The sequence below is a fragment of the Bubalus bubalis genome, chromosome 3 (genome assembly GCF_019923935.1).
Source record: "Bubalus bubalis isolate 160015118507 breed Murrah chromosome 3, NDDB_SH_1, whole genome shotgun sequence".
In the NCBI taxonomy this organism is placed as follows: Eukaryota; Metazoa; Chordata; class Mammalia; order Artiodactyla; family Bovidae; genus Bubalus; species Bubalus bubalis.
Window position 1 is genome coordinate 40329178 of NC_059159.1, and position 109485 is coordinate 40438662.

At 50.6% G+C, this 109485-nt stretch overlaps 4 protein-coding genes and 1 pseudogene across 13 annotated transcripts; all 5 read left to right on the forward strand.

Annotated features, from left to right (window-relative positions):
- Positions 1-1440: 1440 nt before the first annotated feature.
- PRPF8 (pre-mRNA processing factor 8) lies at positions 1441-33839 on the forward strand. The gene is made up of 43 exons (XM_006079765.4): positions 1441-1595; positions 1785-1895; positions 2411-2579; positions 6372-6536; positions 6621-6839; positions 6975-7187; positions 7396-7521; positions 7615-7720; positions 8814-9004; positions 9132-9251; positions 9338-9527; positions 9665-9784; positions 9895-10029; positions 10376-10505; positions 10880-11076; positions 11177-11383; positions 11512-11675; positions 12106-12232; positions 12334-12526; positions 12801-12988; positions 13142-13380; positions 13596-13742; positions 13935-14145; positions 14343-14459; positions 24849-25096; positions 25186-25365; positions 25567-25702; positions 25785-25954; positions 26292-26421; positions 26536-26682; positions 26882-27042; positions 27343-27534; positions 28183-28420; positions 28557-28685; positions 29558-29671; positions 29756-29929; positions 30177-30370; positions 31162-31401; positions 31500-31641; positions 32622-32762; positions 32887-33026; positions 33129-33331; positions 33505-33839. The coding sequence occupies exons 2-43, from the start codon at positions 1796-1798 to the stop codon at positions 33657-33659; spliced, it is 7008 nt and encodes a 2335-aa protein (XP_006079827.1). The 5' UTR covers positions 1441-1595; positions 1785-1795; the 3' UTR covers positions 33660-33839.
- LOC112583764 lies at positions 14466-16805 on the forward strand (annotated as a pseudogene).
- Positions 33840-34346: 507 nt separating the features above from the next.
- LOC102394997 (Rab interacting lysosomal protein) lies at positions 34347-37885 on the forward strand. The gene is made up of 8 exons (XM_006079768.4): positions 34347-34834; positions 34909-35002; positions 35091-35197; positions 35286-35531; positions 35787-35932; positions 36317-36439; positions 37084-37173; positions 37424-37885. Exons 1-8 carry the CDS (start codon positions 34607-34609, stop codon positions 37566-37568), a joined length of 1179 nt encoding a protein of 392 aa, XP_006079830.1. The 5' UTR covers positions 34347-34606; the 3' UTR covers positions 37569-37885.
- Positions 37886-38110: 225 nt separating this feature from the next.
- SCARF1 (scavenger receptor class F member 1) lies at positions 38111-49286 on the forward strand. 3 transcript variants are annotated; one of them, XM_025280892.3, is made up of 11 exons: positions 38111-38927; positions 39166-39227; positions 39491-39592; positions 40416-40941; positions 43165-43383; positions 43789-43917; positions 44788-44891; positions 45512-45632; positions 46910-47034; positions 47121-47267; positions 47908-49286. In XM_025280892.3, exons 1-11 carry the CDS (start codon positions 38524-38526, stop codon positions 48762-48764), a joined length of 2796 nt encoding a protein of 931 aa, XP_025136677.2. In that variant the 5' UTR covers positions 38111-38523; the 3' UTR covers positions 48765-49286. The 3 variants fall into 3 exon arrangements, with proteins under 3 accessions (XP_025136677.2, XP_025136678.2, XP_044796518.1); XM_025280893.2 differs by having other exon boundaries at positions 47158-47267; positions 47908-48627; XM_044940583.2 differs by having other exon boundaries at positions 38111-39227.
- Positions 49287-56901: 7615 nt separating this feature from the next.
- Positions 56902-98289, forward strand: SLC43A2 (solute carrier family 43 member 2). Of its 8 annotated transcripts, none has more exons than XM_044940589.2 (14): positions 56902-57655; positions 58860-59083; positions 67989-68196; positions 69998-70053; positions 71185-71261; positions 84423-84515; positions 85958-86091; positions 86175-86377; positions 86761-86907; positions 89697-89835; positions 91773-91902; positions 94670-94743; positions 95959-96082; positions 96724-98289. In XM_044940589.2, the coding sequence occupies exons 2-14, from the start codon at positions 58924-58926 to the stop codon at positions 96883-96885; spliced, it is 1707 nt and encodes a 568-aa protein (XP_044796524.1). In that variant the 5' UTR covers positions 56902-57655; positions 58860-58923; the 3' UTR covers positions 96886-98289. The 8 variants fall into 8 exon arrangements, with proteins under 8 accessions (XP_044796524.1, XP_044796520.1, XP_044796519.1 ...); XM_025280895.3 differs by lacking the exon at positions 56902-57655 and adding an exon at positions 57699-57985; XM_044940586.2 differs by lacking the exon at positions 56902-57655 and adding an exon at positions 57995-58119.
- Positions 98290-109485: the final 11196 nt, after the last annotated feature.

The window sequence follows — 109485 nt, forward strand, 5'->3', positions numbered from 1 at the left end:
CTTTCCAAACTCTAACCTTAGCGTTTACCACCACCTGGGATTCCTTTTTCCTTCCTCTTTCTTCACCTCCTCAAATCCCTTATATCACCCAACTCCAACACATTTCTAATACTGCTCCTCTCTTCTTTGAACTACATAAACCTCCACACCAGCCTGTAATGGCCTGGACTCTCCTTTGCATAGGTGTCACTTTCTCCTGTGAGTCCTAAATTCCCATCTAGGTGAAGAATCTGTAAGGATTACAAGTCCTCTACATCCTCCACAATAAACTTGTGTTTGAACAAACTGATCTAAGTCAGATTCAACGTTGTTACCAAAAATGGAGCAAGAGGGATGAAATGTAAAACCAAGACAAGGAGATTGTAGGGCAATTCAAGCAGAAAGACATAACTAAAGAGTTAAGAAGCAGTTAGAGGGTATTCATTATACACTCCAGAGGGTTGCCAGAGACAAAACATAGGAATGAAGAGGGAGGGGGAGAAAATTTTCTGCAATGTATTTCCTCACCACGTCTTTTATTTTTGACGGTTCATTGACTAACTCCTCCTTGACAACAAAGGGTTAAATACCCTGCCCTCGAATTCCCATCACAGAGCATCACAAGAGCTTGGGTTCTTGTCTACCTCAGGGCAACTTGTTGAGCTCCTAGCGGTTGGCTTTCCCCTCTGCCCAACCCCTGATACATTAGTGAGCCTTCAATAAATGATGGCTGAATTAACGACTGAACGCATGAACAAAAGACTGACTGACTCGGAGCTAATACTGCACGTCAAGTCTAAATACAGAAGCCTAGACATAGAGTAAACTGCAAATTTCCACGTGCATGAGTGTTCAGTCGTGTCTGACTCCTGTAGCCCGTCAGGCTTCTCTGACTATGGGATTCTCCAGGTAAGAATACTGGAGCGCGTTGCCATATCCTCCTCCAGCGGATCTTCCCAACCGAGGGATCAAACCCGTGTCTCCTGCCAATCCTGCACTAGCAGGCGGATTCTTTACCACTGAGCCACCTGGGCAGCCCCAAATTTCGACAAATTTATTAAAATTCTGGAAGCTTGGGTTTCCAGTGGCCCCAGGCGAGTCGCAAAGTTGCTTCCCCGGTAGCTCTGACAGTAAAGAATCTGCCTGCAATACAGGAGGCCGGCTTCGATCCCTGGGTCACGAAGAGCCCCTGGAGAAGGGAATGGCAACCCACTCCAGTATTCTTGCCTGGAGAATCCCATGAACAGAAGTGCCTGGCGGGTTACAGTCCGTGGAGTTTAAAAGAAATCGACACAGCAGAGCAACTAACACTTTCACTTTCAGGCCAGTCGCAGCTGAGGCCCTAGAAACTGTTCTAAAAAAGCGGAAGGAAGGGCTTGCAGCCATTCCGACCACACCCCCTCGCGCTCAATACTTCCGTCCTTGGTCCCGCCCCTTCCTGCCCATATTCCAACTCTAATTGGTGAGTTCGCCAAACCGCCTGAGTACTTTGGCGCCTATTGGGCCAACCGTTGAACCTGGGTTGCATACTTCCTGGCTTTGGGAACGCGGAGCGGACGTAGGCTTGCCGCCATTGCCTTGCTGAAAAGCGGCCGCCTGTGTGAGGGGCTGTAGGGGTGCGTGGCGGACTGTAAGGGCCAGGCTGCGGGAGGCGAGGTTAGGTTGGGGCTGAGCGGCCAGACGGACTGGGCCGGCGCACTCTGAGCGAGGCGGAACTGCAGGCGGGGGGTTTCGACGTGTTTCTGCGGCCCCTCTTGAGGGCCTGGGCCCTGTTCGTTAATTTTTTTTCTTCTGCTGCTTCCCAGATTCTCCGGGCATGGCCGGAGTATTTCCTTACCGAGGGCCGGGTAACCCGGTGCCTGGCCCTCTAGCCCCGCTGCCAGACTACATGTCGGAGGAGAAGCTGCAGGAGAAAGGTGAAGAAAGCGGGTAGTAGAGGCGCCTGGGGGCGGGTGTGCCAGTGTGCGCGTGCGCGCAGCGAGTTTGACCCCTTCCCCTGTTTTGTTAGGTGTCAAAACATTAGGTGTTAGTGCACTTAGTAGCCGCTATTTATTTTTTCATCTAATCGAGTCTCTGAAACCATCCTTTTTTTTTAAGTGCCTATTACTTGTAGGCATTGATCCAGACAATGGGAATACAATAGTGATGCAGACAAAACCCCTTCCCTTACAGGGTTTAAATTGCAAAGAGACATAGTTAAAAAAAAAAAAAAGGTTTCATTAGTTGTACCAAAAATACTAGGCAATGATAAATGGCTGGCAAAAATTTAAAAAAGGAAAGCAGAGCAAGTTCACAAGAGAATTGGCAGGGAGTGTTCCTTCTGGATGCCCACCCTCTGTCACGCATCCAGACAAAAACTCAGTTTAGGGTGAGAGGTGGGGAGAGATGAAGCAAATGATGTGCAGGTCTTTAAACTGAGGTGTCTTTGCAGCCCGAAAATGGCAACAATTGCAGGCTAAGCGCTATGCCGAAAAGCGGAAGTTTGGATTTGTGGATGCGCAGAAGGAAGACATGCCTCCAGAACATGTCAGGAAGATCATCCGAGATCATGGAGACATGACCAACAGGAAGTTTCGGCATGATAAAAGGGTGTACTTGGGGTAAGACCATCCTGGAATTATTTCATTTGGCATTTGGTCCCTTTTCCTTCTCCCTGTCTCTTAGGTTTCAGTCCTGGAGAACTGCTGTCATTTGGGGACTTTTAATGTTCTCAGACAGCTCATCTGGGTGGTTATCCATTTTAAATAAAGTTCATTTGTGTCATTTGTTGTTCAGTCACTCAGTCGTGACCCCATGGACTGCAGCACACCAGGCTTCCCTGTCCATCACCAACTTTCAGAGATTGCTCAAACTCACGTCCATTGAGTCGGTGATGCCATCCAACCATCTCATCCTCTGTCATCTCTTTCTCCTGCCATCAATTTTTCTTAGCATCAGGGTCTTTTCTAATGAGTCCGTTCTTCACATCAGGTGATCAGAGTCCTGGAGTTTCAGCTTCAGCACCAATGAATATTCAGGACTGATTTCCTTTAGGATTGACTGGTTGGATCTCCTTGCAGTCCAAGGGACTCACAAGAGTCTTCTCCAGCACCACAGTTCAAAAGCATCAATTCTTCGGCGCTCAGCTTTCTTTATGGTCCAACTCTCACATCCATACATGACTACTGGAAAAACTATAGCTTTGACTAGACGGACCTTTGTTGGCAAAGTAATGTCTCTGCTTTTTAATATGCTGTCTAGGTTGGTCATAGCTTTTCTTCCAAGGAGCAAGCGTCTTTTAATTTCATGGCTGCAGTCACCATCTGCAGTGATTTTGGAGCCCAAGGAAATAAAGTCTCTCACTGTTTCCACTGTTTCCCCATCTATTCGCCATGAAGTGATGGGACTGGATGCTGTGATCTTAGTTTTCTGAATGTTGAGCTTTAAGCCAACTTTTTCACTCTCCTCTTTCACTTTCATCAAGAGGCTTATTAGTTCTTCTTTGTTTTCTGCCATAAGGGTGGTATTATTTGCATATCTGAGGTTATTGATATTTCTCCTGGCAATGTTGATTCTATTTGTTGTTAAATTCCACATATAGGGATGTCATACAGTATTTCTCCTTTGTCTGACTTCACTCAGTGTGATAATCTCTAGGCCCATCTGTATTGCTACAAATGCATTATTTCCTTTTTTATAGCTGAGTGATATTCCATTGTACTAATGTATGTGTTCATTATGATGTGCATATCATATTGAAATATACATACATAGCATACTGAAAGATGATGCTGTGAAAGTGCTGCACTCAATATGTCAGCAAATTTGAAAAACTCAGCAGTGGCCACAGGACTGGAAAAGGTCGGTTTTCATTCCAATCCCAAAGAAAGGCAGTGCCAAAGAATGCTCAAACTACCACACAATTGCACTCATCTCACACGCTAGTAAAGTAATGCTCAAAATTCTCCAAGCCAGTCTTCAGCAATGTGTGAACCATGAACTTCCCGATGTTCAAGCTGGTTTTAGAAAAGGCAGAGGAACCAGAGATCAAATTGCCAACATCCACTGGATCATGGAAAAAGCAAGAGAGTTCCAGAAAAATATCTCTTTCTGTTTTATTGACTATGCCAAAGCCTTTGACTGTGTGGATCACCACAAACTGGAAAATTCTGAAAGAGATGGGCATACCAGACCACCTGACCTGCCTCTTGAGAAACCTGTATGCAGGTCAGGAAGCAACAGTTAGAACTGGACATGGAACAACAGACTGGTTCCAAATAGGAAAAGGAGTACGTCAAGGTTGTATACTGTCACCCTGCTTATTTAACTTATATGCAGAGTATATCATGAGAAACGCTGGGCTGGATGAAGCCGAAGCTGGAATCAAGATTGCTGTGAGAAATATCAATAACCTCAGATATGCAGATGATACCACCCTTATGGCAGAAAGTGAAGAGGAACTAAAAAGCCTCTTGATGAAAGTGAAAGAGGAAAGTGAAAAAGTTGGCTTAAAGCTCAACATTCAGAAAACGAACATCATGGCATCTGATCCCATCACTTCATGGGAAATAGATGGGGAAACAGTGGAAACAGTATCAGACTATTTTTTGGGGCTCTAAAATCACTGCAAATGGTGACTGCAGCCACGAAATTAAAAGACGCTTACTCCTTGGAAAGACAGTTATGACCAACCTAGATAGCATATTCAAAAACAGAGACATTACTCTGCCAACAAAGGTCCGTCTAGTCAAGGCTATGGTTTTTCCAGTGGTCATGTATGGATGTGAGAGTTGGACTGTGAAGAAAGCTGAGCGCCGAAGAATTGATGCTTTTGAACTGTGGTGTTGGAGAAGACTCTTGAGAGTCCCTTGGACTGCAAGGAGATCCAACCAGTCCATTCTAAAGGAGATCAGTCCTGGGTGTTCTTTGGGAGGAATGATGCTAAAGCTGAAACTCCTGTACTTTGGGCACCTGATGCAAAGAGCTGACTCATTGGAAAAGACTCTGATGCTGAGAGAGATTGGGGGCAGGAGAAGGGGACGACAGAGGATGAGATGGCTGGATGGCCTCACCAACTCGATGGAAGTGAGTTTGAGTGAACTTAGGGAGTTGGTGATGGACAGGGAGGCCTGGCGTGCTGCGATTCATGGGGTTGCAAAGAGTCGGACACGACTGAGCGACTGAACTGGACTGAATGTATATGTACTGTATCTTTTTTATCCATTCATCTGTTGATCTGCATTCAGGTTGTTTTCATGTTCTGGCTGTTGTAAGTAGTACTGTAGTGAACATTGGAGTTCATGTTTGTTTTCAAATTATGGTTTTCTCTGTATATATGCCCAGGAGTAGGATTGCTGGCTCATACGGTAGCTCTGTTTTTTAGTTATTTAAGGGACCTCCATATTGTTCTCCTTAGTGACTGTAACAATTTATGTACTATCAACAATGTAAGATGTTCTCAGTTATGTTCTTTGTTATGTTTTTTTTCCCTGATCTGGGCCTGGAGTTTTTAATTTGTCCTGTTGATACTATGATGAGACATCTTTATCTTTGAGTGAATTAAAGCCCAGAGCAGGACACCTGTACATTCTTGCTGCCTGTAATTCCTAAGTGACAAGAATCTTCAGGTTTGAGGGAAGTTACGTCCTAAGGTCTTTGTGTCCTTTTGTTTTCCCAAGGTGGGTGAGTACAGGTATAAATACCTTAGCAGATCCTTTTTCATTTTTACACAAAAGTGTTAGCCATTTAATGAACTAGTCCAAGACAGCAATGGAAGTTGTGTTTATTTCAAAAGTATTTGAGAACTGTGCTAGGTGCCAGGAATATAGCAATGATCAGGAAGGAACAGTCTTTCTGGAGCTTATGGCCTACTGACATAACAGACAAATGATTAAAATAAAATGTGAATATTTTCTTATTTAGGCTCAGACGGTAAAGCGTCTGCCTATAGTGCGGGAGACCTGGGTTTGATCCCTGGGTCAGGAAGATCCTCTGGAGAAGGAAATGGCAACCCACTCCAGTACTCTTGCCTGGAAAATCCCATGGATGGAGGAGCATAGTAGGCTACAGTCCATGGGGTCGCAAAGAGTTGCACACGACTGAGCGACTTCACTTCACAGAGAGAATAGAATATAAGATAGCCTAAAACCTGTTTTTAGGGAAATAGCTGGTGATTTAGAGGGACTGAAACCCAGTATTGTGGGACAGTGATGTTTAAGACAAAAAAGTGGCACTGTTGGAGGTGGGGAGGCAGAGTTCCTGGTCACAGAGGGCCTGTGTACTATATTTAGGAGTTAGACTGTAAGGCCTGTTTTCTGTGGAATGTGATACTGTGATACCTTGTTGCTTCTCTGCGTGGCTTAGGTAGCAGAACACCTTGTCATTTCTTATCATCTCTCTTCCTGTTGTTACAGTGCCCTCAAGTACATGCCACATGCAGTCCTCAAGCTCCTGGAGAACATGCCTATGCCTTGGGAGCAGATTCGGGATGTGCCTGTGCTGTACCACATCACCGGAGCCATTTCCTTTGTCAATGAGATCCCCTGGGTCATTGAACCTGTCTACATCTCCCAGTGGGGGTGAGAGGGGCTGGAATGTGGGGTGGTGGTGGCGGTTGAGGGGACATTATGTAGAAACTGTTGCGTGACATTGTCGACTTCCAGGTCAATGTGGATTATGATGCGTCGGGAAAAAAGAGACAGGAGGCATTTCAAGAGGATGCGTTTCCCCCCTTTTGATGATGAGGAGCCACCTTTGGACTATGCTGACAATATTCTAGATGTTGAGCCACTGGAAGCCATTCAGCTAGAGCTGGACCCTGAGGAGGATGCCCCTGTGTTGGACTGGTTCTATGACCACCAGCCATTAAGGGATAGCCGGAAGTGAGTGATAGTTGGAGTTACCATTCCTGTGAGGGTTTGGAACTCCAGAGGGGGACCTGGGAGACCAGTAGGTAGCATGCCCTGGCTAGCTGGTACACCTATTTGAACTTACATGGGCCTCTCTTTTTTCCCTAGGTATGTAAATGGTTCCACTTACCAGCGCTGGCAGTTCACATTGCCTATGATGTCCACTCTCTACCGCCTGGCCAATCAGCTCTTGACAGACTTGGTTGATGACAATTACTTCTATCTGTTTGATCTGAAGGCCTTTTTTACATCCAAGGCACTTAATATGGCCATTCCTGGAGGCCCCAAATTTGAGCCTCTTGTCCGAGACATCAACCTACAGTAAGTTGGAGAGAGTAGAGTGTTTTTAAGTTAAATAAATTTGAAATGTATTTTTTAATTGAAGGAGAATTGCTTTACAGAATTTTGTTGGTTTCTGCCCAACATCAACATGAAGCAGCCATTGTAAAATCTAATCTTCATCCTTTAGATCCCATTATAGTTTCCAGACTGCCCAACTCAGCTGCTCACCCTTGATTCTGTGCCCTAGGGATGAAGACTGGAATGAATTCAATGACATCAACAAGATCATCATCCGGCAGCCTATCCGCACTGAGTACAAGATTGCGTTTCCTTACCTGTACAACAACCTGCCACACCATGTCCACCTCACCTGGTGAGAGAGCTGGAGCCCAGCTGGGCGAGAGGGGTGGCTGGCGTTTCCAGTGGGCCGGGGGGAGCACCTTGGCTGACTCTTGTTTCATTTCAGGTACCACACTCCTAATGTTGTGTTCATCAAAACTGAGGATCCTGATCTGCCAGCTTTCTACTTTGATCCTTTGATTAACCCAATTTCCCATAGACACTCCGTCAAGGTGAGAGGAAGGGACATTCTCAGCTCTTCAAGAGAAATTTCCTGACTGGGCAGAAGCATGACTAGATAAAAGTTCAGCTAGAGGGAGACATGATTTCCATCCTTAAGTATTCCCCTCGAGCTGTAACGGGAACTGTAATGTGAGAGTTTGGCACTTGGCTCAAACCAAGTTATTGATATTATCTTGGTTTCTGTGATTACCCATCTGGGCTTTATTGTTTCTTCTCTGGAACTCTAATCTTATTCTGGTCTGTTTCCAGAAAAATTGTTTATTTTTCAAAATATTTTATTTATTTGGCTGCACCAGGCCTTAGTTGTGGCATGCGGGATCTAGTTCTCTGGTCAGGGATCACACCTGTGTCCCTTGCATTGGAAGTGCAAAGTCTTATCCACTGGATAAGTTTCTCCAGTGTGTTTTTAAATCCTTTTTTTGAGCTGTAATTCACTACACACAATTCACCCATTTAAAGTGTATGATTCGGTGGTTTTAGTTTATTCACAGAGCTGTGTAACCATCACCACAGTTATTAGGACATTTTCGTTTCCTCAGAGAGAAACCCTGAACCCATGGTAGTCACTGTCTATTTCTCTTGAATTTTCCATGTCTACGCAATTGCTAATCTGCTTTCTGTCTCTATAGATTTGCCTGTTTTGGACATGTCGTATAAATAGTGTTGTACAGTATGTAGTCTTTTGTGGCTGGCTTCTTATATTTGGCACAGTGTTTTTGGTGTTGATTCATGTTCCTTCATGTTCTTAACATAAACAGATCTCCTTCCCCAGGCCCAGTTTTTGGAGCTTGGACAGGAGGTGGTTGCATGTTTAGCTCTCCCTGGTGTTGGGGGCTCCTCTGGGAGGCCTTTGGTGGAGAGCCAGTTGGGGTGAGAGGAGTGCTGCTTACTCGCCCAGTTGGCCCTGCCCTGTTCTCTGCTCCCTTGGCCTCCTTTGCCCTCGTTCTTCAGGGCTTCTCTTGTCAGGCAGCCCAGTTTCCATAGCAGATGTAGCCACTGTGTTTGGCCCCAGAGAGTTTCTCTCTCATCCCAGGTCTCTGTGCAGTTCAGCAGGAGCTAAACCCTTGGGGGTTCTTCTTTCAGAGCCAGGAACCATTGCCAGATGACGATGAGGAGTTTGAGCTCCCAGAGTTTGTGGAGCCCTTTCTGAAGGACACACCCCTCTACACAGACAATACAGCCAATGGCATCGCCCTGCTCTGGGCCCCCCGGCCCTTCAACCTACGCTCTGGTCGCACTCGCCGGGCCCTAGACATCCCCCTTGTCAAGAACTGGTAAGGCTTTACCTGGGGAGAGTAGCAGATGTATAGGATTAAAGACTCCAGCTGGGTGGGCGTACAGCCTTTAGCAGGGCAGCTGGAGGGCGAGGTGGGCCAAGCTCTAATGGGTGTGTTTTTTCAGGTATCGGGAGCACTGTCCTGCTGGGCAGCCTGTGAAAGTGAGGGTCTCCTACCAAAAGCTGCTTAAGTACTATGTGCTCAATGCCCTGAAGCACCGGCCCCCGAAAGCCCAGAAGAAGAGGTGAGGTGCCCTGGGGCCCCTGCTCAGCCTTCTTCTGTTCCAGAGATGATCAGGAGGCTCACTCTCACTCCTTATTCCCATCCCAGGTATCTATTCCGATCCTTCAAAGCCACCAAATTCTTCCAGTCTACCAAGCTGGATTGGGTGGAGGTGGGGCTACAGGTTTGCCGCCAGGGCTACAACATGCTCAACCTTCTCATTCACCGTAAGAACCTCAACTATCTGCACCTGGATTACAACTTCAACCTTAAACCTGTTAAGACACTCACCACCAAGGTACTTGCATTGGACCTTAAGGGGGACGGTCCTGGGCTGAGGGACGGGCTGGTTTTGCCCTGGCCTCTTGGGAAGGTGTGTATCCAGTCCAGAGCATTGCTGACTAATGTTGTTTTTGTCCTTGGCATTTTTTCCAGGAAAGAAAGAAATCTCGTTTTGGAAATGCTTTCCATTTGTGTCGAGAAGTTCTGCGTCTAACTAAGCTGGTGGTGGACAGTCATGTGCAGTATCGGTTGGGCAATGTGGATGCCTTCCAGGTGAGGCTAGGAATCCCCAGTCCCTGCCCCCTGTAGGGAAGCTGGGTGAAGCTTGGGCTGATCATGGAACTGGCTCTAGCTTAAAGCCTGTTGGGGCCACTGTGTTGCAGCTGGCAGATGGGTTGCAGTATATCTTCGCCCACGTGGGGCAGCTGACGGGCATGTACCGCTACAAATACAAGCTGATGCGGCAGATTCGTATGTGCAAGGACCTGAAGCACCTTATCTATTATCGCTTTAACACGGTAAGACCCTGCCCTTGTGCATTCATATTCTCAGATCCATCTTAATCTGTACATCGGTCAGGGCTCTTTCCAAGGGCCTATTTGGAGAGAGGTTCTGAGTGTTATTACTGCTGTCCTGTAGATCTCAACACTTCTCCCCAGAGCCCATCTTTAGTTCTAAATAGAAAATCTCAGTTGCTGGTTTCCTCATTTACTCCATTTTAAATATTGAGATCTTAAAAGGGTTTTCTCTTTTATCCCCCCTTTATTGCCATACCTGTGCTCTTTGCTCCACTTCTGCCCAGTGTTCTGTTGTTGTCTGAATGAATTACTAACTTGTGTTCTTGACTTTTGCTTGGGATCCTAGGGTCCTGTAGGGAAGGGCCCTGGCTGTGGTTTCTGGGCTGCTGGCTGGCGGGTCTGGCTGTTTTTCATGCGTGGCATCACCCCTTTGCTGGAGCGATGGCTGGGCAACCTCCTGGCCCGGCAGTTTGAAGGTGAGTGGTTTTCTCCATGTCTGACTTCTCTCATTCAAGAATAGGCCATGTGTGCTCCTGATCCTTCCCTTGTCCTTGTTTGAGATTGAGCATCCCTTCCTGTCGGATCACCTCTAAGGCCCAGTACCTAATGAGTCTGACCTAGTATTCTCTTTTCTTGGGCTTCATTGTGGGGCCTTAAGGCCAGCGAGCATCTACAGGATGGAAATGCCTCAGAAGCATCGTTGTGAATCTTTTCAGACGTATTGTGTCTTGCATGTGCTGGGCTTTATTCATACTTTCTGATTTCACTGTAACCGTGGTTATCAACGGATATGAAAGTAGAAACTTTAGTAGGAACAACAAATCTTGCTTTTAACCACTTTCACTTCTAGGCCGACACTCAAAGGGGGTGGCCAAGACGGTAACAAAGCAGCGAGTGGAGTCACATTTTGACCTTGAGCTTCGGGCCGCTGTGATGCATGACATCCTGGACATGATGCCTGAGGGGATCAAGCAGAACAAGGCCCGGACGATCCTGCAGCACCTCAGTGAGGCCTGGCGCTGCTGGAAGGCCAACATTCCCTGGAAGGTGGGGAGGTCTCCCCGGCTCATAGAGGGGCCTGGGTATTACCAGTCCTGGACTGCTTTAGCCCCCTGTCGCTTTTTCATCGTGCCTTTTGTACTTTCAGGTCCCTGGGCTGCCAACACCGATAGAGAATATGATTCTTCGGTACGTGAAGGCCAAGGCTGACTGGTGGACCAACACCGCCCACTACAACCGAGAACGCATCCGCCGCGGGGCCACCGTAGACAAGACTGTGTGCAAAAAGAACCTGGGCCGCCTGACTCGGCTCTACCTGAAGGCAGAACAGGAGCGGCAGCACAACTACCTAAAGGTTAGATGGAGTAGGCTGGGCTAGGGGCGTGGGGGTGAGCAGGAGGGCAGACTGCAGGGTTGGGACCATGCCTGGCCCTGGTGGGATGAGGCTGCAGTGGGAAGCTGATTCTCATATCCACCTTGCAGGACGGTCCTTACATCACAGCAGAGGAAGCGGTGGCGGTGTATACCACTACTGTGCATTGGCTGGAAAGCCGTAGATTCTCGCCCATCCCCTTCCCCCCGCTCTCCTACAAGCATGACACCAAGTTGCTGATCTTGGCTTTGGAGCGGCTCAAGGAAGCTTACAGGTGAGGAGTAGAGACGACAGGTCCCTGTAGGGAGGTGATGGACACAGAGTGGCATCATCTTTAGAGTCCAGAGAAGGCCTTTCTGGGGATGGCTTCCTCTTGGTTTTCCCATTCACACTTTTTAAATTTGTTTTTTGGCTGCACTGGGTCTTCATTGTTGCCCTTGGGCCTTCTCTTGTTGCAGCAAACAGGGGCTACTCTACTTGCAGTGTGTGGGTTTCTCATTGCGGTGGTTTCTTTTGTGGAGCATGCGCTCTGGAGCTCGGGCTCAGAAGTTAACAGTGCATGGGTTTAGTTTACCCCCACGGCATGTGACATATTCCTGGCCAGGCCAGGGATTGAACCCATGTCCCCTGCTTTGGCAGGTGGATTCCTAATCATTGGACCACCAGGGAAGTTCCCTCATTCACCTTTTCTTCTGCCTTGTCAGTGTGAAGTCTCGATTAAACCAGTCTCAGAGGGAGGAGCTAGGTCTGATCGAGCAGGCCTATGACAACCCCCATGAGGCACTGTCCCGCATCAAGCGTCACCTCCTTACACAGAGAGCCTTTAAAGAAGTGAGTGAGATACCCCACACGTTTTCTTTTGGCTGTGTGATTCATTCATGGCACCCAGGGTGTTTGGTGGGTTGGTGTGAGCCAGCTTCCTTGTCCCACAGGTGGGCATTGAGTTCATGGACCTCTATAGCCACCTTGTGCCAGTGTATGATGTGGAGCCACTGGAGAAGATCACTGATGCCTACCTGGACCAGTACCTGTGGTACGAAGCTGACAAGCGCCGCCTGTTCCCACCCTGGATCAAGCCTGCAGACACAGAACCACCTCCTCTGCTTGTTTACAAATGGTGCCAAGGTAAAACTTTTCTGGGGCTGCCTCTAAGGAAGGCAGATACCTTAATTTCTACCTTGAAATTCTCATCCAGATAGCATAATTAGTTTACTCTCTTGATGCCTGGTACCAAAGAAATGGTGTTGATGTTACACTGAGCAGTTTGACTCTGCTAGCAATCCAAGTGAATGAATGGAGTGGTCGTATGATCTGGATAGGAGTGTAATGGCTCTGTAGGCACTAGTCCTAAAAGAGAACTTCTGACCTGCCAGAGCTTTGTGTTTCTTTCCCCCCTCAGGCATCAATAACCTGCAGGATGTGTGGGAGACAAGCGAGGGCGAGTGCAATGTCATGCTGGAGTCACGATTTGAGAAGATGTATGAGAAGATTGACTTGACCTTGCTCAATAGGCTGCTGCGTCTCATCGTTGACCACAATATAGCTGACTACATGACAGCCAAGAACAACGTTGTTATCAATTACAAGGTGTGTCTTGGGGCAGGGTGGCAAGGAATTGGGGGGAGTGGGGGGTGGTCTGGCCCACTGTGTTTGGATTTCCGTGGCAGGGGGAAGGCAGAAGAGGATGGGCCCTGAAAACCCCGGGATTTTGCTGTGGTTAAGAATTGTCTTTCTTTCTAGGACATGAACCATACAAATTCATACGGGATCATCAGAGGCCTGCAGTTTGCCTCTTTCATTGTACAGTACTATGGCCTGGTGATGGACTTGCTTGTATTGGGGTTGCACCGAGCCAGTGAGATGGCCGGGCCACCTCAGATGCCAAATGATTTTCTCAGTTTCCAAGACATAGCCACCGAGGCTGCCCACCCCATCCGTCTCTTCTGCAGATACATTGATCGCATCCATATTTTCTTCAGGTGAGGGCTTGCCTGGAGTCTTATCGTGTTGAGGTCCTTGCCCAACTTCTGAAGCAGCTATTGTACCTTAGTTGACTTGCTGCTGGGTTGGCGCTCTGAAATGGGATGAAGTCCTGTGAGTAGCCTGGGGATTGGGAGTGGCCTCCACCTGTGGAGCCATAGGCCTCATGAGATCCCAGTGTCCTTGGGCCTCAGCCACTCACCTTGCTCTGTAGGTTCACAGCAGATGAGGCTCGGGACCTGATCCAGCGTTACCTGACAGAGCACCCTGACCCCAACAACGAAAACATCGTTGGCTACAATAACAAGAAGTGCTGGCCCCGAGACGCCCGCATGCGCCTCATGAAGCATGATGTCAACCTGTGAGTCTAAGCTGGGGCTGTGGGAGCTGGAAGAGTGTCAGCTTGAGGGACCCAGAGGGCGATTAAAGGGAGTTGATGGGGCGGTGTCCTGGGTGGGAGGGTATGCTTTGTTGGGACGTCATCAGTCTGGCTGGCCTTTGAATGGAAGCTTCTTCCAAGAGACCGATGTGACCCTGTGTTCTCTGTGGGCAGGGGTCGGGCAGTGTTCTGGGACATCAAGAACCGTCTGCCACGCTCAGTGACTACAGTTCAGTGGGAGAACAGCTTCGTGTCCGTGTACAGTAAGGACAATCCCAACCTGCTGTTCAACATGTGTGGTTTTGAGTGCCGCATCCTGCCTAAGTGCCGCACCAGCTACGAGGAGTTCACCCACAAGGACGGGGTCTGGAACCTACAGAATGAGGTACAGTCTTGGGTGGGGCCGGGGGTAGGAGCAGGCCCAGCTCCATCCTCACGGGTGTGGGGCAAGAGGCACGGCGGCACACTTTCCATCGTCAGTCAGCTGGGCCTTCCTGGGAGGCTAGGGCTTAGTGGTGGTCAGAGTTGTTTCTTGTTCCCCTGGCATTTCCAGAGGTAGTTAACCTTGAGCTTGTGGTTTAGGTGACTAAAGAGCGGACAGCTCAGTGTTTCCTGCGTGTGGATGATGAGTCAATGCAGCGCTTCCACAACCGCGTGCGTCAAATTCTGATGGCCTCTGGCTCCACCACCTTCACGAAGGTACACGCAGTAGTCATGGCCTCTGTCTGGCTCATCCCTTCCGCCCTTCCCGGCTTTTTTCTTTTTTCCCAGCTGTGCTCAGTGTACAGTCTCCATGCTTCATGGTACTGCAGCTTGGAGTGTCAGATCAATTCACAGTGGTTTCCTGAGAATCCCTGTAGGAATTCTATAGCCTGCATCTGCGTAGTTGCAATGCTTCTAAGTTAAGGTGAGAGTAGAAGTGGGATTTTTAAATTTGGACAAAAATCACTATTTTTGCGTCTTCCCCAACCTGGCTTGTTATCCAGGTCATACATTTAATCTTTTGACCTTTAACGTAGCATGCATGTTAAAAAGCAAGTATAACAAGCTATCTTTGTTTATTTCCTCTTTAGTTGCTTCCAAAGCCCCCCGCTCCACCCCTTTGGAAGGCAGCTGGAATTGAGAAAGAGTAATCTGAAGATTACTTAACTGTGTGTGCTTACGTTTTTTTCAAGGTTTAAAAAGTTGCCTTGCTCTTTCTGCTGTTTTCCCATTCTAGAAATGGTGCACATGAATGTCCTGGCTGTTGCTCTCAAGAGCATCAGTTATACCAAAAAGAAAGGGAAGTCTAGGTTCTTATCAGGTTGTGTTTCAAAGTCATTGTCCAGTTTCTAGCTGTGGTGATGAGGCAGCGTGATACTGGTGAATTTGAAATCACTAGTGATCACAGAGCAGGCAAAACTGTGAACTTCACAGGCAGATTAAACACTGTCGTGATGTGATCAGCCCCAGATTTGCTGTGCAACTCAAAGATCTAGAAAAATGGCAGTATATTCTGCTCTTGCCCCATCAGTTTGGATTCATTATGCTGACAACTCAGGTGGCATCGTGCACCACAAAGAAGCAAGACGTAAAAACACGTAGGGGGATAACCTGGTTCTTTTTCAATGCATATAATACATATATAGAGATAAAATGCCCCAGTGTGTTAAAAAAAATATCACCTCCTCCTGACTTGTCTTAGAGTAACTCTTAGCTGTAGCATTTTCTCCCCTTCTGGCTTTCCTATCCCTTTAAATATGTAATAAAGAAGGCTTTCAGTTTTCTAGTAGAGTTTTTTAATAGTTTTGTTAAGGATACATTTTTTTTTAATGATACTCCTTATCTCAACTCCCTCATGATACATTTGGGGGGTATAGTGCAGGGAAAAGTGTCTGTCTTCTTAGGTTGGTTTATGTCCTCTAGAGTCAGGTGACAGGAATTGTGTAACTCATTCATTCCTTGTGTTCAAGGCATACACACACGCTGCCTGTGAGAGTCTCTGCCTTCCTCGAGCTCACTGCCTAGTTGGCTAGACATGCATAGTCAAGAGAACTATAGTACCATATGGTTTTAGAGCTCTTGTGTTATTTGGGGATCAGTGAAAGTCCTCACGGTCTTGACTCTAGCCCAGTCTGGGAAAGGGAGAAAGACTTCCCAAAAGAAATAACAGGTGAGAGACAGGTGAGGGAGGGCCTTCTTTCAGCTAGAGGTATGAAGAGGTAGCAAGCATAGTGTCTGTGGGGCCATAAAAAGTTTGGGGCAATAGAATTGTGGAAGAGATGGAGGCGGAACAGATAAGAGCTAGATGATGGAGGTCATCACCGCCTCATTAATCCCATAAGGGTCCTGAGCACGGGGTGACTGTTCAGGTTTCTGAGTTAGGTGGTTCACTCGTGCAGCTGTGGGGAAGATGGATTCAGAAGAGTAGGAAGAAAGATGAGGTTTGGGGGCTCTGCTGAAGGCCAGATAAAAATGATGAGAACACTGAAGGTAGAGGGATGGGGAAACAGATTTGATAAGTAGTTAGTAGATAAAAGTCAGCAGAGCTTCATCGTGGTGACATGCCAGAGGGAAAGGAAGTCAAAATAACATTCAGTTTTTGGTATGGGTGACTGGATGGATGATGGAGCCACCAACTGGAAGACTACAGGGAGAAGAGTGAGTTAGGAGAGAAGATAAATGGATTTAGTTTAGGGTATAAGAAGTTTGATGTTCCTAAAAACATCCAGATAGAGGTTCCAGCAGACACTTACTGAAATCACATTTCTTCAGTTCCAAGGTAAATATATCCATATATAAGTGTATGTATTTTGTCCCTCTTAGCGGTACCTCTTAGATTTGATGAAAAAAAAGTATTACAGGCTTGAAGCTCCAGGGAGAGAAATGAGATGAGAAAGTAAGAGGTTAGGGGGAACTTAGAGGTTCCTATAGGATGTTCAGGTAGAGATAACTTTGCACCCTGGAGCTTGGAGAAGATGTCTGGATTGCAAATGTAGGTTTAAGAGCCTGTCAGCATAAAGGCGATGGTTGAAAGCTCAAGATGAGCAAGATTATCTGGGGAAAGCGGAAGGATCGAGAAGAGCAGAGGGATGAGTTTGAAACCTTAGGGAACACTGAGCATCAGTGTGGCCAGACTGGGCGACTGCTGGGCCACGGGCTCCAAGCCTGTCAAGAATCGGGACGGGCACTTAACAGTGTCAGTTGCCTCAGAGTGTTTCAGTCAGATAAGGCCTGACAAGTAGCCATTGGATTTGGCAGTCAGGACGTCATTGGTGACCTTAGCAAAAGCTGTTTCAGAAATAGTGGGGAGAGATGCCAGATTGCAGTGGGTGAGGCTTTATGGGAAGTGAGGGAGTGGAGACACCAAGGACTGTCAGTCTGCCAGAGCAGCTGGAGGTGGAGGGACACGAGACGCCACCTAGAGGAAGATAGAAGTCAGGGCAGGTATTTTAAATGGGAGTGATGGGAGTCAGTGCACAGTAGGGAGCCAGCAGCGTTCTGAGTGCAGCAGAGACGTGATAAGCGATGGAGTGGTGTCTGCTCAGCAGAAATAGGTACAGGGACGCATCCTCTGAACCTAGTAGAAAGAGGTCAGTATTGATGTGAATGTAGATAAGTATAGTGGGAAGCTGTAACAAATCTTGCTTTTTTCAGTTTTCCCAGGGCTGGAGTGAGTGGCATAGGATGTTTTAATTGAGCACAGCAGTGGGGGTGTGATTCAGTTGTTGAAGGAGGGGTGTGATTCAGAATAACATACTGAGGGCTTTAAGAGAGTGAAGACAGCTGTGAGTGAGTGCCTCTTCCCAGGACTCAGCTATTCAAGCACTCAGCGAGGGGCTGGAGAAGGTATATCGATTCTAGTGCTGATTTAGGATGGGGGCTTTGTCATAGGGCTGTTGGGGAGTCATGAGGGACTGGATGCAGGGAGTCAAAGGTGCTGGCCCCATTGGAATCCTGGATATTGGGCGGGGGAGAAGGTCGAGACCAGAGAGGCAAATGGCCCTGGGGGAAAAAAGGCAGGGTTCAAGGGAATAGATGTGTGAGAGGTTAGAGCCAGAGGTCAGGGGGGGCAGTGTGATGTAGTTGTTAGAATAATGGTTCGGGAGTCAAACTAGGTTCAGTCCTAGCTCTGCCACGTTACTGGTTGGGATCTGAGTTAAGTCACTCACGCACTGTGGGCCTCAGTTCCCGCATCTGTAAAATGGGGGACTCACTTGTAGTCATTACTGATGCTACAGCTTTAGGTACATTCTTGCTTTATGTACGGGCAGTGTGCTCGCCCAAGCTTGGAGCCAGGACGCCCTCAGTCCTAGTAGTGGCTATGAAATAAGACTGGAACATTTAAACAAGACTCTGGTAAGTGCCAGAAATAACAGAAGGAAAATAGCAACGTACCACGTTCGAGCACCTGACCTGTAAGGTACAACCTACCTAACTTTAGCTTCTGGAGGACCGACAGGAACTCCTGCCGAGTTCCCTGTCTTCTCTCCCTCTCACCAGGGAGTCCCTTTAAGCATGTGTAGATGACTTAGAGGAAACAAACATCTTTGCCCAGCAGTAGGTGTATTTCTCTGTCCTTTTTTGTTTTGATTTTTATTTTACATTATTTTTAATAAACTTTTTTTTAGAGCAGTTCTAGATTTATAATAAAATCGAAAGGAAGGTACCAAGATTTCCCATAAAATCCCTGCGCCTGCATTCCTCACCAGAGTGGTACATTTATACCACAGAAGAACCTACATTGATACATTGTGACCATCCAAAGTCCCAAGTTTACCTTAGGGTTCACTCTTGGTGTGGTATATATTCTCTGGGATTGAACACATATATAAGAATACTTGCGCTCAGTCACTCAGTTGTGTCTCGCCCTTTGCAGCCCCATGGACTGTAGCCTGCCAGTCTCCTTTGTCCTTGGAATTCTCCAGGCAAGAATACTGGGGTGGGTTGCCATGCCCTCCTCCAGGGGATCTTCCCAGCCCAGGGATTGCAGATGGATTCTTTAGCACTAGCGCCACTTGGGAAGCCAATAAGAACACATATCCATTGCTAAAATAACATACAGTTTTCATGCCCTAAAAGATCCTCTCTGCCTCTTTGTCTCCCCTGCCCCCACCCCAGCCATACATTTAGTTTTAAATAGAAGAAAAATCAGTCTCTACTATATCATGGTTTAAAAGGATACAGTAAAAGTTATCATTAAGTTCTCTAATAGTTATGTTTTCATTTATAGTAAAAAGAAATTAAATACTAACAAAATCCATAAAACACCAGCAACCCATTGTCCTAACATCAGTTTTATTTTTCCACATTACATTCCAAGTTGGTCATGTATTATGATGTGCAGGTTATGTACATTGAATTTGTCTCATTTATGAAGACATAACATGTGTGAAGTTCTTAACCATGGTACATGGTACACGGTACATGGAATCACTCAGTGTCATTTCCTTCTTGTTTCCACTCATCCCCGGAAACTACTACTCTTCTTAAAGGAACATGATGCTGTCTGGGAATTCATACTTATTCCCTACCAGAAATACAGCACTGGTAGCTACAGCAGAACTGGGGTGCTCTGTGATACAAACCATGCAGCCTGTGATTCCAAGGGCCAAATACAGTCAGAGAACTTATTACTAAGCCTCAGGTACCCTGTTGAAGTCTTTGCTTTACTGCCAGATCTAGCCCGTTCTGGCCCCCAGCTGCTGCTGTAGGTCTGTTGCTCAGATGCTCAGTTTTGCTTTTGTGACTTGGTTCAGGCTGTTACCTCACTCTGGGGTCACTTCGTACTGCCTGTCCTGAATACTGTTTGCTCAAGGCTGATTCCTATGATAACTCCAGCCAGTGTGATCTTTCACGTCAACAATTGTCTGACAAACATTCCTTGCCTTAAAACCTTGATTATATCTTTTGGGATAAACTTTTAGTTTATTCTCTTTTTTTAATGGATCTTTTTCAAAAATTGCTTTTGGTTTTTTTTAATTTTATTTTTTCTCTTTGCTATTTCATTGGTTCTGTTCTTTTGCTTACTTTGGGTTTAATTTGCTCTTCATTTTCTAGTCTGTCAAAGTAAAGGTTAAATGACAATTTTGGACCTTTCATTTTAATGGACATACTTAGTGCTGAAAAATCTCCTTTTAAGCACTGCTTTAGCTGCATCCCTCAAATTTTGATAGGTTTTCCTTTTCATTCAGTTAAAAATGTTTTCTGATTTCCCTTGTGAGTTCTTATTTTACCCATACTTAGAAGTATGCTGTTTAATTTTCAAATATTGAGGTGTTTTTCCAGATTCAGTTCAGTTCAGTCGCTCAGTCGCATCCGACTCCTTGTGACCCCATGAATCGCAGCACGCCAGGCCTCCGTGTCCATCACCAACTCCCGGAGTTCACTCAGACTCTCGTCCATCGAGTCGGTGATGCCATCCAGCCATCTCATCCTCTGTTGTCCCCTTTTCCTCTTGCCCCCAATCCCTCCCAGCATCAGAGTCTTTTCCAATGAGTCAACTCTTCGCATGAGGTGGCCAAAGTACTGGAGTTTCAGCTTCAGCATGATTCCCTCCAAAGAAATCCCAGGGCCGATCTCCTTCAGAATGGACTGGTTGGATCTCCTTGCAGTCCAAGGGACTCTCACGAGTCTTCTCCAACACCACAGTTCAAAAGCATCAATTCTTCGGCGCTCAGCCTTCTTCACAGTCCAACTCTCACATCCATACATGACCACTGGAAAAACAATAGCCTTGACTAGACGGACCTTTGTTGGCAAAGTAATGTCTCTGCTTTTGAATATGCTGTCTAGGTTGGTCATAACTTTCCTTCCAAGGAGTAAGTGTCTTTTAATCTCATGGCTTCAGTCACCATCTGCAGTGATTTTGGAGCCCAAAAAAATAAAGTCTGACACTGTTTCGCCATCTATTTGCCATGAAGTGATGGGACTGGATGTCGTGATATTCGTTTTCTGAATGTTGAGCTTTAAGCCAACTTTTTCACTCTCCACTTTCACTTTCATCAAGAGGCTCTTTAGTTCCTCTTCACTTTCTGCCATAAGGGTGGTATCATCTGCATATCTGAGGTTATTGATATTTCTCCCAGCAATCTTGATTCCAGCTTGTGCTTCTTCCAATCCAGCGTTTTTCATGATATACTCTGCATAGAAGTTAAATAAGCAGGGTGACAATATACAGCCTTGACGTACTCCTTTTCCTATTTGGAACCAGTCTGTTGTTCCATGTCCAGTTCTAACTGTTGCTTCCTGACCTGCATACAGATTTCTCAAGAGGCAGGTCAGGTGGTCTGGTATGCCCATCTCTTTCAGAATTTTCCATAGTTTATTGTGATCCACACAGTCAGAGGCTTTGGCATAGTCAATAAAGCAGAAATAGATGTTTTTCTGGAACTCTTTTGCTTTTTCCATGATCCAGTGGATGTTGGCGATTTGATCTCTGGTTCCTCTGCCTTTTCTAAAACCAGCTTGAACATTGGGAAGTTCATGGTTCACGCATTGCTGAAGCTAGATACCTCTGTGTTATTGGTGTCTAGTTAATTCTATTATGGTCAGATCTTTATGATCTTAGTTTTTCAAATGTAGACTTGTTTTATGGTTTAGCCTATATGGTGACTGTCTCCTGTGTACTTGAAAAAGAATCTGTATTCTGCTGCTGTTGGGTTTTACAGATGTCATTTAGGTTCTGTAAGTTGTGTTGTTCAAGTCCTTTAATGTCTTTTTTTTTCTTTTGCCTATTTCTGTCAGTTACTGAAAGAAGAGTGTTGGAAGTTGTGGATTTATTTCCCCTTCCAGGTTCCTCTTTTTATTTTTGGCTTCAGAGATAGCATTCACTTTATTAAACTCATCTAAGCTTATAATATAAAGACACATGACATTTTCCCAGAAATTTATACTTTTTTTGAGCATGAAAGGATGTCTGAAATTCAGACTGCTCTGGTATCTTAAATATTTAGTGAAAGTTGGACAAACATACTTGGCTTGCAGATGAAAAACCAGTGAGTCACCAGGAGATTAGCAGGTTTAGGGGAGTAGGGAGCCATCTCACTGAGACACATTTTTCTTCAGAAACCTGCATATGGGAGATGACCAAGGCGTGTGCCAGGTGGAATGCTGTTATCATGTACCTGAAGACCCAGCTGCAATTAGAAATTAACTTTGCAGCTGGTGCACACATAGACGTTTCAGTAGATAGAAGCAGCGCTGTTGGCGCCCTGACAAGGTATATAGAGTCCATATCCTTGGGCATCATTATATGCTTTGTTTTCTTTGAATCTTAGTATTTCAACAGGTCCATCATTTTTTGTTTTTTGGTTTTTTTTTGCTTCATATATTTTGAGGCTGTATTATTAAGTACCAGTATGTTTAGAATTATCATATCTTAATGAATTGACTCCTTTATCATCATGAAATGTCCTTTGTTCCTTGTAATATTGTCTGCTCTAAAGTCTACATTGTCTGGTATCAGTACTACCCCTTTAGCTTTGTTTTGTGTGTGCATGGATGTCTTTTTCCATCTTTATACTTTTAAGCTGTGTCATTATAATTAACGTTAACTTCTTACAGATTGCACTAAGTTGGTTCTTGCTTTTTAAATTCATTTGAACAGTCTTTGCCATACGAGTAGTCTAAACACTCCAGTTAAGTTTGAGATAACTATCAGTATGGTTGAGTTTAAATCTGCCATCTGTTCTTTGTTCTGGTTTTTTTCCTCTTTTCCTGCCTTCTTTTTAACTTATTTTTTAAACATGAGAAAAACAAAGGTTTCATAACATAAATCTGTAAAAAGAGACCCAGGAAAACTTGAGTAACTAATTTTCCAAGTTTCTTTTGGATTAAGTGGGGATTTTGGTATGATTTTAATTTATCTCCACTCTTTGAGTATTAGCTACGGTTCTTTGGTTTTTTTGGTGGCTCTAGGGTTTACAGTGTACATCTCTGTCTTACTGTGACCACTAGTCTATTACATTGCATATTGTATGATAACCTTACAGTAGTTGACTTTCATTTTTCCCCTCATTCTTTGTAGTGTTAACTTTACCTATATTATAAACACAGTGATACATTGTTGTTCTTTGGACTTTAAACAGTCTTTTAATCTTCTATAGAAATTACAAAATGAGAAAAAATGTCTTTTTACCCACATACTGTTTCCAGTGTTCTTTATGACTTTATGTAGATCCACGTTTCCATCTGGTATTTTCTTTCTGCTCGAAGAATGTCCTTTAACATCGCTTGTAGTAAGTGTCTACTGGCAGTGAATATGCTCTGCTTTTGTTTGTCAGGAAAAGTATTTATTTTGCCTTCATTATTTTCTTCTGAAGCTTTAAAATGTTGTAAATCCAATCAATATATTTTAAATTTTCAGATACTGAAATTTTTATCTCTAGAAGTTTCATTTGGGTCTTTAACAACTATTTCTCTCCTCATTATGTTCATGTTTTTCTTGTATATTCAAGCATAATTATAAATGCTGCAGGTCTTTGTCTACTAATTCCATCATCTGTTGTTCTGTTTCTTTTTGGCTGTGCTGGGTCTTCGTTGCTGTGTAGGCTTTCTTTAGTTGCAGCAGCCAGGGCTCCTCTTTAGTTGAGGTGGGTGAGTCTCTCAGTGCAGTGTCTTTTCTTGTGGAGCACAGGCTCTAGGGCGTGTGGGCTTCAGGAGTTGCATCGTGCAGGCTCAGGAGTCGCGGCTCCTGGGTCTTAGCTGTGGCACACAGCAGATGTGTTGCGTCATGCGGCTCTTCCGTGTGGACGTATCATGTCCTGTGGGCTCTGGAGCGTGCGGCCTCAGTAGTTGCAGTGCTGGGACTTAGTTGCTCCACAGCATGTGGGATCTTAGTTCCCCAATCAAACCCACATCTGCAGTGTTGCTAGGTGAATTCTTAGCCACTGGACCCGACCAGGGAAGTCCCTCTTATTTTCTGTCTGTATGGATTTGTTTATTCTGGATGTGTAATATAAGCGGATCATGGATATGACCTTTTTCATCAGGCTTCTTTCACTTAGCATGTTTTCAAGGTTTATTCATGTTGTAGCATGTATGGCAATGGCACCAGTACTCTTGCCTGGAAAATCCCATGGACGGAGGAGCCTGGTAGGCTGCAGTCCATGGGGTCACGAAGAGTCAGACACGACTGAGTGACTTCACTTTCACTTTTCACTTTCACGCGTTGGAGAAGGAAATGGCAACCCACTCCAGTGTTGTTGCCTGGAGAATCCCAGGGACAGGGGAGCCTGGTAGGCTGCCGTCTATGGGGTTGCACAGAGTCGGACACGACTGAAGCGACTTAGCAGCAGCAGCATGTATGAGTATTTCAGTCCTTTTCATGGATAAATAATACTTCGTTATATGGCTGTACCACATTTTGTCAGTAGATGGACATTTGGGGATTTTCTGTTTTCTGGCTATTATGAATAATGCTTTTATGAACAATCTGTGTACACATTTGTAATGTGACTTTTTAATGTATTTATTTAGGCTGTGCTGGGTCTTCAGTGGTGTGCATGGTCTTTCTCTAGTTGGAGCAGGCAAGGGCTACTCTCTGGTTGTGTGTGGGCTTCTCTTGTTGCGGAGCTTGGGCCCTAGAGCTCAGCCTCAGGAGTTGTGGCACGTGGACATAGTTGCCCTGTGGTGTGGAATCTTCCTGGGCCAGAGAGCAAACCCTTGTGCCCTGCATTGGCAGGCGGATTCTTAACCACTGGACCACCAGGGAAGTCCATGTACACATTTTTGTGTGGACATAAGTTTTTATTTCTCTTGGGTGTATACCTGGATTATTGAGTCATACAGTTACTCTGTTTAACCTTTTGAGGAACTGCCAGGCTGTTTCAGTGTGGCTATACTATTTTAAATTACCATTAGCAGTATATGGTAATTGTATTTTCTCCACATCCTTGCTAATACTTGTCACTCACTCATCGCCATTCCAATGTGTGTTAAGTATATCTCATAGTGATTTTGATTTATACACACTTCCCAAATGACATTGAGCTCAGCTCTTTATTGAGAACTAGAGAGAATTTAGCCAATTGTATCTAGTGATTCCCAGCCACAGTCCTCTCCCTGCAAGGACTTATTCATAATTTACTTTCTTCTCACTGTCTTCAGATTGTGAATAAATGGAACACAGCTCTTATTGGCCTTATGACATACTTTCGAGAGGCTGTGGTAAACACCCAGGAGCTCCTGGACTTGCTGGTGAAGTGTGAGAACAAGATCCAGACACGAATCAAGATTGGCCTCAACTCCAAGATGCCGAGTCGATTCCCCCCTGTCGTTTTCTACACCCCTAAGGAGTTGGGTGGACTTGGCATGCTCTCAATGGGCCATGTGCTCATTCCCCAGTCTGATCTCAGGTAGGACTTTGCTAAGAATCTTGCTAGACCCTGAGGAAAAGGGGATGTTTCTTTATTTTTAGCCTAATCTTGGTTGTGCCCCCGAACAGGTGGTCCAAGCAGACAGATGTAGGTATCACACACTTCCGTTCAGGAATGAGCCATGAAGAAGACCAGCTGATTCCCAATTTGTATCGCTACATACAGCCATGGGAGAGTGAGTTCATTGATTCTCAGCGGGTCTGGGCTGAGTATGCACTCAAGAGACAAGAGGCCATTGCTCAGAACAGGTGGGCATCCACAAGGGTGTAGCAGTTCTGTCGGAGGAGGAGGGGTGACCTTTGAGCCCTGCCTAGAGGTCAGGGCAGAGCATGCCGTATTTTGTGGAGTCAAGAAAGTAGGTTCTATATCTGACCATATTTATCCTTGGCTAGGGAGGAATGCTGAACTTTTCATATATGTATTTAAGTTTGATCTTTTTTCCTTGGCAGACGACTGACCCTAGAAGATCTAGAAGATTCATGGGATCGTGGCATTCCTCGAATCAACACTCTGTTCCAGAAGGACAGGCACACACTGGCTTATGATAAGGGCTGGCGTGTTCGAACTGACTTTAAGCAGTACCAGGTACTGGAGGGGACTGTGGCTGTTCTGGGAACCGGGGGCAGTGGGCTCCTGGAAGCTTGACTGGACCTGCCTTGCCTTCTAGGTTTTGAAGCAGAATCCTTTCTGGTGGACACACCAGCGGCATGATGGGAAGCTCTGGAACCTGAACAACTACCGTACCGACATGATCCAGGCCCTGGGCGGTGTGGAAGGCATTCTGGAACACACCCTCTTCAAGGGCACTTACTTCCCTACCTGGGAGGGGCTTTTCTGGTGAGGATTCTATTCTCTTCTTACAGTTGCTAGTCAGTTTTTATTCATTGATTTATTTTTTGGCGGTGCCGCAGGGCTTGCAGGATCTTGGTTCTCTGATCAGTGATCAAACCTGCACCCCCTGCATTGGATCTGTGGAGTCTTAACCACTGGACCACCAGGGAAATCCCTGTTCTCTCTACAGTGATCTCTCACATGTCACAGCTCTCTTGAATTCATCCCTTGTGTGCCTTTGTCTGCTACTGCGGAGTTTCCCAGACAGCCACCCCAGGAGGTCAGCAGTATTCTGGTGGGGGATGGCAGGACATCACTTTACCTGATCTCTTCTGTTTCCCAGGGAGAAAGCCAGTGGTTTTGAGGAGTCCATGAAGTGGAAGAAGCTCACCAATGCCCAGCGATCAGGATTGAACCAGATTCCCAATCGTAGGTTCACCCTCTGGTGGTCCCCAACCATCAACCGAGCCAACGTGAGTGTGATTGGTAGATATGGGAATGGGAAGCTAAAAGCAAGGGTTTCTCCCTCCTTAATGATTCCTGAAACCAGAGTCTCTCAGTTTCTACTCTCCTCTTCCTCCCATCAGGTGTACGTGGGCTTTCAGGTGCAGCTGGACCTGACTGGTATCTTCATGCACGGCAAGATCCCCACGCTGAAGATCTCTCTCATCCAGATCTTCCGAGCTCACTTGTGGCAGAAGATCCACGAGAGCATCGTTATGGACTTGTGTCAGGTGCGCCTGAATGAGGGGGAAGGATGCCACGGAAAGTCCAGTCTGCTTGCTCTCTCTTTTGGGTGTGGAAATCCACCCTCGGAGCTCCGAGGATGAGACTTCTGTTGTGGTCCCAGCTGCCCCATTATCTTCAGTCTGTCAGCCCCTATGCCAAGTGGGCTTCCATAATCAGTCATAACCTTTCCACCTTCGCCTCCAGGTGTTTGATCAGGAACTGGATGCACTGGAGATCGAGACAGTTCAGAAGGAGACAATCCACCCCCGAAAGTCCTATAAGATGAATTCTTCCTGTGCAGATATCCTGCTGTTTGCATCCTATAAGTGGAATGTCTCCCGGCCCTCATTGCTGGCCGACTCTAAGTAAGTGCCTTCTGACAGGGCCCTGAGCATCTGGGAACCTTCATTTTACTGTTTTAGCAGCACTACTTTTGAAATTGTCCCTGGCTGCCTTTCTGTATAATTAGAAGCCCATGCTACCCCCTGATTCTGTCAACACCTTCAGCCAGGTCTGCTGATTGGTGCATCTTGCTGATCTAGAATAGGAGAGGGGTTGGTTTTAAGATGTAGACAGAGCGATTGAGAGTTCTTGGTGTTCTGGGGATATTGGTTGTACCAGTGTCTTCCTGGAAGCCTAGACTCCTGACCCCTCTCCACTTTCAGGGATGTGATGGATAGCACCACCACTCAGAAGTATTGGATTGATATACAGTTGCGCTGGGGGGACTACGATTCCCATGACATTGAGCGTTATGCCCGGGCCAAGTTCTTGGACTACACCACAGACAACATGAGTATCTACCCTTCGCCCACTGGTGTGCTCATTGCTATTGACCTGGCATATAACCTGCATAGGTAAGTTGAGGCTCAAAAGCATGTGTTTTTCCTCAGCCCCATACTTTGTTTTAATTTTTAAGAATTATTTATTTTTAGCTGATGGATAACTGCTTTACAACATTGTGTTAGTTTCTGCCATTCATCAACATGAATTGGTCATAGGTGTATCATATGGCCCCTCCCTCTTGAACATCTCTCCCACCCCATTAATTTTTATTTTATATTGAATTATAGTTGATTTACAGTGTTGTGTTAATGTCAGGTGCAGAGCAAAGTGACTTAGTTATACCTATAGCAATTTTTCTTCAGATTCAGATTCCATATAGGTTATTACACAGTCTTGAGTTATCTGTGCTATACAGTAGGTCCCTGTTATTTATCTGTTTTATATACAGTAGTGTATACATGTTATTATCAGCCTCCTAATTCGTCCCTCCCCCCACCCCATACTTCGGTATGCATGTGCTTTTTGGTTTGCCCAGGTGAGGCTGAGGTTTGCTGGTTTGCTCATCTGGGTCACTGACTCTTCCTCGCCTCTGTGTACATGAGCAGACACTTTCATCTCAGCCTGGCGAACAGTCTTTTCTTCCTCTGTAGTTGCATTTTGCCTTGTTCCTGGGACTTCTAGTCTGGTCTTAATCTTTCTTGCCTCTTTCCCCTTCACAGTGCCTATGGAAACTGGTTCCCTGGCAGCAAGCCTCTCATACAGCAGGCCATGGCCAAGATCATGAAGGCAAACCCTGCCTTGTATGTGTTACGTGAACGGATCCGTAAGGGGCTGCAGCTCTATTCTTCTGAGCCCACTGAGCCCTATCTGTCCTCTCAGAACTACGGTGAGCTCTTCTCCAACCAGATTATCTGGTTTGTGGATGACACCAATGTCTACAGAGTGACTATCCATAAGGTGAGAGTTAGACGCGTGTGAGGGTGTGGGACTTTGTATGTGCCTATGGGAGGGTGACTGGACAAGTGTGTGCGTACTGGAAGGAAGGCAGGCTGATTGTGTCTAGACTGTGCTAACTGATGTAATCATTCTTTAGACCTTTGAAGGGAACTTGACCACCAAGCCCATCAATGGGGCCATCTTCATCTTCAACCCACGCACAGGGCAGCTGTTTCTCAAGATAATTCACACATCTGTGTGGGCTGGACAGAAGCGTTTGGGACAGGTGAGCCTGTTAAAGGGTAGAGAGGCTGTAGAACCTTGCTGCCTCTTATTCTTTGGTATTGGGTGGATGTGTGAGATAGAATCTCCGTATTTCTCTCTTTCCAAGTTTGAGGGTATCTCATTTACACTTTTCCCCCTGAATTACTTAACTTGGGAAGTGTTCTTCTTGTAAGAAGTCCAAGAATAATTGAGGTCCATCATCACCTACTAACTGGGCTCTCTGCTTCATGAATCTTGTGTCTCTAACCTATCTTGAAGAGGGCTATGAAAAATCATCTTTCTAAAGGGAGCACACACTCTTAAAATGTCGGTTTCTCCAAATCTCTTCTCTACCTCAAAGCCTTTGGTAACCCCTTACATCTTGCTGAGTTAACGCTTTGGTTTTCTAGGTACTTCATATCTAGGTAGGCTGTCATTTGTCTAGCCACAGTTTCTCATCCTCTGTAGCATGTGCCCTCTGGCAGTCAGTCCAGGATCCTGGTATCCCAAACCCTGGTGAACATCTCCGCCTCTGTGGCTTTGCTAGCATGAACTCTTCTCTTAGCTCTGTTAATCACTGTCTTACTCATTCCTCAAGACTTCTTTCTTTGTGTAACATTTTGTGACCTTTAGCCTTAATTTCTTTTGTCCCTGACATAGTGTGTGTATAATCAAACACTAGCTTGTGTGAGTTTTGTCTGGCCAGCTAGGTTGAAACATCCTTTGGGGCAAGACAATTGGACGTTTTTTCTATAGCTCTTGAGTACTTAACAGTTAGTAGCATACAGTAGAAACATAGGGTAAGGATAAGTGTTTCAAGACTGGGATGTTCTGTTTTATCTGAGCTGGGAGGGCAGAGACTCAGTTTCCCTGTCCTCCTCTCTTGTTTATCAGTTGGCTAAATGGAAGACAGCTGAGGAGGTGGCTGCCCTGATCCGATCTCTGCCCGTGGAGGAGCAGCCCAAGCAGATCATTGTCACTAGGAAAGGCATGCTGGATCCACTGGAGGTGAGAAGTGGTGAATGAGGTAGAAGGAAAGAGGGCTGAGACCTGCTGACTCTGTTTCTAAACTTGGACTTGATCTCGTCTCAGGTGCACTTGCTGGACTTCCCCAATATTGTGATTAAAGGATCAGAGCTCCAGCTCCCCTTCCAGGCTTGCCTCAAGGTGGAGAAGTTTGGGGATCTCATCCTTAAAGCCACTGAGCCGCAGATGGTTCTCTTTAACCTCTACGACGACTGGCTCAAGACTATCTCATCTTACACGGTATGAAACCACCTTGCTGGGAGCGTCACTCTGAGAAGAGTGGGTTTGGGGTCACAAGAAAGTCCTGTGCCTTAGCTTTCTCACAGGCCTCTTGGGGGCTTATTTTCACCTCATCCACCTGTGGATGGGCCAGTGCCCCGCCTGTGGTGAGGGGTACCCCTTAGGGGTGAGTTTCCGAAGGGGTGGGCTGGAGGAGAGGGAAGAGCGTCCAGTTGCTAACCTCTCATGCCGCCACACCTCTCCCCAGGCCTTCTCCCGCCTCATCCTGATCCTGCGCGCCCTGCACGTAAACAACGACCGCGCGAAGGTGATCCTGAAGCCAGACAAGACCACGATCACAGAGCCGCACCACATCTGGCCCACTCTGACTGACGAGGAGTGGATCAAGGTGGAGGTGCAGCTCAAGGACCTTATCTTGGCTGACTACGGCAAGAAAAACAAGTGAGCAGGGGTGGGGGCTACAGAGGAGAGCTGCAGGGGGTGACACAGGCGGCTCAGTATCTGGTTTCTGGGATTTTCGAAACATGTTAAGCCAAGACGATTCTCAAGAAATTGTCGTGGAGATGCCTATAGGCAGTGTCTTCTGATGGTACAGGAAGTGTCCATGTCTCAGGGCTCAAGCTGACTCTTGGGCACTGTTCCTCAGCAGAGGCATTGTTGCCATTTTGAGCAGGGTGTTTCTTTACTGTCCATGCAGTCCAGGGAGCTCTCACATCCCAGACCCCTCAGTACGACTGCTCATCTCACACACACGCACACGAAGTTCTCACATCCCAGACCCCACAGTAGCACAGCTAATAAAACACACACACACTTTCCTTTTTTCTCTTTCCCTGTCATTTTTGCAACCAAAAATGTCCATAGATTTCCAGACACTGGTAAGGGTGACTGACGTGTCAACTCTGATTGAGAACTTGTTTCAGGATTTTCGTTTTTGAAAGTTTTTCCAGTTTCAGGGCACTTTTTGTTGAGGTAGAGTGGGAGGTGTGGTTGCTAAATCTGGTTTGAGCATGGTCAAAAGGTGTACAGGCACGGGGTCAGCCTGGGATGTGACAAATCTGATCCATATTAGTGTATTTCCACTTCACACTTGCCGTATAAGCATCACTTAGGATTGTCAGGGGTCAGGGTACACATGGGCTCTGTTTCTCACCCAGTTAACATGCTTGCAGTTAGGACATAAGTGACCAAGGGAAGGGATCATGGTGGTATGACTCACACTGTCCCCACAGTGTGAATGTGGCATCGCTGACACAGTCAGAAATTCGGGACATCATCCTGGGGATGGAGATCTCAGCACCATCGCAGCAGCGGCAGCAGATCGCTGAGATTGAGAAGCAGACCAAGGAACAGTCGCAGCTGACTGCAACCCAGACTCGCACTGTCAACAAGCATGGTGACGAAATAATCACCTCCACCACCAGCAACTACGAGACCCAGACTTTCTCCTCTAAGACTGAATGGAGGGTCAGGTAGTGCACGGGGCAAGACGGGTGGGGTTGGGAAGGCCTGCTGGTGCCGCGTGAGGTGCTTGAGTTGAAAAATGCCAACATTCCCTGCCTGTGTTTAGGGCCATCTCTGCCGCCAACTTGCACCTAAGGACCAATCACATCTATGTTTCATCTGATGACATCAAGGAGACTGGATACACCTATATCCTTCCCAAGAACGTGCTTAAGAAGTTTATCTGCATATCTGACCTTCGGGCCCAAGTGAGTATGTTTGTCCAACTAGGCCACAGTGTGTACTAAGCATTTATGAGCCTAAAACTCACCTGAGACTTCCTGGAACTGGAGGTGATAGTTTTGAAATTCATGGATGAGTAAAGTATATGTAAGGATAGCCAAAACAGGGAAGAATGTTTTGGCCCCCACCAGATACCAAAGCATTATTAAAGCTATGGTAATTGAGAGGAGAATGTGTGATTGGCCTAGAAGTTATTGGAAAGAAGTATCATATAGTCAGATTCATGTGTATACAATAAATCAGTTGTATCACTTGAGGATTCCACTTCATCTGTGGGATTAAGTGTGTTTTATGATATTGAAATAATCATCAAAGGAAGACTTGATTCCTACTTTGTAGCACTTACAGAAGTAAAATCCAGGTGGAATAAAAATCTGGATGTAAAATACTAAACTCTAGTAGAGTATTAGAAGAAAATATTTATTGTCTTAGTGATGGAATAATCTTAAATAAGATACATAACAGAAAACCATCATCAAAATGATTAACTTGTGTGTGACAAAGAATACCACAAAAGACAAAAACAGGAAGAAATAAAAGATAACTAAAAGATTGGGCAAAGAGTTTGAAGGTAGTTTTGAGGCGAAACCGAAGGTGGAAAAAGTGCTGCGGAGTGCTGGGTTTAAAGATGTGTACAGCTTGTTGAATGCCTGAGCTGTGTGCTTGTGTGCTCATTTATGGATACTGTACTTAAATTACTTAAATAATCAACTGGGAAATGTGTGAGCACCCATTCCTGTGTGAGCCGATTCCTGGACCCCACTCAAGATTCTGATGTGATTAAATCTGAGATGAGGTCCATGTTTAACATTTTGAATAAGCACCCCCAGGCTTTTTTGATGGAGGAGATTCTGGCCACATTTTGGGGAACTCTGACCTTGTTCCTGGAGAAGGGAATTCAGCTGGTACTAAGAATCTCTTTGGTTCCTGACCCCCTTGTCTCCAGATTGCAGGATACCTGTATGGGGTGAGCCCACCAGATAACCCCCAGGTGAAGGAGATCCGCTGCATCGTGATGGTACCACAGTGGGGCACTCACCAGACTGTGCACCTGCCTGGCCAGCTGCCCCAGCACGAGTACCTCAAGGTTAGTGGAGGAAGTGGGAGAGCTGCGGCCTCCTGCTCTCGGGGGGGTGGAGGGAAGGCAGAGGTTTTACTCTAATGGGTGGGATTCCTGGGCCCTAAAGAGCTTTCCACTGCTCTTCCTATAGGAGATGGAACCCTTAGGTTGGATCCACACTCAGCCCAACGAGTCTCCCCAGCTGTCACCCCAGGATGTCACCACCCATGCCAAGATCATGGCTGACAACCCATCTTGGGATGGCGAGAAGACCATTATCATCACCTGCAGGTGGGCTTGCACCCCCTTTGGAGGAAGGGTGATGGGAGGCTTTGCGGGCCAGGACCCAGAATGGTGGCCTGAGCTCTGACTCTGTCCTCATTCCTCTTCCAGCTTCACACCAGGCTCCTGCACCCTGACAGCCTACAAGCTGACCCCCAGTGGCTATGAATGGGGCCGCCAGAACACAGACAAGGGCAACAACCCCAAAGGCTACCTACCCTCGCACTACGAGAGGGTCCAGATGCTACTGTCGGATCGCTTCCTTGGCTTCTTTATGGTCCCTGCCCAGTCCTCGTGGAACTACAACTTCATGGGTATGTGGGGCAGGGTGTGGGCTGGGGGCAGGGGTGCACAGGAAAGTGGGGATGAGGTTAGGCCACCAGCCTTAGAACTTGGGCCCAGATTCTGGTTTAGAGATGGCCCAGGGACCCAGGCTGGGTGAGGCAGGTGGACCTTGTCAACGTTGGCCTCTTCCTTCTACTCCAAGGTGTCCGGCATGATCCCAACATGAAGTACGAGCTGCAGCTGGCAAACCCCAAAGAGTTCTACCACGAGGTGCACCGGCCCTCCCACTTCCTCAACTTCGCTCTCCTGCAGGAGGGTGAGGTCTACTCTGCGGACCGAGAGGACCTCTATGCGTAGTCGTCTCCTCACCTCTTGCTCCAGCCTTCTGGTCAAGGCTAGAGCCTGTGGCCCCACAGACAAGCTGGTGACATTCAGCAGCTTGGCCCCTTTTTCCTCTCTTCTGTGCTTGTGATATTCTTGACCCCTGGTGACTTGTAATTGTGAAAAAGTATAATAATAAATTTTGTATAAATAGGAGGTTTTGAAGTTTTTTTTCCCCTGAGCTCAGATTCTGGGTGGAGGGATGGCAGAGGCTGGACGTGTTCACAGCAAGCTGCTGGACTGAACCTCGAGGCCCCCTGTTCGGAGCTGTGGGGATAAATGTCCTCTAAGCTCAGCAAGCTGAAGGAAAGTTGGGCTTTCACACCCCTGCTGCTATGACCACATTTGCCAGTTTCCCCCCAAATACTTGTAAACCCTCACCGCTTTTCAGCATCTCTTGGAGCAGTCACTATTTTATAGAGTGTAGAAGCTCCCGGCTTGTTCTCTGTAGCTGCCGAGCCCAGCTTAGCCCCTTAAGCTTTGTGTCACTCTCAGCCTGTCCTGGAAATAGGCACACGGCTGGACAGTTGGCTGCCACTGGCTGAGGTCAGTGACAGCCCGCCTACCTCTCACCTCTTGGCTGGAGAGTTGGCAGCCAAGTCAGGCCCCATGACTCTAGACACAGGGGTGGAGCCTGGTGTGGACACTGGGGAGGGCTTGACAAAAGTGACCACTTACAGCCCTGGGCCTCAGCTCCTGGACTCCTGGCCGGAAGGTCCTACTTCCTGTGACCTTGGGGGCTTTAACAGGACAGGGTCCAGTGCCCTGAGACTCTTCCAGCCTTTTCCCTGAATCGCTCCTCCCTTGTCGCTTCTACCCCGCCCTCTACTGTCCTAAGCCGCTTCCTGGGCCGGGACTGATTGGCTTTTTCCTGCCTCAGTTGGGGGAGGAGGGTGTCGCAGCCCTGGTCGCCTTCGGGGGACATGGAGCCCAGAAGGGCGGTGCCTGGGGCGCATGGCTGCGGGCCTCGGGTGGCCGCGGGATCGGGGACGGCCGCGGAGCTCGTGTACCACCTAGCGGGGGCCCTGGGCGCTGAGCTGCAGGAGCTGGCGCGCCGCTTCGGGCCGGAGGCCGCAGCCGGACTCGTGCCACTGGTGGTGCAGGCGCTGGAGCTCCTGGAAAAGGCGGCCGTGGGGCCCGCCCCGGACTCGGTAAGTCACGGCGCCCTTCCCCAGCCGCCCGCCTGGGCCAGCGGGGGCTGACCTTAACAGCGCGGCCTCCCCAGCTGCAGGTATCCGCGCAGCAGGCGGAACTCGAGCTGCGGCGGCTGCGAGAGGAGAACGAGCGCCTCCGCAGAGAGCTGCGCTCTGGACCACAGGGTGAGTGCGGGCCTGCGGAGCTCCGTGGTCGGGGCGGCTCAGGGCTCCCCCTCTCGCGGGCCCGCCGCTGAGAACGCCCCTTCCTCAGAGGAGCGCGCTCTGCTGCGGCAGCTCAAGGAGGTGACCGACCGCCAGCGGGACGAACTCCGGGCGTACAACCGCGACCTGCTGCAGCGCAGCCAGGAGACCGAGGCGGTGAGGGCGGGGCGGGGCGACGTGAGGGGGGCGGGGCCCTGCAGGCCCTTAGGCGCCCCGCCCACCAGCCCCTTGGCTCCGCCCACAGTTGCAGGAGCAGCTGCAGCGCCTCCTGCTGGTGAATGCGGAGTTGCGGCAGAAATTGGCCGCGGTACAAACCCAGCTACGCGCCGCGCGGGACCGCGAGAGCGAACGAGAGCAGCGGCGCGCAGCGGCCGTGGAGCCGCCTCCAGAGCCGGTGCAGGGCCAGGCCGCGGGCCCCGGGTGCGAACAGAGGCGAGAGTCCGAGCGGGCGGCCGCGGGCACAAGAGCCCCGGGGACCCCCGAGGACCCGGTGAGTGCCCAATGAGGGACCGGTCCGGCTCTCGGTGGGCACTCGGGAAAGTTTTGCTGTGCTGCGTAGCAGGGCCAACAGGCTAGCTAGAAGGTGGTTACGAGTGTGCGCCCCCAGCCGGCCTCTGCCCCTACTCTCAGCCAGAGCCCCGGCCTGGCACCCATGGTAGCGCCCTGGCCTCCCAAGGCTCCCTGCCAGTCCTCTCACGTCCCTGCCCAACCGAGACACCCCCTGACCAAGCCTGTCCTTCCACAGGCAGATGCCCCGCTGCCGCCAGGGCTCCCCGCCAAGGCAGGGCAGTGCGGCTTCAGTCGAGAGGAGGTTCAGCAGATCCTTCAGGAGCGGAATGAGCTCAAAGCCAACGTGTTCCTGCTGAAGGAGGAGCTGGCCTACTTCCAGCGGTGAGGGCGTTGGGCAGGGCCTGGAGGCTCTGGGGCGCCAGGCGCACCTGTTCCCTGGCCTCGGTTCACCCGCCTCATTCTTTGAGTGGTTGATACGTCCACGGTGTCGTGTGCCAGGCACCATGCTGGGCACTGGAGGACGTGAGTCACATAGTCCCTGCCCTCCTGGATCTTCTTCCACACTGGGGAGGGCCAGTGCTGAGGGTCAGCAGCAGCGGCTGTCAGGGAAGTACTCCCAGGAGGGGTGACACCTAAGCTCAGGGGCAGAGGAGTTAGCAAGGCAGAGTGTTCCCAAAAGGGGGAACAACATGCACAGGTACTTGGGTCGAGACCTGTTCTTAGCATCCCCACTGCTTTGTCTCTGCCCTTCCTCCTCCTCCGTAGGGAGCTGCTCACAGACCACCGGGTCCCTGGGCTCCTGCTCGAAGCCATGAAGGTAGCTGTCAAAAAGCAGCGGAAGAAGATCAAGGCCAAAATGTTAGGGACTCCAGAGGAAGCAGAGAGCAGGTAAGTCCTGGCCTCCATTCCCACTGAGCCTAGTCACCTTCTGAACCCATTGCCTCAGACTGTGCTTGTCACCTAGCTTAGCCACCTCTGGAACCTACTAACCTGGCCTGGTCACCCCACCCCACCCCCCAAGCCTGCCGTGCTGAACCCGCCGGCTTCTCACTGGATCACAGCTGCTCCCACCTGCCCTGCTTGCTGCACATCCTGACTCTGCTTCTCCACAGTCTGTTTTCGGTTTCTTTGGTTTCTTGTCTTGGCTGCGTCTGTTTGTTCTCAGGCAGGTAAAGGTAAGGCCGTAGCTGCAGGCCTGTCCACGGCCTGCTATGTATCTGGCTAGAAAAGAAAAGCCTCAAGATGTCCTCTGTCTCCCCAGATTTTCCTTCTCTCCAGCTTTCTTTTTTTAACTTTTTATTTTATATTGGCGTATCGTGGATTAACAGTGTTGTGTGACAGTTTCAGGTGTACAGCAAAGTGATTCAGTTTCCTTCACTCCAGCTTTGGGGGCCCCAAAGTCGCTCTGTCCTCCCCTTCCTGCTCCTGGGGGCTGCACAGAAGGCTGAACATAGCAGACTCCCCTTGGCCCTCAGGGCCTTGATAAAGGACCCTCACATCTTCTCTTCTCTCTTCGCTCTTCTCTGCCTCAGTGACGATGAGGATGGCTCATGGCTCCTGCTCTCCAGCGATAAGGAAGACCATTCTGAACCCCCAGCCCCTGAGTCCAGAATACAGAGTTTGTATGTTGACGAAGGGACGGATGAATGTGGTGGGGGTGGAGGGTGGAGGGGCCCATCTTCCCTCCTGCTGCCCCAAGCGAGTAGCATGCCCATCCCCTCCTGCTCCTCTGGTGGCCCCTTTACCGCCCCCTGCCTCATGCTGCCCTTTCTTGCTCTGGGTCCCCTTTTTACAGCACCCCCTGCTGCCCTCAGCCCCTGTCCTTGACCTCCCTGGCAGCCAGGCTCAAAACACCTCTTGGTCTCCCCCCAGCTTTGGCCAGTGGTATCGGGGTGAAGCAGAGGCCCCTGGGACTGAGACCAGCAGTGTGGCTCCCAGCCAGCTACAGGGAGGAGAGGAGACCCCGCAGCCACCCCACCTGGAGCCGGTGGGCAGCCCGACAGCCCCCAACTCCTGACGGGTCCTGCTGTGCTCTCAATGAACATCTTTGTCTGGAGTCTCAGCTGCCCCAGAGGCCTGACTTTGGAGTCTGTCTGTGGTTGGATGTGTGACCTCAAAGGACCAGGCTCCCTCCTTCCCTGCCCTCCTCCCTGGCTCTTCTCTAATCCTGGTCTGGGTCTGATGGGAGCTCAGCCTACTTTCTTTCCTATCAGTTCGGTTCAGTAGCTCAGTGGTGACTGACTCTTTGCAACCCCATGGACTGCAGCACACCAGGCCTCCCTGTCCATCCCAGAGTTTACTCAAACTCATGTCCATTGAGTCGGTGATGCCATCCAACCATCTCATCCTCTCTTGTCCCCTTCTCCTCCTGCCTTCAATCTTTAGCAGCATTAGGGTCTTTTCCGATGAGTCAGTTCTTCCCATCAGGTGGTCAAATTATTGGAGTTTCAGCTTCAGCATCAGTCCTTCCAATGAATATTCAGGACTGATTTCCCTTAGGATGGACTGGTTGGATCTCCTTGCAGTCCAAGGGACTCTCACGAGTCTTCTCCAACACCACAGTTCAAAAGCATCAATTCTTTATTTTCCAACTCTCACATCCATATATGACTACTGGAAAAACCATAGCTTTGACTAGATGGACCTTTGTTGGCAAAGTAATGTCTCTGCTTTTTAATATGCTGTCCTTCCTATACCTCTGTGCCAAGCCTTGGGGGCCAGATAGAAGTGCTGCTTCTCTGAGTTTCAGTTTCCCCATCTGTGAAACGGAGAGCTGACTGCCCTCCTCCCAGGTGTTTGTACAGATGGCCTAAGCTGTTGGAATAAAGCAACTGCCCATGATAGCCAGAAACGGCTCCACGTCTGTCTGCCAGTGATCCGCCCCTGCCCAGCTCTGCCAGGATGGCCCCTTGGTTGTCACTGGTGGGGGGGGCCTTCTCCCCTCTCCGACTTTCCTTGGGGAATGTGATCTAATGGATTCCCATGGCTCACCCGCTCGCCTGTCCTGGGATCCGGGACTTACAGCCTCATCTTCCTGCCCCCTCCGGATTCAGACCAGCCCAGAAGCCTCTACTCAGCCCTCACCATTGGCCTTCCCTTTCCTTTCACTATTGGTGTCTGCGTCTCAGCGCCTGCCCACTGTCTCAGGGAGGTGCCTCATGGCAGCCCGCCCCTCTAGCCTGGTTTCCTCAGGAAAAGCCTGGGGAGGAAGCAGGAAGGGGGTTGGGCGCTGTGGGGGCCAGACTGACCCAAGCCCTCCGGCTGCACTGGCCGCCATGGGGCCGGGGCTGCTGTTCCCTCTGTTGCTGCTCGAGGCTCTGGGGGCCCCGGGGTCTGAGCTGGATGCCGGGGGGCGGCACGTCTGCAAGGCCAGCAGGTGGGTCTTGTGGGAGTCTGATGAGGCGGGGAGAGGACATGAAGAAAGAGGGGCTAAAGCGGGAGGGGCTCGGGGACAGCCTGGAAGGCGGTGGGATGGCTAGGGACAGAGCGGAAAGGGTTTGTGGACGTGGGGCTGTGACCCTTGGCCAGCCCTACCAGATGGGGCTGAGGCCAGAGACAGTGATCCATCTGCAGGGCCAGGCTGCCCCCCCGGCTGACCCCTCTCTGCCCCACAGCCCCTCTGCTGAGCTCCAGTGCTGCCCAGGCTGGAGGCAGAAAGATCAAGAATGCACCATCCGTGAGTAGCCAGGATGGTCCCACCCACCCCACCCCACCCACCACTGGAGGAGAAAGGAGGACAGAGCCCAGTGACCCTTCCTATCCACCCTGGGGTCTGTTTGCCCTCCTGAGCCCTTGTGCCAGGGTCCCTCCTGTGACCCAACCCCCCGCCCCCGAGGAAACAGCCCTTGAGGGAGGCAGGGGCGGCGGGAGCCATTGAGAGGGACAGAGTGTCCCCTGGCCGCACCCCTGTCCTTCCAACCTGGGTGGGGTGTTTTTCAGCCATCTGTGAGGGGCTGGATGCCTGCCGGGAAGACGAGGTATGTGTGAAACCAGGCCTCTGTCGGTGCAAACCTGGATTCTTCGGAGCCCAATGCAACTCCCGTGAGTCCTGAGTGTCTCCTGAAGGATAAAGGCGCCGGACAGGACCAGGGGAGAGGGGAGGTGAAGCAGGTAGCAAAGTAATCTTACAAGAGCAGGGCCAGAGTCCCTCCAAGCTTTGCTGAGGAAACTGAGGTCCGGAGACAGGAAGTGACGCACTCCCGGGGATGCCCTGAGTCATCTGGTTTCTACGCCATCCTCAAAGTCCTCCCACAGGTTCAGTTCTGGGCTGTTCATCTTCCCTTTCAACTTCCTGAAAGATGCCGGAGATCCCGGTCAACTGCAAAATGAATGTGCTCTCAGTCTCATACACCTTATGCCAGTCTGGAGGGTGACTGGAGTGTCCACCTTCTCTGGCACAAAGGGGGACTTGGCAAAGTGGTTGGTGGGCAGTTTAGCCAGAGGGTAGCCAGCCGCCATGAGTCGGGGTTGAGAGGAGACGCTGAGGGTGCATGGCGACCCCAAGGGCAGCCTCCAGGCCTGGATAGACAGTTTGGGGTGGGGGGAACCCAAAGAGAGGGAGGAGGGGCCCAAATGCAGGCCCACCCACTTCGTGTGGCTCTGGACCGCCCTGGCCCCTTTCCCACTCTTAAGTGTGTTCAGGAATGTGGAAGTGGGAGGCTGGGCCAGTGCTAAGGAGCCTTATGGTTCAGAGTCGGGGGTGGGGGGTAGGGGGGGTGGGCAGGAAGTGAGCTGTGCCCCAGGGGAACAGGCTGTCCTGGGCTCTTGGAGGGTCCCTCCTGGCACACAAGGGGGCGCGCGGCGAGCATCCGTGCCCAGCCCCGAGCCCGCTGACCCTCTTCCATCCCCCCTTGCCCTGTCGCAGGCTGCCCGGGCCAGTACTGGGGCCCCGACTGCAGGGAGGTCTGCACCTGCCACCCGCACGGCCAGTGCGAACCGGCCACCGGCGTGTGCCACTGCCAACCTGACCGCTGGGGCGACCGCTGCGAGTTTCCGTGCGCCTGCGGTCCCCACGGCCGCTGCAACCCCGAGACCGGCGCGTGCCGCTGCGAGCCCGGCTGGTGGTCGCCCACGTGCCGCCGCCCGTGCCAGTGCAACCCCGCGGCGGCGCGGTGCGATCAGGCCACCGGCTCCTGCCTGTGCGAGCCAGGCTGGTGGGGCCGCCGCTGCAGCTTCCGCTGCGCCTGCCACGGCTCGCCGTGCGCGCAGGAGTCGGGCCGCTGCGCCTGCCGGCCGGGCTGGTGGGGACCCGAGTGCCGGCAGCCGTGCGAGTGCGTGCGCGGCCGCTGCAGCGCCGTCTCCGGCCAGTGCTCCTGCCCGCCCGGCTTCCATGGCGTGCGCTGCGAGCTGCCCTGCTCCGCCGGCCAGTACGGGCTCCGGTGCCGCGACAGGTGAGCCAGGGTGAGAAGGGAGGGAGGAGGGCGTGTGAAGGAGCAGGAGAGAATGAGAGGGGAGGCCGGGGCGCTGGGAGAAGGTTGCGCAGAAACAGACAAGGGTGGGGTGAAAGAGGGCAAAGAGACCCTCGGTGCCCCTAAGTCCAGCCTCGCCCACCACTTTCATCTGTTTCAGTCAGTCAGTTCAGTCACTCAGTCGTGTCCGACTCTTTGTGACCCCATGAATCGCAGCACGCCAGGCCTCCCTGTCCATCACCATCTCTGGAGTTCACTCAAACTTTAGTTCATCGAGTCGGTGATGCCATCCAGCCATCTCATCCTCTGTCGTCCCCTTTTCCTCCTGCCCCCAATCCCTCCCAGCATCAGAGTCTTTTCCAATGAGTCAACTCTTCTCATGAGGTGGCCAAAGTACTGGAGTTTCAGTTTTAGCATCATTCCTTCCAAAGAACACCCAGGGCTGATCTCCTTTAGAATGGACTGGTTGGATCTCCTTGCAGTCCAAGGGACTCTCAAGAGTCTTCTCCAACACCACAGTTCAAAAGCATCAATTCTTCGGCACCCAGCTTTCTTCACAGTCCAATTCTCACATCCGTACATGACCACTGGAAAAACCATAACCTTGACTAGACGGACCTTTGTTGGCAAAGTAATGTCCCTGCTTTTCAATGTGCTATCTAGGTAGGTTCATCTGGTTACTGTTAAACAAAATACTCCTAGCAAGCCGTAGAAACAGGACAAAAGAAACACAACAAATCGCGTGGCAAAAGGACTATTGCAGGGTCTCTCTGCCTCTCAGGGTCTTTCAAACTTTGACCAGGTCCACCCACTTTAAGAAACGTTTTACATTCCATCATATATGTATTCAGTTCAATTCAGTCTCTCAGTTGTGTCCGACTCTTTGCAACCCCATGGACTGTAGCAGGCCAGGCCTCCCTGTACATCACCAGTTCCCAGAGCTTGCTCAAACTCATGTCCATGGAGTGGGTGATGACATCCAACCATCTCATCCATTGTCATCCCCTTCTTCTCCTTCCTTCAATCTTCCCCAGCATCAGGGTCTTTTCCAATGAGTCAGTTCTTTGCATCAGGTGGCCCAAGGCTTGGAGCTTCAGCTTCAGCCTCAGTCTTTCCAGTGAATATTCAGGACTGATTTCCTTTAGGATTGAGGGTCTCTCAAGAGTCTTCTCCAACACCACAATTCAGAAGTATCAATTCTTCGGTTCTCAGCTTTCTTTATGGTCCATTTATTTGTTTATTTATACATATGATATACATATATATCATACATGTATATGATGGGCAATATATTAACTGAAGTAAAAAAATTAGGCTGACAACACACACACACACATGCATATATATACACCCAAATGTTTTCTGTTCTCCCTTTTTAAATTCTGGTCAGGATCTGTTAAATTGATTTTATGAACTCCCCTTCTCCCACTAACGAGTCTGATCCAAGCGCATGATCCTAGATAATTAAGTCTCTGGAGGGAGAAAGTTCAAATAAGGATGAAGGCAATATTAAGATAAGCCTTAGTGGAAAAGTTGTTAAAAGAGTAGATCCTAAGAGTTCTCGTCACAAGGGAAAAAAAAAAAACAACTTTATTTTTTGGTATCCATATGAGATGATGGGTGTTAACTAGACTTTTCATGGTAATCATTTCACACTATATATATGAGGTCATTATGCTGCACACTTTGAATTCATAATAGTGCTGTATGTCAATGATAACCCAGTAAACCTTAAAAAAATCTAAAGATAAAATGCTAGTGGTGAAAACATGCACTTGATGCCTTTTTATAAAGCACAAAATGGGAAAGGAGCTAAACTAGTGAGGCCTGTTCATGCCAGACCTCTGAGGTGGCAAGGGTGGAAGGGAGGAAGGGGAAGGGGGAGGAAGGAAACCCTGGGCAGAAGGGAGGCAGAGGTTGGGGTGGTAACTTGGTTTCCCTGGCTGGGCTGGGAACTCCTGGGGACCCTGGGATCCAGGGAAGGATGGGGCTCAGAATGGGGGGGTGGTTAGGAAAGGGCTGGAATCCTACTAGAGCCTCAGAGATAGTCTGTCCAGCCTCTTTGTTGTACAACATGGGGAAACTGAGGCTCAGACCTGCCTGAATGGCCCTGCTGGAACCAAGATGCTCTCTAGACCCTGGAGGCCTGGGTGGGTGCCACATCCTTCCGCCTCCCAGGGCTCCCTGGACTCCTTCTCTTCCCAGCTGTGGCCACTGCAAGCAGAATAAGCCGTGCTCTGCAGACACAGGCAGCTGCGAGGCCTGCGAGCCGGGCTGGAACGGGACCCAGTGCCACCAGCCCTGCCCTCCTGGCACCTTTGGCGAGAACTGTAGCCAGCAGTGCCCCCACTGCCGGCTTGGAGAGGCCTGTCAGCCAGACACCGGCCACTGTCAGCGCTGTGAGCCTGGCTGGCGGGGGCCCAGGTGAGGGGCCAGCTGCTCAGGGTGGGGTATACCTTCCTTCTAGATGCTTGCCCCAGCTGCTCCCTCTTGGAAAGCTGCCCCCTCTTCCAAGCATATAGTCACACAACCCCATGGGGCCCACCTCTGGGTGAAAACTAAGGCAGGAAACATGGGTGATGATGGGGCCCTGGGCAGGCCCCCCACTACTCAGGCTTCCCACCCTTATCTTCCTCCAGGGATCTGTAGTCTGTCACCTATTGGGTCTGACCTCAGATTCAAGGCCCTGCTTGCACCTGAGCTTCACTGCTGAATACATAGACGCTTGGGTCTCTGAATCTAGAAGTATTGGGGGAAGATGGGTGGGGCCGTGGAGGGGGGGAGGTCAGGCTGGCCTTGCTCTCCATTCTGAGTCTCCCCTCACCTCAGGTGCGAAGACCCCTGCCTGACTGGCACCTTTGGGGAGGGTTGCGGCTCTACCTGCCCCACCTGTGTCCAGGGGGCCTGTGATGCTGTGACAGGGGAGTGTGTCTGCAACGCTGGCTACTGGGGGCCCAGGTGAGGACTGGGAGGAGGAGGGGCCTAGGTCAGGCCTATGTGCAGTCTGCTCCCTAAACTTCCCTGCCTGGGCTTCTCCACCGCCCACCCAGCATACTCATAACTAGGAAGGTATTCCTCTGGTTGTGGGGCCTGCATCTTCCAAAGGAGGCTCAGTAGTAGAAGCAGAACCAGCTCAGTCGTGTCCAACTCTGTGTGACCCCATGGACTGTATGTAGCCTGCCAGACCCCTCTGTCCATGGGATTTCCCAGGCAAGAACGCTAGAGCGGGTTGCCATTTCTGTCTCCAAGGGATCTTCCCAACCCAGGGATCTCTGGCACCTCCTGCCTTGGCAGCAGATTCTTTGCCACTGAGCCACCTGGGGATGTCAGTGTCGCCAATGTCAGGTTCTCCCACCTGTGGGACAGAAGAGAGTATTAACTGGCAGAGATTTCATTTTACAGAGGAGAGGACCCAGGCCCAGAGAGTTAGGGCGGGGCTGGGCCTTGCCCAGAGCTCCAAACTCGAGGAAGTCTGGATTCCACTGGCATCCTGCTTATTTCAAAGATAGCGCCAAGTGGACATGGAATGAAGATCATGAGAGGTGGACCCTGCCTGAGGCTTGCACCCTGGGGGGCCTGGCGGCCAGGGGGCAGTTCGTGGATGGTCTCTCTGGAAGATGGGCTTAGGGGCTAAGGGATTCTAGTAAACACTGCCAGGGGTGGGGTGATTAGAATGTGGCTCAGAGGTCAGAGGAGTCTGGCTGGGCATCCTTCAGGGGAAGTCTGTGTGGCAGGGGGTGGGGAGCAGTGCCCAGAAATCTACCTTCCCCTGCCAACCTCTATGCCTTCTCAGCCAGCCTCCCGCTTATCTCCCCTGTCCCCCCAAAGCTGCAATACTTCGTGTCCATCTGGCTTCCATGGAAACAACTGCTCTGTTCCCTGCGAATGTCCAGAGGGAAACTGCGACCCTGTCTCTGGGGCCTGCCAGCTGGGTAAGCTGGAACAAAGAGTACAGGGTGAAGTAGCTGGGGGAAAGGTGGCCTTTTTTTTTTTTTCGGCTGTACTGTGTGATATGTGGGATCTTAGTTCCCTGACCAGGGATCAAACCCACGCCCCATGCAGTGGAAGCTCGGAGTCTTAACCACTGGTCTGCCAGGGAAGTCATGAAAGAATGGCCCTTGACACAGGTTCTGGGACTTCCTTACTTGCTAGAAAGGCTAAGCCCACTTCAGATATGCTCTCTCTACCTGAAATCTGTATGGGTGCTTTGGAGCTCCCCAAAGACAGGATAGAGCCTTGGTCCCCTGAGAAAACAGGCTAGCACACAGGAAATGGGTACACAGGGCTGGACACTGGGGTGTTTCATCAGGCCTGAGAATTGGGGCAAAAGTTTGTGGAACAGGCCTTGGACCATCAGGAAGGGACAGACCAGCAGGGAGGCTGCCTGGAGGAGGGGGCCTCCAAGCTGAGCTAAGTCTACATCTCTCAGAAGAGGGGGAGGGCCCCACAGGTGGGAGATTCTGGGGAGAAGGCAATGCAGAGCTAGAGAGGAGACATGATGTGCGGGAGACAAGAAGGTCCCGAATACGTGTCCGTCCCCCGCCCTCCCTAGGATCACATAGTCAGGACACCGCCCTCATCGCGGGCATCCTTGTTCCTCTGCTGCTGCTGCTCCTGGCCACCGCCTGCTGTGCCTGCTGCTGCTGGGCCGCCCGGCTGGACCCCAAGGACAGGTGAACTCGGGCCCCTGTGTTCCCGACCCCACAGCTCAGGCCATGGGTGAAAGCAAGGTGGTATCTATGGTTTCCTTTCTGGGATGGAGATAGGCTGACCTTGTCACACATGTAGGTCAGAGGTAATGAGGTAGCTGGCCATGGCCGTGGCCTGGAGACACCAGGTCAGCCACCTGCCCTCCTCAGATGCTTCCAGGGGTGGGGGGTGTGGGGGAGCAGGCACCAGGCTGGCAGAAGGCAGAAGCAGCAGGATAGCTCTGGGCGGGGAGGCAAAGAGATGTGAAGGGAGAGTGCCGTGAAAGCCTGTGCAAGGGTTCAGCAGAGAGCGTGGTTTTCCGAGAAAAGGAGAGGCGAGGAAGGATTGAAGCTGGGGGGCTGCTGCGGGGAACACTCTTCGCACAAGAGCTTTGTTCCTTTCTGAAACCTCTTCGTATTTCTTGGCCCCTTGGAAGCTCAGAGCAGTGTGGACGGAGGTTTTGAGCAAGGCACTTGGGGGTAGGGGATTTGCCTTCTTAATTCCCAGGAGGACACAGACCCAAGGTGACCCTGCTAGTCACTGGCCTGCATGAAGCCCGTGCCGTTTTCTGGACTCTGTTTTGTCTGGTGTGCCATTAGTTCACTCACTACCCCTCGAGCATGTCCCTCTTGTCTGTGGGGGCATCATCAGAGCAGCAGGCCTAGAAGGCCCTACCCTGGGGACCTAGTTCTCAGGGAAAAGGAGAAGCCCCTCACTCAGGAACCAGGATGCGTGCACAGTCTGTCTGAGGAATGGCAATGAGTGAAGCAGTCGCTTCCAGCTTGGGGGTGGGGACAAGGGTGGGCTTCCCGGAGGTGGTGTCACTTCCAGAAAGATCAGTGAGCTGGGGCTCAGTGAGGATGATAATCACACAGAGCTGCATTTGGGGGCAGCCCTCTGTGTAGCTGGTGCTATACTGGGTCCTGAAAAAAAGCTCTGATAGGAGTTGTTGTCCCCATTTTACAGATGAGGAAGTTGAGGCCCAGAGAGGCTAAATCAGAGCCAGATTGGCCACCTTGTGACTCTGGAGCCATGCTGCCCTCTGTGTCAGGCCTGGATCTCGGGGTCAATATTTTATATATATATATATCTCTCTCTCTCTCTCCAGATCTCAGTTCGGATTTTACTCTGTAGTCACAGAGAGTAACTGAGGTAGACATGGTCACTTTGTCACTTGAGCCGTGGAGTGAGAATGGTCCTGGCCCTTTTCTCCTGCCCTAGTCAGGGCTCTCCCACACTGACCACTCTCCCTTGCCCTCAGGCCAGTGAGAGATGGAACCGCCATGTCCAGGATGAAGCTGCAGGTCTGGGGGGCCCTGACCTCCAGCCTGGGCTCTGCGCTGCCCTGTGGTTCCCTGAGCAGCCACAAGCTTCCCTGGGTGACAGGTAAGTGGGTGCTGAAGGTCAAGGGTTGCCAAGGGACAAGGTGTCCCCTCGGGTGCTGCACTTGACCTGGAGCCCCTCCCCCGCAGTCTCGCACCACGACCCGGAGATCCCCTTCAACCACAGCTTCATCGAGCCGCCCTCCGCTGGCTGGGCTTCGGATGACTCCTTCTCTTCGGATTCCGAGTCTGGAGAAGAGGACGAGGGTCCTGCCTATTGCGTGCCACCCCAAGAAGGTAGCCCCCAAACAGCCCCCTGCCCCTGAGCCAGCCTGCTCATCACACCCTCTTCTTTATTCCTTCAGCAGACGTGTAGCAGGCGCCCACTCTGCGCATCACGGTTCTTGGCGGTGGGATGCAGTCGAGAACAAGAGAGATGCCTGCCCTGCCCAAGCATATAGTCTACGAGACAGTGGGTGGTAGGACAGAGTGATACATGCTTTCACGAGGGCCATGCGAGTAGATGCTCGTAATCCAGCATGTCAGGGGTGACAGGGGTCAGAGACGATGTCTCGGAGTTGAATCTGGCAGAATCAGTAGGAGTTAGCCCAGGGACAGGGAGAAATGGCAGTGACATTTCAGGAAGAGGGAACAGTGTACACAAAAGGCAGTAAGTAAGAAGGACATGGCCACGTGGCACTGAGAGAGTTTTAGCGTGGTTGGAGTGTGATATTATCACAAAGCTGGGGAGAACAGTGAGAATAGAGGGTAGCGGTGGTAGCCTCTGCCTGAATAGCCCTTTCCCCTGGCTCTCTGCATCCTCACCCTCTCCCTTGCTCCATTTTGGGGGCCTCCCAAAAGATGCTGAGCTGGGTAAGTAAGATGGATTTGGGAGCCCAGCCCAGCTTCAATCAAGCACTTCTGTCTCCTCTGCCAGGGATGGTCCCTGCGGCCCCAGCGGAATCCTCAGAGGCCAGCCTGGCTGGAGGTCCCTTCCCTCCCCCTGAGGATGCCTCCACGCCATTTGCCATCCCGCGCACTTCCAGCCTCGCTAGGGCCAAGCGGCCATCAGTCTCCTTTGCTGAAGGCACCAAGTTCGCACCACAGAGTCGCCGAGGCTCCGGGGAGCTCTCCAGCCCGCTCCGAAAGCCCAAGAGGCTCTCCCGGGGGACCCAGCCAGGTCCTGAAAGCCAGGAGACTGAGAATTCCACAGGCCCACAAGTGGAAACAGATGGGGCCCCTCCTGGTACTGCCAGCCCCAGGGATTCAGCTGTTGGTCGCCGCCGGCTCCCACTTGGTGGCCGGACAGTGGCTGAGCGTGTGGAAGCCATCGAGGGCAGCGTCCAGGAAAGCTCAGGCTCTGTCACCACGATCTACATGTTGGCAGGGACACCCCGGGGACCTGAGGGCCCCGTCCGGTCTGTCCTCCGCCGTTTTGGTAGCTTCCAGAAAGGCCAGGCAGAACCCAAGGTCAAGAGTGCCATCCCCAAGCCTCCACGTCGGGCCCTGAGTCGTAACAAGGACAGCCCCAGGCTGGACTCTGGCTCTGCCAATCAGAGCCCCAGCTCAGCCATGAAGGAGGAGCTGACTGGGGCCTTGGAGTCTTCAGGGACTGGGTCAGAGGAAGGGGCCAGGAGCCTGGGGGACAGCATCAAGAGCTCAGAGGGTGGCCAGGAGCTGGCCCCTGAGGATGGCCCCCTAGTACAGGATCCCCAGAAGGTGGCTGACAAGGAAGGGCAGGAGGAGCCCCAGTATGAAAATGTCATACCCATCTCTGGGCCACCGGAACCCTGAGGATCTTAAATTTCATGAGTGGGAAGATGGTGGATGGGGCTTAGGCCTCAGATTGCCCCTATCAGATTGTTTTGTGCTGGGAAAAGATCCCAGGGCCAGAAAGACATGCCCCCTTGCGCTTTCACTGGGAAATGTCAGTGCTGAAGGCCAGCTGGCTCTGGGTCCTAGCCGAGCTCTGGGAGTGGGTCTGGAAGGCCTGGGCAGAGACCCCACTGAATGGGGTCAGGAAGGGGGAAGAGATGACTGCAGGGACTTTTTCTCTGTTGTCCTGGGCTCTGTTTAGCCCCAGTCTCTTCTTTCCTTCATTTGCAAAACATTTTCCTGAAATGGGATACAACCAAACTGTTGGATGATAAAAGATTAAAGAGAGATTCCTTATGAAAGGTTCCTAAACAGCCAACTAAATCAGGTTGTGTAAGAATATGGGAGCTTGTTCATGCTATCCTGTTACATGTAAATCATGTTTCCTTTTTACAAATTTCATTCCTTTTGGCCTCAGAATACATGTTTAGAATTCTTCCATTTTGTGTTTATTTTGTGACTGTTTTATAGACTTAAAAAAAAGACGTGAGGGGGACTTCCCTGGTGGTCCAGTGGTTCAGCCTTGCCATGCAGGGGACTTGGGTTCCATTCCTGGTCAGAGACCTATAAGATCCCACATGCTGCAGAGCAACAAAGCCCATGGACCGCAACTGGAGAGCCAGAATGCAGCAACTACTGAAGCCTGCCCACTCTGGATTCCATGTGCTGCCACTAAGACCCGACATAACCGAATAAATAAATATTTTTTAAAGAAATACAAAAGATGGATGTGCGTAAAAAACACTTGAGAGGAAGGCATCACATGGCATTTTTCTCTGGGAGATGAGAGTGCGGCAGATATTTTCTTAAATTTACACATAATTTCCAAATTTCCTACATTCTTTTTTACTTCTCTCACTAGGTTGAATTTTTTAAATTATAACAAGCAATGTTGTTTGTTAAAAATAACAAGTACTGGGCTTCCCTAGTGGCTCAGTGGTAAAGAATCTGCCTGCAAAGGCAGGAGACACGAGTTCAGTCACTGATCTGGGAAGTGCCACATGCTGCAGAGCAACATGTGCCACAACTCCTGAAGCCCACGTGCCCTAGAGCCTGTGCTCCCCAACACGAGAAGCCACCGCAACGAGAAGCGCGCACAGCACCTAGAGAGAAGCCTCTGCTCACCACCACTAGAGAAAAGCCTGTGCAGCAATGAAGATCTGGCACAGCCAAAGATAAATAAAAGTTTAAAAATAAAAGGTACTAACATTATAGACATGTCTAGAGTAAAAATCAGATTTCCCTTCTCCTCAAGGGATTCTGTGGGATGAGGGAGGGGCCAGACTTAATTTTCATGGAATGCCTGTTGGTCTAGTCCTGAATTCTTTCCTCACATATTTGCATTACCCAGACAGGAAACAAAGATCAAACCCCTCTGTCCCAGTGGGTAGAGAAGCTCATGAACACTTTAGATGCTTCCTTTCAGATGTTTTTCTGTGCGCATGAAAACAGAAGAGCGTCTCATTCTGCAGTTTGCTATTTTTCTTAACAATATATCCTGGCTATGTTTTGATGTTAGTTAATATAAAACTACCTCTTTTTATAAAAAATGGGATTCCATCATGGGGAAATAACACAGGTTATTTAAGCCATCCCCTACCTATGGGGATGTGGGTTGTTTCTAATTATTTTGATCCAATAAATGATGCAGTAGCCAATTCGGTTTACATTTCTTTTTGTTATTAGTGCTAGTTTTTTTGTAGAAGAGATTCCTAGAAGTGAAATTGCTGGGTTATGGGGTAAGAACATTAAACATTTCAGTATTTACTCCAAATGGCCCCCCAAAAAGAGCTGAATGGCTTTATGTTCTCATAAATTATATTGGTATCTGTTTCCCCACACCCAATCTGATAGGTTAGAGGTGGAATCTCATTACTATTTTAGCACACACACAAAATCTCTAAAGCAATAACATGTTTGTTTGTTTTTTTTTAATTTTATTTTATTTTTAAACTTTACATAATTGTATTAGTTTTGCCAGATATCAAAATGAATCCGCCACAGGTATACATGTGTTCCCCATCCTGAACCCTCTTCCCTCCTCCCTCCCCATTCCATCCCTCTGGGTCGTCCCAGTGCACCAGCCCCAAGCATCCAGTATCATGCATTGAACCTGGACTGGCAACTTGTTTCATACATGATATTTTACATGTTTCAATGCCATTCTCCCAAATCTTCCCATGCAATAACATGTTAAAGTTTCTTAAAATGTCAAACTCTTTGTACAGATAAGTGTTTTGTTTTTGTGAGGTTTTTTTTTTTTTTTGGCCATGCCATGCAGCTTGTGGGTTAGTTCCCCATCCAGGGACTGAACCTGGGCCCTCAGCCGTGAAAGCACAAAGTCCTAAGCACTGAACCACCAGGGAATTCCCCAGATAAAAGTTTTTTGTTTGAGGTTTTTAACTCAAAAAAATGATATTTTGATATGAATGACATAAAAAACATCATTCATGCAGCCAATGCTCATAGCAGCACTATTTATAATATCCACGGCATGGAAGCAACATAAGTATCCATCACAGCTGAATGGGTAAAGATATGTCTACATATCTACATGTCTACAATGAAATATTACTCAGCCATAAGAAAGAACGAAGTATTGCCATTTGCAGCAACATGGATGGACCTAGAAATTATCATACTAAGTAAGTCAAAGACAAATATAATGAGATCACTTTATATGCGGAATTTAAAAAAATGATATGAATGAACTTATCTACTAAACAGAAATAGACTCACAGACAAAAAAACAAAATTATGGTTACCAAAGGAGAAGGAGGGAGGAATAAATTAGGAGTATGGGATTAACATATATAAAATATTAATAGATAATAAACAAGGACCTACTATATAGCACAGGGAACTATATTCAATATCTTGTAATAAACTACAGTGAGAAAGATATAGCTGTAATAAACCACAATGAAAACTATATAACTCCATATATTCATACATGGAGCTTCCTGGTGACCCAGTGGACTGCATGGGGCATGGGTTTGATCCTTCATTAAGGAACTAAGATCCCACATGCTTTGCTCCGTGACTCAAAAAAAAAAAAAACAAAACACACACACACACACACACACACATATAATGGAATCACTAAAAAAATGAAAAAAATAGTATCATTAAAATGTGAATTTCTGGGACTTGCCTGGTGGTCCAGTGGTTGAGACTTCACCTTCCAAGCAGGGGGTGTGGGTTTGATCCTTGCTCGGGGAGCCAAGATCCCACATGCTTTGGGGCCAAAACATAAAACAGAAGCAATACTGTAACAGATTCAACTGTTGTTTAGTCGCTCAGTCATGTTCCACTCTTTGCGACCCCATGGACTGTAGCCCACCAGGTTCCTCTGTCCATGGGATTCTCTGGGCAAGAATACTGGGGTGGGTTGTCATTTCCTTCTCCAATACAGACTTTAAAAATGGCCCACATTAGAAAAACTTTTTTAGAGTGAATCTCTATGATTATTCTAAGACCAAACTTCTTTTCATATCTTTGTCAGTTATTAGTATTTTTTCCTATAGATGATTTGGTTATATTCTTTCCCCAATTTTCAATTGAGATGGTCATCTTTTTCTCATTGATTTATAAGTGACTTTATATCAAGGATATTAATTCTTTGCCCAGTTTGTGATTGGCCTTTTAATGCTGTTTATAGTTTCTTTCTCCTTTTCCCTACAGAAATTAAAAATTTAAATTTAGACAAGTCTTTTTCTTTTTGACTTCTGGGTTTAATGTCATGTGTAATGGAAAGATGGAAAAGCCTTTTCTACCTTAAAATCAGTAAAATAATCTCCTACATTTTTTTAGTACTTCAGTGGTTTTATTTATGATTTTTTAATTGAAGTACAGTTGATGTACAATGTTTTATGATACACGTGTACACTATAGTGACTCACAATTTTAAATTGTAATTATAAAATATTGGCTATATTCCTAGTGTTGAGTAACATATCCTTGTAGCTTACTTTAGCTATAATAATTTGTTCACGATTTGCCAGCAGTGCTGATATGGGGTCTTTAAAACTCCTGACAAAAAGACTGGGGAAAAAAAAAGCCAAACCCAGGGAATAACCTGGTGGTCCAGTGGTTAGGACTTGGTGCTTACAACTGCCCTGGCCCAGGTTCAATCCCTGACAGGGGCACTAAAATCTTTAAAACACAAGGCACAGCCCCCCCACCCAAAATACACAGAAAACAAAACAAAAAACCCCCCAGAATTTCATTCAAATTAGACCTGGATTCAAATCTCAGTTCTGACATACTTGTTTTGTGACTTTGGAAATGTTACTTAAAGCTTGTTTTTTCATCTGGAAAATGGGCATGTGGCTATCTTCCAGGGTTACTGTAGGGATTAAATGACACAGTATGTAAAGCACCTAGTAAATTTTTGACTCTCAATAAAGGGTCATTATTATCGGCATTACATCATTCTCCCAGCTTTGAGTCCTTTATTCCTAGAAGCTGACACTTTTCATCTTTTCATTTATTTATGTTTCATTCAACAAACTCATTTTGTGCTTACTTCTGTATCAACAGCTGGTTATAGCAAGCTGAATAAGGCATGGCTCATGTCCCCAGAATTCATAGTCAATGGGAAAATTGGAAGTCAAACAGATCAATCAGTTCAGTTCAGTTCAGTTGCTCAGTTGTGTCCGACTCTTTGCGACCCCATGAACCACAGCACGCCAGGCCTCCCTGTCCATCACCAACTCCCAGAGTTCACTTAGACTCACGTCCATTGAGTCAGTGACGCCATCCAGCCATCTCATCCTCTGTCGTCCCCTTCTCCTCCTGCTCCCAATCCCTCCCAGCATCAGAGTCTTTTCCAATGAGTCAACTGTTCGCATGAGGTGGCCAAAGTACTGGAGTAATCATTCCTTCCAAAGAAAACCCAGGGCTGATCTCCTTGCAGTCCAAGGGACTCTCAAGAATCTTCTCCAACACCACAGTTCAAAAGCATCAATTCTTCAGCACTCAGCTTTCTTCACAGTCCAACTCTCACATCCATACATGACCACTGGAAAAACCATAACCTTGACTAGACGGACCTTTGTTGGCAAAGTAATGTCTCTGCTTTTGAATATGCTGTCTAGGTTGTTCATAACTGTCCTTCCAAGGAGTAAGCGTCTTTTAATTTCATGGCTGCAGTCACCATCTGCAGTGATTTCGGAGCCCCAAAAAATAAAGTCTGACACTGTTTCCACTGTTTCCCCATCTATTTCCCATGAAGCGATGGGACCAGATGCCATGATCTTCGTTTTCTGAATGTTGAGCTTTAAGCCAACTTTTTCACTTTCCTCTTTCACTTTCATCAAGAGGCTTTTGAGTTCCTCTTCACTTTCTGATATAAGGGTGGTGTCATCTGCATATCTGAGGTTATTGATATTTCTCCCGGCAATCTTGATTCCAGCTTGTGCTTCTTCCAGCCCAGGATTTCTCATGATGTACTCTGCATATAAGTTTAATAAGCAGGGTGACAATATACAGCCTTGACGAGCTCCTTTTCCTATTTGGAACCAGTCTGTTGTTCCATGTCCAGTTCTAACTGTTGCTTCCTGACCTGCATACAGATTTCTCAAGAGGCAGGTAAGGTGGTCTGGTATTCCCATCTCTTTCAGAATTTTCCACAGTTTATTGTGATCCACACAGTCAAGGGCTTTGGCATAGTCAATAAAGCAGAAATAGATGTTTTTTTCTGAACTCTCTTGCTTTTTCCATGATCCAGTGGATGTTGGCAATTTGATCTCTGGTTCCTCTGCCTTTTCTAAAACCAGCTTGAACATCTGGAAGTTCACTGTTCACGTACTGCTGAAGCCTGGCTTGGAGAATTTTGAGCATTACTTTACTAGTGTGTGAGATGAGTGCAACTGTGCAGTAGTTTGAGCATTCTTTGGCATTGCCTTTCTTTGGGATTGGAATGAAAACTGACCTTTTCCAGTCCTGTGGCCACTGCTGAGTTTCCCAAATTTGCTGGCATATTGAGTGCAGCACTTTCACAGCATCATCTTTCAGGATTTGAAATAGCTCAACTGGAATTCCATCACCTCCACTAGCTTTGTTTGTAGTGATGCTTTCTAAGGCCCACTTGACTTCACATTCCAAGATGTCTGGCTCTAGGTGAGTGATCACATCATCGAGATTATCTTGGTCGTGAAGATCTTTTTTGTACCTTTTAGAACTAAACCCAAAAAAGATGTCTTTTTCATTATAGGGGACTGGAATGCAAAAGTAGGAAGTCAAGAAACACCTGGAGTAACAGGCAAATTTGGCCTTGGAATACAGAATGAAGCAGGGCAAAGACTAATAGAGTTTTGCCAAGAAAATGCACTGGGCATAGCAAACACCCTCTTCCAACAACACAAGAGAAGACTCTATACATGGACATCACCAGATGGTCAATACCAAAATCAGATTGATTATATTCTTTGCAGCCAAAGATGGAGAAGCTCTATATAGTCAACAAAAACAAGACCAGGAGCTGACTGTGGCTCAGATCATGAACTCCTTATTTCCAAATTCAGACTTAAATTGAAGAAAGTAGGGAAAACCACTAGACCATTCAGGTATGACCTAAATCAAATCCCTTATGATTATACAGTGGAAGTGAGAAATAGATTTAAGGGACTAGATCTGATAGATACAGTGCCTGATGAACTATGGATGGAGGTTCATGACATCGTACAGGAGACAGGGATCAAGACCATCCCCATGGAAAAGAAATGCAAAAAAGCAAAATGGCTGTCTGAGGAGGCCTTACAAATAGCTGTGAAAAGAAGAGAAGCGAAAAGCAAAGGAGAAAAGGAAAGATATAAGCATCTGAATGCAGAGTTCCAAAGCACAGCAAGAAGAGATAAGAAAGCCTTCCTCAGCGACCAATGCAAAGAAATAGAGGAAAACAACAGAATGGGAAAGACTAGAGATCTCTTCAAGAAAATTAGAGATACCAAGGGAACATTTCATGCAAAGATGGGCTCGATAAAGGACAGAAATGGTATGGACCTAACAGAAGCAGTAGATATTAAGAAAAGGTGGCAGGAATACACAGAAGAACTGTACCAAAAAAAAAAAAAAAAAAAAAAACAGATGAATAGATAATTACAAAACAGTCTGGAGACAATCACCGGGAGTAGTTAGGGAAGACTTCCTAGAGGACATGCTGTTTCAGGAAGGACTATGTTTGAGGGTCACAGGTGAGAGAACAGCACCTGCAGGAACTACAGGTAATTCCATGTGATTGGAGCAACTAAGAGCAGGCAGGTCAACCACCGTGGGGGAGGAGCCTGTGTGGGTCAGGTTGGAGAATTTGAACTTTATCCTGCAGTGCCAGTGGTAGAGTTTCCGAAGCCTTTAGCAGAGATCCGATTTACCAAGGTTAGATTTGCATTTCCCAAAGCTCACTGGGATGGAATGGGGGTGGAGAGATGGATTTGAGTGGCTGAGATTGGAACCTCGATGAACAGCAGCTGCTGTCCTATGGACACACATGGGCAAATTAGATAAACATTTAGGAGATACAGATTCTATGGGTGGGGTCGGGGTGGGATGGAGAGGGACAATAACAGCCGGTGACCAACAAATACTGAAAGATGTTTCACGGTATCTAACTTCAAGTAGGCAGTGATGCTATGATCTGCGAGGTACCGTTTTTTGTGGGGGGAGAAAGTGAATTACTTTACAGGTGTGTTTGAAACAGTTTAGAAATGTGTGTGGAACAACTGCCTGAGAAACAGCCCTCAAGCAGGTGGCTCTAGGAGGGAGGGACGGAAAGATTGATTGAAGTTTGTCAAGTGAGCTGGGGAGATTCTTCAGGGTGGGGCAACCAGATAGGCAACCAGCCAGGATCCTCCAAGACCAGAGCGTCAGGCTAGGTCTGAGCAAGGTTGCCAGCGGCGGGTTGATGGCGGCAGGGGGCGCACTCGGACTCAGGGTCTAGGAGCACTAGGCTGCTGGGGCTCTCACAGCCCTAGGGTGACAAACCAGCTCCCAGAGTGTATCAGAGAGACCAAGCTGAATCGGCGGGAGACAGAGGGCCCTCCGACGGGTTGTGCCTTGATGGAGGACAACCTCCAATTGGAGCTAAAACTCCGGAGCCCAGGCTCCATCCCCCTGCCCTGGCAATTCCTCGGGGGCTTGTCCAGGTCGCTCATCAGACCAGGAGCCTAGAGCTCTCCCGACCCCAAGCGTCTTCCCGGAGGCCTGACTTCTGCTAGTAGTTCTGCGCTGCCCACCTCGCCACCTTGCAGAGGCCCCTAATCTGAAGGAGAACGGGGAGTAAGGGAGTAAAGGTGGCACCCGGCAGTGGGAATGGGCTGGGGGGTCAGAGGCTGGAGGGGGTACCTGACGTCCTAGGAGACAGACAAGCCCCAGACTCCCACGTGGAGATCCCCGAGGGACACCTTCCAGAGACTGGACAGATGACACCCAGAAGTGCGGGTCATGAATCAGGAGAGAAGGGAAGAAGCACACCACGCCTGGACAGAGCTCCGGGGATCCGGAATGTGCAGACAGCGCTTGGACGGGGTGCTAAAGGCAGGAGAGCGAGGATTCAGGACACAAAGCCCAAGGAAGACAGGATGGCAACATCGCGTGGGGAGGTGGCGGGAGGCAGAACGACCCACGCGGAGCCAGAGCATCGGGCGTGGTGCTCAGCACACAGTGACAGCTGGGGACTACGAAGCGGGCCGGAGGAAAACGGAGCCAGGGAGCTAAGCGGGCTTCGGGAGGGAGACCCGCGTGCAGTTAGGGGAAGTCCGAGAGCTCCGGAACAGCGAGCAGAGGACCCAATCCAGGGACAGGATTTCCAGGTAAGACTCTGGAGAGGCGATGGGAGAATACCCCTGGAGCTTCCCGGCCAGACTGACTCCAGTTTTAAGCCGCAGACCTACAGCACCGCCACACGCAGCCCCCTGCCCCCACCAGCTCTCTTGTTTGTCTCCCAGTCCGGCCGGAACCGGCTTCTGCTCGTCGCGGGGCGGGCGGGTGGCTGCCGATTGGTTAACGCCTGTTTCCAGCCCCGACTCAGCCAATCAGCGTGCGGCAGTGTTTTCTTCTAGGGGTCGGAATAGAAGGGCTGGAATAAAAGGAGGGGGCAGAAAAGGCGCCGGCCGGGCCCGATACACACCAGTAGGAGCCGGGTGAGCTGGATCCTGGGGACCCGGGTCCCGACCTTGAGTGCTGGGGAGAGGAAGGTGCAGGAGTAAGGGCGTAGGGAGAAGATGTCTGCATAAAGGAGGAGAGACTGAATGGATGAGGAGCCGCCGGGGAAGAGGTTCAGGAGCGAGCTAGGGGATGGAGGAGCAGGGTTCGCTTCCATAGAAACGAGCTAATTGCCGAGGAAACGGCCCCAGACGGGGGTCGCGCGGGAGGCTCGCGCCGCCGGTTTGAACCGGCTTCGCCTCTCCCATGCGGGGCTCGCGTGGCCGCAGCGCCTAGCGACCTAGACAGCGGCCAATGGCGTGGCAGTTCCTGTGCCGTCAGGCCAATGAGCGGGCCGCGGGCGGGCCGTTCCGGAGCTCCGTGCGCTGATCTTGTGGTTAAGGGAGCCGGGTCTGGGGAAGGGTCTCCAGTGCGTGCGGGCGGGCCGGCTCTGGTGAGGGTCCCGGGGACTGGCAGCCGTAAGGTGTGTCCCTGCCCAGGTATCCGAACCTCTGGCTGCCTCTCCTGACAGCTCCCAAGCTGCGTCAGTCCTGCTGGGAGCCTGCATTAGTTCCACGTCCCTGAGCATGCGTTTGTCATTTCGTGTTTCTGTGCCTCAGTTTCCCTCCGAGTGAGCCGAGAGAGAAGTCTCCCTGCCTGGCCGGGGCGGCTTCTCCCGGAGCTGCGGGCTGGCGGATGAGCCAGCGGCGGAGAGGGTGGCCCAGGGCCGAGGCAGGGCTGGGGCTTCCTTGCTGCGCGCACTTGTCTCCCGCGCTGCGGAGGGGGTGAGAAGCTGCGCGCGCTGCGGCAGCGGCCCGGGTTGGCCGCCCCGGCTGGGTAGGGCCGGGCGCTAACGCCGAGGTCCGCGCGCAGGTGGCTGCAGAGAGAAGCCCGAGCCGGAGCCGGGTCGCCGCATCTCGCCGCGCCTCGCCTCGCCATGGCGCCCACCCTGGCCACTGCCCATCGGCGCCGCTGGTGGATGGCCTGCACGGCCGTGGTGGAAAACCTCCTCTTCTCGGCAGTCCTCCTGGGCTGGGGCTCGCTGCTCATCATGCTCAAGTCGGAGGGCTTTTACTCCTACCTGTGTACTGAGCCAGGTGAGACGGATACCTGGGCTGGGGGGTGGTCGTTCCGGGAATGGAGGCTTTGGGAGGGGACGGAGGGCGGTGTATACCCAACCAGCAAGACCACCTCCCTGCACAACTCCTCCTAGTTAGCAGAAGGCCCATTTAAACCTCCTCCCCCCTCCAGCTCTGCTGGGTACAGATCATCGTCCCTGTTTTTTGGCTGAAGACATTGAGCCTCAGACAGATCTTCTGACTTGCATGAGGTCTCACAGCTGGAGACTGTCATAGATCCAGAACCCCCAAGTCCAGAGTGTTCTTTCCACCACCGGGGAACATGACTGGACTCCTCTCCTCCCAGTGCCTGGCACATCACTTGCCTTGCAGTAAACATGTTGCTCTCTGACTGTAAGAAAGAGGAACTCCTGACTCAGTGGCTGGGGTGCAGCAAGAGAGAGGAAGTGGCTTGGCCTCCACCCCGTGAAATGTTCATCTAGAATCTAGATGGTTTTCAGTCAGGCCTTGAGTGTCTAAAGGGCTTGTCGGATACAATTTCTTTTCTATTTTTGCTGCTTTCTAATTTTCCAAAGGACATTTCCTCCCACAGGCTGTGAGAACATCTCAGTGGCCTTCTTCCCCTGTAAGGGGGAGGGGAAGGGGGTATTTCTGGAAATGACACTAGGGCTGTCCTCTACCTTTGCCTCACGTTGGTATAACTGAATGAAAGCTGAGGATGCCTGTCTACAAGAAATCTCACCCCCCACCCCCGTGGTCACACCCGATGACCTTGTTTGAGGATTCTGATTGCTGAAGGTCAATGGGACTCAGCCTAAGGGTGGGACCCAAGTGGCTCTCACTCTCTACACTTCTATCCCCCTTTTCAGCAACCTTGATAATAAATATTTTCTTCTGCCCTCTGTCACTTCCTAATGGTTGAAACGAGTAGGGTCTCTCCCCAGTACCTTTGACAGCCAGCCCCCGCCCCAGTTCCCTTGGATGGAAATAACCCAAGTCTGACCTGCATCACACCACCAGCTTGCCATTTTTTTCCTCCCAAGACTGCTAACTTTGAGGGAAGAGAAAGCTTTGGATCTGCTCATGCTGCGTGTAAGCCGGTGTAGAATCCTTGTTTTCCTACTCTGATCTTCCCAGGAGGTTGCTGAGCATTCCAGTTACTAGGGAAGCTTCAGCTGGAAGAGGTTAAGGACAGGAGAAAGGGAGGAGATGCTGAGACTGCCTGAGAGAGGGCAGAGAGTATATCATCTATAACCTTTAGCCTTTAGCCGCTCAGAAATATTTCCTAATAGCCTAAGGGTTCTTGGCAGACCTTTCCCCACATCAGCAAGAAACCTTGGGAGACAGGAAAGTCACTCAGACCTTGTTCCTTGAACAAGCTTTCTGCTTTGCCTGAGAGATGTTAGGAGATTAATGACTGGAAGGGAACAGGTTGGAGCATTTGGCACCTCCTCTCCTCTCTTGTGGATCATGACCCTTCCTACTTGCCTCTGACAACTTTCTTCTGGCTGCATAGAGGGGTTAAAGAACAGAAAAAAACCCATCATCTCCAGATGAAGCTTTTAGCATCTCATCCAGACTGGAGGACTGAGGTGGTCAATTTTTTTTTTGTCCTACTGTGGTGTCAGAAGGTCAGATTCTAGGGTGGTTTATTTTCCCCCCACGTTGCCCACTGATGTAATTTATTTTATGGTCTTGGCAGCGCCGGGGCTGGTCACTTCATCCCTGCCCCAGCCTTGGCTGCTTCCTTCATTGAAGTGGGAGGAGTCCCAGCGATCATGCAGACAGCAGCGCTGAGTTGGTGTTTAAGCCCCTTTGAGGCTTGCCTGGTCCCTCCTGTAAACCCAGTGAAGGTGAAGGGTCAGGATTGTGGGTTGAACATCAACTTCTTATCCTGTGCCTTTTGTTCCTGGCTCTGATTTTGGTTTTTCTGACTATCTGGCAAACCCGCTGACCCAGCATCCGTGGCGGGCAGGCCTGCTGATTCCACAGGGCTTATCTCTTCTGGCCTCCTTGTTTCTTGGAAGTCTGAGCAGCCTGTTGCCTTGCAGGGCCTGGCATCCCCGTGTCTTGCCTGGCTGGGAGTACCTGGAGGATTTGAGGATCAAGATTTCTGCTTAGGCCTAATATTGTCATACTTGGGGACAGCTGAATTGCAGAGAGACAGTTTGGCTGTTTATTGCATTTATTGAATGAGGCTTGTGAAAAGCTGACCAGTCTACAGCTGATTGAGATGCAAATTTGTCAGCGTTTTGTGGCTTTTAGGACCCATGCTTTGGTTTGGAAAATTTGCCTGAACCTGTTGAAAGGTCCTCAGAACTCTTGCTCGGGACTCCAGCCAGGATCCGGTCACAGACACAGTGTCGGGTTCCAGCGTGGCGAGGTGGGACAAAGAAACAAAGAGCTGGGTTTTCCGTTTCCCCTCAGCTCTTTAATCCCTGTCCACCCGATGGTCAGGGTGGATGACAGGGGCTGGGGACCTGGGCTGGCACTTGGCTTTGCCTCCCCAGCCCCCTGGTGTGGGCAGGAGACCAGCTGGGTTCCCAGCCCCAGCTTTCCCAAACCTGTGTCCTTTTGGCCTCTGGATGGCCGCTGTCACCAGCCCCACCCCCCACCCAACCTGTTTCTTCATTTTTCTCTCAGCTTAGGGGGCTGGTGCTCCCCGTGGATGTTTAATCTCTTTTATCTGACCCACACCCTCGGGAAACATTTTCTGAGATGCTGTGCTGGGCGCAGAGTAATCCAGGCCCTCAGGGGGTCTGCAGTCAGCCAGCATCAGAGAGTCACCACATACAGACCTATCCAATCCCACGTGGTGGTCAGACCCCAACAGAGAGCAGTGTGCCAGGGTCATGGGGGGTGAGGGGGAGAGCAGCCATGGGGATCTGGTTCAGCTTGGGTGGGGGGCTCTCTGATGCTTAGGCAGAAGCGTGGAGGGCCAGAAGGAGTGAGTCAGAAGAAGACAGGCAGTGAGCCCCTGAAGCAGGCTGTGTGCTGAAAGAGAAGAGGGAAAGGACAGAAGGGGAGATGATGACTGGAGAGATGGGAAGGAGCCTGCAGGGCCCTGGGGAGATTGGATCTCCTTTTCAAGGCAGGAAGAAGCTCCCAAGGCAGAAGAGAGGGTCAGATTCACCTATTAGCCTCTTAGGAATTATTGAGGGTTTGCCACATGCCAGGCACTGGGTGGGATCATGGCGGGGTGGGGGGCGGCTCTGGAGATGGGAGATGTGGCTTCTGCATGAGGAAGCCATGGTCCAGCCCAGCCATGGACCCCAAGGCAGCCCCCAGCTCTGTGCTCTTGACCTCCTCAGTGACTCTGTTTCGGTGACCAGGGACTGTACCCTTCACTGAAACAAAGCAGGAAGCTGGCCCCCGGGACCGTGAGAGGGCAGGGCCAGGCCTGGTCCCCACCAGACCGGGCTGAGGCTGAAGAAGTAGACATGAGACGGTCCCCGCCACTTCACGGCCCTGCCTTGTTATGTCTCTGCCGCTGGTGGTGTGTCTCAGACGTCACTGGTGGCACCTTTCACTTTTATTGCTGTGAATGGGCTTTTTTTTCACTCCCCACTCCCTGCAACCTTGGTTTATTTTGGATTTTTTTTTTTAATTCTATACCCAGGGTGAGAGGCCTGCAGGGCCTCCAGCCTCAGGATGTATCACAGAGGAGTTGATGCCCTCGGCCCTCTGCACCAACCGCCTTCCTCCTTCCCGTGACCTAATTTTCCTCCTCCATAGCCGCCTGCCCCCACCTGCCTTCTTGGCGTCCCATGAAGGTCCTGTCCAGCTTGGTTGGCTTTCGGGGACTTCATGGGAGCATCTCGGGGGCGGTTCCTGTTCTCGCTAGGTGACACGAAGGGCCACCTGGTGTGGTCCCTGACACTGCCAGCCTCGTGTGTCTTTTATTCTCTCAGCATTTTCTCTCTGAACTGCCTCTGACCCAGGTGGTACAGCATCAGTACAGTCTGAAGGTCAGGAGAGCTTTGAGGTCCAGCTGCCAAGACTCAAGTCTGGCTTCCCCAGGTACCGTCTGTGAGACCCCAGGTACCTGTTTGGATACTCCAGATGGCCAGATGTGAACCAGTGGGTGGAGGGGGAGGTGCTCAGTGACATAGGAACCACTAGCATGGAACACAGCGGCCAGCGCACACCGGCCCTCTGTGACCACAGCCAGGGGACCAGACCCTGGTCTGGCCAGCGCGGTCCTCTGATTGTCTGTGTCCTGCCTCGGGCTCGCTGTGTGTGAGGCTGACCTCTCGCCTACATACCCCGTGCCAGACGGAGATGCTGCTTCCTGTTGCCGGATAGACTAAGGATTTGAGAGAGACAGGAGATCCTGGGGCCAGTGACCATCAGCATGGAAGTCCAGGGGCTGGTATTGGGTGGGTGGGGCAGGGGGCTGCTCAAGTTTAGAGGGCCCTCCAGCCCTGTGCCCCTTGCTCCTCAAGAAGCCTCGTCTGGTCAGCTGTTCTGGCTTGTTGCCCTAGGGTAGGGGGAGCTGCCTCCTTGATCCAGGGCGGTTAGGGGAGCCTGAGTGGGGTCACAGCACCTTCTTTTCTCCCCTGTCTCGCTAAGGGTTTTGAGTGCTGGGTTCTGTGAGTGGGGCCGAACAGAGGAGGCATTGTTCCCTCCTCCCTGCCCCGGGTCTCCTCCTAAGCAGCCTCACGCCCGTTCCCTACACACTCTGGACACACCAGTTCCTCGCCTGTTTCTTCTTGGTTTACCTTCCCGGGTTAGGCTGGGCCACTCTGGCTGCATCTGTGATAAACAGGTGCAGGTGAGGCTCAGAGCAGGCTGGGCTGGGTGAGGGCTAAGCTCTAGGCTGGGAGCAGAGGGGCACCCCAGAGGCTCGGCACTTCCTGGGCGCGTATCTGTTTTGTGTTTCTCCGGCCCACAGTGGCCCAGGTGGGAGCAGAGCAAGAGGAGCAGCGTGGGTGTGACTGTGTTTGGGCATCTGCTGGATCTGTGATTATTCATGTGGGCTGTTTACTGCCAACAAAGCTTCGGGCTCACAGAAGGTTGAGTTCCGTCTGGGGCAAGGGGCACTCTCATGTTGCTCCCTGGGCCGGTGAGAGGCCACTCAGGCCTCCCCACCCTCCGGCTCATCTGTCTCTGGACATCACTGCCCGGAGCTAGGAGGGCAGACAGCCAGGTGGCCCCATTGGCAGGGATTTAAGAGAAGGCTTGTGGCCCAACGCATAAGGGTCCTGCTCTGTTGCAGCGGCCCTAGGCTGAAAAATGGGAGGGACAGATTCCCTTCCCTCCACTCTGCCTTCTCTCTCCTGGAGCCCCTCCTGTCTAGTTATAGGTGACCAGATAGCTAAACAATTCAAGATGTTTTTTTGTCCCCATCTTCAACTAAGAGCGAACCAGGGTGTCTGCCTTGAGTATACATGTTGCCTTGGGATTTCATCTTCCCTCTCTTGAGAAGTAGAGCCGTGGTTTTAGGTCCAGCCCTGGGGAGGACAGAAGCAGGGCCCCCTGGTGCCTCTGATCAGAGACAGTGCCTCGCTCCCTCCCCATTCAGTCGGGGCTCCCTGCTTGGAGAAGCCAACCCCACAGCACTGCCAGCCCTGAGTGATTTTGTGTTTTCTGATGGGCCCCAGACCCTACATGGCCACAGGTAGGTCTCACAAGCCAGCGATCCGGGACCCGCGGCTGTCCGCTCCCTGCTCCATCCACTCTGTTGCATCTGTGCTGGTTTGCTCACACCTGCACACCAGCCCGGAGGTGACCATTGCTTTGCCTGGTCCCTCCCGCTTCACATTCAGTTCCTGTTGCTGCTAGCAGAGCTGACACCCGAAACCAGTGCCGACCTGTGAAGCAGCTCCGCTCTTGCAGAAGTGGGCCCCACCGTGAACAAGCAGCTCCGGCCCGCTGGCCCTGAGCCGGGACCTCCTGGGCTCAGATGACCCTGTTTGTGATGTGTTTTGGCTGCCAGTGTGGTGCGGACATCTTTTGGGAAGCTGAGATAAGGTGGTGGAGATGAGGGGACGGAAATCTGGCTTGTTGGGTTTTGTCTCTGTGGCTTCAGTGGGTAACACCGTGGCTGTGATCTTCAATCCCCTCTGGCTTCAAGTTGGCGCCATGTGTCCTGTTTCATTTCTTCTTTCTGGATCCTTTTGGTCAAGGTGATCTGACCCCACTGTGTGCATTCATTCAGGAAACAGCAACCGTGCGCCAGGACCAAGGGGGGTGCTGGGGACACAGGTGACTGGGACACAGTTCCTGTCCTAACCATGAATTCATGCTATGGATGAATGATCAGTTACGGAACTCTGCTTCCAGTTACAGCATCCGGCTCTGCTACCTGCCGGTTGCATCATTATCCCCGTTCCAAGTCTCCCATCAGAGTAGTAGTAGTGAGAGTAATAACGCACGCGTACTGAGTTGCTTCAGTCGTGTCTGACTCTCTGCGACCCCATGGACTGTAGCCCACCAGGCTCCTCCGTCCATGAAATTCTCCAGGCAAGAACACTGGAGCGGGTTGCTATGCCCTCCTCCTAGGGATCTTCCCAATCCAGGATTGAACCCATGTCTCTTATGTCTCCTGCATTGGCAGGTGGGTTCTTTACCACTGGCACCACCTAGTAAACTTTTTTTTTTTTTTTGAATTTGAAACTTTATTTAATGAATTAATGTTTTTTTTTTTAATTTTTTTAATTTTTTTATTTTATTTTATTTTTAAACCTGAAACACTGTATTAGTTTTGCCAAACATCAAAACGAATCCGCCACAGGTATACATGTGCTCCCCATCCTGAACCCTCCTCCCTCCTCCCTCCCCACACCATCCCTCTGGGTCATCCCAGTGCACCAGCCCCAAGCATCCAGTATCGTGCATTGAACCTGGACTGGCAACTCGTTTCATACATGATACTACACATGTTTCAATGCCATTCTCCCAAATCTTCTCACCCTCTCCCTCTCCAACAGAGTGCATAAGACTGTTCTATACATCAGTGTCTCTTTTGCTGTCTCGTACATAGGGTTATTATTACCATCTTTCTAAATTCCATATATATGTGTTAGTATACTGTATTGGTGTTTTTCTTTCTGGCTTACTTCACTCTGTATAATAGGCTCCAGTTTCATCCACCTCATTAGAACTGATTCAAATGTGTTCTTTTTAATGGCTGAGTAGTACTCCATTGTGTATATGTACCACAGCTTTCTTATCCATTCATCTGCTGATGGACATCTAGGTTGCTTCCATGTCCTGGCTATTATAAATAGTGCTGCGATGTAAACTTCTAATAATAGTAATAACTTTTAGCTATTGGTTATGAGCACTTCCTATGCCTTTGTGAGCTCTAAAATATTATCTGGATTTTCTCTTTTATGTTACCCCAAATTCTGCTGCTGCTGCTGCTGCTAAGTCACTTCAGTTGTGTCCGACTCTGTGTGACCTCATAGATGGCAGCCCACCAGGCTCCCCCATCCCTGGAGAGATAGATATATTTATTACCTTATGCCCATTTTACAGGTAAAGAAACTGAGATAGCGAGAGATGAAGTCACTTCTCCCGGGTGATAAAATAGCAAGTAGAGGAATCAGAATTGGAACCCAGATCCCAGCACCCCCACCCTCAGTGTGCCCCCCACCAGGACCTGTTGGTCCGAGGTTGGCACAGAACGTGATTCACCCAGCGTGCATTTTCTTCCGTGACCTTGGCTCCCCCCCCACCCCAGGAGAGGCCCAGGCAGGCCTTGCCGACCTAAGCTTTACGGCCCTGGCGCCAGAGGGCCGCATGCAGGAGACAGCACTTATCTGCTGAGAGGTATTTCCTTGAGTCTCCCAGCGTGACCTCCTCGCGTCTAATCAGAGGCTGCTCGTCTCTCTGCAGGATTAGTCAGCATCTCCTAACTAGCAGTCCCGAGAGGAACAGGACGCATTCCCCACTGCGTGCCAGCCCGTCCTCCACCCTTCCGCCCCTCGCTGCCACAGCACTTTTTCCTTCCCTCTTTCTGCTGTCTTGGGGCTGGGTGGACTTTGGAGAGGATCATTAAGGACCAGGATTATGACATAGGTGTGGCCACCAGAGACAGTGACATCGTGACCCCAGTGAGAAAAAGAAGATAGGTGCCCTTTGACAAGTGAAAGCAAGTTATTTGGCACTCTTTTTTTTAAACAAAGAACCTTTCCCAAGGGGGTTCTGTGACTCGGTATATGTAGTAGTTGATGCTGTGAGAGCATGAGAGAGAATTTAGCACAGGGGATGTGTTTGAAATCTGATGTATTAGGCATTAATACACCCTTCCTCTCAATAGACACAGCTGAGCCCAGCAGCTTGACCTTCCCAAGTGGTCTAGGGTTGCCCTCCTGTACGCTGGCCACAGACTGCTCCCATGGACAGAGCTGCAGAGAAGCTCTAGCCAGTTTGGGGACCCACAGCCCAGGCTGGGTCCCAAAGCCTGCTATTCGAGGTGTCGCTTACTCTAGAGTTGGAATCCTGGGACTTCCCTGGTGGCCCAGTGGCCAAGAGTCTGGGCTCTCGATGCAGGGGGCCCAGGTTTGATCCTTGATCATGGAAATAGATCCACATGCTGCAACTAAGACCTGGTGCAGCCAAATAAATAAATGGGAATCCCAACCTGGGGCTTGTGGGTGCTGTAAAGACACAAGAAGCCCCAAGACTGTGGGCAAGACTTTTCTAAGGGCAAGAGTGGCGATTTCTTTATTGGATTCTTCAAAGGGAAGGTGACTCCCCTGTCCAAAAAAAGAAAAGTGAAGAATCTCTGTATTATCACTCCAGGGAGCTTTGGCCACATGGACATCCCAGCCTGCTGGGGGTATTCAGAGCTCTGAAGGGGCCCAGAGCTAGCCCTGGCCTTCTCAGCGGGCTGACTCTGGGTGGGCACCTGCCCTTCTGGTCTTTGGAGATCCCTGCCATGACCCTGTGATCAAGTTCCCCTCCCTCTACACAGAGAACGTCACCAACGTCACAGCGGGGGCCACGGCAGAACCGGAGCATGAGGAGGTAAGCCGGATGAATGGCTGGCTCAGCTGCAAGGCCCAAGATGAGATGCTGAACCTGGCCTTCACCGTGGGCTCCTTCCTGCTCAGTGCCATCACCCTGCCCCTGGGCATCGTCATGGACAAGTACGGCCCAAGGAAGCTCAGGCTGCTGGGCAGGTCAGTTCTGGGGGGGAGGCAGGTGGGCGGGGTGGGCGGGGGGAGGCAGGTGGGCGGGGTGGGCGGGGGGACCCCGGGCCACGATTCCCCACTGTAGGGGATCCTGGTATCTGCTGTCAGGGGCATTGTGGTGCTCCCTGAATGCCCACCCGGGACGGGGCTGCTGTGATCCTTGTGTTATTCCGATCTGCATAGAAAAGTCACGGGACTCGGGCCTGCCTGGGAGGACCTGCTTGTCATTATGATTTCTGGTCTTTTTCATCTTCCATCTCTGTGAGAAAAAAAGATTTTGAACACATACCTCTAATATAAGCACATGGAATCATCAATAATATACACATTTGTCAGGCTTCCCTGGTGGCTCAGATGGTAAAGAATCCACCTGCAGTACGAGAGACCAGGCTTTGATCCAGGGGTCGGGAAGATCCCTTGGAGAAGGGAATGCAACCCACTCCAGTATTCTTGCCTGGAGAATCCCATGAGCGGAGGAGCCTGGCGGGCTGCAGTCCATGGGGTCGCAAAGAGGTGGACACGACTGAGCCAACTAAGCATGCAGGCCTACACATATGTCATTCTTAATGTTTAATGTGCTTTATTTTTTCTTCCATTTTTATTGAAATATTAATTGATGTACAGCCCTGTGTAAGACTGAGGTATAGCATAATGATCATATTTACGTACGTCATGAAATGAATCCTACAGAGAACTTAGGGAACATCCACCATCTCATATAGTATTTTATATGCCTTATGATACATATACAAAAGAGATAAAATGGCTGAGATTTTAAATTACAAAATGGAAAATTATAAAATTTCTAAAATTGTAAAATAGCATTTCCCTACCTCAGGCACCTTAGTGGGTCATCTTATGCACCTCCTAGGGTGTGTTCCTTGGCTATAAAACTCCAGTCTGCCAGTCTCAGGGTCAGTCTGCCAAGCAGCTGGCCCTGTCTGGCCAGGGTCCTCCCCAAGCCAGTCCCACTGGGAGTGAGCATTGTGCAGGGCAGTGGTTGGCCATGAGCGAGGCCCGTGGCCCTGAAGGGAATCGGCCGGGGGATCAGTGTCATTCATTCTTTGGAGCTTACAATGGCTTGGTCCCCAGCTCAGAGCCAAGTAGAGGGGGTTTGAAAGCTGCCACTCATCATCCCTTGCCCCGTGGGGTTCTTTCTGTCCCCTGGCTGAGCGGACACAGGAGCCTGGGGGATGGGCTGTGTCCTTTCTCGCCTCACGGCCTTGGCTCTGTCCAGTCTGGGGAATGGAGCAGGCAGTGCAGTGGGGTGTTTACCGGGTCTGGCTTTGGGGCTTGAATTCCAACTTAGCCACCTGCTAGCTAGGACGTGGAGAATTTCATTTTTGTTTCTTTGTTGGGTTTGTTTTTTATTTATTTATTTTTAGGTATTTGAATGCCTGTGTTTGTGTGTGTGTTTTTTTTTAATTTATTTTACTGAAATGTAGTTGATTTACAATGTTTATTAATTTCTACTATACACCAAAGTGATTCAGTTATATGTTTATATGTATACATTCTTTCCTGTATTATTTTCCATTATGGTTTGTCCCGGTATATTGAATATAATTCTCTGTGCTATGCAGTAGGACCTTGTTGTTTTATTTTTGTTATTTTGAGTCTTATTTTTCTCATCCATAAAATAGAGCCAATTACGCTCCTTAGAACTGTTGAACAAAAGAATGTATGTAAATTTTCTGAAAGCGTCTTGACATGTAGCAAATACCTCCATATAAACAATATTAACAATAATGATGATAACCAATAAGGTAGTATTTCTCTTTCTTTTTAGTGCCTGCTTTGCTGTCTCCTGCTTGCTGATTGCATATGGAGCAAGTAACCCAAACTGTGAGTATGCTTTTCCTCTACCCTTTTGTCAGGGATTAGGGAGACAGCACCCAGAGGTGCTCGCAGGCCCACCTGCTCTAGGAAGCTGGGCCAGGCCTGTGCTCACTACTCGAGTTAGAGGGACACTTGTTAGACCTTTACCCACTGACTTAATTCAGATGGTGGCTGGATAAGCAAATGGCCCCAGACAAATGTCTGAGAGAAGCTCCCAGGGGATGAGGAACACCCATCTCATTGCTGAGCCAGGCCAGTCCCTGATGGACTCACTGATGCCAGCTTGAGAACCAGGCCAGCTGCAGGAGTGTGTGCCGAGGTCGTGAGCTGAACCGCTCAGAGCAGCCCAGGCCTGCACTTTAGGACAGCTCAGAAGCCACCTGGTCCCTAACTCTGCTCAGGTGGAGCTGATGCTGCAAGGACTTTTGGAACAAACACCAAAATAGGGCTTGACTTTCACCAAAATCTTGGGGTTTTTTTGGTTGTACTGCACGACATGTAGGATCTTAGTTCCCTGACCAGGGATTGAACTCGCGCCTCCTGCATTGGGAGTGCAGAGAGAGAGAGAGTCCCATGTTTCACTAGACTCTTATCCAGGCTCCTCTCCTGATTGGAGGGTACCTGTATTTTGTATTTCAGCAAACAGCTTTTTTAGACCTCTCCGTTTTGGGTAAAGGGCTTCCCTCGTAGCTCAGTTGGTAAAGACTCTTCCTGCAATGCAGGAGACCTGGGTTTGATTTCTGGGTCGGAAAGATCTCCTGGAGAAGGAAATGGCAACTGACTCCAGTATTCTTGCCTGGGAAATCCCATGGACAGAGGAGCCTGGCAGGCTACAGTCCATGGGGTTGCAAGAGTCGGACGCGACTTAGCAACTAAACCACCACTTGTGGGTAAAGTTAGTGAAGAAAGGGGGACGGGGATCCACCTTTTGCAAGAGCCCAAACTCCATAAAATAGGCAAGAGGAGGAGGAGGCAGAGGCTGGGCCAGCTCCCCAGGTGTCCAGCACTAAGCCTGATGGCTTGTCATCACTAGCGGCATTTGCTCAAAGCAAGCTCCTCGTCAGCAGTGGATCGGGCCCCAGCCTCCCTGAAGCTCAGTCGTGGTTCCGCTCTTACCAGCCTTCTGCTTCCTTCCAGCCCTCTCTGTGCTCATCTTCATTGCCCTGGCTCTGAATGGCTTTGGTGGGATGTGCATGACTTTTACCTCATTAACAGTAAGTACCATTTTAAAAATATATATTTATTTGGCTCTGCTGGGTCTTAGTTGTGGCATGTGGGATCTAGTTCCCTGACCAGGGATGGAAACCAGGCCCCCTGCACTGGGAGCATGGAGTCTCAGCCACTGCACTATCAGAGAAGGCCCAGTACCAGTTTTTTTAGAGAACATCCCTATAGACATCGGAGAAGGCAATGGCACCCCACTCCAGTACTCTTGCCTGGAAAATCCCATGGATGGAGGAGCCTGGTAGGCTGCAGTCCATGGGGTCGCTAAGTCGGGCACAACTGAGCGACTTTACTTTCACTTTTCACTCTCATGCATTGGAGAAGGAAATGGCAACCCACTCCAGTGTTCTTGCCTGGAGAATCCCATGGACAGAGGAACCTGGTGGGCTGCTGTCTATGGGGTCGCACAGAGTTGGACACGACTGAAGTGACTTAGCAGCTATAGACATCCCTTTATGGCTCAGATGGTAAAGAATCTGCCTGCAAAGCAAGAGACCTGGTTTCAATCCCAGGGTTGGGAAGATCCCCCTGGAGAAGGGCATGGCAACCCACTCCAGTGTTCTTGCCTGGAGAATCCCCAAGGACAGAGGAGCCTGGTGGGCTACAGTCCACAGGGTCACAAAGAGACGGACATGACTGAGCAACGAACACTTTCACTTTCTAGTTCAGTCATCTTTTTGCAAATCTGAGGCAGCTTTTATTGACTCTAATTTGCTTGCCTTCCATTCACCTGCATCTGCTGGAGTATCCCAAGCAGTAAGGGTTGTTGTTGGTGAAGCTGGGGCAGCAAAGCCTATTTCCGGCTCCCAAGCTGGGGAAGTCCTGCAGACAGACTGGCAGGCAGCAGAGTCAGTCTCAGAGCAGCCTGTCTCCTGCCTCCTGACCTTGACTCAGGCACCAAGGAAGCCAGCTTAGTAGCTGTATGGAAGAAAAACAACCTGCCACCTACTCTCTTTTCCCTTATTTTCTGTGGCAGCTCCGGCTAACAGTGAAACCTCAAAACAGACCTCTCTTGGAATCACCCTGCCCCTAACTGTTGCTTTGTTCAGAACTGAATGAAAAACTCTGGGGAATTACAGAGTCTGCCCTTCTGCTTGGCTTTCTTTCTTTCTTTTTTAAAAATAATTTTTATTTATTTATTTTATTTTTGGCTGTGCTGGGTCTTCATTGCCACTCGGACTTCTCTCTAGTTGCGGCGGGCCGGGGCTACTCTCTAGTTACGGTGCTTGGGCTTCTCATTGCAGTGGTTTCTCTTGCTGCAGAGCACAGGCTCTAGGTTGCAGAGGCTTCAGTAATTGTGGCGCGTGGACTCTAGTTGCAGCCCCCGGGGCTCTGAGCACAGGCTCAGTAGTTGTGGCACACAGCCCCAGCCACGTGTGGGAATCTTCCCGGATCAGGGGTCGAACCTGTGTCTCCTGCATTGGCAGGCAGATTCTTTACTCTGGAGCCACCAGCGAAGCCCTGCTTGGTTTTCTAAACGCCAAGGCACAGGGAGCCCTTCTCCTAAGGGACGGAGATCCTTTCTTGGGATGCTGAGCACTCTCTTCTGGTAGCCCCAGGACACCATAGAATGGGCTTCTTTTGGAAGGGAATGAGACTGCATGAAGATCCAGGTTGAAAGAAAGTCCAAAAAAAGCCAAAAGAATCTTTCCCCGAAAGGAAGAAGGGAGTTATCTGCAGGTTCACCTGGTCAGGCGGGTATGCCTTTCATAGCTGGCCATTGGGAAAGAAGTGAGAATGTGAGGCTTCCCGAGGGATTTCTCTGTCCAACAGGAACGTCTCGCCTGCCTTAGTTTCCCCTTAAGAAGGTTTTTAATGACACAGTGCCTCCCAGCCCTGTTTATCTGCAGTGCATTGGCTTCTGCTTTCTCTTTCCACTAATGAGTCAGGGATCAGGCTGCTGAAGGGCGCTCGTTTAGCTTTAAGGGGGCCCTGGAGCCTTGCTGGTCTTCTTCTAAGCAACTTGAAGAGGTGCTGACATTCCTGTGACCCCTGGCCTGCAGGCTGTGAGCCAGAGGCCTGGTTGGACCTGATTCCTCTTCTCAGCCTTCCTGTGCTTTCTCCATTTATTAACTTTATCCTGGTGGGAAGGGTGAGCTACCAGGGCCTATGTCTGTGGAAATGGAGCAGTCAGTAGAGTCTGTGTTAGGCTGAAAGAGGCACCACCCAGGACCGTATACATGGTGTGCTCCAGAGTGGGGGACTCAAATATCCAGGATCTCTGGTTGCCTTGCCCTGGTAGTGTGAAGGAGACTGACTTGGTACTCTTTTGTGCATTTTTATTTATTTTTTTAATCAGGTAGATGATTTATTTCTTTGGCTGTACCAGGTCTTTGTTGCAGAATATGGGATGTAGTTCCCTGACCAGGAATCAAACCCAGGCCCCCTGCTTTGGGAGCAAGGAGTCTTAGCCATTGGACCACTAGGGAAGTCCCAACCAGATAGATTTTTTTTAAATGGGTGTATCTCCCTCCCTCTCAAATTCCCGGGGTAAGACGCATGTTGAAGCTGTACAAAGTATGTTATGCTAAGTCACTTCAGTCGTGTCCGACTCTGTGCGACCCCATAGACGGCAGCCCCCCAGGCTCCCCCGTCCCTGGGATTCTCCAGGCAAGAACACTGGAGTGGGCTGCCATTTCCTTCTCCAATGCATGAAAGTGAAAAGTAAAAGGGAAGTCACTCAGTCGTGTCCAACTCTTAGCGACCCCATGGATTGCAGCCTAACAGGCTCCTCCGTCCATGGGATTTTCCAAGCAAGAGTACTGGAGTGGGGTGCCATTGCCTTCTCCGACAAACTATGTTAGAACTGTCAAATACACCGATTCCGTTCAGCTGTGTCCACTGTGAAGCAGGAGCCCCATTCTGTTTGTTCTTTGACAGCGTAAACATGACCAACTCTTTCATCAAAATGAAAAATGAAAATCTGGCATCACCCCCATTATTTGAGCCACACTGTGTCTATGTCATGGCAGTTCTGAATTTCAGGATAAAAGAAAGAGATGGTCCTTGAACTTGAGTATATGCTCTGAAATACAGAAAGATGCTCTATTGTTATAAGCCTAAAACAGATTAAAAACCTCCTCACCATGAATCCCCGTTAGGGTAGTCTTCAAAATGAGATCATAGTTGTGGTCCACAAATCCTGTCAGGGTGGCTAGGAGGGTCATAAGAATTCTTTTTGTTTTCTTCTCTTCTTAATGATTATAAAACAAAAAGGTTTGATTTTAAAAAGTCAACTATTTGAGAAATGTACAATGTGAACTGTAAAATCCTATAAGCCTAACTTCATCAGTTTAGAATGTAACTCTTTAGTATTAAAAAAGGAATCTAAGTATACTAAAGTTCTTTTCAAAAGATACACTGTTACAACTTGCCTTTTTCACTTGACAATGTATCTCTTACGTCTTTTCCTGCCAGTCCTTAGGAATCTACCTTATTATTTTTAACTCTAGAGATTGGCCTCATTATTAGAGAGTTCCATGTGATTCTCTAATATAGATTGCCATGATTTATTTAACCAGTTTCCTGCTAATGGACTTCTGGGTTGGTTTCCAATTTTTCTGATTTATGATTCTGCCAAAGTGAACATCCCTGTACATGTATTTCTATAAAATAAATTCCTGGAAGTAGGATTGCCAGGCCCCAGGATCAGCATGTTTTAAATTTTAATGTAGACTATGGTCTTCCCAAAAGGGTATACACAGATGCTGGCCTTCCAGCATATCTGAGAAGCGTTCTTCCACACCCCTTCCAACAGCCTGTCCAGATTCTTATAAACATTAGCCAATCCAATCTGGTGAAAAATAATATGCTACAATTTAAAATTTCTTTAACTGTTAGTGAGATGGAGCATCTTTCCACCTCTTTTTGATGATAACTTGTATTTCTTCTGGGATTGCTTCTTTGTGTCTTTTGTCTATTTTTCTACAGGGTTGTTTCTCTCTCTCTCTTTTTTTTTTTTTAAATTGTGTTTTGTAAGCCCTCTTTCATACACACACACAAAATAGTTCTCTATCTGAGTGAACAGTGGTCTTACCCTAAGATTTTTAGGTCCCTATGAGGTCCATGAAGAAGCTTCAGGAGGGCTGGGCATTTCTTTGAAATTCTCCAAAAGCAAATTGTGCGTGTGTGTGCCCGGGCAGGTGCGTTTTTTTCTAGGGGAGGGTCTGTTGCTTTCATCAGCTTCTAGTAGGTCTGTGTGAAGCTGAACGCACTGTAGCAGGAGTGTTTCTCTTAACTCCTTGCTCTCCCACAGGGAGGTAAAGGCTGCACAGGCCAGACGGTGACCAGACAAGAAAACCGTCTGATCATCCCCTGGAGCATTTGGTTAGCAGGCATCTGTTTTAAGATAGCCTGGTGGCCTGTCCCTCTAAGGCTCCCATTCTTGGGTCTAGAGCAGAGGTCAGCAGACTGCTGCCCCCCAGGCCACATCCAGGCCACTGCAGGTTTCTGTGAACACAGATTTATGGGCACAGAACCGCTCGCATCTGATTCTTTTGTGCTGACGACAGTGGAGTGAGTGACAGTGACAATCTCACTGCGTGGAGACCACATGGTTGCAAAACCTAGAATTTCTCTGGCCCTTGGCAGAAAAAGTCTGACAGCCTTAGGTCTAGAAGCACAAGAAGCTGCTCAATCATGATTCCCTGTCAGAAGGCAGGGGCTCACCCCCACCCCCAGCCCCAGCTCTAGTTATATGACCCTCCTCCTCAAGCATTTTTCATGCCATGGGCTTCCTCCTCTGTGCCCTGGCCCGAGGGACCTCCTTGGGCAGTCCTCTGTCCCGCAAGGCTTCAGATAAGGAGCATTTCTAGATCAGACCTCGAGAGGGGACTGAGAAGCAGGTCAGTGAGGGCAGCCTGCGGTTCTTGGGCCATGTTCTTGGGCCGTGGGGGCTTCTGCTGAGCAGAGCTGAATCTAGTCCTGACACAGCCCAAACCTTTTAAAAAGCAGAACTGTCAGGATCGGCTCCTGGAGGTGCCAGACCAGCAGCACAATGGCACTTTCTGTTTGGGTCTCCCAGCCGTGCTCTCATCTGGGGGACAAAGGAGTCTTCAGGGTCGCCTTTAGGAGCTTCCTAAATCAACAGCTTTGGGACTCAGTGACAACCTAGGAATCTGGGGGGAGGGGGGTTGTGTTGCCAGGGAAACCTTAATTGGGGGACTTTCTGAGTCCCAAGGGGTTGTGGTATAAATAAGGATGACCAGGGACTGCAAACTGCTATCCCCATTGGTGCTAGTGAAGGGGCCCTAACTTCACAAAATACCTTTTCCCCACCAGCCTGTAGACCCCCTTCCAGAGCCAGAGAGGTGTGTGTACCCATGGGTGATCCTGCCCCCATGAGCAGAGGCTGGACCTCCTGCCGGGTGGGCTGGCTTTCCCAGGTCCCTGCCTCAGAGGGTCCTGGGCGATGCGACACCCTTAGAGGAGGAGGGTGCAGGTCACTGGGGGTCAGGGCCCACCCCAAGGTGCCAAGCCTCAGCCTCCTCTTGGGCATCTGGACAGCACACTCAGGTCTGTTTGCTCACTGCCTTGCGTTTGTTCAAGTCTTTAACTCGCTTCAGCGGCTGGAGGAAAACAGCGGCCGGCAGCTGGGGTGGCGTCTGGGGGCCACCACCCAACGATCTGGGGCCGGGGTTGCTTAGAGATGGGAGTGGATGCCACCAACATTGTGAACATGTCTTTTCCACTTCATTACTCTGACCCCTGTCAGCGTGGGTGGGACGGGGAGTTCTGAGCTGAAACCCTCCCAGAAAAGTGATTGCAAAGTGCTGCCAGGCTCCTTAATGAAAAAATTTCTCTGTGGGCTTTCCCTGTCTGACTCATGGGAGTCTTACTTGGAGCCTGAGGAAGAAATGATCCCATGGGAGTTGAGATCTGAGTTTGAAGAGAGCAGAGTAAATGCCCATCTTTGTACACCTGGGAGGAGGGGAGGGAGAGGATTCCAGATATAGCAGTGAAACAGATGGCCCCCTCCAGGGCTGTGAGTGGAGTTTAGCATTCCTGCTCAGGTGACCTGTTTCTATGGCTAGGAGAGGGTCCCCACGGCACCCCATGTGCCCCACGTGCCAGGTAAGCAGGACTCGCCTGCTGCCCCCAGCCAGCTCTGCCTCTGTTTCTGTTGTGTGCTCTGAGAGCCCAAAGCCGTCAGCCCATCACCATTGGCCTGGGAAAAATCCACCCATTAGAGGGTTTCCACCCCGTGAAGTTGCCCCAGCACGTGACTCATTCAGGGGTGGACTGAACGTGTAGTGGGAGCCTCGGAAGGGCTGGACCTGGCTGGGAAAGTGAACTAAGTGGCTGGGGAAGTGGGGCCCCTCCTCCCCACCCCTTCAGCAGTGAAGCGGAAAGGTGACCACAAGGACATTTACCTGGCAGCGTGTGCTTGGAGCTGCCGGTCGTGAAGGGTAGAAAAGAGCCCAGCTATGCTGAGTCCACTTGTCCAGACTGGTACCTGGATCCTGGCCTGTTCAGGTTGCACGGGGCTCTTGGGTGTGTACAGCAGCCACTTGAGGACAAGGGTCACCTTTGAAAAGGGCCTGAGGGCCCAAATGCCAGTCCCCCACCCCCACTCTGGATGGCCCGTGGCATCTCCCCAAGAGCCAGGGTGAGCCCCCCCTAGCTGGTGGGCTCCGGAGATCACTGATTTGGAAAGCGGGTGCCAGGTGGCTCTTATGTCCCTGCCTGCCAGCAAGCCCCAGGCCTGTCTTGGGGGCTCCTGGGAAGAGAGACATCTTAAAGAGGGTCCTCCGAGGAGGGCCGCCCATCCTCACTGTGCTGGAGCCTAGGCTTCTCGGCCAGTAGCTGGCTTCGAGGCCAGCACTCCAGGGGAGGGGCCGTCTGCAGCTGCTGTTTTCCCCTCTGGGAAGGTCACAGAGCCGGGGCCTGTTTACAGTGCAGCCCAGGGGCTGAGCCAATGAGTCACCACCAGCTCGAGCGCGGGGATGGCATTCCGCGGCCGGCTTGGAGGACGGGTTCTGCCTGGCTGAGCCCACTCCAGCCCCCCTCCTACCCTGGGGCAGCAACAGCATTAATGGTGGCCATGGTGGGAAGCCCCCCAGAGCCAGGGAGGGGGCCTTCGCACTTCCCCCCACACCCAACCTGCGAGAGCAGTTGGGAACCCAGGGTCAGGAAACCGCCCTGCTGAGTGTTTTCCTCGCATCTGTCTTTGCAGCTAGGCTGCAGCTTCCTACTTGGCAGGAGTCACGGTTCTTCCCCCTCCGCCCGGCCCTCCAGCCGGCACTAGGCACTCTGCTCAGTCCTCAGCCATCATTCACTCCATCACCAGGGCTTCTGAGTGGCCATTATGTGCAGCTGAGGTCGGGCAGAGGCAGAAGGAGGGAGGGAGGAGGGGGATGTGGAGACCAGTGGGGGAGGAGACCCAGACAAGATGAAAGGAGAGTCTGCAGCCAAGGGCAGCCTGACAGTGCTGCCCTGGACTGTGGGGAGGTCAGCCGGGGGAGGTCAGGGAGGGAGGAGGCAGGTAGGTCTAAAAGGAGCTTTGGAAAGGGTGTAAGAAATCTCTAATGGGGAGAGCAAACAGAATGGTATTATAAGGAACAGAGAGAGGTATGAGAGGTAAGGATAATTGCCTTGATGCTCCAAATCAAGTGTGGACCCTTCAGGGGCCGCGTGTGTGTTTTCCAGGAGACAGAGTAGCCCAGTGGTTATGCACATCAACTTGACCTGCTTTGACTTCTAGTTTTGACCCTTACCAGCTTAGGGATCCCTTGACTGTTTTTTTTTTAAAGAACTTTTGTATTTTTGGCGGCGCTGGGCCTTCGTTGCTGTGTGCAGGCGGGGCCCACGCTTGCAGTAGCTTCTTTTGTTGTGGAACATGGTCTCTAGGACAGGGCTCAGTCGTTGGGGCACACACAGGCTTAGTCGCCCCACAGCATGTGGGATCTTCCTGAATCAGGGATCGAATCCTTGTACGCTGCATTGGCAGGCAGACTCTTAAACTGCTGGACCACCAGGGAAGTCCCCTTGACTTTTCTAATCCTAAAGTCTTGGAACCATTAAGTGAGGGTAATGAGTGGCACTTTCTTGGTAAGGATGTTATGAGGGTTTTTAGGATAATAATAGTTTCTGTTATAATAACAATGCTACTATATTATTTAATATATTAACATAACCGTGTATGCTGTCATATGTTATAACTTAATAATAAGGAAAAATCCTCTGATCAAGCTGCTCCTGGGCAAATGGGGGAAATTTCCTCTAGCAGGCATGACAGCTTTGGGAGGAAGGGAAGGAAGTGGCTTAAAGGATAAAACACAATTAGTGTTAACATTTGAAAAATAATTAGTGCCCCCAGGGTAAACTTCACGCCGCCTGTGTTTGCTGTTTTGTGACCACACACTGACCACTGCCAGGATGTTTATGCTTTAGCTTTCACTGGTCAAGGTCATCCTTGACACTGTTTTCAGAGAAATTTCATCTGACACAAATGTTGTTTAGTCTCTAAGTCATGTCCGATTCTTTTGCAGCCCTGTTAACTGCAGCCTGCCAGGCTTCTCTGTTCATGGGACTTCCCAAGCAAGAATACTGAAGTGGGTTTGCCATTGCCTTCTCCAGGGGATCGCAAAGAGTCGGACACGACTGAGCTGCTAGCTACTACGAAAAGCTGAAATACTTTGAGCTACTACTAAAAGCTGAAATACTTTGAGCTACTACTAAGAGCTGAAATACTTTGCCTACCTGTTTAAACACTTAGTAGTAGCTAGTAGCTCAGTCCGACTCTTTGCAACCCCAAGGACTGTAGCCTATCAGGCTCCTCCGTCCATAGGGTTTTCCAGGCAAGAGTGCTGGAGTGGATTAGCCATTTCCTTCTCCAGGCGATCTTCCTGACCCAGGAATTGAACCCAGGTCTCCTGCATTGCGGGCAGATGCTTTACCGTCTGAGCCACCAGGGAAATCCACTTAGATTGGTCAGAAAAACCCTACCATCAACTAAGACATTAAAAGGACAAACTGGGAAAACATACCTAATGATAGGAACAAACTAGGAAGGTCTTTAATGTATAAAGAGCCTATACCAAATTAATATGAACGAATTAACATCTTCTTAGGAAGAAAGGACAAATGAGGAATGTAATTGACTGATTTTAAAAACTGTAGAAAAAAATGTTCAAAGTCATTAGCAATCAGTAAATGTAAGTTTTTTCAATTCCAATTGGTGTACGTTTTTTGGAAGGTAGTTTGTTGCAGAGTATCACAAAAAAACTTAAAAACGTGGATTCCCTTTTGCCAAACGATTCTACTTTGGGGAATTTTTACCTTAAGGAAATAATAGCTATTTGCGTATGTGTTTATCTTCAAGCATGTCCATTAAAAAATGTTATTTATGATAAAAATTGAAAAGGATCTGAGCACATCAGAGAAATGGTTGCATAAATTATAGACCATTCAGAAAAGGAAATACCAGACAGGTGTTACAAATTATGTTGAAGATGAATACAGGAATAAATTAGGAAGTATTTATAATATACAAATAAAAAAAGAAAAAGTTTTTAAAATAATATGTAGTATCTGATTCCAGTTTGGTTAAAACTTATAGATATTTATAGGAAAATAATTGAAGGCAATTACATCAAAATGATAATGTGGCTATATCGGGGGAATTCTTTTTTCCCCAAGGGGAATTTTTATTTCATTTTTTATGTGTATTTTGTTCTAGATATTTTACAATGAATATGCGTTGCTTTCCTGACCAGCAAAAAATAACTGTAAGGTAAAGTGTGAGATGTACACATTCCTGAGGAGGCTGTATAGTGTGGTTTGCCCTGAGGCTCTGTATACCCTAGGAATGTATACCACATGCTTACCAAAAGAACATATTAAGGAGGGGGAGGATTTTCAGGGTGTTGTAAAGAATGTTCCAGGCAGGGAGAGGCAGAGAAGCCAGGAGGGCAGCTGGGAGGCTACTGGCCTTGTCCAGACATGAGGGCGAGGATCTCATCCAGGGTCAGATGGAAAGTCAGAACCCTCTCCCAGCTTCCTATTCTTGCCTGTCCCAGACGCAGTCTGGGGAGCAGACTCCAGGAAATGAGGTCAGAGTTGCCCACTAGCCCCAAGCTCTGTGGTTTTGTTGGCCTCTAGCTTGGGTTAGGGTAGAAGAAAAAGGGCTGGTAAGCAAGCTGTCTGCTTTTCAGAAGTATCCCCTTGCCCTGTCAAAAAGTTGGGAACACTCTGCACCCAAAGGTGACGACCATGGCAGAAGCGTTTCCTGGCTTGACTGTGCTGAGTGGCTTTTGTCCTCCATCTGCTTTTCTGATTGGGTTCTAAGCCCTCTTTTGTGTTGCTGCTGTTGTTTTGTGCTTTGTTTCTTTGGCCGTACTGCCCTGCATGTGGGATCTTAATTCCCCTATCAGGGATCAAACCCATGCCCCCTGCATTGAAAGCACAGAGTCTTAACCACTGGACTGACAGGGAAATCCCTCTAAGCCATCTTTGATCCCTTCTTTCTTCACATGCCTTCCAGGCTGGAACAGTTTCCCTCTTCCATACAAGCAAAGCTAATCTTTGGATTCTCCCTGGGGCAGATATGGGCCTGGAGATACCTGAAGCTGCCTTGGTGGAATAGCCAGTGAGGCACAGCCCAAATACGTGAGCCCAGGATCTGAGGGGTGTCCTCTGAACCGCAGCATACCTGGGAGGCATGTGTGCAGAGTGAAATTGGGTGCCTTTCATGCTCACCTAGGAGTGCTTGGGTGGCCATGAGCATGTTACCTTTCCTCTGTCTCCTGCTGGGGAAGTTTCCACATGCTCCTTGTCTCCCTCCGACCCTCTCTGAGAAGCCTGAGTGCGCATAGGGGGCTGGAAGAAGAACTCTGTGTGTGTGGCGAAGCTGTTGAGGCACCCTGGCCTCATGTCACAAGATGGCTTTGTTGGCCGCACACTATGGCTTTATTTATGTTGCTTTTAAATCCTGGGATCCCAAAACATCTCAAGTCTCTTATTCATATTTTTTTTTTCTTTAACAATGACACTGAGACATAATCCATGTACCATACAATTCACCTAAACTATATAATTCAATGGATTTTAGTATATTTATAGAGTTACACACCTCATCACCAGAATTAATCATATTACCCCAATCACAATTCTGGACCGTTAGCATTTCCTCCCTGTCTCTCCCAGCTTCTTCTACCCCAGCCCTAGACAACCCCTCATCTAGTCTGTCTCTAGGGATTTGCCTGTTCTGGACATTTCACATGAATGGAATCATACAGTTATGTGGTCTTCTGTGACTGGTGTCTTTCACTCAGCATAATTTTGCAGAGTTGACTTGTGTTGTAACATGTATCAGCTCTTCATTCCTTTCTGTGGCTGTGTAATATTCCATTGTGTGCATATCCCACAGTTTGCTTATCTAGTCATCCATTGATGGGCGTGAAGGTTGTTCCCACTTTTTGTATATTATAAAGAATGCTGCTATAAACACTCATGTACCTACATGTTTTTGTGTGAACATATGTTTGTGTTCGTCTTGTGTATATACCTAGGAGTGAAATGTCTGGGTCACATGGTAGCTTTGTGTTTAAATGAGGCGCTTCCAGACTGTTTTGCAAAGTGACTGCGCCATTTTACATTCTCACCAGTAGGGTAGGAGGGTTCCAATTACTCTATATCAGCACCAGCATTTGTTGTGTTCTATTTTCTTTTTTAAAAAATTATTATTATAGCCACTTAGCATGCACAGGGGGTATGAAGCAGCATCTCATTGTGGTTTGATTTGCATTTCCCTATGACTAATGATACTGAGTATCTTTTCATAACGGTTATTGGCTATTTGTATATCTTCTTTGGAGAAACATCTATTCAGAAATGTCTGTTTGCCCACTTTAAAAATGATTTTTTTTTTATTATTACTGAGTTGTCAGAGTTATTTATATATTGCAGATAGGAGTGCCCTATCCAATACATGATTCATAAAAATTTTCTCTCTTTGTCTCATCATATTTTCATTTTCTTGATGGTGTCCTTTGAAGCGCAAACATTTTTCACTTGGATGATGTCCCTTTTTCATTTTTAACTGTGGTCAAAACAGGCAGAAATGATGAGGGGCAGGTAGGTAAATACATTCACACTGCTTGTGTTCAGCAAACAGATTAACTTGCAGGCAGCCATCACGTGGTCCATGTTTGATAAAACCCCAAAACGATTCCAGACATCTTGGCAGAGGGGCACGTAGCTTAGGTCCATATAAACAGCCTGAGTTCAATAAAACAGGTTTGCAGATCCAGAGAGCGAGTCTCAGTGCCAGGGCCTGTGTGGGTGTGGATGGAGAACCTTCAGACCAAGTGGTGTGAGCTCTCCTGAGGTTAGCGAGCGCATGGACGGCTGCAGTTAGGGGAGGATGCGCTTCACCCCATGCCAGTCTGAATCCATGACCTCGTTGTAATAGTTCACCATGCCTGAATTTGTATGGAATCCACTGAGGGTTTTAGCTTCGCAGTCATGTCGAATGGGCCCAAAACAAGCTCCTGTGAGATGGGAAGAGTGGCCTCATGGGGAAGAAAGCCTGAGCTTTTCTTGCCATTGATCTTTCCAGGTGGGAAGAGAAAGCCCTCCTTGAACCTAGAAAATGAGAAGCAGGACTCCCAGGCCAGCCTCCTCATCTATCCCAGAGACTGTAAAATTCTGATTGGCACCTTCCAGAGACCTACTCTTCTCAAAATCAAAAGCAGCTTTTGCTGACATCTGGTCGTTCTGGAATACTGATATTTTTATTTATAAAATTAGGCTTGCATCCTCAGATAGATTCTTATTTTTAACAGACTTGTTCCCTTTGAGGGTTGCCTTACTCACTGGCATCTCCTTGTAACCCTGCAGAGACCGAAGGCCCTAGCCTGTGCCAGAGCAGAGAGGAGGGTCTCTTGCCAGCCAGGAAGTCCTGTCTGCACGTGCAGAGTCTGAATTCTGCATTACTCTCCCCTTCTTCCTTTATCACCCTCAGTCCGGGAAGAAAAAACGTGCAATTAGCAGTGATTATCCCTGGACTGATGCCTCGTGAATTACACAGGGAGGAGAGCAGATAAGACACAAGGTGCCCGAGGATGCCGTCATGCTGTCTTCCCTTCCTCCTTCATCCTCCCTGTCTGTCCCTCTTTCAGCAGAAGTTTGCCTTGCTTCTTGTCTTTCAGCTGCCCAACATGTTTGGTGACCTTCGGTCCACATTTATTGCCCTGATGATTGGATCCTATGCCTCCTCAGCGGTCACCTTCCCAGGAGTCAAGGTGAGGGTGTGTGCTGGTATCTGAGCAGAGGGCTCTCCCGAGACTCCTTCTGCCCTCCCCGAAGAGGGAAGTCACTGGGGCCTGCCCTTCCCCCCACCCGCACCTGGGAGGATGCACCTGGGCACCTCTGGGAGTAAGAGACCTGCTGGGCCAGGGGTGGGGTGGGGTGGGGTGGAGGCGTGAGAGTGGGCATGGTAAAGTCAAGCATATCTCTGCAGGGTATGACTGCAGGCTGCCTTTGCATTTCAGGGCTTGGGGGAAAGAGAGGGGGCGAGAGAGTGTCCCCCATCCTGAATCCAGCTCCAGTCCCCTCTCCCTCCCCCCCACCCCGCCCCCAGGTCTGTTGTCATTGGGCTGTTGCTGCCTACTGCCAGAGCGCTGCTGCTCACAGCCAAGTTGGTTCAGCTGTTTCCCTCCCAGGCAGGATTCTGAGCCCGTGGAAGTCACACGGGGTCAGGATGAAGCAAGCACCTCACTGCTCATCAGTCTTGGTTCCTGCTCTAAATCCTGTTGTTCCTGAAAGTTCTTCAGAACCAGCTTTTCTCTGCGGTGGCCCCAGCTTCAATAAATCCCCTTTCCTGAGGTCCAAGGGGAAGAGGCCGCAGAGCAGGAGGAGGAGTCATAGACATGGGCCGGCCACCCAGGCATCGAGCTGTCCGGAGAAGCTAGGGCCACCGTCCCTGGATGTTAGGAATCCTCAAGTTCCTGGAGTGCGGAGGAGCCCTCAGGTTCCTCCTCCTCCTTGTCTCAGTGTCCGACTGCTGGTCCCCTCCCTGGGGAGCTGGGCAGCTGTCTGCCACCGCCCTGGGGACCCTTGGGCTGGAAATAAATGGCAAAATTGGCAATAACAGTCTGGCAGGCTTCCCACCAACCAGGCCCTGTACTGGGCCCTCTACTGGGGTCATACCCGCTGAACCGCACCTCAACGCCAAGAAGGTACATGCCAGTGCCACACCCATTTCACAGAAGAGCAAAGGGAGACATTCAACTGTTCATTCCGCGAGTATTTTTTTGGCACCTACCATGTATACACTTCAAGGTGCTAGAGAAACATCAGTGGACAAGTCTAGGGATTCCTATCTTCAGGGAGCTGGACTAATGATGGATGAGGAAACGAATCATAAGTCAAAAAATCTCAGCCAGGGCTGTTCACTGTGAGCCGGTGCCGTGATGGGCAGCTGGGGGAGACCTCTCCAAGGAGGTGACGTTTGGTCCAAGCTGCAGGCGTTTGGTCCAAACTGTAGGCATTTGGTCCAGGACGAGCAGAGATGATTGAAATGCAGGTGCCTGGTGACCAAACATCCAGCCTGAGGGGCCATGTCCCCACCTCAAAGCTCAGCACAGGCAGACCAGGACTGCCGGGTGCCCCCTGCCCACTCCGGCTTTTCTCTGCTAACTCTGCCACACCCTGACTCCGACCCCTGTCCCCTTGTGCCTCTCAGGTCATCTATGACTTTGGTGCCTCCTTCATTGTTATCCTTGTGGTCTGGGCTGGCTGCTCCGGGCTGGTTTTCCTCAACTGCTTCTTTAATTGGCCCCTGGAGCCCTTCCCGGGGCCAGAGGACATGGACTACACGTAAGTGGACCTGCAGTCTGCCCCCACTCCAACACCGGCCAGGGGCGTGGGCAGCATGACAGACACTCTCCCGTGGCCTCCAGGGTGAAGATCAAGTTCAGCTGGCTGGGCTTCGACCACAAGATCACAGGGAAGCAGTTCTACAAGCAGGTGACCACAGTGGGGCGCCGCCTCAGCGTGGGCAGCTCCATGCGGAGCGCCAAGGAGCAGGCGGCCCTGCAGGAGGGCCACAAGCTGTGCCTGTCCACCGTCGACCTGGAGGTCAAGTGCCAGCCTGATGCCACAGGTGCCCACCCGCACGTGGCCCCTCACCTCCCAAGCCTGCCCTGAGCCATCAACAGCCGAGTGACAAGGAGGGGGCATCCAGTCCAGATGGGGACCCCCATGGGGTCCAGCACCCCCTGAGGGCTCTGTGGGTACCGCCTCCCTTCCTCCCCACGTCATCCCTCAAGGGCAGGCAGCATCACCCACCCTGCCTTATAGACTAAGCTCAGAGAGGGTGAGGTTCACCCAGCTTGTTTTGTACAGCTGGCTGACCCCACTGCTGCACCCAGCTGTCTGCCTCATCTGGTGTGTGGTGACGGGGGCCTCCCGGGCTCACACGTGCCCTGGATGGTAGGTGGGCCGTGGGCCGCCTGGTCCTCCCTGAGCCCCCGGTTCTCCCTGCAGCGGCCCCCTCGTTCATGCACAGCGTGTTCAGCCCCATCCTGCTGCTCAGCCTGGTCACCATGTGCGTCACACAGCTGCGCCTCATCTTCTACATGGGCGCCATGAACAACATCCTCCAGTTCCTGGTCAGCGGCGACCAGGCCGTAGGTAGGTGGCTCCCAAGCCCTGGGGCGCTGCCCACGCGCAGTGGTCACTTCTGGCCGCCTGAGGTCAAGTCCACCACCTGGCCAGCCGGAGGGTGTGGGGCTAGGCTGGGTCAGCGGGGCAGTGAGATGGCAGAATCCAAGGGCCTGATGGTGCGTCAGAGCCGTTTCATCACAGCCGGGCCCAACTGTTCTTTCTCGTCCCCGCCAGAGTTTCCTGGTTTAGGAGGGAGGAGAGGACTGAAATAACTGTGTGTTTGGGGTGTGGGGTGTGTTTTTCGTTGCCTGAGGGGGGCGGTTGACGTGTGTGTTTATAAGAGAAGACGCTGCACAGAACACTGTACTCCACCTGAGAGCCTGTTGAAAGACAATCCATCAAACCCAGCGCCAAGAATCCTCTGGGAAACCGCAGGGGTAGCGCGTGGAGAGGCTGGGGTGGGGGCCCAGCCGCTGTGGCTGAACACGGGGTCTCCTGGGAGCTATGTCCTGAACTGGGAAGTGAGGCCAGGTGGAGCCTTCTTCCTCTTATGTGATCCTGTCCGGGCTTGTTACTTCTGGTAAACAGAACTGATAACCCACCTGCCCACTTTTCCAAAAGAACACACAAGCTGATTAGAGGTTTTGATTCTGCAAAGAAAGTCCGTACTTCCTCAGGGCCTGAGCTGAGTCAGCTTTAGTCATCCGAAATCAGGACAAACACATTGGGTAAATCCTTTTTATTGGCAGTCTCATTGGTGTGCAACTTTTGGAGTTGGCTTAATTGTTTTTCTCCACGGGAAGATATGCCAGGCAATGTAAGGGTTTTAGTTGTTGTTGTTGTTTTTCTTTTTAAATTTATTTTTGGCCGCACTAGGTCTCCGTTGCTGTGTGAGGATTTTTCTCTGGTTGCGGCCAGCGGCGGCTCCTCTTCCCTGCAGTGCAGGAGCTTCTCACTGTGGTGGTTTCTCTTGCTGTGGAGCATGGCCTCTAGAGTGCAGACTCCATGGTTGTGGCACATGGGCTTCATTGCCCTGTGGCATGTGGAATCTTCCCTGGCCAGGGTTCAAACCCTTTTGCCCTGCGTTGGCAGACGGATTCATTACCGCTGAACCACCAGGGCAGTCTGTATGTTTTTTAAGAGGATAAGAAACTCAGCTATAAGAAAAGGGGAAGGAGACTAATGGACACACACAATGCAGGTTCTATTCTGAAAATGGGTGTTCGGACGTGAAGCAACATGGAAAAACCCCATTATGTGCCCTTGCAGAAATTCACAGCAAACACGAAGATGGGGAGAAAAAAATAACCTGTTTAGCTTCATTTCATTCAATGATATTCCCCTAAATTTCAACCGCAGGAACCCTTTTATTACGTAACATTCATTAAAATCTGTCCACCGTACTTTGGGGAGAGCTGATCTAGCCTGTCTAAAGGCCCTTTATTACATACCCTGAGGCCCAGACAGGCAGAGTCCCTGATGAGTATAGAGAAAAGGCCCTTACTGGCCCTTGGAAGGCAAATCTCCCTGCTGCTGCTGAGTCATTGGCCTTCTCTTTTACTTTCTCTGAGAAATCTTTTGCTGCCCAAGAGGCATTTTTTTTCCCCGCTTCTGTTTCCCTCTTTCAGAAGTCAGTTTTAAGAAGTAGAGGAAGTTGGGCCAGGAAATTCGGTCCACAGCTGACAGTGCATTGGTTTTCCCCATCCTGCTCCTCTGAGCACTTGTGCCTGAGAGCTCACACACGCACACATACACACACACGCACACATGGACATCTGGATGTCAGGATCAGGGGGCTGGCAGCACTGGCTGGTCAGACACTCAGGCTGGGTGTGGGGTGGATTCTTGGCCACTTCCCCATCGTGGTCCCCCCACAAGTGCCACAGGCCTGATTCACAGCCCGTCTGTGATGAGGCCCCAGCCGCACATGACCGAGGCCCCAGCAGGCAGGAAACCATCATCAGATACCCGTGCGGGGCACTCTGAGAGTCAGGGCTCCGTGGGAAGTGATGTGGGTGCTGGGCCCAGAGCGCACCACCCCCACAGCCCTCTCTCTGTAACAGCCTTTGACATTTCTGCTGCTAACCCCACTCCTCTCTGCTTTGTCACTTTTGCTTTCTCGGTGCAGTGATGGCTACTGGTAAGCCCGTGGGGTCTGGGCGGGGAGGGGGTCATCAGGGAACACGGGACGTCCGCTCCTGGCCAGAGCCTGCCCGACTGAGAAGCACCTGTCCTTGAACTCCAGACGGCCCCCTGCACTCCGCACGTCCCCCTCAGCCAGAACTGAAGGGGGGGGCGGGGGGGGGGGCGCAGCCAGCCTTCAGCTTCTGTTTGAGAAATCTCATCATGACTTTAAGGCTCTCTGAAGGCCGGAGCCCTTACGTCGGGGCCCCTGTGAGTGGGGCCTTCTCGGTGTGTTTCGAGGGGCAGGACACTGACACACGAGGCTGTTGACACACTAAACCTTGCTCCGTCCTGGGCCTCGGTCATCTTGTGGTTCCCAGAGTCACAGAGACCTCCTGGAGCTCTGGGGAAGGTCACTGTGACGTACTGGACTTTGGTAGCTGTTTCTTGGAAATAGGCGAGGGATTCGGAGGAAAGAGTAGGGTGTCCTGCCCCTTGCTCAGACTTTGATTTCAGAGGTTGTCTCCCATCATGACTCACGGTGACACGGGTTGGGTGGGGTGGGGGGGGTTCTGAGGGAAAAAAAAACCCAGAAGGGCTTGTGGCATCACAGAGTCTGCCCAGCCCCTCCCCAGGCCTCAGCGGGTAGCCCCCCAACCCCGCTCCGTGACCCGGCCCCTCTGTCTCCTCAGTGAGTCTCTATACCTCCATCTTCGGGGTGCTCCAGCTGCTCTGCCTGCTCACCGCCCCCGTCATTGGCTACATCATGGATTGGAGGCTGAAGGAGTGTGAGGATGCCTCCGAGGAGCCCGAGGAGAAAGACGCCCACCAGTGCGTAGGCTGAACCCGTGCCTCGCTTCCCCAGAGGGAGCAGGCGGGTGTTAGGCGGCTCCGGGGTGGGTGGGGCAGGTGTAAAGTCAGCAGGAGAGGCAAGAAGGGGCCATGCTCAAAGCCCCTCTTGGCCCTCGCTCCGCTCAGCACACATACTGGTCTGTCGCTTCTATCTGGAACAGTCTTTTGTATATAAAAGTTTGGGAAGCGCCAAGCTAGAGGAGAGGAGAGAAAGCAGACTGCTGCTGCGTCGCTTCAGTCATGTCTAACTCTGTGCGACCGCATAGACGGCAGCCCACCAGGCTCCCCCGTCCCTGGGATTCTCCAGGCAACAACACTGGAGTGAGTTGCCATTTCCCTCTCCAATACATGAAAGTGAAAAGTGAAAGGAAGTCGCTCAGTCGTGTCTGACTCCCAGCGACCCCTTGGACTGCAGCCTACCAGGCTCCTCCGTCCATGAGATTTTCCAGGCAAGAGTACTGGAGTGGGGTGCCATTGCTTTCTCCAGAGAAAGCAGACTAGTAACTGTCAAACACCTGCCTTTAGGACCACACACAGATCCTCAGCACAATTAGCACAAGGGCAGAGAGCCTTAGAGCGGTCCTGTTTGCCTGCAAGGCCTCCTTCACTGGGTGTGAGTTGTAAACAGGTATAAACTTAAGACGTGTTAATAGATTTTTGTTCATGACTGTGAGAATTAAACGAGGAACCGGAGTTTCTTTATAGAAGGGTTGGGTTGTAAGATCAGAGGATGAGTTAAATGCTGTCTTCTCTGACTCCACCTTAATAAGCTACTCTTGATTGTATCGGGCCCCGTGCCAAGCACTTAATGCACAGTCTCTCAGGGAAGCCTCCCAACACCTTGATGAGTTATACCCATTTTACAGATGAGGGAACTGAAACTAGGCGTTGGAGTGGCTTGCCTGAGGTCACACAGGGAGAAAGTGGTGGGCCTGGGCCTCCCTGCATATCTCTGAGCCCTTGGATGTCGTGCGATTGTCCATGGGGCATCTGTGTGGGTGGTGAGACTCGAATCAGTAGTAGTGAATTCACAGGGAGATAATTACAGAGATCCTCTGATATCTAGGTCAGGTCCTACAGCCGGAAAGCAGTTGGTGCCCATTCCAGTTCCATCTGCCACATGCTCATTTCTTCTTCACTCCTTCCTGCCCTGCAAGGGGAAACCCACTCGCTCCCTTATTTGGCTTATTCTCTGGCTTAGCATCAGCTCCCTGCAGGATTTGGGTGAAGCTGGAACCAACAGTGAAGGAGGCTTTGCCACATCCTGACCTGGGTGCCTTCTCCTCCCTCCCCATCATTGGGGATCTGACCTCAGTTTTCATTGAAATAGTGCAGGGTTCAGTTCAGTTCAGTCACTCAGTCATGTCCGACTCTTTGCAACCCCATGAACTACAGCACACCAGGCCTCTCTGTCCATCACCAACTCCCAGAGTTTACCCAAACTCATGTCCATTGAGTCGGTGATGCCATCCAACCATCTCATCCTCTGTTGTCCCCTTCTCCTCCTGCCTTCAATCTTTCCCAGCATCAGGGTCTTATCAAATGAGTCAGCTCTTTGCATTAGGTGGCCAAAGTGTTGGAGTTTCAGCTTCAACATCAGTCCTTCCAATGCAGGGTACTGATGCCCATCTTCTCGTGTCCAACCTCTCCACTAAGGTTCACACTCTGTGCTCAGTTCAGAGGGCCGTGGGGAGTGTCCCTCGTGATGGTCTAGCCCCCACAGTCCCCAGCTAGCACTCACTTGGCGGTGGTGTCCAAGTCTTGCATTGTCCACAAACTGTGACTCCCCGGGCCTGACTTCCTGGGAGAGTCTATTCTCCAGGGGCCCCCACCCCAGGGGCCCCCCACCCCACCCCAGGGCCCCATGCCCCCCACCCCACCCCAGCTCCTGTGTTCCACGCCCTGTGTCCCCACAGAGGTGAGAAGAAGAAGAAGCGGGACCGGCAGATCCAGAAGATCACCAATGCCACGCGGGCCTTCGCCTTCACCAACCTGCTGCTCGTGGGTTTCGGGGTGACCTGCCTCATTCCCAACCTGCCTCTCCAGGTGGGTGTGGGGGATGGGATGATGAGTGAGAGAGGGCCTGATGTCTCATGGGGGAGCCATTAGCAAAGAGAACAGTGACTTTTCATTCATTTAATCCAACCAGCCAAACCAATCAACCAGCCCACCCTGGTTTACCAAGGGCCTTCTATCTGCTAGGCTCTGTGCGCAACGCTGAGTTGTTCAGTTGCTAAGTCATGTCTGACTCTCTGTGACCCCATGGATTGCAGCACACCAGGCTTCCCTGTCCTTCATTATCTCCCGGTTTGCTTAAACTCATGTCCGTTGAGTTGGTGATACCATGCAACCATCTCATCCTCTGTCGCCCCCTTCTCCTGCTCTCAATCTTTCTCAGCATCAGGGTCTTTTCTAATGAGTCGGTTCTTGGCATCAGGTGGCCAAGGTATTGGAGCTTCAGCTTCAGCATCAGTCCTTCCAATGAATATTCAGGGTTGATTTCCTTTAGGATTGACTGGTTTGATCTCCTTGCAGTCCAAGGGACTGTCCAGAATCTTTTCCAGCACCACAGTTCTAAGAGCAAGCTGTAAATGGAACTGAGATTTCCTTTCACAGTAGACCCTTCCCTAGGAAAGTGTATTATTCTTCTTGGTCTTGGGGCATCTTACACACCATGAATACCATCAGCTTACCATTTCTGGAGTCATGTGGTGTATTTGTGTAGCTAATTGTTTTGCCTTTGCTCAGACAGCTGTGATCTGACATCCTAAGAGGTCTGGCCAGTCTGTGGCATTGATGGGAGCATTTGCTGTTCTGGTTCAGGATGGCCACAGGAGAAAGCCTCCGATGATGAGCTCTTGGTATCCGGGTTAAAAAGTTTAATTCCTTTGCACAAGATTTCCAGTGCTTTTGGAACCTGACTTTTGGCAGAGAGCTCAAGAAAGGTAGATTGCGTTACCTGCCTGGCTCCACCCTTAGGTCCACAGAAGGGTTCTAGTTCCAGTCCTCAAGTTGAACTTTGAAGGAAGGGATACAAGTGACGGCAATTGCTCCCAGATGGGTGTGACCCGAGTCCAGGTGGTATCTTGGACCAAGTCCAGGAGGAAAGCAGGCGTCCCTTCCTTTCTACAAGTGGCCACACGTAGAAATACAGGGAACACCAGGTGCGCACCACCCACGGGTATTGGCGTGTGCTTGTGCCAACTCCGCGTGCAGCTGGAATAAACCCCCAGAGACTGATGCCGGTTCCAGATGGGAGTACTGGCACATCCCTGGTGCCTTCCCATTGCCCTCTCTGCAAGACTGGTAGACCCTTGCCCTGACTACCTTGTCCAGTCACGGGGCAGTGGCCAGTGAGGACCGCGATCTGCTTTTTGTTTTAACCAGTTCTTACTGAAAGACAAGTTGTGAAGAGGCAGCACGGCCTTTGGGGTGCAAAGGGGGAGCCTGTAAGGGATGTGTGTGCTTTTGGGCACAGCCCTCTCACAGCACCGCAGAGAGCAGTCCCCCTGCCTCCGCCGCCCACATTCCCGGAAACAGGGCTTGGCTGCTCCGCCTGATGACAGGGCTGTGTGCAGAGAGCAAACAAAGGGTCCCGGCAGCAAAGTAGACAGCTCGTGGCTCTCAGGAATCGTTAACAAGGGCCTGCTCAGCCTGCCAGCAGTGGCCTTTCCTTAGGAAAGCAGAGTGAGAGGAGGGGGGACAGCCATCTGCCAGTAGGGCCTGGAGGACCAGGCTGGGAGACCGGGGCACGGCCCTCGGGTCCCAAAACGCGGGAGTGATGATCGGTGACCTCCTACCTAGTGCCGTGTCCATACATACCCTTGATGGCAGACTTGAGATGGGAGTGGGGTAGCGGGAACCTTGGTTTGTCGTGTTTGGCAGTTTCCACGGTGTAAGTGCGTTCATCATGGCTAGTATCAAACAATACATTGTCCATTGTCACTGACTGTGGAGCTGGAAAGACACACGATAACACACCGTCATATATATATTATGCATGCTCGGTTGCTAAGTCGTATCCTACTCTTTTGTGACCCCATAGACTATAGCCCTCCAGGCTCTTCTGTCCATGGAATCTCCCAGGCAAGAATACTGGAGTGGGTTGCCATTTTGTCTTCCGGGGGATCTACCCGATCCAGGGATCGAACTTGCGTCTCTTGCATCTCCTGCATTGGCAGGTGGATTCTTTTACCACTGTGCCACCTGGCCAAAAAGTTTGTTAGAGTTTTTCCTTAAGATGTTCAGGGGAAAACCCTAACCAACCCAATATCTACAGTAGACTTAAAAAACCTTAAGACTAGAGGTAATAGTAAAACAGAATAAAGTGCTCAAGATGTGATGGGCTTTGAGTATTCACGAACTTTGTTTTCAGTGTACAGTTGATCCTTGAACAACACAAGTTTGAACTGTGTGGTTCCACTCATGCTTGGACTGTTTTCAATAGTAAATATGTACCGCACAGTCAGTGGGTGATTGAATCGGAGGATATGAAACTGTGGATACAGAGGCCAGACTATAAGTTTAATGTGGATTTGTGGCTGCATAGAGGGTCAGCACCGCTAATCCCTCACATTGTCCAAGGGTCAATTGTCATTAAATTGTACCTTTAATGCAACGGAGTTGTTAGTAATGACTGTGTTGAACAATTGGCTCAGAATTTTTGGCATTCGGGAGTTGGCCATGGCGAGCTGGCCAAGCCAACTCCAGGGTGCCAGTGCTCCCACCACTCAGGACCCTGGGAGCTCTGGGGCAGGGGGACAAAGGGAGACCCTCCATGTCTCCTGCTCACACTCTGCTCTCCCCACCTCAGATCCTCTCCTTCATCCTGCACACAATCGTGCGAGGATTCATCCACTCGGCCGTCGGGGGCTTATATGCCGCCGTGTAAGTCCTGGGGGCTGCGGGTGGCCTGGTGGCTGAGGGTAAGGGGATGGATGACCTGAGGGAGGTTCCAGGTGGGGCTGAGGGCCTGAAGGGGACCATCTTGTCTACCTGAGGTTCCTCCTCTTGTCTTAGATATTAGGGTTTCTGTGGGGTGTGTCAGGAGAAGGCCGTACTCGGTGGGAGCAGGTCAGTGGGCAGACAGTTGGGTGCCCACAAGCCTTGGCATTTAACATGAAGTCAGTTCCCCTGGCTAGGGTGCAGCTCGGTATCGTTACGGCCTCAGGGGCTGCTGCTCAGCTGAGTCCTGGGGCTGCTGCTGACTGCTCACGGGAAGCGCAGGAGTGAGTTCTGGCTGCATGCATCTGAATGTTGACCTTCAAATGGCCTTCAGTGGCAGCAGCGACATAAATAACTGAGCCCTGAATGTACCTGACAGAGCCCACACAGGGCCTCAAAGGGCTGGTCTGCCCACAGTTTTCTCAGCCCTTGGCTGAAGTGAAACCTGCCTCCTTTTCCAAGAGGCCACACACACCTAAGGAACCGTAGTTGTTCGTCTTCCTCAGGCTGGGGCTTGGCTCAAACACCAGAACCCAAACACCATCCGCTGTCTCTCTCTGACCAAAGACAGGCTCATTCCTGCAGCCATTCCTTGCTAAGCCACGATGCCTAATGTCCTGAGATTATGCCAGAACTCTCTCCCTGCTCCCAAGAGCATCCCATGGGGGTCATCCCAGGTCTGCATGCTCCACCCCATGCCACCCTCCCCGCCCCAAGGTCTAGAGGAAGTTGAGGCCACCTTGGTAGAGTCTGAGGGAGTCGGCTGAGGGCTGTGATGCTATGTTTCCGTGATTATACAACACTCCTCTGGATGAAGGTGCAGCCAAGCCCGGCCCAGCCTCCCACCTGCTCCCTGGGCCTAGTTCCCGAGCCACAGACTCCTGCCGGAATCATGTTGTCCACTCGGCTCGGCCAGACACCCGTGGGCCCCAGGGCCTTCATGCTGGTCCAAAAGGGAAATTCTCTGCGTGGAACTGCTCATCACGAAGCAGTCCAAAGATGGACACCTGACTGTCCTCTGAAGCTGTTCCACATCTCCTTTGATACCGCAAGTTGCAGCCTGGGGACACCGGCAAGTGGGGCCAGGCTGAGGCCGAGGAGCATCTGGGAAGCCGGACAGTGGGCCCTGCGGTGACAAGCTCTCTCCTGTCCTGGCAGGTACCCCTCCACACAGTTTGGCAGCCTCACGGGCCTGCAGTCCCTGATCAGTGCCCTCTTCGCTCTCCTGCAGCAGCCCCTGTTTCTGGCTATGATGGGTCCCCTCCAGGGAGACCCTCTGTGGGTAAGAAGGCTTGGGGGGGCCCTGGGTTATGGACATCCACTCTACTCTGCTGACTGGGAGCCGGGAGGCATCACAGCGTGTTCCAGAACCCCAGCATAGGCAGTTTGGAACTTTGGTTAGGGTCAGTTCAGGGATCCCTTGTGAATAGGCTGGGGAGCAAGAGGGGAAGAGTATCCTTTCTATCTGTTTCTTAAAAAAAATTTATTTTGGCTATGCTGTGTGGTATATGGGATCTTAGTTCCCCAACCAAGGATCAAACCCACACTTCCTGCACTGGAAGCTCAGAGTCTCAACCTCTGGACCTGATTTTGGGGTAAATGGAACCGAGTTGCTGTCCCTGCCACTCCTGCCAGAGGCTGGGATTCATAACCGGGTTCTGTGAGCTTGTCCCAATCCCACCACACCCCTGGGCCTTCAGATCAGCACGTTGGTGTGGCCCATGGACTACTGGGGAATCCTGATGCCAGAATGTGGGATGACAGGCCCTCGGACCTCCTGAAACTCCTCCTTTGTTTTTCCTGTGACCTTCGCCTCAATCCCAACCTTGAGAGCGAGGAAGGGTCTGGCTGCACAAGGACTGCAGCCCGCACGTGCTGTGGTCCCTGCCCCTCGTGACGGCCACTCTCGTCCCTGCCCCCCAGGTGAACGTGGGCCTGCTGGTCGTGAGCATGCTGGGCTTCTGCCTCCCCCTCTACCTCATCTGCTACCGGCGCCAGCTGGAGAGGCAGCTAGAGCGGAAGAGAGAGGACGACAAGCTTTTCCTCAAGCTCAACGGCTCGTCCAACCAGGAGGCTTTTGTGTAGCGCCTGCCTTCTCGGAATCGCGGCCTCCTGCCCTCTCGCTTCAGTGACTCGCGGTGTCCTCGTCCCCACCCCAGAGGACCTCCACGCACTCCCGCCCACCCCCAACCCCAGGATCCTGTCCTTCACTGTGTTGGAGTCCACGCTCCCTCCCAGGGCTCCGGTCCTGCCTCGGAGCTCTGCAGTGGACAGACGGATGGGAGAGGGCCCGGACAGACGCTTCTCCTCCTGCTGGAGGCAGGGAGGCTCTGGACTTCACTCCGCCACCCTCGAGGGGCCCTTGAGCCTCGGGGCTCTGTGGTGCCTGTAGGAGGAGCCAGGAGGACCCCCCGGGCTAGCAGACCCTCTCCCCTGAAGTGTGTCTGGATTCTGCCTCTAGCCAAAGCAGAGGGGTCTGCCATCCACTGCCCGCCTCCTGCCCCTCAGCTGCATGTCCACCGACCACGCCTGCCTGAGGACAAAGGCTTGCACTGTCTGCACACCCCCCACCCCCAGCCTGGCCCCTCACCTCCTCCCCCGGCCAGTCAGAGCTGCCTGAGGAAGGAAGGACCCGCTTCCTGTTGTTGGTGCTAACTCCTTTGTGGCCTGTCCATGGCCTGTCCTCCTGTTCAAGGCCTGTGGGGAAGCGCCCCCCCGCCCCCCCGTCCTCCCCCCTCCAGCTTAGCCTGGGAAGGGTCTGGAGGGCTGGATGGTCACGTGGGAACCATGGACAAGGCCGGGCAGCGGCCCTTTCCCTCTTCCCTCAGGACTTGAGTGGGGGCATGTCTCCACTGCCACCCTCTGTCCAGGCTGTGACCTGAAGGGAATTAAGGGGGCACCAACAGGGCATATCACACACACACACACACACACACACACATACAGAGCTGTTTTTGTGGGGGGTGGAAGTGAGGCTGCGGCTGACAGTCCTGGAGGTCCAGGCCTGGGTGGGGAGGTGAATTTGTGAGAGGCCGAGGGGGTGTGGATGTGTGGGCTGTGTGTGCATGTGCTGGGTATGAGAAATGTGTGTGGGGGTGGTGGCAGGGTGTGGGCTCTGGGTGACTGCGCTTATCCTCCCAGAGCTGCCCCCAGCTGGCCAGGCCGGCAGCAAGCCCAGCGCCTGGGAGCCAGCCCTGTTCAGGGCCGAGCTTGTCCCAGCTGTGGGGCCACAGCGCCCCCTGCTGGCAGACTCCTAAGGGCCCTGGAGCTGTTTACTTGGGCGAGGCCACCTTTCCTCTGCCAGGCGGGCCTGGCTTACCAACCCACCCACCTTGACTGCACTCAGAAATGTGTCTGAGGCTTCCTGGGAGTTCTGAGAGGGGTGGGTGGATTTTTAGGTTATTTGTTTTCAGTTTTATCAGACTCCTTTTTATAAAGCAATAAATCCACTTCCCTACTGGTAAGGGATGCCCCCTTCTAGCATATCAATTCATGACTCCATGTGCCTGTTTTGAGCTTGAGAAGAAAAGGCAGGACAAAGTTTTCTGCCACTGAGCAGCCCCAGTTGTCCCCAGCTGCCGACTCTGGGTACCGTCTCTCTCTGGGTGTGATTGCTGTTTTGGGAGGGGCGGTGGGCCAGGAAAAGACCTTCCTCCCCTGCCCCAGCCCTAAAACAGGCCTGTGCAGACACCTTAGAAGTGTGGTCCACCCGCTCCTCTGCTGCTTATCCCAACCAGACAGGCTAATCCTGACCCCCTTTCATCCCTGCTCAGGCTTCCTGTCACCAGTCAGCCATACCAAGGGTTCCTCCTGGGTTCAGGACGCAGGGTGACCCCAGACAAGCTGCAGCCTCAAAGACAGCAGGGGCAGGATGTCGCGGGAGGAATGGGTGGTGACGGGAAGGGGCAGACCCAGGCCCAGACCTGAGCTTCCGGTCACAGTTGAGCCCCTGAAACTCACCTCCCTAGGCTTCATCCACTCAAATACTCAAAAGCAGGTATTTGTTTTAAACACTTTTTTTTTTTTTAAAGGAGAGGGTGTGAGATGAACATTTCTCCCAAAGCATTCCTAAAAACGTTAGTTCTGGAAGATGTGAAGGTTATTTTAATTTTTTAAAAAAGTTTTGGGATTTCCCTGGTGGTCCATTGGCTAAGACTCTGTACTCCCAATGCAGGGGACCTGGGTTCAATCCCTGGTCAGGGAACTAGATCCCACATGTCACAACTAAGAACCCAGTGCAGCCAAATACATCATTTTTTAAAAGTTTTGTAGTCAGATTTGGGAAATGCTGGACAAGGTCAAGTTAGCTCAGTGCTGGTGGGCTGTTCTCTCCAGAGGGGTGTGGTGGGCAGCTGGGGAATGGTTTTAACAATCTCAGCCACCCCACCCAAGGTGTGGCCCAGGTACCACCTGCAGCAGGAGCTTTTGGGGTGCTTGTTAATAACATATCCCCTGGGGCTTGCCTCTGACCTAGAGGGAGACTAAAATCTATTCTTTGCTAAGCCCCACCTGGTGATTCTGGTGCAGCTGCCCCCCCTCCCCAACATTTGAAAGCCACTGACAATGGAGTGCAGTTTGGGGCAGTGCTTATTAGCAAGGGCCCTTCCCACTGGGAAGTGTACTGAGGCCACATGGACACAGCCTGTGTTGTGCCCAGCAGCCCCCAGCACAGCCGAAGTGGGAGCTTCGACCTCTCTGTCTCGCCCACCTGCCTGCAGGGTGTGTACACGTGGAAAGGAGCAGGCGTTGAGAAACCAGAGTTCAGGGTGGAAAATAGTCTGGAGCCAATAGTGTATGGGGCTTAGGGACATGAAAATGAGAGCAGGCTGCCATGCGGTTTGGGTACCGCGTTTGCCACACACACACACACACCCCCCACTCCCTTGCCAGTCATTTTACTCTGGCTGCAGGATTGATGAGTTACATATTTTCCCATTACCATCACTGAGGCATGCTAAGAAGCCAAGAGTTGATATACTCCCCTCCCTGTTTTACAGCTGGGAGAATTGAGGCCTGCAGAGGTGGAGTAACTCGCTCATGGTTAAAGCCAAGGACTTGCATATGGTCCTAATCACTGGAGCAGCCACGAGCCTCTAGATCAGGACAGTCCATTCGGAGCGGCAGCCTGGGGGCCTCCAGGCCTTAAGATCGAGACGAAACAGCCTGAGGAAGGGAAACAGACACAGGCGAGGTCTCCTTTTCTCGGAGCCAAGAGCTTCCTTAGATTTGGGGGTGCTGTACGTAGTAGAGTCATCTTGGCCTTAGAGGCGGACGGTAACTTGGGGGAGGAAGTCTCTGGTCACCCCCAGCCATGAGAGGAGTGCCCTGGGATGGGGAAGGGACCATGGGCTGGTCAAAGGCAGTGGTCATCACTGGCCTGGGCCCTCCATCATCCCCCTGGTTCTCCAGGTTCCTGGTGGGAAGGAAGGAGCAGACAGTGGTGCCCGGTCCAGGGCGTTCAATTGGAGCAAGAAGCAGGGTCACGCCAGCCTCGGAAGTATTGCCAGGAGCCCTCTCCTTTCTCCCTGGACTTGAGTCCAGGTGATCCTTTGTGGCTGGCTTCCTCCAAAGCCTCCTGGCCTCTGCCTGCGGCTCTCGCTGCCTGGGCCTGTCGTCAGGAAGGTTCCCACCCTTATAAAGGCCACAGGTGGGGTTGCAGGTTGTGGGTTCCTTTCTGTTTTGCTCCATCTCCTATTCCCTCTTGTACTCAGTGTCAGCCTGGTGAGAAGAACTCCAGCCTTCCTTGTTCTGGCCCTGGGCTGTGAAGCATGAGGGCCTCCCACGGCCCTAGGCCCCAAGCACGCTGAAGGTGGGGAGGTGGCCAGTGTTGGGAGTACATGCGCAGCACCGTCCCAGACAACTGCGCGAACGTTCAGTCAGCCCAGTGGAGTTTTGTTTCTTCTTATATCACGATAATGCTTTTAATCTTTCGGCTTCTTACAGTCCTCACACCATAGAGACTGACAAACCCATGTTGCTGTTTCTTCGTTGCTCAGTCATGTCTGAGTCTATGCGACGCACGGACCGTAGCCCATCAGGCTCCTCTGTCCCTGGGATTTCCCAGGCAAGAATTCCGGAGTGGGTCGCCATTTCCTTCTCCAAGGGAGTTGTTTTTATCTTTTGGCCCCGCCATGCAGCATGTGGGATCCTAGTTCCTCTACCAGGGATTGAACCCACACCCCATGCATTGGAACCACAGGACCACCAGGAAAGTCCTCAGGGGTGCGGGCGGTGGCGGTTAATACATTTGCATGTTCATCTGTGTGAATTTAAACAGATATGCACCAGGGGCAGTTGATCCGGAGGGGTCAGGCTGTGGGCCCGCTATGGCAAGAGGCTCCTGTCTCTGAGCTCTGAGAAGTCTTCTTAACAGAGTCAGGCTTCTGGGGCTGTTTAATCCACAGCTTCCCTCCCTCTGAGGGGCAATACAATGGATTCTCATGAGTTCTGGGGCAGGAAGGCGTCTTAACTGTGGGGTTAGGATTAGGAGCCCAGGACCTTGCAAGTGAGGAGGTGGGTTTTCCACAGGCTGTGGGGCCCCCCTGGAATGGGGGTGGGGTCAGGGTGAGCAGGCCGGCTCTGGGAGCCTGTCCCCCACCCAGGCCCTGACTCGCCCCAAACCCTGGGGTGAGGATGCGTATCAGGAAGGAGGCGCAGCGTCCTCCATGTGGATGGCCCACGCAGGGCAGACCTCTCCCATCTGTGCCCTTGGTCTCTCTGCAGGCAGCACTTCCAGCCCTGGAGTCAGCCCTTGTCAGCCTCCCGAGCAGATCCAAGACCGAACTAGGGCCTCCGGCTGCTCAACCCTTCCCAGAGTGAGACTCTACCTCCCTGTGCTGAGGAGGCGATGAGGGAAGGGCAGAGGTTAGAGGCCCCACCACGCCTATTATCTTGTGACCATAGACAAGTCTTGAGCCTCGGTTTCTCATCTGTAAAATGGAAGTTTTACCCCCGCCCCCGGAGACTCAATGGACCTGGACATCAAGCAGTTGTACGTTATTGTACCTGGCACTTAGTTGGCACTTAACCAGTGATAGCATTATTTTTATGACCCTGGAGCGGAGCAGACAGCACAGGGGATAAGGACCATCTGCACACACCCTCCCCCACCCCTGTAACAGGACAGACTTCAGGCAGCTCTGCCTGGGACTTGTGGCCAAGTAAAGGAAGTGAGGTCTGTTTCTTCTGATCCCTCCCCCTCTCAGGACCACCCTCTCTCAGCAAAAGCCTTAAGAAGTTGTCCCCCTGTTCACTTTGGCATCTTTCACGTTTTGGTAAGAGACTTGGCCAAAAAGCTTCTCAAGATAATCTCTAAATGGGGGGTGTTCGGGCACTCTTGACAGTTTTACGTTGAGGTGGGTGACTCAGCACAGTTTGTGGACAACACCTTCACGCCACCTCCTTGTAAAACCGCCCGGTGTGCCTCTGTGTGCATGTGTGTGCATGTGTGTGTCGACGTCTGGGGTATAATTCCAGGCACATCGGGTGTGAACGTGTTTAGAGGAGGGTGTGGGAGCTTATCTCTCCTTTGACAGAGAGAAGGTCATGCCTCGCTGAATCTCCCTTGGTGGGTGGAAAGGCCCAGGCTCTGTCCAAGGACCCAGCCCAGGCCCTCAGAGTGGTGCCTGAAGGGTTAATCTGTTCCCGTGTCAACCGGGGTCAATGTCTTGTCACTGACAGCTCAGCAGCTGACCCTGACTCTTCCTGGCCCTTTGCTGTTTCTAGCACCTGGCTTCCTGGCACACAGTAAGCACTCAATAAACATCTGCCGAGAATGGCCAAGAACTGCTTCCTCCTTGGCCCCTGTGTCTCTTTCTCTCTGAGTCACACATTCACTTGCCACTTGTCTTGCCCATCACCTGTCTGAAATGTGCTCCCTGACCTCAGAGCTGGGGGAGGGACCGAGGAGGGGACCTCGGTGGTGGAGGGAGCCCAAGGTAGCTGGGAATTCCAGTTCTAAGGCAGGTACTCATTCTTGACCCTTGGCTTTTGTCCTGAGTCAGCAGTCATGGGCACACCTGCTTCTCCTACGGGTTTCCTACAAAGTTGGGCCCTGGGCAAAGGCAGCAGGAAAGAAGAGTCACTGGGCTTCCTCAGAGAAGCCCCAGGGAGACCCTCACTGCCAGGGAGGGGAGAGGGCAGCCTGGTTGTCTAAAGCTTGGTTCCCAATCCTCTAGGGTAGAGGGCATTGAGGCCCTGGGCAGGGAGGTAGGTGGCCTCAGGAGCCAGCTGGGGACGGGGTAGGACCCCTGCACGGCACACAGGGCAGAGATGGTAAATGGAGGTTCATGAGGGCTTCTACTCATCAGGATTGCAAGCTCAAAAGCCACGCTCCGCCACATCCCTGCGCTGTGACCTTCGTTTTCCCGCTTTTGATGCAGACACAGTGGAGAACGAGTTTTCTAGTATAAGTAGAACCCCAGCATGATGACGTAAGGGCCGCTGGACAGTGACCTCTCTGCCAGGGACACAAGAGGACCTGGGGGGCACCTCGGGGATCTGGAGGCCATAGCCCCAGCTAAGAGGACAGCCTTGACACAGCTCTAACCCTTCAAGGCCCTGTGGGAACGAGCCCACTGTTGCCCGATCTCCTGATTTTTACAAGAGAAGCTGGGAATTCTGAGTTTTATGTAAAACATTCCCATTTTCAGATGTTGGCTCAAAGAAATTTATTTTAAAGATCACGGCTGCTCAAATGGCTTTTCACCATGTGCGGGTCAAACTCTGCTGGAGGCAGGGAGAGAGGGAGAAGGTCAAGTCCAGGGCGCCACTGTTCCCTCCCTCCCACTGATACTGTGTTTGTCTGGACTGTGCCCCACGTGGGCTAGGACTTTCTACCTGTGTCTCCCCCAGCCTGGGGCATCACGAATGCTGTCCATTGAGCAAGTGGTTAAACCTTCTAGTCTGGCTTCTAGAGTGACCCTCAGGCCCTGTTTAGGGACAAGGAATCGTCAGGCCCAGCGCAGGGCACAGCCAGCCAAACTCACAGACCCAGCCTGGCCTATGCACTCCTCTGCTCAGGGGGGCAAGGCCAAGGCAGGGCCATGCTTCGTCTGCCCTCCTGTCTGTCTGTCTCCCCAATATCACGAATGCCCCCAAGAGCTAGCATGGGTGCTGCTTTGCCTTGATAACCTCTAGAGTCTTGAATGGTGCCAGGCATGCAGCAGATGCTCGATAAATACTGGAGGATGAAGTTTAAAAAAGAGAGGGAGGGCTTCCCTGGTGGCCCAGTTGTAAAGAATCTGGCTGCCAATGCAGGAGACAAGGGTTCAATCCCTGATCTGGGACAATCCCACATGCTTTTGAGTCTGTGCTCTAGAGCTGGGGAAACACGACTACTGAGCCCATATGCAGCTTCTGAAGCCCATGCACCCTACAGCCTGCACTCTACAAGAGAAGCCACGACAATGAGAAGCCTGCACATCGCAACTAAGGGTAGCCCCCGCTCACCACAGCTAGAGAAAAGCCCACGCAGGAACAAAGACCCAGCACAGCCAAAACTAAACAAATGGATAAAACTGCTTTTAAAAAAGAGTGAGCGAGAGAGAAATAAACCAAAAAGAGGCTGAAACTGGCTGAGACCAAGGCTGGGAGAAGAGTGTGCTTTCAGCAGGCAGAAAGGGACCAAGCCGAGGATGGAAACAGTGAAACACAGTCTCCCCAAGATACCCAGAGATGGGTTACAGGTGTGGCTGAGACCGAGGCAGTAAGAAGGGCCAGCCAGCCAGGAGCATCCACACGGGGGACCAGGACTGTGAGAGGCGCAGATACCAACAGTGCAAAGGAGACAGGGGGAGTCCAAGAGAGAGCGGATCACTACCCAGAGCGCAGGAACAAAGACTGAGATGGCAGGGATGAAGAGAGACAGAGAGAGGGAGACGAGTAGTGACGTGACACAGTAAGAGGCAAAGAGAAACGCAGAGAGGAGATAGCAAGAGAGATTAAAGAGACAGAGAGAGCACTGACAGAGTTACAGAGGAACAGAAAGAGAGAGACAGAAGGGGCACAGAGAGAACAAAAAGAGAAAGGGAGAGACAGAGAGAGATACAGAGAGACTTCTAGATGTGAGATAAAGAGAGATCAACAGAGAGAGATACCGAGAGATGGAGAGGAGAGACAGAAGGAGACAGGGGCAGCTAGAGAGATGGAGAAAAGATGGGTACAGATAGAGGAAGAGAGAGAGAGAGAGATGTGTGAGACAGAAAGATTGCTGTGATACCGGAGATTCACGTTCTTCTCGCCAGCTCAGCCAGGAGCATACACGTAGCCTCGAGGGGTCCTTCCTCACAGGGCCCCCTTCCTCCAGAACGCTCATACAGAAATATGCCACGCGCTGCATGAAACTGCTTTATGCGTATTGGCTCATCTACCGATATCCAGCAAGTCCACAAGGCGGCCACTACCATTGTCTCCATTTTACAAATGAAGGAGTTGAGGCCCAGAGAGGTTAAGCAACTTGCACAAGGTCACACAGGTAGGAAGTGGTAGCATTGGAACTCCAGGGCATCAGGCACCAGGGGTTCATTCCCACAGTGGGATCGTCGGCTCACAGTGAGGCGCTCTGGACAGTGCTGTGGGCCCTGCATGTAAGGTTTTGATCTTTTTTTTTTTTCATTTGGCTACACTAGGTCTTAGTTGCAGCACGTGGGCACGTGGGATCTTTTCTTTTAGTTGCAGCATATGGGATCTAGTTCCCTGACCGGGCGTTGGGAGTGCAGAGTCTTAGCCACTGGACCACCAGGGAAATTCCAAGGCCTAACTGTTATGTATGCCAGAAGCAAAGCTTGTTAGAGGAAGAGATGTAAGAAACAGAACACCTGAAAATAAAATGTGGAGGGGAAAAAAAGGCAGACATTGTTCAGATAACAAATGTATTTAAAATAAACTCTAAAATAATATTTTTTAGATGATTAGGGACATTTGAATATGAACTGGGTAGGAGATGACCAGTTTTGTTCAGTGTGATAATGGCATTGTGGATTCAGAAGAAAATATCCCTATTTCTAGAATGCACATGGGAATATGGAGGGCAGAGATGACACGATGTTTCAGGAAAGAAATGAAGCAGGTGTGGTAAAAATCTGGTCAGCAGTTGATTCTGCTTCTGCTGCTGCTGCTAAATCGCTTCAGTCGCGTCCAACCCTGTGCAACCCTACGGACAGCAGCCCACCAGGCTCCTCCATCCACAGGATTCTCTAGGCAAGAATACTGGAATGGGTTGCCATTTCCTTCTCCAAGTTGATCCTGAGTGATAAGGAATGCGGATTCCTTAAGGTCAGATCTCTAACTTGTCTCTCAGGGCCCCACATTCTGTCCTGGCTGTGTGTGTGTCTATCAAATGAACCCTTTATGCTCCGACTGAAGGCTCTACCCTGGCCTCCCCACTCCCCAGATTCTGTCCACCTGGAACCCTGACTCTGCCCCTTTGCACGTGTTCCTTTCCCTACAAAGATGACAGTCCCCTCTTCTAGCCAAATACTCATCGCCGCCTTGTCCCCAGATACTTCCTTCACCTCTCCAGCCCAGGAGCCTCTCCTTGGACTCTTTCCAGCACTGTTCTTTGTGTCACACATGGTCACCTTTATGGCCAGTGACCTCCATCACTCGGTACAGTTTTCTGCAAGTGTGAGGCCTCCTCTCTGTGAATTCCTCCACATGGAAGGTGTTTCTCAGGTAATTTAATGGTTGCATTGCTTTATATTTCCCTCACTGCCCGGCAGGCCCTCCAGACTCCCTCATCTCAATTCTGATTCAGGTTTCTATCTAAACATGACCTCTTCTTTTTTAATTTTTTTTGGCAGCAAAGCGTGGCTTATGGGATCTTAGTTCCCCAACCAGGGATTGAACGTGAACCCTGGCAGTGAAAGCACTGAGTCCTAACCACTGGGCCATCAGGGAAGTCCCAAAACATGGCTTCTTCTAAGAGTCTTCCCTGACCACCCATCTAATACCACCTTCACTGCCCACAGTCACCTTGTTCAGCTTCTTCTTAACATTCACCTCTACTGGAAGTTGTTTCTGCATTTGTTTATATTCTGCCTAACCCCACCAAACAAGGGAAGTGAAACTGTACAACTCAGATTTGGGACCTGAGCCCACATGCTGAGACTCAAACTCGGTTAGAACTGAGACTGGGACTTAAACCCACAGTCTTTTAATTGAGATCACATAGGTCTCAGGCTTCCCTCGTGGCTCAGGGGTAAAGAATCTGCCTGCAGTGCAGGAGACATGGGTTCGATTCATGGGTTGGGGCAATCCCTTGGAGAAGGAAATAGCAACCCACTCCAGTATTCTTGCCTGGAAAATCCCATGGACGGAGGAGCCTGGTGGAGTACAGTCCATGGGGTCACAAAAGAGTTGGACATGACTAAACTACAACACCCAGAGAAGGCAATGGCACCCCACTCCAGTACTCTTGCCTGGCAAATCCCATGGACGGAGAAGCCTGGTAGGCTGCAGTCCATGGGGTCGCGAAGAGTCGGACATGACTGAGCGACTTCACTTTCACTTTTCACTTTCATGCATTGGAGAAGGAAATGGTAACCCACTCCAGTGTTCTTGCCTGGAGAATCCCAGGGACGGGGGGACTGGTGGGCTGCTGTCTATGGGGTCACACAGAGTCTGACATGACTGAAGCAACTTAGCAGCAGCAGCAGAAAACAACCACACCTGGTTTGAGGACTTAATGAAGCTCAGGTTCTTGATGTCTTGACGCAGAAAGAATTCAGTGGGAGACAAAATGATAGGTAAGAAGTGGATTTATTGGATTTCCCTGGTGGCACAATGGTTAAGAATCCACCTGCCATTGCAGGGATCATGGGCTCAAATCCTGGTCCAGGAAGATTCCACAAGCCGTGGAGCAACGGCCCATGCACCACAACTACTGAGCCCCTGTGCTGCAACTACTGAAGCCCTGAGCCTAGAGCCTGTACTCCACCACAACAAGAGCCGCCACAATGTGAAGCCCACTCACTGCAATGAAGCGTGGCCCCCACTGGCCACAACCAGAGAAAAGCCTACATGCAGTAATGGAGACCCAACACAGCTGAAAATAAAAGAGAAGTGGATTTATTTAGAGAGAAACACACTCCACAAACAGAGTGTGGGTCATCTCAGAAGGGAGAGCTCCTGAAGTATCACATGGTAGTTTTTATGGGCTGGGTAATTTAATAGGCTAATGAGGAGGAGGATTATTCCAACTATTTGGGGGAGATTTCCAGGAATTGGGCAACTGCCCACTTTTTGGTCTTTGATGGTCAGCCTTGGAGCTGTCTAGGTACTGGTAGGTGTGCCATTAATTACAAAGGGCTTCCCTGGTGGCTCAGATGGTAAAGAATCTGCCCACAATGCAGGAGACCTGGGTTCGATTCCTGGGTTGGGAAGATACCTTGAAGAAAGGAATGGCAACCCATTCCAGTATTCTTGCCTGGAGAATCCCATGGACAGAGGAGTCTGGTGAGCTACAGTCCATGGGGTCACAAACAGTCAAACATGACTGAATGTATAATGTATTATAATGAGCACATAAGGAGGTTCAAGGTCCACCAGAAGTCCAATCTTCTGCCATCTTGGACCTAGTTGGTTCTAACTAGTTTTCATCATGTGCTATGTCATTCTTTTAAAGCTTGTGTCCTGCCCCCTTCCCTCCTGTTTCAGAAGGATTTTGTTTTTCTTGGTCACCCCTGTATTCTGAGTGCCTAGAAAAAGGCCCAGGAGTGGGCAAAGAGTTCAATCAATATTTTACGGAGTGAATGAGTAGATGTAGTCTTCCCAACTAGACTGCAAGCTTCAGATTACTTACTTCCTGGAGAGAGCCAGCACATGGCAATTATTAAATAATTTTCTTCTAATTGATTGGTGATAAGCTAACAGGTTGGTATTCCAGGAATCTTGTGCTGAGCCTGGAGTTACCATCCTCCACCTGGGGGTGGGGGCCTTAGTTCCAACAGAAGAACTCAAAGATACTGTTTTACTGCTTCACCTTTGTTTCTGCATTCCCTCCCTTCTTGGATTAGCAACTGTTTGAATCTGCCCTTTGGAACTCAAGGAAAGGTGTACAAGGCTGTGTAACACCTGTCTCTTATAAACAGCAAATGGGAGACACAGGAAGGATCTGTCCCTGGGAGGGCCCCTCAGGGTCCTGCTCCATTTCAGCCATTGTCTTCCCATCTGCAAATCTGCCTTTGTTCTCTTTTTCCTGAAGACGATGCCATCCACCCAGATTCCCAGGCCAGAAACCCAGGAAGTTTTCATCTCTCCTTTCTCACTGTCACACTCCCAGCTAATTAGTCAACAGAGTATTGCTGATTTTACCTCCTGAGTTGCTCCTGAATCCATCTCTGTCTTTCTTTCCTCTCCTTTCACCATCATTGTCTTAGTCCAACTCTACCTGGACTTCTGCAGAGGCCTCCTCACGCAGGTTCTCCCTGTTTCCTTTCTGGTTCCCTGAGTGCCCTTTTCTTCCAGCTGTCAACTACCAGACCTACTTACAGACCTGCTTAAAATCCATAGATGCCTGCCCATGTCCTGAGGATGGACTCCAAACACCTTAGCACCCCCGGGAACTGCATACTTTGCCCGCCCCACCCCACTACAGCTCCTCAGCCCTCAAACTTTATGCAGCAGTCACTTCTTTCAGTTCCCCTGAAGTACACGCTGGCCCTCTGGCCCCCAGCCATTGCATCA

Excerpts from the sequence above, each read along its gene's own strand:
- PRPF8 (XM_006079765.4), top strand. The coding sequence starts at position 1,796 with ATGGCCGGAGTATTTCCTTACCGAGGGCCGGGTAACCCGGTGCCTGGC. Across the intron at positions 14,460-24,848 it reads GCTCCACCACCTTCACGAAG|ATTGTGAATAAATGGAACAC; the intron begins GTACACGCAGTA and ends CACTGTCTTCAG. Across the intron at positions 32,763-32,886 it reads CCCAGCACGAGTACCTCAAG|GAGATGGAACCCTTAGGTTG; the intron begins GTTAGTGGAGGA and ends CTCTTCCTATAG.
- LOC102394997 (XM_006079768.4), top strand. The coding sequence starts at position 34,607 with ATGGAGCCCAGAAGGGCGGTGCCTGGGGCGCATGGCTGCGGGCCTCGG. Across the intron at positions 34,835-34,908 it reads TGGGGCCCGCCCCGGACTCG|CTGCAGGTATCCGCGCAGCA; the intron begins GTAAGTCACGGC and ends CGGCCTCCCCAG. Across the intron at positions 37,174-37,423 it reads GAGTCCAGAATACAGAGTTT|CTTTGGCCAGTGGTATCGGG; the intron begins GTATGTTGACGA and ends GTCTCCCCCCAG.
- SCARF1 (XM_044940583.2), top strand. The coding sequence starts at position 38,534 with ATGGCTCACCCGCTCGCCTGTCCTGGGATCCGGGACTTACAGCCTCAT. Across the intron at positions 39,593-40,415 it reads CGGAGCCCAATGCAACTCCC|GCTGCCCGGGCCAGTACTGG; the intron begins GTGAGTCCTGAG and ends GCCCTGTCGCAG. Across the intron at positions 40,942-43,164 it reads GGGCTCCGGTGCCGCGACAG|CTGTGGCCACTGCAAGCAGA; the intron begins GTGAGCCAGGGT and ends TTCTCTTCCCAG.
- SLC43A2 (XM_044940586.2), top strand. The coding sequence starts at position 58,094 with ATGGATGAGGAGCCGCCGGGGAAGAG. Across the intron at positions 58,120-58,859 it reads GAGGAGCCGCCGGGGAAGAG|GTGGCTGCAGAGAGAAGCCC; the intron begins GTTCAGGAGCGA and ends GTCCGCGCGCAG. Across the intron at positions 89,836-91,772 it reads GAGGAGAAAGACGCCCACCA|AGGTGAGAAGAAGAAGAAGC; the intron begins GTGCGTAGGCTG and ends GTGTCCCCACAG.